The sequence below is a fragment of the Zalophus californianus genome, chromosome 9 (genome assembly GCF_009762305.2).
Source record: "Zalophus californianus isolate mZalCal1 chromosome 9, mZalCal1.pri.v2, whole genome shotgun sequence".
Classification (NCBI taxonomy): Eukaryota; Metazoa; Chordata; class Mammalia; order Carnivora; family Otariidae; genus Zalophus; species Zalophus californianus.
In genome coordinates this window covers 89983140-90127318 of record NC_045603.1, presented here as the reverse complement: position 1 = coordinate 90127318, position 144179 = coordinate 89983140, and the positions used below count along the sequence as shown (strand labels likewise).

At 38.6% G+C, this 144179-nt stretch overlaps 1 protein-coding gene, 1 non-coding gene and 1 pseudogene across 2 annotated transcripts; 1 reads left to right on the top strand and 2 right to left on the bottom strand.

The window, feature by feature from the left end:
* Nucleotides 1-48928: 48928 nt before the first annotated feature.
* Nucleotides 48929-142633, bottom strand: SLC15A5 (solute carrier family 15 member 5). Its single transcript, XM_027595350.1, has 9 exons — nucleotides 142273-142633; nucleotides 138161-138383; nucleotides 127189-127358; nucleotides 116384-116604; nucleotides 112180-112366; nucleotides 97405-97593; nucleotides 86504-86632; nucleotides 53844-53952; nucleotides 48929-49076 (listed from the first exon to the last, which is right to left on the bottom strand). Exons 1-9 carry the CDS (start codon nucleotides 142631-142633, stop codon nucleotides 48929-48931), a joined length of 1737 nt encoding a protein of 578 aa, XP_027451151.1.
* On the top strand, nucleotides 76061-76167 carry LOC113923200. Its single transcript, XR_003520208.1, has one exon. It is a non-coding gene; the product is annotated as a U6 spliceosomal RNA (small nuclear RNA).
* On the bottom strand, nucleotides 130714-130938 carry LOC113922942 (annotated as a pseudogene).
* Nucleotides 142634-144179: the final 1546 nt, after the last annotated feature.

The following is a 144179-nucleotide window of genomic DNA, read 5'->3' as shown; positions in this document are numbered from 1 at the left end:
CTCCCCTTCCTCCCCCGGGAGGAGCGGTGCGGGAGTGCACCGCAGGGATCTGCTGGGTTTGGAGACTCCACACGGGGTCGGGTGCCAGAGATAGAAACGCTCAGTCACAGGCCAGGTGAGCACGGAGTGCGGCCGGAGACCAGGGAGACAGGAGTGACTGCTTTTCTCTGGGGGCGCGCTGAGGAGCGGGGCCCCGAGTTCTCAGCCCTCCAAGTGGAGATTGGGAGGCCACCATTTTCACCTTGGTCCTCCAAAGCTGTACCAGAGCTTGACGGGAACAAAAGCTCCTGAGAGCAAACCCGAGCAGCTTGCTTAGCCCGGACCGACAAAGGTGGGGCAATTCCGCCTCCCGCAAAGACATTTGGGAACCACGGCAACAGGCCCCTCCCCCAGTAGATCAGCACGAACAGCCAGCAAGCCAAGACCAAGTTTACCCATCAAGGAGAACAGGAGAACTCCAGCGCTAGGGGAATACTGCACATAGAATTCATGGCTTTTTTTACCATGATTCATTAGTTTTTCAAAGTTAATTTTTTTAACTTTTTTTTAAAATTTTTCTTTTTCCCTTTTTCAACCAACATCTTATCAATCCCTTTTTTAAAAAAACATTTTTTATTTTTCGTTTTTAGAGTCATATTTTATCCTTTCATAGTAGTTACCCTTATTTTTGGCATATATATATATAAGTTGTTCTCTCTTTAAAATTTTGAGATACAGTTTCTTCTAACAGATCAAAATATACCCTAAATCATTAGTGTATGGCTTTGTTCTAGTCTCCTGCCTGATCACATTCTCTCCCCCTTTTTTTTTAAATCTTCTTCTTTCTTTCTTCAAACAACTTCTTATCGTATCAATTCCTTTTATAAAATCTTTTATAATTTTCATCTTTACAGTCATCTTCCATCCCTTCATTGTATCAACCCTTATTTTGTACGTATATAAGTCTTTCTTCCTTTAAAATTTTAGGAGGCACTTTTTTCTAACACACCAAAATACGCCCAAAATCTAGTGTGTGGCACTGATCTATGCACTAGCCTGATCATATTTGATCATATTCGGTTTTTTTGTATTGTTCTGTTTTTGTTTTTATCTTTTTCTTTTTGTTTTTTTTTTTCTTTCTTTCTTTTCTCTCTCTTTTTTCTTTCTTTCCCTTTCTTTTCCCCTGGTTTCAGGGCTTTTCTGATTTGTATAGAGTATATTTGCTGGGGACGTTGTTAACCTGTTAGCATTTTGTTCTCTCATTCATCTATTCTCCTCTGGACAAAATGACAAGACGAAAAAAATCACCTCAGCAAAAAGAACAAGAGATAGTACCGTCAGCCAGGGACCTACTCAATACGGACATTAGTACGATGTCGGACCTAGAGTTCAGAATCATGACTTTAAAGATACTAGCTGGGCTTGAAAAAAGCATGGAAGTTATTAAAGAAACCCTTTCTGGAGAAATAAAAGAACTAAAATCTAACCAAGTCGTGATTTCAGCTATTAATGAGGTGCAATAGAAAATGGGGGCACTAACTGCTAGGATAAATGAGGCAGAAGAGAGAATCAGCGATATAGAAGACCAAATGATGGAAAATAAAGAGGCTGAGAAAAAGAGAGAGAAACAACTACAGGATCACGAGGGCAGAATTCGAGAGATAAGCGATACGATAAGACGAAACAACATTAGAATAATTGGGATCCCAGAAGAAGAAGAAAGAGAAAGAGAGGCAAAAGGTATATTGGAGCAAATAATGGCAGAGAACTTCCCTAATGTGAGGAAGGAAACAGGCATCAAAATCCAGGAGGCACAGAGAACCCCTCTCAATATCAATAAAAATAGGTCAACACCCCAACATCTAATAATAAAACTTACGAGTCTCAGAGACAAAGAGAAAATCCTGAAAGCAGCTCGGGAGAAGAGATCTGTAACCAACAATGGTAGAAATATTAGATTGGCAACAGACCTATCCACAGAGACCTGGCAGGCCAGAAAGGACTGGCATGATATCTTCAGAGCACTAAATGCGAAAACTATGCAGCCAGGAATACTATATCCAGCTAGGCTATCATTGAAAATAGAAGGAGAGATAAAAACTTCCAGGGCCAACAAAAACTAAAGGAATTTGCAAACACGAAACCAGCCCTCCAAGAAAGATTGAAAGGGGTCCTCTAAGCAAAGAGAGAGCCTAAAAGCAGCACAGAGCAGAAAGGAACAGAGACAATATACAGTAACAGTCACCTTACAGGCAATACAATGGCACTAAATTCATACCTTTCAATAGTTGCCCTGAAAGTAAATGGGCTAAATGCCCCAATCAAAAGACACAAGCTATCAGATTGGATTCAAAAACAAGACCCATCCATATGCTGTCTGCAAGAGACTCATTTTAGACCCAGAGACACCCCCACATTGAAAGTGAGGGGGTGGAAAACCATTTACCATGCTAATGGACACCAAAAGAAAGCTGGGGTGGCAATCCTTATAATAGACAAATTAGATTTTAAATCGAAGACTGCAATAAGAGATGAGGAAGGACACTATATCCTACTTAAAGGGTCTATCCAACAAGAAGATCTAACAATTGTAAATATCTATGCCCCTAACATGGGAGCAGCCAATTATATAAGGCAATTAATAACAAAAGCGAAGAAACACATTGACAGCAATACAATAATAGTGGGGGACTTTAACACCCCCTTGACTGAAATGGACAGATCATCTAAGCAAAAGATCAACAAGGAAATAAAGACTTTAAATGACACACTGGGCCAAATGGACTTCACAGATATATTCAGAACATTCCATCCCAAAGCAACAGAATACACATTCTTCTCTAGTGCCCATGGAACATTCTCCAGAATTGATCACATCCTAGGTCACAAATCAGGTCTCAACCGGTACCAAAAGATTGGCATTATTCCCTGCATATTTTCAGACCACAATGCTTTGAAACTAGAACTCAATCACAAGAGGAAAGTCGGAAAGAACTCAAATACATGGAGGCTAAAGAGCATCCTACTAAAGAATGAATGGGTCAACCAGGAAATTAAAGAAGAATTAAAAAAATTCATGGAAACCAATGAAAATGAAAACACAACTGTTCAAAATCTTTGGGATGCAGCAAAGGCAGGCCTAAGAGGAAAGCATATAGCAATACAAGCCTTTCTCAAGAAACAAGAAAGGTCTCAAATACACAACCTAACCCTACACCTAAAGGAGCTGGAGAAAGAACAGCAAATAAAGCCTAAACCCAGCAGGAGAAGAGAAATCATAAAGATCAGAGCAGAAATCAATGAAATAGAAACCAAAAGAACAGTAGAACAGATCAACGAAACTAGGAGCTGGTTCTTTGAAAGAATTAACAAGATTGATAAACCCCTGGCCAGACTTATGAAAAAGAAAAGAGAAATGACCCGAATCAACAAAATCATGAATGAAAGAGGAGAGATCACAACCAACACCAAAGAAATACAAACAATTATAAGAACATATTATGAGCAACTCTATGCCAGCAAATTAGATAACCTGGAAGAAATGGATGCATTCCTAGAGATGTATCAACTACCAAAATTGAACCAGGAAGAAATAGAAAACCTGAACAGACCTATAACCACTAAGGAAATTGAAGCAGTCATCAAAATTCTCCCAACAAACAAAAGCCCAGGGCCAGATGGCTTCCCAGGGGAATTCTATCAGACATTTAAAGAAGAATTAATACCTATTCTCCTGAAACTGTTCCCAAAAATAGAAATGGAAGGAAAACTTCCAAACTCATTTTATGAGGCCACCATTACCTTGATCCCAAAACCAGACAAAGACCCCATCAAAAAGGAGAATTACAGACCAATATCCTTGATGAACATGGATGCAAAAATTCTCACCAAAATACTAGCCAATAGGATCCAACAGTACATTAAAAGCATTATTCACCATGACCAAGTGGGATTTATCCCTGGGCTGCAAGGTTGGTTCAACATCTGCAAATCAATCAACGTGATATAATACATTAACAAAAGAAAGAACAAGAATCATATGATCTTCTCAGTAGATGCAGAAAAAGCATTTGATAAAGGACAGCATCCTTTCTTGATCAAAACTCTTCAGCGTATAGGGATAGAGGGTACATACCTCAATATCATAAAAGCCATCTATGAAAAACCTCCAGCCAATATCATTCTCAATGGGGAAAAGCTGAGAGCTTTTCTCCTAAAGTCAGGAACGCGGCAGGGATGTCCACTATCACCACTGCTATTCAACATAGTATTAGAAGTCCTAGCCACAGCAATCAGACAACAAAAAGAAATCAAAGGCATCCAAATTGGCAAAGAGGAAGTCAAATTCTCACTCTTTGCAGATGATATGATGCTGTATGGCACTAAATGACTCCACCCCAAAACGGCTAGAACTCATACAGGAATTCAGTAAAGTAGCAGGATATAAAATCAATGCATAGAAATCAGTGGCATTCCTATACACCAACAACAAGACAGAAGAGAGACAAATCAAGGTGTTGATCCCCTTTACAATTGCACCCAAAACCATAAGATACCTAGGAATAAATTTAACCAAAGAGGCAAAGAATCTGTACTCAGAAAACTATAAAATACTCATGAAAGAAATTGAAGAAGACACAAAGAAATGGAGAAACGTTCCATGCTCATAGATTGGAAAACAAACATTGTGAAGATGTCAATGCTACCTAGAGCAATCTACACATTCAATGCAATCCCCATCAAAATACCATGCACTTTTTTCAAAGAAATGGAACAAATAATCCTAAAATTTGTATGGAACCAGAAGAGACCCCGAATAGCCAGAGGAATGTCGAAAAAGAAAAGCAAAGCTGGCGGCATCACAATTCCGGACTTCCAGCTCTATTACAAAGCTGTCATCATCAAGACAGTATGATACTGGCACAAAAACAGACACATAGATCAATGGAACAGAATCGAGAGCCCAGAAATGGACCCTCCACTCTATGGTCAACTAATTTTGACAAAGCAGGAAAGAATGTCCAATGGCAAAAAGACAGTCTCTTCAACAAATGGTGTTGGGAAAATTGGACAGCCACATGCAGAAGAATGAAACTGGACCATTTCCTTACACCACACACAAAAATAGACTCCAAATGGTTGAAAGACCTAAACGTGGGACAGGAGTCCATCAAAATCCTAAAGGAGAACACAGGCAGCAACCTCTTCGACCTCAGCCGCAGCAACTTCTTCCTAGAAACATCGCCAAAGGCAAGGGAAGCAAGGGCAAAAATGAACTATTGAGATTTCATCAAGATAAAAAGCTTTTGCACAGCAAAAGAAATAGTCCACAAAACCAAAAACAACTGACAGAATGGGAGAAAATATTTGCAAATGACATATCAGATAAAGGGCTAGTATGTATAAAGAACATATCAAACTCAACACCCAAAGAACAAATAATCCAATCAAGAAATGGGCAGAAGACATGAACAGACATGTTTCCAAAGGAGACATCCAAATGGCCAACAGACACATTAAAAAGTGCTCAACCATCGCTCGGGATCAGGGAAATCCAAATCAAAACCTCACACCTGTCAGAATGGCTAAAATTAACAAGTCAGGAAACGACAGATGTTGGCGGGGATGTGGAGAAAGGGGAACCCTCCTACACTGTTGGTGGAAATGCAAGCTGGTGCAACCACTCTGGAAAACAGTATGGAGGTTCCTCAAACAGTTGAAAGTAGAGCTACCATACGATCCAGCAATTGCACTACTGGGTATTTACCACAAAGATACAAATGTAGGGACCCGAAGGGGTACATGCACCCCAATGTTTATAGCAGCAATGTCGACAATAGCCAAACTGTGGAAAGAGTAAAGATGTCCATCGACAAATGAATGGATAAAGAAGAGGTGGTATATATACACAATGGAATATTATGCAGCCATCAAAGGGAAGGAGATCTTGCCATTTGCAAGGACGTGGATGGAACTGGAGGGTGTTATGCTGAGCGCAATAAGTCAATCAGAGAAAGACATTTATCATATGACCTCACTGATATGAGGAATTCTTAATCTCAGGAAACAAACTGAGTGTTGCTGGAGTGGTGGGGGGTGGGAGGGATGGGGTGGCTGGGTGATAGACATTGGGGAGGGTATGTGCTATGGTGAGCGCTGTGAATTGTGCAAGACTGTTGAATCACGGATCTGTACTTCTGAAACAAATAATGCAACATATGTTAAGAAAAAAGAAAAAGAAGAAGATAGCAGGAGGGGAAGAATGAAGGGGAGTAAGTCAGAGGGGGAGACGAACCATGAGAGACGATGGACTCTGAAAAACAAACTGAGGGTTCTAGGTGGTGGGGGGTGGGGGGATGGGTTAGCCTGGTGATGGGTATTAAAGAGGGCACATTCTGCATGGAGCACTGGGTGTTATGCACAATGAATCATGGAACACTACATCAAGAACTAATGATGTAATGTATGGTGATTAAAATAACAATAAAAAATTAGAAAAAAAAGAATGGAAGCTTAGGTGAGACCAATATCTCACAACATCTATTTTTGTGTTGTGACTGGAGAGCCAGACAGATCCTATACTGCTTCTGGTAGTATAGGATCTCTCTGGCTCTCCAGTCACACCAGACTCTTTCTCTCCTGGCCTAAGCTTTTTAGAAACCAAGTAGGATGGGCTTCAAAGGCCGCCAGCTGAAATTGGCCATGTTGACCTTCCTCAGTAGTTCTTGACCAGCAGGATATAACAGAAACATCTTGGGAGCTTTGTAACCCATCCGGCTCACTCTTCTCTCTCTAATTAGTTATCAGAATGTCTAGCGGGGCAGTGACCTGAGCTGAAGGCAGACTTAACTGACTGAGCCACCCAGGGACCCAACTAGATCTGTGACTTTGAATGAACTACATAACTTCTCTCTCTGATCATCTTATTCTCTCATTTGAAAAATGTAGTTAGTAATTCCTGAAATACTTAGACAAAATTTGCTGAAAAATGGGCTAGACCTGTCTGGTAACAACTAAAGAACACTGATAAAAGAAATTAAAGAAAACCTGAATAAGAGGAAAGATGTATCACATTTATAGATTGGAAGATTTAATGTAGTTAAGAGTAATTCTTCTCAAATTGATTAATATAGAGTCAATCCAATGTTAATAAAAAATCTTATTTTGAGTATGATTTTTTTGAAGAAAATGACAAATTGTTTCTAAAATTTATAAGGAGATGCAAAGGATCTGGAATAGACAAAAACAATTTTGAAAAAGAGAAAGGAAGATGGAAAACTTACACTACCTGATTTTAACACTTACTGTAAAACTGTAGTAACCAACACATTGTCATCTTGGCATAAGGCCATATAGATCAATGGAGCAGCATAGAGTCTAGACATATATTATCAATTGATTTTTGACAAAGGTGCCAAGATAATTCAATGGGGAAAAAGGCAGTCTTTTTAACAAATGGTGCTGGAAAGAGTGGCTATCTGTATGGGGGGGCGGGAAACATGAAACTCTGCCCTTATTTCACAACATATACTAAAATAAACTGGAGATGGAGCATAGATCTAAAGACAATTGGTAAAGCTGTAAAACACCTAGAAGAAAACATAGAAAAAAAATCTTTTAAACATTGGGTAGACAAAGATTTCTTAGGACACAAAAAGCATACAAGAAAATATTTAATAAATTGGACCACATCAAAATTAAAAGCTTCTGCTCTTCAAAAGACACCATTGAGTGAATGAAGAGGAAAGCAATGAAAAGAGGGAAAATATTTGCAGTATCTAACAAAGAACTTGAATCCAGAATCGATCAATTCCTCTTACAACTCACTAAGAGACAAACAACCCTCAAAAATGAGCAAAAGATTTGAACAAAAACATTTTCTTTTTTAGCAAGAAGATGTATAATGGCCAATAAACATGTGAAAAGATGCTGAACATTGTTATGTAGTAGGGAAATTCAAAATAAAACCAAAATGAATATGATTTCGCACCCATGCCAGTGGTTAAAATGGGTGGTAAAGACTGATAAAAAGACTGATAATTCCTAGTGTTGGTGAGGATGTGCAGCAACAGGAAAAATAAAACCAGGAAACAAAAATAAAAACAACCAAAAAACCCCAACCTCTTATTTTGCTGGCGGGAATGTAAAATGGTACAATCACTTTGGAAAACAGTTTGACGGTTTTTTATAAGGTTAAATGTACGCTTACCATATACCCTAAAATCCCCCTCCTAGGTCTATGTCCAAGAGAAATAAAAACAGATGTCCAAAAAATGTTCATCATAAATGCTCATAGTAGCTTTTTCGATAACAAACCCAAACTGGAAAGTACTCAAATATCTCTCCACAGGTGAATGGAAAAATAATTTTGTGATAGGCATACAATGGACTAGTACTCAACAACCAAAAGGAATAAACCACTCATACAGTAACATTGATGAATCTTAAGAGATAATGCTGAGAAAAAGAAAACAGACATGAAAGAATTTGTACTGTATATTTCCATTTAAGTGAAATTCTAGAACAGACAAAAATAATCCACGTGACAGAAATCAGGACACTCTGAATGAAGCATAAGAATATAAGCTATGATCATTATAAAGTGCCAGCAATTATAGACAGACTTTGGTAAAACAAACAAACAAATAAAACCCCACACAAATGAAGAAGCAGATACTTCATTAACATAACAATATTTAAGTTCTTCACTGAGAGTTAGTCAACATTAGCAAGAAAAAAGTTTATTTGTCCTTTTGAAATTTTATATTATTCCGGTATAGTTAACATACAGTTTATTATTAGCTTCAGATGTATAATACAGTGATTTGACAAATTCCACACATCACCCAGTGCTCATCACAACAGGTGCACTCCTTAATCCCCATCATGTATGTATATATGTATGTATGTGTGTGTTTGTGTGTGTATTACAACCTTTTTATCCATTCATCTATCAATGGACACAGGCTGCTTCCATAGTTTGGCCATTGTAAATAATGCTTCTATAAACATAGGTGTACATGTATCCCTTTGATTTAGTGTTTTTGTATTTTTTTGGTAAATACCCAATAGTGTGATTACTGGATTGCAGGGTAGTTTTGTTTTTAACTTTTTGAGGGATCTCCATACTGTTTTCTACAGGGGTTGCCCCAGTTTGCATTCCCACAAAGAGAGCAAGAGGGCTCCTTTTTCTCTACATTCGTGTCAACACTTGTTTCTTATGTTTTTGATTTTAGCCATTCTGACAAGTGTGAGGTGATACTCATTGTAGTTTTGATTTGCATTGCCCTGATGATGAGTGATGTTGAGTATCTTTTCATGTGTCCACTGGCCATCTGGATGACTGTTTTGGAGAAATGTCTGTGTTTTCTGCTGATTTTTAAAAAAGATTTATTTATTTGAGAGAGAGAGAGAGAGCATGCATGCATGAGCAGCAGGGAGGGACAGAGGAAGGGAGTCTCGAACAGACTCCCTACTGAGCAGGGAGCCTGTTGTGGGGCTTGATCTCATGACCCTGAGATCATGACCTGAGCCGAAACCAAGAGTCAGACACTTAACCATCTGAGCCACCCAGGTGCCCCTCTGTTAATTTTTTAATTGGATCGTTTATTTTAAGGATGTTGAGTTGTATAAGTTCTTTATGTATTTTGGATACTAACCCTTTATTGGATATGTCATTTGCAACTATCTTCTCCCATTTGGTAGGTTGCCTGTTAGTTTTGTTGATTGTTCCCTTCACTGTAAAGACACTTTTTATTCTGATGTAGTCCCAATAGTGTGTTTGCTTTTGTTTCCCTTGCCTCAGGAAACATCTAAAAAAATGTTGCTAGGGCTGATGTCAGAGACATTTCTGCTGGTGCTCTCTTCTAGAATTTTTATGGTTTCTGGTCTGACATTTAGGTCTTTGATTCATTTTGAATTTATTTTTGTGTATGGTGTAAGAAGGTAGTTCCGTTTCATTCTTTTGCATGTTGCTAATCAGTTTGTCCAACACCATTTGTTAAAGACACTGTCTTTTTCCCATTGGATATTCTTTCCTTCTTTGTCGAAGATTAATTGATCATATTATTTACCTTTAGATGCTTCATTTTGAAGAATCTGGAAGACATCCTTTACTATGCATTGGTGCTGTATCCATACTAAGCACATGAGTGTTATGACCTCGGGTACAGATGGACCACCAAAATGAAGGTGGAAACTTGGAAGTGGGCCAGTAGTAGGAAGTGATGCTGAACACCTTTCTGAGGCAGACTCTGAATGAATTAGAAGGCAATCTGTCCAGAAAAATAGAGTAATGGATTCATACCATCTTCTGGGTTCTGTATGTTTATGATAGGCTAACAATAAAATTGTTCTGAATCTGGTAATGGACTTGACTTATATACCTTTCTGAGTACTAACTGAGATCTTAGATTTAGGCAAAGAACACAAATGTACCAAATGTTTATAGGATGGCTTGAAAAGTATTTGTAGCTTTAATAGTTTAATGTTTGATATATTTTCAGAGTTAATTTTTCTAGTTAAAATCACCTAATCAATCAACCACACACCAAGCAACCACAGCATAAAAACTAGATGTTATCTTAGGCTGCAAAGATAATAGTCTCTGCACTAAAATGGCAAGGTAGGGAACGGGGAGGCTGTAGAGATTTCATTAGGAGGCTGACCAGGTTAGTGAAGAACATGAAAAGTATGTTGGAAGAAGAATGAAAAGAGAAAGGTGAAATATTTGAAAGTCTGTCATGTAGAAAAAAATACAGAATTTTTATTTGCAGCTCTCAAGGCTGGAAACAAAGCCAATGGGTAGAAATTACAGTGTGGGAGGTTTGGGTTTGAACCATTACGTTATATAATTTTCAGATGTTTTGCTTCTGCTGGAGTATTTCTGGGGAAAGGAGAGAACTCATCTCACCACAGGGTAGCTCAATCTTCAATGAATAGCTCTAGCTGTTAACTAACATGGAGTACCAGTTCATAGTTAAGAGAATAGGCTTTAGGGGTGCCTGGGTGGCTCAGTTGTTAAGTGTCTGCCTTCGGCTCAGGTCATGATCCCAGGGTCCTGGGATCGAGCTCTGCATCGGGCTCCCTGCTCCGCGGGAAACCTGCTTCTCCTTCTCTCACTTCCTCTGCTTGTGTTCCCTCTCTTGCTGTCTCTCTCTCTGTGTCAAATAAATAAATAAAATCTTAAAAAAAAAAGGAGTAGGCTCTAGAGTTTGAATTCCATCTCTGCCATGTACTAGCTACACGACTTTGGACATGTGGCTTCACCTTCTGGAGCTCATTTTCCCCAACTTACAAATGGCTCTTACCTTATAATACTTATGTGAAGAACTAATGCACAGATGGTACTTAGAACAGGATCTAGCACTTGGTAAGTGTAAATTAAATGTTAGTTACTAATTATAGTTATTACCTTTCTGGGGGGACTGAGGTGGAGAGTTCTGTGTGAAGTAGGAGGCTGGGCCAGATGATCTGTAAAATTTCTTCCAATTTCGTGTTTCCATAGATTCAGCATATTGGGAAATATCCTTCTTTTTAGAGGCTTACAGATCATTGGAAAATGACATCCATCCTTGAGTGTGGAATTCTCTTCCATGAAGATTTTGAAACAGTAAGCCCATCTGGGTATGGTTTCACATGACTACTCAGGCTGGTTAAAATGCTTGTACATGAGACTGACTTTTTTTCTCCAAGTCCTTGATCCATTGTTCCTGGGTCACTTTTCATGTGTGATATTCTCAGTGAAAAAAAGAGTGGGACACAATACCTCTTTCTGTGTTTTCCCAAGCATTGTGCAAAAGGGAATAGTTACATGCTATGATAGTTTATTAGAACATGTTGACTAACAGTCTAAAATAGAGAAATCTGGGGTGCCTGGGTGGCTCAGTTGGTTAAGCGTCTGCCTTCAGCTCAGGTCATGATCCCAGGGTCCTGGGATTGAGTCCCATGTGGGGCTTCCTGCTTCTCCTTCTCCCTCTGCCCCTCCCCACCATTCGTGCTCTCTCTCAAATAAATAAATAAAATCTTTAATAAAATAAAATAAAATAGAGAAATCTCCACTGAAGTATGAATTAGTAAATACTTATAGAATGCATACTATGACATAAACATTGTGTGAAACGTTGGAAACGTCCTCATCATTTAAAGTCCAAGTTAAATACTATGTAAAAAAAATCTGATCCAGATGTGTATCGTTACCCATGGCTGTGTTACTAAGCACCTCCAAATTAATGATTTTCTTTGTCTTGGACTCAGCTAAGGCAGTTCTTGTCTCAGTTCCGGTGAGCTTTGTCTTGGGTAGGGAGCTCTGCTTCTGGATGTAGTTGGGTTTTGGCAGGAGCTGCAGGTGACTGGGCCACATATCTCTCATTTTTCATCAGACAAGCCTGGGCTTGTTTTCACTGCGGAATCAGGGGTTCAAGAGAAAGACTCCAGAGTCGAGGCTTAGAACATCGTCCTTTTCACCAAATTCTATTGACCAAAGCGAATCACAAGGCCAGCGCAGATTCAAGACTTGGGGAAACAGATTCCATCTTTTCATGGGAAGATCTACAAATTCGCATTGCAAAGAGCATAGAAACAAGGGCGGCCAGTGATTGGGACCATCTGTGCAATCAATCTACCACAAGATGCAATCATCAAATAGAGGAGAAATGGTGATATAAGCCTGACAGAGTCAGACACTCTTCAAGACAGTATAAGAGATTAACCATATTCGCTGTACAAAGATTCTCAGAACTAATGGAAAGGCAAGCCACACTGGGGTTCTGCCAGCCTGACATTTTTTTACTCAGACAGCATTCCCAACAGAAGTCCAATAAGCTGACAAATATATATACAATTTTAAAATGGCAAATGATATCAATTATAAAACTATAGTGTCCAGTGTAATTTAACTGGAGGTGCCAGAGTAAATAGCCAGTGATGTGAATGTTCTAGAGGTATGCCCATTAATTATATAGTGTGGGAACCAGGGACTTCTGTTTACAGACAAGGAGTTAAACTCTCACAGCAGCTCTAGAGAAGACTTTTGAATTAATGGCTAATTTCAAACAAAGCATTTAATGTCACCACTTGAAATGTTTCAGTAATAATTCAAATGGTTTAATTCTAAGCCACTTATGATTAAATTTCAAATATGCTAAGGTATTATTAGACATTTATGGGAAAAATCATTTTCCCCTGCAAATTAAATGTTCTTCTATGACAACGATTCAAGTTATGATGGGGGGGTTCCTGTTTCCTTTTAATTATAGCCCAAACACTTATCCGGATAGAGCGGCAATGCGATCACTATTTCATTTTGGAGTCATTATTACCGAAATGCAAAATATCTCAATATCTACCCCTCTCCCCCTCCCCCTAGGTTTTCTTTTTAATCCCATAAAAGCATCTGTCTTTGATTTCAAGTGGAGTACCTGCTGTGCAGGATGCAATGCAAATCCAATTTGTGTGTAACAAAACCAAATGGGCTGAAATGAACTCTGCATTTTAAAGATGTTTTTGTTTAATCATTGCCATCACTCGTCTTTAATGAATGCATAATCAAGTTAAACTTCAGGCAAGAAACAGAATGGCTCTTCTTAAGACAGAGAAAGCAAATTCCTGTGATATCCCTCACCACTGATCTGCCCCCTATTCTTGTGTTGGCAGGAAAGGAATGAGAAAGATCTTCAAATGTGTCTTATGGCAAACTGTTGAGAACCATGGCGTGAGCGGCAGACTGCTCATTTTTTCTACTTTCTTCAGAAATCATGGTAATTATTGTTTAGAGCAGAAAGTGAGATGTAAGATTCCTGGGTCCTCATTTCATCCTCCCCTTTTCTACATCTCACAGAAATAGGAGGTATAATAAAGTACTCTGGGAGTTTGGAGGAGGATCTGGGGGCATTTCTGTGCCACACATCATCCAGCCTAAATGTTGGTATATAGTTAACTAAGTACAGAGTTTCTGTGTGGTGGTGAAACTTCGGTGGTTCTTTCTTTTGGAAGGAGGGAATCTACTACAAAGACCTCAAGGTGTCCGATGATGTTTGTATTGTTGTAACACTGGACAAATGGATCAGTGACAAACGAGGAAATGGTAGGAGAGAATGTTTCATTCATTTCACAGTTGGGAAAGCCAAACTTGAAATGTGCACTGACTAGTGCAGAGTCACATGGTTAATAAATGGGAGAGTCAGAGCTGGAACACCGCTCTCTTGGGCCTCAGTCTTTCCAAAGCAATCCTAAAATATAACACTGTGTTACTACAAAGCAGAGATGGCAGACTTCAAAAAGGGAATACCTGGAAGACTCGTTTGGTCTGTGTACATGAGCTTTGTATTTAAGGTGAATGTGGGTGACGTAGGGTTAAGCACAATGTATACATGAATATTTTTCTGTTGTCAAGGAAAAATCTAGAGCTTTATGAGGGTGCCAGAATGCAGGACTTCATTTTTTTCTGATTGCTTTTAATGGATAAGAATTAAGATCGGTTTTATTTACAGATGAGAGTCTACACGGTAGGATTTCTAAAACTCCGAGATGGACAGTTTGAACACCTGCCATTGTGTTTGAAATTCCAACATTGCAAGTTATTTTTATGTGATAAAGCATTGCCTTCTATTAGGGAAAAATTCCTTTGGAGCACTAACACTGTGAACCAACATGTGTCCTTTACCCTTGAATTTCCAAAGAGTCATTAATTTCCTCTCTGATTGGGAACATCTCACTGGGAGCAGAGTCCTGAGATTGTATACCACGATTGTGTTGATGATTGATGGGAAGGTTAAGGAAGGTTGGAGAACTCCTTACAAGCCAAGCCCATTAAGACCTGTAGTGACTATTGTGGAAAGCCAGGGGATGGACCAACACTGAGGAAACCTTAAAGCTAGATGCACCTATGTGCAACTTTTTTGGCAGTGACTGCCCCTGAGTTAAGCCACTCGGAGGGCAGATATAACAATGCATGTTCCAAAGATTCCATCTTAGGTGTTCCCTTGTCTTTGTCCCTGATCTGTTTACCTTGTCCTCCAACTTTGCCTGTTCTATTCAGATAAGGATATGAATGTTGAGTTTTGAACGGTTTTAAAATTTCCCATGTGACAGGAGGAAAAATTACAAGCATAATAATTAAACTGCATTCCAGGAGAACAATATGACATAATATTTTTTATTGGCCAAACTCTTTCATCTCATAACAGAATAACACCAAACAACTTACAAGAATATTATTCTAGAGAGGTTAAAAGACACATGTGTTCTTTCCTCACTGAAAAAAATTTCAATTCCCAAATTGCACTAGCTGGTCAATGAGACCTCCTGCCCCCTCCAACTTTTTCATTTCTTTTCCTACTGCCAAAAGGAAGACTTCTTCAATATTGTTATACCATGCACACCCTGAGGCCAGAAGGTCATCCATGTAAATGGACTGAGTCAAACAGCTTATGATGTTCAGAATCTTTTTTTTTTTTTGGCAGTTAATGTCATCATGTACTTTGGTTTAATGTGGTAGATCATTTTGAGCAGTGGACTATGACCCAGGTATCCAAAAATAAATTTATTTGGGGGAGATATACCTGCCAATTGAACTTTAAATACAAGTAGCTGGCTATCAAAGATCCCCTTTGTGATAGTTTAAAAATTGTTAAAACCAAAAATCTTTTAGCTTTTTTTGCAGCACAAGGGTTTATATCAAATCATAACGAATCATTGTAGTGATAATTCTGTTGTTATCAACCTAGGTGGCCACTGGATGTCCCCACTCATCCTCAAATGCAGCCAAGGCATCACTTAACTGGCAGTTATAAAAACAATGCATTTTGCAGGGAACCTTTAGAAAGATCCTGCAAGAGTTCTGGTGTGCTTAGCAGCATTGTTTGCCCCTGGCAACTAGCAGGGTGGACTAGAAATGGTGACTTAGAGACTGAGTTGAGTGGAAGGAATTCTCTGGGTCATGTCACACTGCGTCATGCGTATTTACTTCCATATCCTCTCCAATGACTAGCTTTTCTTAAAAGCTTTAAAAAAGAAGTAAGTCTGTAGATACTTCTATTATAATTCACGCAGGTGAAACAAGTATGATTGGGGAAGGGTGAGAACATGGGAGCGTGCCAACCTTGCAAAATACAGTGCAGGATATAAAGCATAGGAGATTCTTTAGTGCAGTAGAAACTCTGAATTTTGATCACTCCTTTATTCTGAGCAGTTGTACCTCACTAGGTAATGGCTATAGGACAACTGACTGAACTTTAAATTTGGAGTTAGGAGACCAAGACTTGAATCTTATTACTAGCTCTGTGCCATTGGACAGGTCTGCTTTGTTTTTCTGAACCTCGGGCCCTTATTTGTAAAATGGAGACAGTAGTCCGGTCCTCAGATTTGTTGAGAAGCTTAAATGATGTTTTATATATATGAAGGGGCCCAGGACATAGCGGTTACAGAATAAATGTCAAATATATTAGAAATTTGAGACGCAATGAAAAGTTTAAAAAGGTCTTTTTATCTTCAAAACATCTAGGTCTAGTTAAAAAGGAAAATAGAAGGATTGAGTTTTACTTGCAATATATTTTATGATCTACTTGGAATTAATGAAAATTTGTTTAACCACATCAACTCTCCCTTTAAAGTGTCAGGGAGGGAGAATAATGCAAGCTCTTTAATGCTTCACCTAAAAAAAGGCCTTAGGAAGTAGAACCCTCTTAAAAAAAAGTGCTGTAGATACTTCGTTACTTCTTAGGATTTTATAGAGAGGGAAGGGCAGTGCAAATGAAATGGGCTTTTTGTTTGTTTGTTGTTGTTGTTTTGTTTTGTTTTACTGATGAGAAGCTGAAGCACAGAATGCTGTGCAAAGTTGAAGAATGATTTTGCACCATTAATCACATGATTGTGTCGAAGTCAAACTGAGGGGATGAAATGTGGTAGAATTTACAACATTTGTTCTGGAACCGTGGTCTGAAACTTTCAGAGAATTATGGAAAACTGGGAATTTTCCTCTCTGAACAGGATTGGTAAGGCTCCCAAATGAAGTCCCGTTTCTCTAATTCCATTCTACCACCAGACTATTTTATTTTCGTTTAGGGAAAACAATAAAACTTGCTTGTAACTAAGGAGCAGTCCTGGCACACAGTTCCTGCTGGGAAAACAGTATTGGAGCTCATCTACTGGGAGACACTTTCTCGTGCTCACTTCCAAGCACTGACTACCAGGCTACTAATTAGTATTTCTCAAAGGAAGAAGCTGACTCCTTTTTTTGGTTATGTATTCTCTACAATAATACCAATGTTTCTATATAGTTTAGCCAAAAAAAAAAAAAAAAACGGATAGTATTTCTGTCATTGGCAGCTTAAGTAAAAGTTATTTCAGAGATACTGTTTGATTTGAATGAGAGTAAGATTCAAAGGCTTTTATTAGCTTTGGTTTGGTTGAGGGTGATTCTAAACTGCTGAGAGGTTTGGTAGTTCAGGAGTTAGTTGGGTGAAGAAATACTACTACTTAGGGCTTATGGCCAAGCCACAACTTTGTAAATTGGCTTTGGTTATCCCATTGAGAGCTCTTTTTTAAAAAAAATTTTTTTAAAGATTTTATTTATTTATTTGAGAGAGAGAGACACAGTGAGAGAGGGAACACAAGCAGGGGGAGTGGGAGAGGGAGAAGCAGGCTTCCCGCGGAGCAGGGAGCCCGATGCAAGGCTCGATCCTAGGACTCCAGGATCATGACCTGAGCCGAAGGCAGATGCCTAACGACTGAGTCACCCAGGCGCCCCAAGAGCTCTTTTTTTTAAAAGATTTTATTTATTTATTTGAGAGAAAAGAAGAGAGAGAGTAAGAGAGAGAAAACAGAAGCAGAGGGAGAAGCAGACTTCCCACTGAGCAGGGAATCCGATGCAGGGCTTGATCCCAGGACCCTGAGATCATGACCTGATCCGAACCAACTGAGCCACCCAGGTGCTCCTCCGCTGAGAGCTTTTATTGATCATATTTTATAAAAAGAATCCACCCACAATGTAACCTTGCAAGATGCTCCATAGAATGAATTATAGGCTCTGCTGCCCTTAAGATCTTTGGACCTAAGACCCAGACATGAATTAACCAAGAGCTGGGGTAAGTCTCACTGATGTTTTCCTTTTTTGGAAACTAATACTATGTATTGATTATTAGTTAGGCATTCAAGAAATGCCAATGGAAAAAAATATTGCCCATTGTGAATAAAAATGATGCCCTTGAAATTAATTTTCCAGTTTGGGTAATTAACTTGACTTTATCTATCCAGACTGTTTCCCCCAATTCCCCATATTATTTAGCTGTTTTTAGTTGGGAAGAATGCTGAATAAATAAGGAAAGGGTAGAGGTAGAACTGCCAAGCAAAGTTGGCTCTTCTGTCTGAGAACTGAACTGCAGTCTAATTAGCTCTAACTAGCTGAGCTAACCAGTCATAGAAGTCTAAACTGAGCTCAAACTTTTGTATGTATCAGAATCATCTAAACAGCTTGCTTAAAGCACAGCCTTGGGCATCATCCTCCAAATTTTTAATTCAGTGGATCTATGGTAGGACCCCAAAATTTTCATTTTTAGTAAGGACTCTTGGTGATTCATCCTCAGATGGTTCTTGGGCCAGACTTTGAGGAACAATGGTAAATGACACCCGAATCATTTGAATTCACTGGAAACTAGTCAGGATGCAATGAAGAAACAAAGCTTTACCTCCCTCCTAAGGGACAGGGAAACTGAGGGATAAGGGTGACAGGGAGGAAATGTAGTTGTTTAGATGTCTGTAGTATTGTTTGTGAAAGTTATACATCCTGGAAATGTATGACTTTCGTTTTTCATTAGATAACTACTTCCCATTGTCCACTTAGGACCGTGCACCACACATAGTTTGGAGGGTAGTACTTATCCCATAGAGTTGCTATGCTCAGAACAGTGCTCAGAACTAAGGCCTGGCCCTTAGTAAGTGCTAGATAAAAGTTAGCTATTACTACTCTTGCTTCCAGTTCAGCGCTTTTCTGGGAAGGAAAGGGGACGCAGGTGGAGCTGGGAAAATGAGCTCACTCAGAATAGAAGGAAAAAATCTAGAGCTTGTGAGCTCTTAAATGGTGCCAAACATTTTGTGACTAGATTTCAGTTATTTTAAGATAAGATATCTCTGTCTTGTAAACTTGTCTGTATTTGAACTACATTTGTGGTATTTGTTTTTTATTTTGGTTTTGCTTTGCTTCTTGGGAAAGTCCTGTGTGAAAAGATTCTAATGTTGATATAAAGAGACTAATGCCCTAGGGCATTAATTCTTGGGCTTGAGGGGGTGTCTGAAGTAAAATTTTGCGTATATATACTTATGTGCTTTTGTGGATACTGGGTAAGAAATTTTTCTCTACCAAATTCTGGGAGAGTACTAAGATACCAGAAAGGTTAACAATCATCCTTTGAGAGCCAGCTTACCTGTGACCTCTTCCTGACTCCACTTTCTATGACCCTAGGTGAGTGGTTGTCAACCAAGGGCAGCTTTGCTCCTTGCTCTAAGGGTACATGGCAATGTCTTGAGATATTTTTGGTTTTACGAGTAGTGGGTGCTACTAGCATCTGTGGGTAGAGCCAGGGATGTTGCAAAATATCCTACAATGTGTAGGCAGTCACTCACAACAAAGAATTATCCGATCTGAAGTGTCAATAGTGTCAAGGTTGAGAAACATTGTCCTAGAGGTAAGATCAGCAGAAGCCCAGCTGGGGACTAGAGGCAGATCTGGTGAAGCTGGGTACTAAGTGAGGAGCAGCAGAGTTGGGGACAAAGGAGGTTGCCATTCCTTTCCTTTTAAGCTGTTCCTTTAACAGTAGTATGGGTTTCCTATCAGCACAATGCCAGATGCCAATGGCAGCTAATCTTTGTTTACGTACAGAATACTCCTACCAACACTGGCTCTGGGTCTTCATGACTTGGTACTGTGGAGGTATACTCCCTCCATGTTGTCTTACCACTGCTCATAGGTCAGGTATTGGGATCACTGGAAATTTGGGATCACTGGAAATTTGGATGTTTGATTCAGAAGCAGGCAAATTTAAATTTCTTTTGTTATAGCATAGCTTTTATCAGGGGAGACATTTCCTCACTTGGGTAATGGAGTCCCAAAAATAATTAGCACTAATTGAGATCCAGGTAGGAGCTTTAGTAGAAAGGCTGACAACTTAATCACTCATGGTGGTGACATGGGACTAGTCTCGTAGGTCCTTGTTTAGTCACACGAATGAAGAAGAGGGAAGCAGAATTGAATGAGATTATTGTTAGTTTTCAGGAAGCACTGCATTTATTGTAAGCAATTAGAAAACTATTTATCTGGACTAAATGCCATGAGCCAAACACAACACACACACACTTCTCTTAAGGAGAATCTGAGCTCTACCTAATTATACACAGAGATCAGAGGGTCAGCAGGATTATTTTTTGAATAATATATAGGTTCTGTCTAGTAGCCTGGGGACAAGATCACATGTGTCCCAGTCATGTCCCTAGAATGTCTTTGTGTGACTCTTACTTTTCTTCAGTTTCTCCATTATTAAAATGAACTAAACCTTTATTGTTTTCTGTTCTGTGAAAACTCTCTCATACCTCTGGAGAACTATATTTGGAGGGGAGGCTGACATCAGAGAGAACTGTGAAGTTTACAGAGACATGAATTCATTAACATTCTAGAGTCATATCCTGGTTTTCTGGGGGAAATACAGTAAGTGTGGGAGAGAAAATCATTTAGACGATGAGGACATCCTTTTATTTTTTTTTTTTAAAGATTTTCTTTATTTATCTGACAAAGAGAGAGAGAGAGGGAGAGCACAAGCAGGCAGAGAGGCAAGCAGAGGGTGAGGGAGAAGCAGGTACCCTGAAGAGCAGGGAGCCTGACGCAGGGCCCGATCCCAGGACCCCGGGATCATGACCTGAGCCGAAGGCAGACGCCGAATGACTGAGCCACCCAGGCGCACCGACAAGGACATCCTTTTAGAAGGATCAACAGAGGAGAAAAAAATCAGTGGGAAAAAAAACCTGAAAGAGCCAGGGTACCTGCCATGGAAAATAAGATGTAAGACTTTGGCTTTGTCATAGAAACCTGGGGAATAGATGCCAATCAAAGTTCACAGAATTTTGACAGTTTCTTTCTAACATTTCTCATGAGAGTACAGAATAAGAAGTCATCTGGATTGTATAAGGGCAAGTTTTCCATAATCCGGGACAAATGTGGTAGATGCCAAAGCTATGAGTGTCAGTAATCTTTGCCCTGTTGTTCTTGTGATTTTTCTATGAGGAGTGAAAAGAAAGAATTATCTGGATTCTAGTTCCAGCTTTGCCACTCACTAGCTGAAAAAAAAAAAAGGTTCTTCATATGCCAAGAAGAGTCATAAACAACTTTCTATGACAGAAGTCTCTGTGAGAGGGATGCCTGGGTGGCTCAGTCCTTAAGCGTATGCCTTCAGCTCAGGTCATGATCCCAGGCTCCTGGGATCGAGCCCTTCATTGGGCTCCTTCCTTGCTCAGTGGGGAGCCTGCTTCTCCCTCTGCCTGTCGCTCCCCCTGCTTGTGCTCTCTCTCTCCCTTTCTCTCTCTCTCTCTGCTACATAAATAAATAAAATCTTAAAAAAAAAAAAGAAGTTTCTAAGAGAAACAGAGTAACATTTCTGTAATCCATGCCCCTGGGACTCCCCAGTTTTGAACAAAAGCTTCAGCTTAGACCTTCTCCTGGCTGAAGTCATCATCAGATTTATTTACTGCTAGTGAGTCTCAAGCTTGAGTCTAAGCTGCTGCTCTCACTCCAGGCAGTAGGACACAACCACTCCTTTTGCCAAAACCAAGCCAGGGAGGTCACTGACTCACTAGAAGCCTATTTGCATAGAGGCCCATCAGCATTATGTATTCTCTGTCCATGGTGGAAATTCTTGAAGAGAGTTCTAGGCACCCAAGCTTGCTCTACTAGCCTTGGTAGTTGAATAGGTTTTGAATACATAGTGGTGTCCATCATTTTTACTTTCCTGTTCCCACTAACAACTCCATGAGACCTAAGGGCGCCTGGTTGCTCTGCTTTGGTATTTGTGTGACAGGGTGGAACACAAAATGGGCAAGCCCTTTGGCGGGGAACAGAAGTGGGGCTTCTGTGAATTGAGGGCATCAGAATGCAGAATCTGAAAGGCTCTAGCAGAGTTACACTGTCAGAAGCTGTCAAGGTACCCAGGGGCTCCAACAAGGGGATCTGGCAGTGGTGATACCTGGAGTGGTCCTGGGGACTCTGGGAAGGACGGTCCTTTATGGTTGGTGGCCTCACTGTGGGTACAGACTGCAGCTGTGCCAGTGAGATCCTCTCGAGTGGCTTTTTAGGGAGTATGTGTGTATGGAGATGTCACACAACAATGCGTACTCCACAGGAGGTGGAGAAGTTTCTTCCATGAGAACCTGGGAGGCCCCCCCTGGCGGGGGAGACTTTGAGTAGGGGCAGAAACTCCAACAATCACAGGTCCAGGGGGCAATTGGACAAACATGGTATATAACTGTAAATGTGACCCCCTGTTTTCACTCTCCTTCTTCCTCCTCTAACAGCACCCCTCCACACCAGCCTCCTCCCTCTAACCACCCCCTTTTTCCTGTGCTGAAAACCACTCGGTCAGAAGTGAAATGTCATGGGAAGTCTGAATAGAACTTAGTTAAGTAGTTGCAGTGCTAATTACTGCATGTTTGAAAGCAGTTCTTATATAATAGTTAGAAATAGAACTGCTTAAAAAAAAGAAATAGAACTGCTTTCAGGGGGTTTAAGATAATTTGATTATAAATTTCAGATGATAATGGTAAAATGCAGGGAAAATGCTAAAAGAAGCATCCAAATGGAATATCCTGGAATAGAACATGTACACATACCATAACTTCTTGGAAAAGTGCCATAGCATATGGTGAGCTACACAACATTACCTGGTGATTCTAGCTTGGAACAGAAAAATCATCAACCTAGCTTCTGTGACTTTTCCAGTTTCAAAATCACGTACAATTTCGTAATGGTGCTGAGCTCTCTACCCTGACATCCTAGATCAGGACCACTATAGTGATCTCTGACCTTTATTTTATTTTTGCTTCCTTGCATCCATTTACCTTATTTTGGGTGACTATACCCCAATTTTCCTCTGGCAAACTACTCTATTGCTGACTTTCTGTACCTGTCCTTCATTCCAGTGGAGTAGATGTAATCTCCAGCTTCAGAGATGGGCTCTGGGATAGACCTCGGGGTAATTAGCAAATTATATTACTCTAGTTGCTGTGATTGGTTCAGAAATGGGCATATGATCCATTGCAATCAGTGGGATGTACTGAGACAATTGCTGGAAGTTCTGAGAAAGAACTCTATCTGGCTTGTTTCTGCAGCCGTCTAGGAACCATGATATAAGAGCCTGGCTGAGAGAGAGTAAAGCCAACATGGAGGCAAGCAGAAGCAGTTAATGGAAAAAGAGACAGACTTTTGATGTAATCATGAGCTTTCCATATATTATATTAAGGGACCAGAACTAGTTTTATGGGTGTATGTCCTGTGCAGGTGCACAGGGCCTCATGCTCAGAAGGATACTGACTTAGTTTTATGCTCAGCTGTCGTCTTGAAAAATCTGAATACATTTTATTCTTTAACTTGTGTTTTGTTAAGTGAGGTCCAGTGGAACAATGGAACAGGCGTGTGAACATAGGAATACATGTAAATGTTTCTGCTCTCCTTCCAACTTCACCCGCATATAGCATTCATGATGAACCAGAAACACAGAATTCCAGTAAACTCCACAATGTGTTGAGGCTCAGGGAGACTCAAAGCAAGTACAAGATAAGCCTGCCGTGTCTGTGACTGAGTAGGTGGGGGGTTGCTGATGGTCCAGGGAGGCATGCCTTTCCTCTGAATCAGAACTGACTTGGAATGCAGAAAGCAAGCAAGGGCATTCTAAAAAACCACAAACAACCAAGCAACCCTGTCACAACTTTTCTTGCTTGTGTATTACTTCCCTGTATTAGTTAACCATTACTCTGAAAATGATCACTAGAAGGAAAGGGAAAAAAAGAGCAACTTTTAGTTGCTTTTCCTTTCAGTCCTTCCATTCTCATCAATAAATGTAGGATGGAGTGTTGGTGGAATTTATGGGTCTCAAGAAGTGAAATAGAAATAGTTGAGTTAGTTTCTGCAGTGTTTCCACTATTCTTGTAAGATTGATATGGATATGTGTGTACAGGCTATGAAATATGAGTTGTGCCATTTTTGTTAGTTAAGTGCTCTTACGTTTGCATTTAAAACTGGCATTGTACAATATAGAGATGAAGGGTAAAATTCATGCTAATAATTTAACATTTTAATTTTTCTCTGCTTTGAATGACTTAAATAGCAAAAAGTAAAAACAAAAATGCCCCCAAAACCTAAACAACAAAATCACCATGATAAGTCGGAGGGAGACTAAAAAAGGGAAAAAAGCCTAATGTTTTAGTAGCATTTGTGGTGTTTTTGTTGTTGTTGTTGTTGTTGTTGTTGCTTTTTGAACCAGGGGCACCACAGTTTCATTTTTCACTAGGGCTTGCAAATTATATCCAGCCCTGCGAGGGACTAGTATAAGTTTGCTAGGGTTCTTATCACAAAACACCGGACTCGGTGGCTGAAACAACAGAGCAACTCTCATGGTTCTGGAGTCCGAGTTCAAGGTGCTGTCACAGTTGGCTTCCTCTGAGGCCTTTTCCTTGGCTTGCAGATGGCCACCATCTTGCTGCCTCTTCACATGGTTGGCCTTCTGTGCATGTGTACCCCTGGTATGTCTCTTTGCTCCAATTTCCTCTTCTCATAAGGACACCAAATTATATGAACGCCCACTAACCTAATGACCTCATTTAACCTTAGTTACCTCTTTAAAGTACCTCTCCAAATATAGTACATTTTGAGATACCGAGGGTGAGGGCTCCAACGTATGGATTTTGAGGAGCTACAATTTAGTCCATAACTAGGCTTTTCAATGGCATGAGCCATAAATTTCCTTTTCTAAATGGCAAGTGTGTTGGGGGCCTTGTAGCTGGTGTATTAAATGAAGAATATGCAGAGCATGACCTGCCGAATAAGGGGGCATCAGCTACACACATGGTGGGGGGGCAGGTAGCTTCCTCAGCATCTGAGCTTCCACTTTGGGGAAGTAAAAACTCCGGAGTCATTTTGATTGAAGGTGAAGTTTCAATACACTCACTCAAAAGAAATAAAGTCACAAGATTTATTACATAGAAATCCCAAAAGTAGGGCAGAGCACAATGAGCCCGGGGAAGGGCAGTCCTCCAACCCAGGTCATGAGCGAGCAGGAGACAGAGCAGAGAAGCAAGCACCTATTACTCATAAGATGGTAAGGGCAGAGGTCACTAACTTTTCGTGGGCTCAAACATAGTGGTTATTTTAATAGATGCCCTGGGAAAACCAAAACCAGGAACTTGTGGTGGGAATCCTAAACTCAGGTCCTTATCTAAATGTTCAGATTCTGATGTGAGCAGGTCATACAGTAAATGCCTTGGCAGCAAAATAGCTGTTTTCTCATCCCATCAAGGTAGGTTTCTGTGTTTGGTTTTTTTTTTTTTTTTTTTGTCTCTTAGAACTTAAAAGAATCTAACTGAGACTGCTTCCCAGTGCAACCTCTCGGCTCCTACTCCTCAGATTCTGTTCTGTGCAGACAGAATAATGTTTAATGCTTTTAAGACACTTAGAAATGAGGGAAGAGAGACAGATAACATTGCCATAAGGTGCAACCAGCTGTTTGTGACAATATACCTTCATTTTGTGCATGAAGCTCAGAAAATAGTGGTAGTAGAGATCAGGTATTAGCTCCTTCATTCTGTAGATAGTAGAATGAGAGCTTGGGGAAGTCAAATCACATCCAGATACCTTGGTCAGCAAATACTGGAACCCACATCTCTTGATGCCTAGGTCAGGATTCTTTCCATTCTACTCAGTAGTACTTACCGCCAATGCCCATACCTAGTACTGCAATGAAGCACATAATTTTGATCTCTGAATTGACTCACTTGTTTGATAAAAACCTCACCTCCCAGGTGGTCTTTGTGAATATTTAAACAAATGATCATTCGAATGAAAAATTACCAAATGTACAAAAATGTACCAAGATCCCAGCTAAATTCAAACTAGCAAAGCATGTGCAATGGAAGAGTGTTTTCTTATTTTAAAACAACTTCTTTTATAGAAGTAATGCAAATGCATGCATTTCTCATTCAGGAAAAATCACAAACGCTACAATCTAAACTGAGATCTTTGTAGATGTGACTTCAATTACAGTATGTGCAAGGTAATCAATAATTATAGAAGGCAGCTTCTCGAAGGCAATATTGGGCTGCGGAACCAGGATTGAGATTTGAAATTTAGAACACCTTCTACTCATCCCCTGGAGTTAATTCTACATGCAGGGCATAGACTTTGTTCTCAAGAACGAACAGGGAGCAGAAAAACACTATTTTACTTGCACAATTTTCTAAAGAGGAATCACGTACGGGGTGGATGGATATTTTTTATTTATTGAATGTTCTCAACATTTCTTATTGGTGTCTCTAAGCCGCAGCTTTTAGATCAATAGGAAGGCATAAAGTTGCACGATGGGAATGAAAAATGAGATTAAGAGTAATGTTTGTAAAAATGCTAAGATACCTGCTTGAGAGACAGTGGAGGCTGGGTGACCGACTCTCTCAACCTCCCGTCTCTTCTTGCATGACAGCGCTGATGCTGTGGCCTCAAAAAAGCTATTTCAAAAGTGTGGAAAAATATACGGTGTCGTAGAAATTGAGACAGTGATAGAATGCGATTTCAAGGGAAGTGATCATTTGGTCGAGGTTGAGATATTTGTCACTGTCCTAAATACCTCTGACTTTAAGGTAATTTGGCTGTTTTGGGGTTTTTTTTTGGAGGGGGGCTTGGTTCTGGTTTTCCACAAATATGCTAATACATCCAAAAAATGTTTTCATTCAAAACAGTCACCTTAACAATGCATGTATTACAACATAGTAGCCATTGCTTAAAACATCTTTGGGATTGCCTTTATTCTTTGAATATTTTTGGAGCTAATAAACACGGGTCTGTTGATTTCTGGAAACTGCCAGAAGCTTGGAAGTGCCAAGTTTGGTGAATAAAGCCATGATTTAAGCAAATCATCTTTTTTTCTTTTTTTTCTTTACTGTACAATTGCTAATCAAACATGGAGAGTCAATATGAACTAATGGAATTGATTTTTTTGTATTCTTTTGTAAAATGATGCCGAAGGGTTAAGAAAGAGTTGAACAATGACAACAACATAAATAGAACTTCTGAAGGTGGCTATTATGAAGGGTCTAATAGTTAAGTAAAGCTGGTTATTTTTGCAAACACATACATATACATACAAATAGACCCGGAGCTTGCATACAGGTTGTAATATTTTCAATTGTCTTGGTTGTGTGAAAAAAATATAACTTCATATGATTCAGCTAAATATACATTCTAAGACACCATTACTCCCTGGTTATAAACATTACAAACTAAGTCAATTCTGAGTTTTCTTTATTTCTGGTTTAAGCACCATCAAGTCATAATTTCTGCTTCTTCCTAGGGCTAATGTAAGCTGTGATGTTTTCATAGTCTCATAACAATAGTGAAGAGATAGTATCTACTCCTTGGTCTTTACCTGTCCTGCACTGGTCTCTCCTGAGATAAGCAGTTGTCCCATTTGGTCCTCTGTGCTGCTTCATACTTCTGTGCCCCCTCATCATGACTGCAGGGTCCATTTGGGAGCACTTGTTCTCTCTCTTTCTCTCTTCTCTCTTTCAGAGCTAACCTCTCTATCCTGAAAAGGTGAGGCAGAATAAAGAGTCAGTGTACCTCCCATTCCTTTTGGAGTTTTGCAGACTGGGGGGAATCTTGGACCCTCTACCCTAGGCATGCCACGAAGCCATTCAGTTCCATTATTGCCTTGCTTTGGTGGTGTGAAAAAAAGCCATATAAAGATGTGCCTGGTGCACAAAAAGGATACCTATGAATATTTGTTGATCCACTGACTGAATGAATGCAGATGTTGTTTCCCAGAGTTCCAGAAGGGAAGTAGGGAATGTGTTTTCTCTTCTTTTGGAGTCCCCGAACTAAGCAAAGGTTCTATTCTTTTTTCCACTCTCCTATTCCTGAAGTGGGAATGGAGGGAAGAGAATGAGGGCCCTTCCGAGAAACCTTGCAAGAGTAATTCTAGATCTCCAAGGACTCTGGGTATCAGTGTAGTCACTTGAGGAGGCTGCCAAGTGTCCCACCTTATTTGGTTAAATTATACTTATCTTTTAGGGTCTAGATGAGACCTGCCCTTAATTCTCCTCTGGACGGCGTGCTCCATGAGGAGTCTTCTCTGTTTTCATCACTTTTGTACTACCAGGTACTCTGCTTGACATATAGGCAGCCAATAGGGATCTTTGAAATAATTAATGTGAATGTGAATAACTGCACTATTTGAACCAGTATATTTGGACATTTCAGAGGGTTACTGGTATTTTCTAGATTTTGGTAGTTCAGTTATCTCAGAAGACTGGAGTTCTTGTCTTAGTCCTAGCTGCATCTTTACAAATCTGGAGATAGTGGGTTAGGAGGGAAATGTTACTATGCCCAAGTTAATACCCCTTACTGGGCCCAAAATTCAGGGACACGATCCGGTTTTAAGATACAATTTATTTAACTTTTCAGATAGCTAGTTAAAAATTATTTTTGCACACATTTAAGGTCCTATTAGAGTGCTTTGGGACAACTTGAGATTTGACAAAGTCAGTAATCATATGTAAATTTTTGGTTATATAACCAACAATCCATTTCTTACACTCCAGATTCCTCAGTGACCATAAATGACTTTGAAAGGAAGAGTAATCCTCACCACCCAGTACAAGGAAATCTCCAATGGACACTTTGCACAGTGAAGATTAGGAATGGCTGGTAAATCTTTAATGGACAATTGGCTCCACTCTTCATGGGTTTATGAGAACAGCTGCACCAAGCTCACTAAATTGAAATGTTCTGCCTTCTGCTAAGAAGGGTCAACTTTTGTCTTTCTTCCTTCCTCTCTTCCTCCCTCCTTCCATTTCTTCTTTTGTTTGTTCCCTCCTTCTTTATTTTTATTTTCCTTACTACACTTCTACCCATCATGTCTTTAACCTAGTTAACTAGATTTACACAGAAGTAATTCTACTTAGGATTGGCACATGTGGGGAAGGGAATAGTGCTTATTTCCTTTTATATAAAGTGTGTCCATATCCAACTCAGCGGTATGTAGGAGCTAAAACTTTTTAAGGTTAAAGAATACATTTCAAGAAAAATATCAGTTGTCTGGGATTTCCTCTGGACATACACCATCCTTTTATCAGTTACCAAAGACAGAGTTATTATGCATCCTGAGTCAAGAGAAAAATTTATCATGTGCATGCAATATTCCATCTTTATTAACTTGGGTTGATCACAATGAGACAGCACAGCCAATATGAAATGTGGGAGTTAGAATATGTCAGTCCTTTATCTTCGATTTGGGAAAGATTATTGAACTATGGTTTGAAATCTGGAGCTTCTTTCCCTGGGGAACACATGCATTCAGTTTTTTTTTTTTTTTTCTTATTTCCTTTCCCTTAGTTTTGACAGTGGATCCTCCAAAGAGATGAAAAAACTGGATTATCAAGATACATTTCTTAAGCAAATAATTGTATATGTCACTGACATACTGATAGCATTTGTAGCACACTTAAAACAAAAGTTTTTAGTGTGGAATATTTTAAACACACACAAAAATAGTGAGGATGGTATATGCACCCAATATGCACTTTATGCACCCAATCCCAGCTCTAGTATTTATTAACTCACAGCCAAATTTGATTGATTTCAATTTTTACCATTTCTCCTCACCTTAAATTATTTTGAAGAAAATATTAGATGTCACAGCATTTCATCCACCTGTATTTTTATGCAGATATTCAAAATGATATGCATTATTTAAAAAACCATAACATCATGTCATTATTATACCTAAAAATTAATAATAATTCCTAGATTATTAAATATTGTCAGTGTTCAATTTACCTCATTTTCCCCCCACAGTTGTGTATTGAATCAGGATCTAAATAAGTCCAAACATTGGAATTGATATGATTTTTAACTTTCCTTTTTTATTATGTTATGTTAATCACCAAATATTACATCATTAGTTTTTGAAGTAGTGTTCCATGACTCATTGTTTGCGTATAACACCCAGTGCTCCATTCAGTACGTGCCCTCTTTAATATCCATCACCAGACTAACCCATCCTCCACCCCCACCCCTCTAAAACCCTCAGTTTGTTTCTCAGGGTCCATAGTCTCTCATGGTTCGTCTCCCCCTCCGGTTTCCCCCTCTTCATTCTTCCCTTCCTGCTATTTTCTTCTTCTTTTTCTTCTTTTTTTTTTTTTTAACATATAATGTATTATTTGTTTCAGAGGTACAGATCTGTGATTCAACAGTCTTACACAATTCACAGTGCTCACCATAGCACATACTCTCCCCACTGTCTGTCACCCAGTCACCCCAACCCTCTCACCCCCCAGCACTCCAGCAACCCTGTTTGTTTCCTGAGATTAAGAATTCCTCATATCAGTGAGATCATATGATACATGTCTTTCTCTGACTGACTTATTTTGCTCAGCATAACACCCTCCAGTTCTATCCACGTCATTGCAAATGGCAAGATCTCATTTCTTTTGATGGCTGCATAATATTCCATTGTATATATATACCACCTCTTCTTTATCCATTCATCTGTCGATGGGCATCTTGGCTCTTTCCACAGTTTGGCTATTGTGGACATTGCTGCTATAAACATCGGGGTGCATGTACCCCTTCGGATCCCTACATTTGTATCTTTGGGGTAAATACCCAGTAGTGCAATTGCTGGATCATATGGTAGCTCTATTTTCAGCTTTTTGAGGAACCTCCATACTGTTTTCCAGAGTGGTTGCACCAGCTTGCATTCCACCAACAGTGTAGGAGGGTTTCCCTTTCTCCGCATCCCTGCCAACATTTGTCATTTCCTGACTTGTTAATTTAGCCATTCTGACTGATGTGAGGTGGTATCTCCTTGAGGTTTTGATTTGGATTTCCCTGATGATGAGTGATGTTGAGCACTTTTTCATGTGTCTGTTGGCCATTTGGATGTCTTCTTTGGAGAAATGTCTGTTCATGTCTTCTGCCCATTTCTTGATTGGATCATTTGTTCTTTGGGTGTTGAGTTTAATAAGTTCTTTATAGATTTTGGATACTAGCCCTTTAACTGATATGTCATTTGCAAATATCTTCTCTCATTCTGTTGGTTGTCTTCTGGTTTTGTTGACTGTTTTTGTTTTGCTGTGCAAAAGCTTTTTATCTTGATGAAGTCCCAATAGTTCATTTTTGCCCTTGCTTCCCTTGCCTTTGGCGATGTTTCTAGGAAGAAGTTGCTGCGGCTGAGGTCGAAGAGGTTGCTGCCTGTGTTCTCCTTTAGGATTTTGATGGACTCCTGTCTCACATTTAGGTCTTTCAACCATTTGGAGTCTATTTTTGTGTGTGGTGTAAGGAAATGGTCCAGTTTCATTCTTCTGCATGTGGCTGTCCAATTTTCCCAACACCACTTGTTGAAGACACTGTCTTTTTTCCACTGGACATTCTTTCCTGCTTTGTAGAAGATTAGTTGACCATAGAGTTGAGGGTCCATTTCTGGGCTCTCGATTCTGTTCCATTGATCTATGTGTCTGTTTTTGTGCCAGTACCATACTGTCTTGATGATGACAGCTTTGTAATAGAGCTTGAAGTCTGGAATTGTGATGCCACCAGCTTTTCTTTTCTTTTTCAACATTCCTCTGGTTATTCAGGGTCTTTTATGGTTCCATACAAATTTTAGGATTATTTGTTCCATTTCTTTGAAAAAAGTGGATGGTATTTTGATGGGGATTCCATTGAATGTGTAGATTGCTCTAGGTAGCATTGACATCTTCACAATATTTGTTCTTCCAATCCATGAGCATGGAACATTTTTCCATTTCTTTGTGTCTTCCTCAATTTCTTTCATGAGTATTTTATAGTTTTCCGCGTACAGATTCTTTGCCTTCTCGGTTAGATTTATTCTTAGGTATCTTATGGTTTTGGGTGCCATTGTAAATGGGATCAACTCCTTAATTTCTCTTTCTTCTGTCTTGTTGGTGTATAGGAATGCCACTGATTTCTCTGCATTGATTTTATATCCTGCCACTTTACTGAATTCCTGTATGAGTTCTAGCCATTTTGGGGTGGAGTCTTTTGGGTTTTCCACATACAGTATCATATCATCTGCAAGCAGTGAGAGTCTGACTTCTTCTTTGCTGATTTGGATGCCTGTGAATTCTTTTTGTTGTCCGATTGCTGTGGCTAGGACTTCTAATACTATGTTGAATAGCAGTGGTGAGAGTGGACATCCCTGCTGTGTTCCTGACCTTAGGGGGAAAGCTCTCAGTTTTTCCCCATTGAGAATGATATTTGCTGTGGGTTTTTCATAGATGGCTTTTATGATATTGAGGTGTGTACCCTCTATCCCTATACGCTGAAGAGTTTTGATCAAGAAAGGATGCTGTACTTTGTCAAATGCTTTTTCTGCATCTATTGCGAGGATCATATCAATCTATCACATTGATTGATTTGCGGATGTTGAACCAACCTTGCAGCCCAGGGTAAATCCCACTTGGTCATGGTGAATAATGCTTTTAATGTACTGTTGGATCCTATTGGCTAGGATTTTGGTGAGAATTTTTGCATCCATGTTCATCAAGGATATTGGTCTGTAATTCTCCTTTTTGATGGGGTCTTTGGTTTTGGGATCAAGGTAATGGTGGTCTCATAAAACAAGTTTGGAAGTTTTCCTTCCATTTCTATTTTTTGGAACAGTTTCAGGAGAATAGGTATTAATTCTTTTTTAAATGTTTGGTAGAATTCCCAAGGGAAGCCATCTGGCCCTGGGCTTTTGTTTGTTGGGAGATTTTTGATGACTGCTTCAATTTCCTTAGTGGTTGTAGGTCTGTTCAGGTTTTCTATTTCTTCCCGGTTCAGTTTTGGTAGTTGATACATCTCTAGGAATGCATCCATTTCTTCCAGGTTATCTAATTTGCTGGCATAGGGTTGCTCATAATATGTTCTTATAATTGTTTGTATTTCTTTGGTGTTGGTTGTGATCTCTCCCCTTTCATTCATGATTTTTTTTATTTGAGTCATTTCTCTTTTCTTTTTGTTAAGTTTGTCCAGGGGTTTATCAATCTTGTTAATTCTTTCAAAGAACCAGCTCCTAGTTTCGTTGATCTGTTCTACTGTTCTTTTGGTGTCTATTTCATTGATTTCTGCTCTGATCTTTATTATTTATCTTCTCCTGCTGGGCTTAAGCTTTATTTGCTATTCTTTCTCCAGCTCCTTTAGGTGTAGGGTTAGGTTGTGTATTTAAGACCTTTTTTGTTTCTTGAGAAAGGCTTGTATTGCTATATACTTTCCTCTTAGAACTGTCTTTGCTGCATCCCAAAGATTTTGAACAGTTGTGTTTTTATTTGTTTATTTATTTACTTATTTATTTATTTTTAAGATTTTATTTATTTATTTGGCAGAGAGAGAGAGAGCGAGAGCAGGAACATAAGCAGGGGGAATGGAAGAGGGAGAAGCAGGCTTCTTGCTGAGCAGGGAGCCCGATGTGGGACTTGATCCCAGGACTCTGGGAACATGACCTGAGCCAAAGGTAGATGCTTAATGACTGAGCCACCCAGGCACCCAACAGTCGGGTTTTCATTTTCATTTGTTTCCGTGAATTTTTTAAATTCTTCTTTAATTTCCTGGTTGACCCATTCATTCTTTAGTAGGATGCTCTTTAGCCTCCATGTATTTGAGTTCTTTCTGACTTTCCTCTTGTGATTGAGTTCTAGTTTCAAAGCATTGTGGTCTGAATATATGCAGGGAATGATCCCAACCTTTAGTACCAGTTGAGACCTGATTTGTGACCTAGGATGTGATCTATTTTGGAGAATGTTCCATGGGCACTAGAGAAGAATGTGTATTCTGTTGCTTTGGGATGGAATGTTCTGAATATATCTGTGAAGTCCATTTGGTCCAGTGTGTCACTGAAAGTCTTTATTTCCTTGTTGATATTTTGCTTAGATGATCTGTCCATTTCAGTCAGGGGGGTGTTAAAGTCCCCCACTATTATTGTATTGCTGCCCATGTGTTTCTTTGCTTTTGTTATTAATTGCCTTAGATAATTGGCTGCTCCTATGTTAGGGGCATAGATATTTACAATTGTTAGATCTTCTTGTTGGATAGACCCTGTAAGTAGGATATAGTGTCCTTCCTCATCTCTTATTACAGTCTTTGGTTTAAAATCTAATTTGTCTGATATAAGGATTGCCACCCCAGCTTTCTTTTGGTGTCCATTAGCATGGTAAATGGTTTTCCACCCCCTCACTTTCAATCTGGGGGTGTCTTTGGGTCTAAAATGAGTCTCTTGCAGACAGCATATTGATGGGTCTTGTTTTTTGAATCCAATCTGATAGCCTGTGTCTTTTGATTGGGGCATTTAGCCCATTTACATTCAGGGTAACTATTGAAAGATATGAATTTAGTGCCATTGTATTGCCTGTAAGGTGACTGTTACTGTATACTGTCTGTGTTCCTTTCTGGTCTATGCTGCTTTTAGGCTCTCTCTTTGCTTAGAGGACCCCTTTCAATATTTCTTGGAGGGCTGGTTTTGTGTTTGCAAATTCCTTTAGTTTTTGTTGGTCCTGGAAGCTTTTTGTCTGTCCTTCTATTTTCAATGACAGCCTAGCTGGATATAGTATTCTTGGCTGCATATTTTTCTTGTTTAGTGCTCTGAAGATATCATGCCAGTCCTTTCTGGCCTGCCAGGTCTCTGTGGATAGGTCTGTTGCCAATCTAATGTTTCTACCATTGTAGGTTACAGATCTCTTTTCCCGAGGAGATTTTTAACTTTCTTTTTAAAACTTTTACTTTGGGGCACCTGGGTGGCTCAGTTGGTTAAGAGACAGTCTTTACCTCAGGTCATGATCCTGGAGTCCCAGGATGGAGTCCTGCATCGGACTCCTTGCTCAGAAGTCTGCTTCTCCCTCTGACCCTCCCCACTCTCATGCTCTCTCTATCTCATTCTCTCTCTCAAATAAATAACATCTTTAAAATAAAATAAAACTTTTACTTTGTTTAGTAAGAAAACTTAACATGAGACTGACCCTGTTAACAAAATTTTAAGTGTTCAGTACATAATTGTTGAATATAGGTGCAGTGTCTTACAGCAGATCTCTAGAGCATATTCATGTGTTTAACTGAAAGCTTGTGCTGATTAGTAACTTCCTATTTCCCCTTCCCTCAGCCCCTGGTAATCACCATTCCATTCTTTGAGTCCATGAGTTTGACTATTTTTGTTTTTTTCTCCCATTCTGTAGGTTTCCTTTTCATTCTGTTGATTGTTTCCTTTGCTGTGTAGAAAGCTTTTTAGTTTAATGTGGTCCCACTTGTTTATTTTTGTTTTTGTTGCCTGGTATTTATGTCATATCCATAAAATCATTACCCAAACAAATGTCATTAAACTGTTCACCTCTTTTCTCGTAGGAGTTTCACAGATCCAGGTCTTACATTTAAGTGTTTATCCATTTTGAGCTGATTTTTATGTATGGTGTAAGATAAGGACTAACTTCATTCTTTTGCATGTAGATACCCAGTTTTCCTAACACCATTTATTGAAGACACTATCCTTTTTCCATCGTGTGTTATTGGCACCCTTGTCAAGGATCAGTTGATCCTAGATGTGTGGATTTATTTCAGGCCTCTCTATTCAACTTCATCGGTGGGAATACTGTAGTTTTGTGATATATTATGAAATCAGGAAGTGTGATGCCTCCAGCTTTGTTGTATTTCAAGTTTGTTTTGGCTAGTTGTGGTCTTTTGTATCAGTAAATTTTATAATTTTTTCCCTATATCTGTAGAAGATTGCCATTGGTATTTTGGTGGATGTTAACGATTGATAATAATAAGCCTTCCAATCCATGAATATGGCATTTCTTTCCATTTGTTTATGTTTTATTTCATTTCTTTCATCAATGTCATGTTTCTAGTATACACGTCTTTCACTCCTTAATTAAGTTTTTTACTAAGTATCTTATTCTTTTTGTTCTTGTAAATGAGATTGTTTTTCTAATTTCCTTTTCAGATAGTTTGTTGTTAGTATATGGAAACAGAACTAATTTTTATTTGATGATTTTGTATCCTGCAACTTTACTGAATTGGTTCATTAGTTCTAAAAAATTTTTTTACGGAGTTTTGGGGTTTTCCATATATAAGATCATGCCATCTACAAACAAAAACAATTTTACATCTTCCTTTCTAATTTAGATGACTTTTATTTCTTTTTCTTGCCTATTTGGTGTTGCTATGATTTCCAATACTATGTTGAATAGAAGTGGTGAGAGCGGGCATCCTTGGCTTGTTCCTGATCTTCGAGGAAAAGTTTTCAGTGCTTCACCACGGAGTTGGACTTTTCATACATGGATTTTATTTTGTTGAAATATTTCCTTTCTACTTCTAGTTTGTTTAGAATTTTTATTATGAAAGGATGTGTTGAATTTTGTCAGATGCTTTTACTGCATCTTTTGAGATAATCATGTAATTTTTATCCTTTATTATGTTAATGTGGTGTATCAAATTAATTCACTTTCATATGTTGAACTGTCCTTGTATCCCAGGGATAAATACCACTTGGTTATGGTGATCTTTTCAGTGCGGTATGGTGGATTTGGTTGGCTAGTTTTTTACTGAGGATTTTTGCATCTACATTTATCTGGAATATTGGCCTGGAATAATTTTTTTTTTTTTTTTGGTACTCTTTGTCTGGCTTTGCTGGCAGGGTAATTTGGCTTCATGAAATGAGTCTGAACTGTTCTCTACCCTTCAAGGGTTTGAAAGAGTATGAGAAGCATTGGTATTAATTTTTGTTTAAGTGTTTGGTGGAATTTGCCAGTGAAGCCATCTGGTCCTGAGCTTTTCTTTGTTGGGAGGTTTTTGATTATTGATTCAACCTCCACACTAGTTATAGGTCCCTTCAGACTTTCTGTTTCTGTATGACTCAGTCTTGGTGGGTTGTATATTTCTAGAAATTGATCCATTTTCTCTAGGTTATCCAGTTTGTCGGTGTCTAATTATACATAGTGTTCTCTAACTTCCTTCCTATTTCTGTGGCATCAGTTGTAATGTCTCCTTATTTCTTTCCCAGGCAAGTGGCATCTACTTTACTGTGGAATTTATTGCTATGAACTCCCCTAAGTACTGCTTTTGCTGCATTCTCTAAGTTTGGGTATATTGTGTTTTCACTTTTGTTTGTCTTGATGTATTTTATAATTTTCTTTTTAAATTTTTTTTTTGACCCAATGGTTGTGAAAGAGTGTGTTGTTTGTGTAGCATAATGTATAAAATTGTTGCATCACTACATTGTATGTCTGAAACTAATGTAACATTGTGTGTCAACTATACTTCAACAACAAAAAAGACCACGTTGCTTATTTCTTTAAATTTAAAAAAAATTTATATTATTATTATTTATTAGAGAGAGAAAGAGAGAGCACGAGAGTGGGGAGGGTCAGAGGGAGAAGCAGACTCCCCGCTGAACGGGGAGCCTGATGCAGAACTCAATCCTGGGACTCCAGGATTATGACCTGAGCTGAAGGCAGTAACTTAACCAATAGAGCCTCCCAGGTGCCCCATGTTGCTTAATTTTTACATATTTGTGAGTTTTCCAGTTTTCCTTCAGCTGTTGATATCTAGTTTAGTTCCATGTGGTCAGAAAAGATGTATGGCAAAACAGTAATCTTCTTAAATGTGTTAAGACTTATTTTCTGACTTAACATGAGATCTATCTTAGAAAAAGTCCCAAGTGCACTTGAGAAAAATAGTTTTTTTGCTGCTGTTGAGTACAATGTTCTGTATAGGTCCATTTGTCTACAGGTTAGTCAAGTACTTTATTCCTTATTGATCTTCTGTATGGATGTTCTATCCATTATTGGAATTAAGGTATTGAAGTATCCTACTATTACTGTATTGATGTCCATTTCTCTTTTCAGTTTTGTCATTGTTTGTTTTATATATTTAGGTGCTCTGATGTTGGGTGCATAGATACTTATAACTGTTATATCTTTCTGTTGAATTGACCCTTTTGTGACAGTTTTTGCCTTAAAGTCTATTTTGACTGATATAAGTATAACAATCCTTCCTTTATTTTGGTTACCATTTGCATGGAATTTCTTTTTCTAATAGACAGCATATAGTTGGATTTTGTTGTTCTTTATCCATTCGGCTATTCTATGTGTTTTGTTTGGGGAATTTAATCTATTTGCACTTAAAGTAATTATTGTTTAGGAAAGATTTATTATTGTCATTTTGTCATTTGTTTTCTGTTCGTCTTTTAGTTCTTTATTTTTTCTTCTCCTGTTATCCTCCTTTGTGTTTTGTTGATTTCTGTATTGATACCTGTCTTTTGCTCAGGAAAAATAGAAGAGTTGAGTGAGGATGTGGTGGGAATCACCACACTGTCTTTCAAGTTCTTGATAGTGACACTAATTTCTGCAATTCCTTCAGGAATGTAGTATTGCTTTTGGTTTACTATTTGCCTCCATAGAGGCCATTCTAATGGATTCCATTTGGCCTTTCTCACCATAATAACCCTTATTCTATAGGTCACGGAGCTAATGTGGGCATTATGCCAGCTGCTAAGTATGTCTGTTCCAATTATTCATTCTGGAACTGGAGAAATAATCGCAGAATGGGCTTGGGGACCCACTGACACACTGTGAGATAGACCTAAGACTCCATTGATCATCTGGCACCTGTTAGTCCCTACTTTGTCTTGTGGGCCACAGTGATATTTTGGGTCTCCTGGAATGAGTGTCGGTTCAAAGCCAGTATCCAGTAGTCTGCCTGATGTCTGATTATTTCCTTTCCCCCCATGTACAGGCACCCTGGTAAAAGGCAGTAGATCCCTTTTGGAGAAAGCTGGGAGGAAAATTAACAGTATTGCTTTTCTGTAGTGTACTGTGGTTCTTTCTCAAGGGGACCTGGACTCCCCTGCATCCAGGTGCTCTGGGTCTATAAACTGGCTCAAGCCTGAAAATTGACCAAATGGCTATGACTCTCTGTTTGATGATCCAAGTTAGATTTTTGTTCATTTGACCTAGAATTTTTCTGCTTATACAGGGTGAATAAAATTTGGTATTTCATGTCTAGGAACATCAATTCAAACCTCTTAGCTCATCTTTTTCTTGCACTACTTTGCCCAGCAACATTAGGAATAACCAGCCAATGTCATTTTATTCATTAGTTTTAAAAAATACTCAAAAATATCATTACAGAGTTACCTAGTTTCTTGATTCTTGTAAGTGGTTGATTAGGAATATCCCATGCAGATGTTTTGGCTAGGTCATGCTGTGTTCTCTTTACTATTGGAAACAGAGTCATTAGCATCTTTACATCTAGTCAGGTTAGAGAGCCAATTCCAGAAACTCTGGAACCAATTCAGAAAACTCATTCTTAACATCCTGTTCCTCTAGAACCACTTTTAGTACCAAAATCTGTATTAGTCAGGGTTCTCTAGAGAAACAACCAATAGGATGTACATATGGAGATTTATTATGAAGACTGGCTCACACAATTATGGAAGCTGAGAAATCTCACAACTTGTTGTCTGTAAGTTGGAGACCCAGGAAAGCCAGAAGCCAGTGGTATGATTCTAGTCCAAGTCCAAAGGCCTGGGAACCAGAGGTGCAATGGTATAAATTTCAGTCTGAGGGCAGGAGACCAATGTCCCAGCTCTAGACCGGTAGGAAGGGAATGAATCCTCCCTTCCTTCACTTTTTGTTTTATGCAAGCCCTCAATGGATTGAATGATGTCTATTCACATCGGAGAAGACAAACTACTTTACTGAGTCCACTGATTTAAATGCTAATCTCCTCTGGAAACACCTTCATAGACAAACCTAGAAATAATGTTTAATCTGGGTACTTTGGAGCCCAGTCAAGTTGACACATAAAATTAACCATCACAGTTTCTTTCCATCTTATATACTGATTATCTGTGTGAATTTCTAACTCCATTTGTAATTCAGTTATGAGTACCAAGGAAGTGAAGACTTGCTAATTGTGTATCTGGAGAAATTCCAAATTCCATGAAGTGAAGACTTGTTATGATGAATCAACAGGGACTTTTTGTTCTGATAAATGAGATTTCTACTTCTCCATCTCTTCTAGCTCTCAAATTGGAAGAGTTCAGGGTCTGGTATCAAGGTGATTAGTATTAATAGGTAACAATTTTATTTGGAGTAAAATAAGTAGGAAAGACAGAATCTTTTTAGTTTTCCTGAAATAATGGTGAGGAAAATCATATTAATTAAAATATGTCTGTGACTGGTTTGGGGAGTATAGAAGATACCCAGTGAATAATTGCTGATTAAAGAGGAGGAAAAAATAGTAGCTGATTCATTTTTACTGATCATCTCTATGTCTGAGGGTCTTTGCCACATGCATTATACATGTTGACATACAAAGTATTGTGAAGAATATGTTCTTACCCTATTTTGCAGATGTGGAAACTAAGGCTCAGAGAGATTAAATGACTCATCAAAGGCTGTCCTGCTATTAGCATGTGGAGACTTAATTCAATTCCAGTCCTGATTTCAAAGCCTATGTATTTTTTACCCGACCAGCATTTCCAATGTATAACAAAGAAGATCAATGCTGAGAAGTAGTCTCTGAGTAAAAGATTGTGTGACTACATGAATTTAGAAAACTCCGGATAGGAAATTTGTTTCTTAGCAATTCCCAATGTATGTAATAAAGCTTCTGAGAAGTCCCGAGGAAATCAAACTAAATTGTTTGCTAAATCTAGCATTTGACTATGGACACTTTTGTTCTTTCATATTAATTCTTTGGAAAATCCATGGTTTACTGAGCTAGGCTAAGAGTCAAAAGTCATGGAAGCTTCAGTAGCTAAACAGGTGTTTATCTATGGGTAAGTTGGATCACCTCCTTGAGCCTGGATTTCCTCATTTATGAAATAAAAAATTGGCCAGCTATTTCATAACATCTTTTTTAAGTATAAATGATTGATGACTCGGATTCTATTTTTTTTTAAAGATTTTATTTATTTATTTGACAGAGAGAGACACAGCGAGAGAGGGAACACAAGCAGGGGGAGTGGGAGAGGGAGAAGCAGGCTTCCCGCCGAGCAGGGAGCCCGATGCGGGGCTCGATCCCAGGACCCCGGGACCATGACCTGAGCTGAAGGCAGACGCTTAACGACTGAGCCACCCAGGCGCCCCAGACTCTAATTCTTTTTTAACATTAACAAAATCCATTGTGCCTTGTATAGATCACCAGCAAGGTGTCTGAAATCTCCGTTCAGTTTCCTACAGGACACCTAAAATTCACTATGTACAAACATATTCATATCCTGTCCCCCCACCCTCTTGTATTTCTTTATTTCTCCATATATTAAGTGGCATTAATAGTCACTTAATTGCTTGTCAGGAACCTGTTGATGATCCTGGACTCCTTTTCCTTTGTCATTACAGATCCAATCAGTATTAAATGTGGTAATTAAATGTGTGGGTTTCAGTGTGAGACTCTAGAACTCCCAGTTCTAGTTGTAGGAAAATGGGCATGTAGCTTTACTTCTCTGTGTCTCAGTTTTCTTATGTAAAAAATGAACAAAATAATTCCAAGTTCATAGAGTTTTTGTCAAAAATACATGAGATAATTAAATGCACAGTAGAGATCCAATAAATGGGTTCTTCTTATTATTCTGCCTTTGAATTTCTTCTGTTCTTCTCCCCTTTCCCATCCCCAGTACTGCCACCATAACCTCAGACCTCATTATCATACCAATATTCACTTATAGGTGGTCATCAACCTGGGCTAACTCTTGTCTGGCTCCCACCAATTTATCCTCTATATTTCTGATGAGCATTTTTTTTTTTTTGATTTACAAATCTGTCATATTATTCTGCTCTTGAGACTTGCACTCCAGTCCAACAACTGTCCCAGTCAAAAGTCCAAATGACTTGTAGTTCTCAGAATAAGTTGTGCTGTTTCACACTTTGGTAATTTGCTTGTGCCACTTTCTAATGTTACCTGAAATGCTCCTGGCACTGCCCTTTGTTTGTCTAACACATATCTGTTCATCTTTAAACTAAAAATGTCCACACTGACGTTTCTGGTCCCAGATGAATTTCTAGGATCTTGCTACTTCTCATGCAGAGATGGAGCCTATTACTTCTCTTTTTAAATCTAGGCAACACTTTCTGACATCCTCAACAAACAAAATCAGCATGGGCGATGCTGTGTAGCCCCTGAGGTCATAAAAGGCAATAGGGCTTATTCTTGGCTTTTTTTGTGTGTATGTGTGTGTGTGTGGGGGGGGGAATACTTGCTCTTGGATATCAGCCACCAAGTTCCAAAGCCCAAAGTAGTCCATGTAGAGAGATAACATGAAGAAGTCCACATGGAGAGGAAGAGAGGCTCCTAGCCAATAGCCAGCATCAACTGAGGGCTGGATCTCAATCTCTCTTTCTCTCTCCATATGTATGTGTGTGTGATATATATATATATATATATCACACACACATACATTTTATATATATATGTGGTCTCTATATTCTCTCTATATATACATATGTATATAGCAAGATCAAGATACAATATATAGAGATATGATGTGTGTATATATATATATCATTTATATGTATATATATGTTTATCATATAAATGTATGCATGTATGTTTGTATATATGTGGAGACAATATATCTCCACAAAATATATCTGCACAAAAATCTCTGCCTTCATGGACCATATATTCTCTATAGCCTGTGGCCATGTGTAGGAAATAAGGATACTGTAGTAAAAGAGATGTCCTCAATGAAGCAAGAAGAGAGGAAACTATCCTTTTAGAGAGATTTACTCATTAATGTGAAAAATCATTTACAATTTAGCATGAATTAGAAGAGCAGGCTGGAAGGAGAGAAGCCCTTGGATTTTTTCCACCTGCTCATCTAGCCAGTGAACTTCATGGACAGTTATGCATTCAGGCTTCTTTGTAATTTAAGCCTTCTCTTGTGTGCTGCATATGGCGATCTGGGCTAGCCGTATGGGATGTGACTCCTGCTTCAAGAGTAATGCTGAAGTTTGTCGCACTCACTGCCGTGGTGGGAAGCAGACTGTTGTTGAAGCGTTATTATTAATGAGGATTACTGCTGGACAGCTTGAACTAGAGGATAATTTATTCTCCGTGAACTTCTAATTGCAGTAAAATGGTTCGTTCACTGCCACACTTGTCCATCTTGTTGGCTCCTGTCTTTCAGGCATGGTTGGCTGTAGTGAAGTAAGGCAGAGCTGCGCAAGAAACAAAAGTCTGCATTTCTGGAGACACCGTGGAAACCGGTCAGAGAGCTTTAACTTGTGTAAGAGAGGCTTGGGAAAACGATGCAAAGCATTCTGGCATTCTCACGGGGGTGATAATCAATTCACAGGAACCGAGGCACCTACTACGCGCGATACATTGTGCCGAAATGGGAAATGAGTTTCCAGATGGCCTCTCACTGCTCTCGCTTTTGAAGCTCACACTTTCTCTCTGGCATTTCCGCGACAGAGCTCTTTCTCTTCTTTTAAAATGTAGCATACCCTTTCCTTTCTCTCATTTTGCTTCCAGAGATTGCTTTGCGAAAATGAAAACTGCCCATGATAATGACGTGTATACTTTCTCGGTGGTATCTTTGATGTTATGGTGGTTTCCTCCTGATTTTTGCCAAATTTCTGCCTCTCATCGTTTCCAGTTTTCTCCAGTTTTTATCCCTGGTAGAACGACTGCCTTGCTGTTTGCATAAATGTCATTAAATGTGCTCCTGACTTGCTGTTACCGTGGAAATAGAGGCTTGTCATAGACTCATTACTATATTTATAAAAGATTTGGTCACTTGTGGTTTCTAAGGCTTAAGAAACAACTGGATTCCCAGCCAATAAAATGATCCAAACCTGTCTAAGATGGATGGTAGATTAGGGTTTGGGTGCTATTATTATTTAATAGTAAGGTCTCTGAGTGGACTGTTGACAGGGTATCACCTGGGGAAGTGATGTTGGCTGTCAAATAGCATCCATTCTACTGTAGACCATCTTAATGGGACACTCAGCCAGAGGGGGGGGGGCAGAAAGAGACAGAGAGAGAAAGAGAGAACAAGAGAAAGAAAAAGACAAAGAGAGAGGGATAGGCAGAGAAAGACAGAGAGATTGAGTCTTGCCATCACTATCATTGATTATCTTTGACAGTTTCACACTTACTGGATAACAGGCCTGGAGGAATCCCAGGAAATGTCTGTAGAGATGCTAAGGAAGTAGAGAGCCTAGTTGACCTCAGGCTCCCATCTTGATCTAGCAACTAGTGCTTTATGTGAGGAACAGATGGCTTACATTGTGATTTAAGGACCACTGGGAAAGTAGCCATACAATAGTTATTGGATAGATGTACCTATTTACTGCCACAGAGCCTGAAATTCTGGCCTTGGAGTCATGCCTTTGGCTTTAAGCAGGAGACAGTAATTATTCCCAGAAGGGGAGGGTAGGAAGCACAAGTTAGGGGTGTTAAGAATTGCTCGTTGAGAATCATTCTAGCCATTACTTATGGAAGAAGTCATATTCTTACATGTCAGGACAGAAAAAGATTGGAATCCATTGGGCTAAGGCATTGCCTTCCCTGGAATCCCCCTGAGATTATATAAAAATCTACTGTAGAGAACAGCCTACTGGGAGGCAGTGTATCGAGAGGGCTAGACCTTGGATTTTGTAGCCAGACTCCCTAGGTCTAAATTTTTGCCCCGTCCATAGTGCCTGTATAATCTCTGGAAAGTCATTACCTTCTCTAGGCTTCATATTTTTTATCTGTAAAATGGATTAACAATTGTACTTAGCTCATAGGGTTATTGTGATGATTAAATGAGCTAATACATCAAACTGTTCACTTAAAGCAGTGTCTTACACTGAGCAAGTACTACAGGAGTCTACAGTTATTAATATTTTGGGGGGTAAATTTGTTTTTTTCCAATTGTTGTTTTCCAAGGCAGTTTGGAATTGACTGGAGCACATCCAGAGCATTTTGACGAAAGGAGAAGGAAAAGATGTTTTGAGCCCAAGATCCCCACCCCCCCACCCCAGTCACTCTGGGTGGCTCTTTTCAGTGGGGTGCTTCTGACAGCCTAACGGCCACGTAGGACCGTGCATGACCCCACAAAACCTGAGTGAGGGAGAAGAGATGTGAGAAAGAGCCCTGTTTTTTGTTAACCATTTTGTCAGGATCTCTAAGCCCGCCATAATCTCTCTTCTCGTTCTGTGTTTCCTTTTAGATGACGTAGAGAGCGATTAGTCTAAGCGGTTGGTGATGAGCCTGTGTTGGTGACATTGTGAGTGCTGTTTATAGAAGTTGCTGGCACTTTAGAGACAGAAAGACCAAGGTTCAAGTTCCGTCTGTGACGTCTACTCTCTCTGTGAGTCTTGATAAACCACTTAACGTGGTTAAGTTAAATTATCAAATGAGCTGCAATCCCTCATTTACCAAACGGGCTGCAATCCCTCATTTACCAAACGGGCATGCCAAAATGTGCCTACCTCCCAGAGGGGCGGCACTAATCAAATGTGATGATATGTGTGACAGCGACCTGTAAACTGTAAAGGGTGACATAGATGTGAGTTGTTATTATTCGTGGTTCCTTTAGTTTCCCTGTTCTCTACAAGCGGCCCTGCCTTTTAGCAGCACCTGTGTGCTGTCATCACTTGGCTGTTGATTTTATTTGAGGGCTTCACTCGTAAGCCTGTAACTGGTAATTGTACTCCGGCTTCTCTTGCCGTGGAGATGGTACATGCCCGTTGCTGGACTGGTTCAGGGAACCAATGCTGAAGCTCTGTTTCCATAAGACAAGGAATCCTGACAGTGCTCGGGAGGGGTGATGCTCTCTCCTCCAACTGTGAATCACGCCGTATTAAAAGGAAACTTTTTGGAATCATGAGCTGTTTTGGGGTGATACCGTTTCTCTGATGGTCGATAAAACAATTTCAGAAACCAAGAGAATTAGAGGTTGGCCAGGGTGGAATGAATGCTATAAATCAAGATTACCCGAGGGGATAGGAGAGATGAGGGGTTAGGTTGAGTAAGGGGATAACAAGGGGAAAATATCCAAGGAGCTTGGAAAAATTTACCAACGGGCAACAGCCGATTTTTGAGTACCATGGAAGAAAAATCATTCTGATGGAAACATTTTCACTAGCAGATTCATGTACTAAGATTATGGTTTTCTTAATTTTGCATACCGGCTCAATGCAGTGACATTTGGCTGCCTTGGATTGAAGTGTTACAAGAAAAAAAAGGAAGAGGAAAGAGATGTCACTGTCAGTTGTGGACAGAATCAGATGGGGTCAGATCTGTGCTCTGTGGGTCACAGAAAACATTTTCAAATACCTTGCCTTTCAGGTCTCGATCATGGACAAAAATAGAACACAGAAGGTGCTTCTTAGGGAAGACTTCATTTTCCCGATCTTTCACAACTGAAAAGTGGAGTAAATGAGTATCTGGGTACAGACCCTTGGCACCAAGTGACTGGGAGTAAATGGGACACTGCAGGGACACAGAACTTTGCCCGCCACTGAGCATATTACCCGAGAAATACAGTACAGACCCAGCAGGCTTCTGCAAACAGCACATCCCTTTAAGTTAATTGGTGTTATATAGAAGCTGAAATGCTCCGCTTATTTACAAAGCTACAGATTTATGTAAAGCAAAACCAATTACACTTAATGCCTAAACTATTCCAGGTGCTCAATGATAATGTTGCTAGGCTCTAGAGAAGAGACTGCGGTGTGAATGCATCCTGTTCCGAATGGAGGCATGTGTAGTTACTGCAATTCAGCTAATCACAAGTGTCAAGCCCAATGTGAGAATTCTAAGCTCTTTTGGTGTTTGCTTTGGGTCAACTTTATAATTCTGTAGATCTCCTTTCATCTCTAAGGACGAGTGAAAGCATAATGAGCACTTTTTTTCCTGTTATCATGTAGAAATTAGGGAGATGAAGGCAAATAAAAAAAAAAAACTACACACGCATCAAAATAAAACAGACCCTTATTCTAATGTTGAGAGAGATTGCCAGAGCTCCTCACTTGGATTAAGGTGAGGTGGTTAAAGGTTTCTTGATATTTTGGATGTTCACAAAACCCAAACTGCAAACGTGGCATTTGACATTTTGCCGCAAAGAAAACCTCTAAGACATATCCAGAGGTTGGCCTCACCATTTTGCCAGAGAACAAATACAAAAAAAGAAAGATTTGGAAAAGTTACAGGGCAAGAATTCATGTGTGCACGAGCTAGTCTTTTTATTTGTCTGCAAAACGAACAAGCAAACAAAAATTTGTTTGAGTAAGAGAAACACCTGGTGCTTTACAGCTGCTCTTTTGCAATTAAAAATGCATATCATATCTAATCAAGATGAATAAATCTTTTATTCTACAGATCTAAAATATTTTAGGTATACCCAAGGGAGGTGCTTAATTGCAGAACCATTTGCAATCAGGAAACCCACCTATCCTATCCACTATGAACTGTCCTAGAAAGCAGTGGTGCTTATACTTTAGGCAGTACAAGAATGATTTGGCTGTGTATGTTAAAACCACTGATTCCTGGAAAAAGAGTTGGTTAAAGCAGTCTTTGGGAGGGGCCAGAAAATTTTCCTAAAGCAGGTGACTCTCAACCAAACGTTGACAAGCACTGCTGCAAAGGCATGGGGCATAAGTTTATTTTATATTAGTTTATTATTATTATTTATTTTTATTTTATTTTTTTAGAGAGGGAGAGACAGGGAGTTGGGGAGGGACCGAGGGAGAGAGAGAGAGAGAATCTTAAGCAGCCTCCACACCCAGTACGGAATCGGACGCGGGGCTTGATCTCACGATCTTGAGACCATGACCTGAGCCGAGACCAAGAGTTAGACGCTTAACCGACTGCGCCACCCAGGCGCCCCAGTTCATTATATTTCATATGAGTTTCCACATTTCTTTGTTTATACAGAAAGAATTTCTTTTGGAAGATGATTTTGTGAATGGTTCTGAATTGGTAGCACTGCAGACCAAGAATGTCAATTAGGTTAGGGAAATGCTTTAAGCGTCTCTATTTGATTTATCACTTACCCTCTTAACACTCATTTCCCCTTCTCCAATTTTCCTTTTTCCTTTAATCATTCCTTCATTTACCTTTATTTTATAACTTCTTCAGTATGTGAATATTCTTTCTTTGTTAAGGACCTCAATTTTAGTTAACATTGCTTTTCAATTCGGAGAAAATTTCCTTAGTTCATATCCATAATGTAACATCAAGATCAGATACAGTAAAATGATGTATAGACTTACTATTTAGTCAGACATAGACAGTATATGCTCCCAAGGCCTGGCATGTAATAAGTGCTCAATAAATGTATAGAAAGGAGGAATGTTAACATACGATTATTTTGATTCTATTAGCACATTAGAACTAACAGTTATAATTTATATTGCTCTTAGTGGCTGAACCAGTATTGTAAGAAGTTGTAAAATATTGTAACATACATGAAATTGTCATTTTGTTGTCATGGAGTAATCACAGGCTTTGAAATTAACTGTAATGTATAATCTGTTAATGCAAAAGCATTAATAGGCACAATAGTTTACTAGAGGAGTCATATTAGTCTTTATAAATAAAGTACACAGGTAATACTTGTGAAGTCACTCCCATACATATTAGTTCTTAAACTAAAACGCATAAGATGTTCAGCTGAAGAAAACAATGAATACTTTGCTCATAAGACAGGTAGAGTCAAATATAGTTTCATAGGGCTGTCTCCCAAAGATCAATACTTGAAGAAAATTCCTGCGTACTGCCATAAAATTTCAGAGACTTTTCATGGAGGAGAAGTGTTTCTTCAAGATTACTTCCACTCATGTTCTGGGCATTAAAATGATTTAGATTACAATACCTAAAAAAGAAAGAAAGAAAGCTTTTTTTAGGACCAGATGTAGATGACTTGATAAATCATTTGCTTTCTTCCTGTGCTTGTCTACCTTTTATTATGGGTCCATAGATACTCGCACAACAGTGATGATTATTTAAGAGCGCTGCTCACCAGAACAGTCTTTACAGAACGACAAAAGGAGTTTTAGGACATGTTAAGGTGTCTCATAAGGACCTTTAGATGGCGCTCTTTTACAACCTGCAATGAGTGGGACAAAGAAACAGACTGGAAAGTCTGAAACCCTATCAACTTGACAGAGTTCATGGAGGCCTGGACTCATGAAATGCTCATCAGATGTACGAGGGATTTGTAAATTCAGTGTTGAACCTATGTGGAAAACACCACGGTCAAAGAAGAAATCCATGACTACATTTCTAGAATGCGTACTCTTTACTCCTGACCCGAGGAACACCTGGTCTTCCCGAGTGTCCTCTAAGGGCCAGGCACCAGGCTAGGCACTATCCCCGCCCTAACTTACTGAATGAATTCTCACGCTAACCCCGGAGGATGAAATTATCCCCATTTCACAGATAGGGAAACTAAACGTCTAAGAGGGTAAACAACTCCCTTGGGGTTCATATGAATAGTAGTCGCAGAGCCTCGGTTTGGAATCAGAGCTCCTTATCCAGAATCCTAGCCTTTTGGCCCTAAAAACATGACTCCTAAAGACGCACATTGTCTTAAACACCTTTGAGTCAGCTTCTGGAGGATTTGAATTTCAGACTGCTTTCCTCCCTGCTGTGTTCCTAGTGCCTTGACCAGTGCCTCATACGCAGCAGATGCTCAAAAATATTTGTTGAACAAATGAATATGGGCTACAAGTTCAATTTTATCAAATACACGTAAGCCTCTGAGGTCAGACATCTATTTCTGATGTGTAAAAGTTTCCAAAGTTCAGTTTACCTTCTTTTCTCTCTCAGTATATTGCGCTAAAAGTATCTGTAAGAGAAGAACATGCTTGAATAACTGGTCTTTTGTCTCTGATTTATGTTGCTTTCAATAATTGTTACAGGTTATGCACAAAAGATTACTGGTGTCACTGACAATATTAGTGCAATGATATCAACTTTAAGACGTGTTTTACAACATTGGGGGAACAGTGGTGTTACAAAAACGAACACCCCTTTGCTCTCCCTCCTTAAAACATCTGTAACATCTTTTTATTTTAGCATCTAATGTGGGATACATATTTATATTCAGCACTATAGAGATGTTTATATAATACTTTTCAGCTAGGGAAGCCATTTCATCTACCCACTTCCTTCACCCCCAACCTGGAGACCCTCAAGTATGACATGTTACCCTGGCCCTATTTCAGATTTGATGGAGGAGGACTCTCATAAAGACAGAGTCAGAGGTCTGTGTTTTGTTTGTTTGTTTGTTTTGGGGTATGTGTGTGTGCGTGCGTGCGTGTGTGTGTGTGTGTGTGTACAAATGAAAAATAAGTCTGGTCTGACATTAATAGATAATTCCTAACCATACTCTGTTAGATGATATCCCAGTGACCCTGACAAGATTTGTTTGGTTCTATGACCCACACTAAGATTGCATCACACTAATATAAAATTCATGGTGGAGCTGCCCTCAGGTGCCAACACAGACCAAAGGCCGCCTGTATATTGGTGAGGATGCTGTTTCACAATTAATATGCTGTTCTCAAAATTTTAGGGACAAGAATGACTTGGGATTGTCCTGCTCTTGATAGATTTGCCACTGTTATGTGGCTCTGAACACCACTGGGTTTGGTCAAAATTGGATGGTGACTGGATGTTTATCGTAATCAAGTGCTATCTGACTCCTAAATATGTTTCAATAATACTGTCCCTAGAATACCTGTGTTTTCTCCTGTTTCTTTGACTACTTATTGTTTGTTAGTGTTTGACAATCACAATCAGAACAGAAATAAATCAGAATCATTCACTCCTCACTACAGACCCTGATGCCCTGCTACTGTAAGTTCCATATGATTTCTTGCCCTTCTGGCTTGGCCTGTCCCACCCTAATGGCCAAGAGATACCCAAGGTAATGTGTGTCTTTCTGTCAAATTTTTCAGACTCTCTTTTCTTCTGATATGTGACACCCGTTCTTTCCCTATGGAGTGGCTGATCAACAGGTGACAGTGGGTATGGTTACTTTAACTGAAGGGACTGGTTTCTTTCCTACCCACCAGAGTCAAGGGGTTGTCACAGAGCAGGTAGACAGCTCCTCTAAGGCACTTAGAAATAGCACGCTATATGAGAAAGTGTTCATAAACAAACACACATGGGTTTGAATCCTAGGTGTGTGAACCTAATCAACTTACTTGCCTAGATTCTTACTTTGGTTTTCTTATTTATAAAGTAAAGTGATAAGATTTAGGTAGCAGGGAGATGGTGGAGATTAAATGTCATTTGTGTGTCTTGCAGGCTGCCCAAGATACAGAAGTGCTCAATACTCGGAAAATTAATTTTCTCCCTTCTGCTTTGTTTTATCCTTTCTCTCTTTTTCCCCCCTTTCTTCAAAAAGTATACAGAAAAAGGGGGGAAAGCATAGGGAACTAGAGAAGATATACTAAGAATCAGATTTATTTCTAAATAAATCTACTATTACTTAGTCCCTTCTCATCTTTGGCTCCTCCAGTATTTGGTGCTTTGTACAATTTTATTCTTGCCTCCTTCTCTGCACCCCACTCCACCATCTTTCACTTCATTATAGTAATTCACATGTTCAACAATCACAGAGAAAAAATCACACTTAAATAATTTAACTTGAGCACCAGATATTAGCTCCATGTAGACAGGTACTCTACCCTCTTTGGTTCTATTTTTTCTAGTGCCTAGAACAATGCTTAATATATTGGTTGAATGAATGAATGAATGAATGAGTAAATCCCTGAGCTCATAGTTTCTGGGTCCAGTGCTAGTTCGTCCATGAATTCAGCCCATAATCCTGGTCATCTTGGCCACACCTCTGCATGAGTCTAGAAGAATTAAAAGGAGGAAGCAGGGGGCATAAGGCAAAAAATGAGGTCATTGTTATTACTGTAGCTAAGATTTTTGAGCATTTTCTCATCCTCACAACAACTTTATGGCACAATTACTATTCTTATTATTATTTCATTTTACAAATGAAGAAATGGGCTTAGCAAGGTTGAGTATCTTGCTTACGTTTGTACAGCTAAATTGTAGAACTGGATTCACCTAGGCTAACTTGAAAGATTGCTTTTTAAACTACTTTGTGAAAAGACAAGGGCCCAATCTTACAGTGGGAGAAAAAGTAAAAGTTGAGAAACTGCAGGTTTATGAGAATTGGTAGATGGTCACCACTTATGTGTTTGGAGGCAATGGGTGGAGGGGAAAGATGCTTTGCCTTCACCTTCAGTTTTCATTGATGACTCTATTTTGCTACAAAGCTGAGGACATTCCTGTTGGATTCTTCTGCAAGACTCTCTGATACTCTAATTTGGTTTTCAATCCAAGAATGAGATAGGTATTTTAGAGAAACTATACATTGTGGGGGATTAATTCACTAACTTACACACTTTGGAAGGTAAGAGATTTGAAAATTCCAGGGAGCCATTAAAACTTTTGATTTTGGGGGCACCTGGGTGGCTCAGTCGTTAAGCGTCTGCCTTCGGCTTAGGTCATGATCCCAGGGTCCTGGGATCAAGCCCTGTATCGGGATCCTTGCTCCACGGGAAGCCTGCTTCTCCCTCTCCCACTCCCCCTGTTTGTGTTCCCTCTCTCGCTGTGTCTCTCTCTGTCAAATAAATAAATAAAATCTTTAAAAATAAAACACTTTTGATTTTGTCATAATGGGATTTAAGCACCTCTCTCCTACACTGGACCCAAAAGCTCCAAGAGAGCAGGAGCATAGTAGCACTAAACATTTACTGACTTACTGACTTCTGGTCCTTCTAGTTTACTGCAGTACCCATCACACGACGGTGTTCCAGCAGAGATTTAGTCAATGAATAAAAGAATGATTTAGGCAAGGGAGAAGTGACAATGGTGGGATAAAATATGACTAAATAGATAAACGAATGGAGGAAAATGAGAAAAATAAAGATGTCTGTAGTTTCCACAATGTGATAGACATTGTGCTCGGCCCTTTACCAAAATTCATATCCCTAAAGCCCGCAGGATGTTGGTATTCTTGATTTTATTTTACAAGTATAAAAACAGAGGCTCAGAGAGGTTAGACAATTTGCTCAAAAGTACACAGCTATCCAAGAATATGTCAGTGAGAGAGAGAGGTAGGCTGGTGATGGATGGATGGTAGATGATACATATTAAGCCACGGAATAGTCTCAGGTGACTGACTAAATGATTTTGCAGTTTGTTATTGACCTTGAAATGGTCACTGCTAATTTAAAGGCCTGAATGGAATCCAAATCTTAAGCATCATTAGATTTCTAGCTATTTGTTTAATGGTATTTGCTTTTAATGATAATGACTCATTCATTCTTATTATCAATATGGTTATTTCTAATTCAAAAGTGGTACCATACAGTGGAGAAAAAATATCTTCCTTCAGAACATGTTTTAGAATCAAGTAAAGCACAATTTTATTATAAGGATCAATGGCAAAAGTGAAGTCTAAATTGAAATTTCTTGCTCTGAATAATCTGTTAAATTTCTCTAATATGCTAATTTGTCCAGTCATGGCATACAGGATTCCCTTTGGCTCAGTGATGGTTCCCAGATCAATATTTCATGGACTCAGAAATTGCTTGTCTTACCACACACTTACCTTTGTGAAACACTCCAGAATCCCAGGACGTTCAACAACGTTAATGATGCCAAAAAGAAGAAGAAGCTTTCTAAATTGCCTTTGTTTAATGTGTTTGGAAACCAATTGCCTGTTTGGAACAAATGTAATTGTTATTCAACTGCAGAGCTGTTAAGTTTCTGTGAATGTTTTATCATTCCGTTATTCATAGAGATTTATTCACTTCAATAATATCTACAAAGCAAAAAAGCTCATCTTAAACTCATTGTCAAAATTCATTTAATTCTGTAATTAACAGTAAAACAAACAAAGCACCCCAAATATTTTGAAGGTCACAAAACCTGAATTTGCATAACACAATATGGGTTCAGAGGAGCTGAGCTATAAAAGTAACCCTGATTATGCTAATTTACCAGAACCATGTATATATATCTTATTCATCCTTATATATCTAGTATCTAGAACAGTACCTGACACCATAGGAATTGTTCAGTAAATATACACTGAATGAATGAAAACTATTTATCACAGCCAGATAGTCTGTTGCATATTCTAATTGTAAGGTTAGTGACATAATAAACGTAGATGCCAGATGTTACATTATTTTGACAACTTAGATAAATCCAATATCACCTCATTATAATATCACAGACCCCACAGGTCAAATTACTTGCAATCTCTGGTTGACATGAACGTATTTTTTTGACCTGATAAGTAATGCCTTCAAATGAATACTTCTAAATAAGATACCCCCACTTTTTTATGATGTCAAACTGCTATATACAAAACTATTACATGAGTATATATGAAACTATTTAGGATTCAAAGTAATTGCTTTTATTTTGCTGCTAAATTTTGACTTTTGCTTTGGATCTTTGCTATAATTCTCTCTTTCCATATCCAAATCCATATCTATATATATCATCTCTATTTCTACACACACTCCATTTTCCTTCAGTGGGTTTGAGATATTATTATTTAATACATTATATGAGATAATGTATTATATATGCAACACTTATTTTTATGCAGTACTTTTAAAACAACAATGGGATCTTAGTATTAACAAATACAGATACATAGTATCACAGAATGTTAAAAAGATTGTTCAAAAGGCAAAATCTATCTTAAAGTTCTCTTAAGAGAACTTAAATTCAATTGCAGTTCTGAGTGGGCAGAATATTTCCAAAAACAAGTTATGCATCATGAGAACAAGAATTAATCTTCTTTGAGCAGTCAGATGCCAAAATTCTGGCATTTTTTTGCTTTTTGTAGGAGAAGATCCTACAGTGGGTTGTGAAGAGAGGTGAGAGACTAGAGCAATCAGTCTATGTGCCAATAGACTTGATCTTCAGTGCTATCTTTGGTACATGGGTTGTGAGTTGCTTCCTGAACTAGAAAATGGTTCTTGGCCTTTCCCTTGACAGTGCATACTTTTAAATGAGATTTGAATTAAATGCTCTGTTCAGGGTTGATCGTCAGCAAGTACATAAGTATGACAGCTGTGATTCATTGTGCCACTTCCCATTTAAAGCTGCTTCTCTTCTGTCATTTAACAATGATGATTATTATGGACCAACCATGAAAATTAGCTTGTTTTTGGACATATAATTGAAGTCTGGTATTGAGTTGAAAGCTATGTGGTAAGTTCTACTTCCCCATTTTATTAATTTATGTTCCATTACAATAGAAATGTATGGTGTTATTGCTATATTGACATAATGCCTTCATTTGATAGGAGTAGTTTCATAGAATGTTTCCCTCTGTGTCTGTGTATTGGGTCTCTGTAGCCTGCTGTGTGTGTGTGTGTCTCTGTGTGTGTGTGTGTGTGTAGAAACTACACATTTGATTGTACTTGAATGGGGGGAGTTGGGGGCAAGTCAAGATAAGGTGAGATAACATCACACATATTTTAAGGAAGAACTATACCACCTTGCTAAGCTTATTTAAACAGTCTTATTTCCTTATTTCTCTTGAATTAATATCACAATCATATTTCTGTACTTTTCATTTCACATCTGCACTTTGCATGTGATGTGATTAGACCATTTTATCACCATGTTTCTCTGGCTAGACTAAGAGGAGTTTGTACAGAGTATGCGAAGCCTCAGAATTAACACAACACTAATCTTTCTTGGAGCATGAATTTTGGTCCACAATAAGTAATTGAAAAGGCTATCTTTATATTATAATAAAGTCAGATGAGGGAGAAGAATATAAATTTTGTAAGATCTTTAAAGGTAAAACAATATTTCTAAAAAAAAAAAAAAGTGCAATTACAGCAAATACCGGCCTATCCGGACACGGCCCCCGCTCGCCCTGCGCATGCCCGTGTGCTTAGAACTGTCACTGGGGGTATTGCGGTGGGCACAAATGAGAAGCGCTGTGACTTGGAACTAGGGGCGTGTGGGGTGATGGGAGGATGTCGTGCTGGAAAGGTTAAGGAGAAGCAGTGGGAATTTACAAGTAATACAAAACATTTTGTGAGTGGAGTTATTTAAAAAAATAAAATGAAATATTGCCATATCACCTATTCAAACTCCTGATAACATTTCTATAGTCTTGGATACCATTTTTAGTGTTCAGCTTCCTTCCTCATGCCAATCTTCATGCTATCCCATATTTTTGCCTTACTTAGCTATAATTTTACATTCCCTATGTAGCTAATGTACATGGTGAGTTCCAAGGTAAGGAGAACAATGACCTGAATTGAAAACATGGAATACACACTAGCATCAAGTTGGACAGAGAGATACTTCATGAAACCTAAAATTTGTTCTATTAATATAGAGATTATCAGTCTATGTAAAGAGATAGCTTTGGGTGTGAAGAGACATAGAAAGAGCATGGGATTTGGAGGCAGAGAGACTTTTGAAGTCAAATATTGTCTCTGTTATTTAATCGTTTTGTTTTGGGGCATTTGCCCAATGGGACCACTTCAGCCTCGGTTTCTCCTCTCTAAAATGACAACACAACCTTTCTCACAGAGCTGTTATGAGAAGTAAAAGAGATAATAGTTGTCAAGGGTTGGACACAGAGGAGGCACTCCATAAACTCTAGATTATCACCACCCCCCATGCCTTAGAAGTGGCTCATACAAAATCATGTAGCCTGAGCTTGATCTTGGACCCATTTCCTCTCAGATATTTCTTCATGTGCCATTTTTTTTTTAAATCATTATCCCAGGACTGGTTGTAAAATGTTCCATTTAACATTGTCAGTTGACTCAGCTCTTAGGTTCTATAACTTTATTTTAGTAGCTTATAAACTTTTATTGTCATAATTCACATTTGTGCATTTTTCATCTGACATTTCTAGTAGCTGATTGAAATCTGGGGCATCCTTGCAAAAAGAGACAAAGAGAAGACATCAGGTCTAGAATGGGATGAACTAAACTTCTCCAGATCTTAGCTTGGATGGGTAGGAAGGTTAACAACACGAGAAAAAGTGCACCACGTAAACAGTGGGGAACAGTAAGTGCCATATGTTAATACTCACAGTGAACCCTAGTCAAGTACTTTAATAGTATAATCAGCCTAGTTAGTAATGAGTTTTGGACCACTGAGCAATAGAACATTCACAAAATATTTTGCATGGCTCAGAAGTTCTCCAAATATTTCTTGTTCAGTTAGATCTATTTGTTCATTTGAAAATCATTTGTTAAGAAGTTTTCATGTACCAGGAAACAGGCATTCCAAGTTGCTTAAGAAAAGGAGCTCATAGATTAGTAGGGGAGACATGCAAACAGATAATTTTACTCTGGAGTATTAGACTTTATAGATACTAAGTAAAATGTTCCTATTTATTTTAAATTATCATGGTCATCTTAGAAACAAAGGGACAGTGGAATTATCTAAACTAGTTCTTGTATTTTACAGATTAAAGAGAGAAGGCTCGGAGAGGTAAATAGAGGCATTGCTCAGTAGAACCTTCATCTTCTTACAACTGTGCTGCTAAAGCCCCCACTGATGCTAATAGAACTATGTTACTACAAACAACACAATGTTGCTAGTATGAAAGAGGAATATACTTTATTCTTGTCCCATATTATGCCTTACATTGTAAGGCCCCAAATTTCATGTGCTGCCCTCATGTCTTTGAGCTTCACAAAGCCCCAAAGTCCTAACGACATGGTTCTCTGCTCTTTCAGATGCACTCCCCACCCAATGGGAAGTCCTCCCCACCTGGCTAGCTCCCCTGTTAGCCAGACCACCTGCCTGCTCCTGGTCCTCACCCTAAAGTTTTCAAACAGGCAACCACATCCTCCTGCAGGACCCAGGAGTTGCCTCCCTGTTTTGTTCCTACCAAGCCTGCTCTCCACAGTCCCTTGTTTACTCTACTCCCAAGTGCAGCCCCCAGACGGCCCTGCATGGCACGTTATCTTGCCCTGGGCTGTGAGTATATGTGACTAATAAACTGCTGTCAGTACATCGCTCGTGTCAGGTGTCGTATTTTCAGCCATCTTTTCTTATTTAGGTTGAGGATCCCTTCCACACCAAACAGGTGAATAGGGGGTGATCAGAACATGCCCCCACACAGAAATCAAGGTCAGTTCTAAGCAGAATACTGGCAGCTGCTGTTACTCTAATTCATAATTACTGCTTTGAGGAGGAGAAGTAGCAATTCCATATTCCATTCTAATCAGTACCCAACACCAAGTACCTCTGCTTCTAGTACCGCCTTAAACCATAAGACAGGAAGTAGGGGGAGTGTGACCATCAAGGTGCACTGCATTCAGGTAGCATAGCTCCCAAAGAAAAGCATCATGGGACACTACATCAAAAACTAATGGTGTAATGTATGGTGATTAACATAACATAATAATAATAAAAAAAAGCATCATAGATGAATGTGAGTTTTAGGGAGCACCCGATAGTCATGTATGCTTGAGACCAGTTTACAATCACATCATTTGATTAGATTGTTGGACAACCAGGAAACAGTGTAAAATTCTCACTCCAGCCCAGCAGTCTGCTCATGATAGTAACTTGGGGTTTTAATGGGTGCACTTTCACAGAAGACTTTATTAAAAGAAAGGAAAGTGACAGAGGCTAAGGGAATCCACATACATTCTTTATTGCTAAATACTGCCTCCCAGTAAATCTCTTCTTTCAAAGACGACTAAATACAAAAACTACCCTGCAATCCAGTAATCACACTACTGGGTATTTACCCAAAAAATACAAGAGACACTAATTCAAAGGGATACATGTACCCCCATTTTATAGCGGCATTATTTGCAATAGCCAAACTATGGAAGCAGCCCAAATGCCCACCAATAGATGAATGGATAGAGAAGATGGTGTGTGTGTGTGTGTGTGTGTGTGTGTGTGTGTGTGTGTGTGTATGAACATTATTCAGCCTTAAAAAAGAATGAAATCTTGCCATTTGCAATGATATGGATGGAGTTAGAGAGTATAATGCTAAGTGAAATCAGTCAGTCAGAGAAAGACAAATGATTTCATAGACATATGATTTCACTCATATGTGGAATTTAAGAAACAAAACAAGTGAATAAGGAAAGAGACAAACTAAAAAACAGACTCAACTCTAGAGAACAAACTGGTGGTTACCAGAGGGGAGGTGGGGGCATGGGTGAGACAGATAAAGGGGATTAAGACTACACCGATAGAGAATATCCTTTGATATTATCTTTATAAACCTACAAATATGCTTAGTAAAAAATAAGAGAGATTCATATGAAGATTATGAACAAGATAAAATATGACTGTCTTCTGGTGTTAACATTGCTCTGAAGTTCTATGTCCTGGTAAGATGCAAAACATAGGAGTTAATATTGGAAAAAAGGATTTTAAAAAAATATATTTAAGATTTGATAATTTTGCTGTAAACTGAAAAAGATAAACTAAAATGCTCTCATAAATTTACTAAGAAAGTTTAAGAAGTTGAATGCAAGGCACAGACATAAATATTAATAATCCCCCTATATAATAGTGATTATGTCAATGAGTTGTAATGAGGGAAAAGGAGTCGCTTCATAACAGCAAAAAGAAAAAGAGCATAAAACACCTACAATAAGTCCAACAAGAAATGTTCAGGATATATACGAAGAAAAGAAAATCTTACTGAACCGAATTATTTAACATTGAATAAATAAAAATTTATGTTATATACTTAGGTGGAACACTAAAGATTATAAAAGCTTTATTTTTTAAATTAAGTAACAAGTTTTACTTATTAAAGTAAAAATGAGATTTGGGGAAAACTGATAAAATGATTCTAAAATTCATCTGGAAATATACACTCTAGGAAATAAGATTTTTACAAATGAAGACTAACCATAAGGAGAAGTATGATTAGCAATAGTTGATATGTAATACATCTCATAAAGTTGTAATAATTAAAAACAGGGTGATGCTAAGCTAAAATCAAGAGGCAGCTGAAAGGTAGCCCTGAAACAGCCCTAGAATCTCCTAAGAATGAAGAATATATTAAAGTATATATTACTGATTAGTTTCATTCTGCTTATCCTATGGCAGTGGAGTATTTATGGCTTAACTAACTTTCACAACAAATATCAAGTTATGCCCTGAAATTTGGTTATTTGAAGGAAGTAAGTGTTTACCTAACACATAAATAAAGTTCACATAGATGAGACTATTATATTCAAAATACGAAACTACTGGAATTTTCACAACCACAGATAAACGCAATGACCTGAATCACAACGAAAAAGGTTGATAGATTTGATTACATGTATCAGCAAAACTTGTGCAAAACAAACTCATCTATGAAATTAAAATGCTAACTTAAAACTAGGAAAATATTAGCAATATATTTGACTAAATGATAACATCCCTAAAGTTAAAAAACCATTTAAAATCAAAAAGAAAAAAAGACAAATAGACCAAAAGAAAAATGGGCAAAGAATATGATCAAGCATTTCATGAATGAGAGAAGATAAAAGTGTTCATAACATGAGAAACTTCAATTTTCCATTTTGAAAAATACTAATTAAAGTAATAATGCAATGTAATTTTTGCCACTCATATTAACAAAAATCAAAATATGATTATACTCAGGGCTGCAAGTAACACATTGAGACAAGTATTATTCTACTGCAGTGGTGGCATAATTGATGCAGACTTTTAGAAAACAATTTCTCTTTACTTCCCAATAGTCTTTAAAATGTTTATCCTTGTTGAACAAGTAATCCCATTTCCAGGATTTAGAAATCTTTGAATTTGAAATGACATGGAAATATGCTCACGATACTTTTAAGGGGAAAAAAGTGGGAACTTGTTACAATTTTTTTATTGAGCATTCAGCAGGGCTTATTCAGAACCCAATTTTGTATAAAATCTCTCTACAAATTTAATACCCATGCACACATGCACACAAATAAAAAAAATATTGGGAAAGAATTTACCCAAATAATAATTGCCATCATCTTGTTGGTCTTCCCCCCCCCCCCTTTAGAGTTTGGATTTATTTCATCATATATTACCCTTACAACAAAAAATAATCTTTTAAAAACATTTCATCAAGCACACTTTTGTAAAACTCTGACTTCTCCAAATCATTTCTGGTTTATGATAAAACAACGGAAAAGGGTGGTTTTCTATCACAACCTACTCTTCTTCAGCAATTGAAGTATTGAATAGCAGCCTTGATGCTGTAACTCGGAAGTTACGTGCTATTTATAAAACCGTCCTAAGATACTATTTTGGAAGTCATAACATCCCAAGTAACAATAACCAGTCTATTCTGAAACCTAAGATTCACTCCCTTCAGTGATATGTCACTATATTCCATACTGAAACCCTAGATTTACCGAATATCTCAAATATACATGCATTATTTTAAGTGCTACATCATATTGCTTTCGATTAGAGGCAGGTTTCTGCTCTTTTTGGAGGAAGATTCAGTAGTTCCCCTTTTTACTAACACTGTTTTATTTTGAATGTAATGGAACTTTGAAAATATTAAAATGTGCCTTTCGGAATTTCTTCAAATGATAGGTGGGCACAGTGAGCCATTATTTCCCCTCGGACTTCGTTAGATCTATTTTTTTTAAGTTATTTTTTGTAATGCTGGTGATCTCGCAAACGTCCAAAATTGTTGAGACAGAACTGAAATGGGTTTTATACCTTACTTTATCCCTCGCTTCACTATGTGCGAAGTATGTAATTAAAAACGTGTAACAGCCATTCTCCAGGATGGACGTGCCTCTGTGCCACGGGAAATAAACTCTGGTGCAGCAAAAGGAAATTGGGAATCAGGAATCCACCCCTGCTGTAAGATTTGGGCAACTTCTATAACTTTCTCTGATCATTTTCCTCTTACTAGTGACGGGGCTACAAACATCTACCCCCAAAGAACTGTTGTGAAGATTTAATGAAATAATATCTTTGCGAAATACATATAGCAAGATCTGCATATAACTGACACTTAAAATATGTTAATTTCTTTCCTTCCTCCTTTCAGTAACCTGATTTAAATGCTTCATTTGAGATTCACAGCTCTCCTACCTGAGTTAATTTTTAAAACACAATAATTTTCATGATACTGGAAGGAAATAATATCTAACAACTATACGATAACTTTGGCTTTTCTACCTCTTTTTTGTATTTGTCTAATAAGTGCCAAATTACGATTACCCTCAATTTACAGATGAGGAAACAGAGGCACAGAGAGGCTGAACTGTTTGCCTAAACTCAGGCAAAGGAGACAGAATAATTATTTGTTGATTGAATGGGTGAACTGAGGTTGGGCCCCAAATCTGCACATGCTTGATACCTTGCTCTCATAATAATGTCTGCATCGAGACTTTAATTTGCATTTGTATTTCCTGGGAATTGTGGACAAAAATGAAGTTAGGTTGCTGTTTCCAGGAAGGGACACTGTGTCTTTCAAAAACTGTAGAGAAATCTCCATGCATTGTTCACCTGAACTGCAGAAAGAACAAGCATGGGTGATATTTGGGATAACAGGCTTTCTTGAAAGGGTGAGTTCATTCTCTTGAAGAGCGCTGGGAGGTAAAAACCCATCAAGATAGTGTGTTCTCGTGATGATTTCAATGAATTATCATGTAAATGAGTTTTAGAAGAGAGGTAATGCTTTGTGATAATAGCCCGATAATGCCATTAGCTATGAACTGTAATTGTAATAGCATTAGTCAAATGAATATATCTGATATTAATTTTAGTGTCAAATATTTCTATAAGGTTCTTCTTGTTAATTAAACATCAGCCTTGGTATTATTAATTCACTATCTGGCCATCATTGACACATAGTAGGAACCCAATATGTATTTGTGAACTGAATTTATAAACCAACCCCGAAGTGGAGCTATTTAAAATAGTAAAATACTGAGTTTAAATAATATCATGGATATAGCAGGAACTGATTTTGCCCAAAATTTGCTTATTTGTACAATCTGTTCTCTAATTTGTAACTCTAGTTAGCTAATATTGTAGACTTGTTTATTTCAGAATTTGAAAAGATATCAACCCCCCTCTCTTTTGCATATTTGCAGGGAAAGTGCATAGAAGATTTGCTTCACATTACTTTAATTCAAGAGCAGAGTTTGTGCCTTTCTTCTTGTGGTCTTAAAACCATTTAAAAAATCTACTGGACAGGGGGCGGAGCAAGATGGCAGAGGAGTAGGAGACCTACATTTCGTCTGGTCTCAGGAATTCAGCTGAATAGGGATCAAACCATTCTGAACACCTACGAACTCAACAGGAGATCAAAGAGGAGAGTAGCAACAACTATCTGAACAGAGAAGCGACCACTTACTGGAAGGTAGGACGTGCGGAGAAGTGAATCCGAGGCGATATTCGGGAGGATAGACGGCGGGGGACGGGCCTCCGTCGGCCGCTTCTGGCAAGTGATAGAGTTGCAGAGCACAAAATCGCAACTGTTAGAAGTCGGCTCCGCTGAGGGACGTCGCTGCAGTGGCTAAGCTGGGGGTGGAATCCTCCCGGGACAGTGTGGTCTCAGGACCCTTGGGGTCACAGAAAGACCGGGGGTGCCTGAGTGCGCCAGAGCTCCCAGGTATCGGAGCAGGGAAGCCACTGCAGAGATGGAGCTGAGGCACGGGCTCTCAGCTTGGGGTTGCCATAAACTGTGATCCACGGCCCAGTCGGGCCAAGGCTCCTGCAGCAGGGACCCAACAGGCGGCAGATATGGGGAGACTCCCCTCTTGCCCTGGGAGGAGTGGTGCGGCAGCGCACCGCAGGCATCTGCTGGGTTTGGAGACTCCACACGGGGTCGGGTGCCAGAGATAGCAACGCTCGGTCACAGGCCGGGTGAGCACGGAGAGTGGCCGGAGACCGGGGACAAGGGAGTGACTGCTTTTCTCTGGGGGCGCACTGAGGAGCGGGGCCCCGAGTTCTCAGCTCCTCTGGGTGGAGATTGGGAGGCCACCATTTTTGCCCTGGTCCTCCAAGTCTGTACGGAGAGCTTGCAGGGAACAAAAACTCCTGAGATCAAACCCGAGCAGCTTGCTTAGCCCGGACCGACAAAGGCGGGGCAATTCAGCCTCCGGCAAAGACATTTGGAAACCACAGCAACAGGCCCCTCCCCCAGAAGATCAGCACAAACAGCCAGCAAGCCAAGACCAAGTTTACCGATCAAGGAGAACGGGAGAACTCCAGCGCTAGGGGAATACTGCACATAGAATTCATGGCTTTTTTTTACCATGATTCATCAAAGTTAATTTTTGTTAACTGTTTTTTTTTCTTTTTCACTTTTTCAACCAACATCTTATCAATCTCTTTTTAAAAAAAAAAAACATTTTTTATTTTTCATTTTTAGAGTCATATTTTATCCCTTCATAGTAGTTACCCTAATTTTTGGCATATATATATAAGTTGTTCTCTCTTTAAAATTTTGAGATACAGTTTCTTCTAACAGATAAAAATATACCTTAAATCACTAGTGTATGGCTCTGTTCTAGTCTCCTGCCTGATCACATTCTCTCCCTTTTTTCTTTTTTTTTTTTTAAATCTTCTTTCTTTTTTCAAACAACTTCTATCTTATCAAGTCCTTTTATAAAATCTTTTATAATTTTCATCTTTACAGTCATCTTCTATCCCTTCATTGTATCAACCCTTATTTTGTACATATATGTCTTTCTTCCTTTAAAATTTTAGGAGGTACTTTTTTCTAACAGACCAAAATACGCCCAAAATCTAGTGTGTGGCACTGATCTGTGCACTAGCCTGATCATATTTGATCACATTCTGCTTTTTTTGTATTGTTCTGTTTTTGTTTTTATCTTTTTTTTTTTCTCTTTCTTTTTTCTTTCTTTCCCTTTCTTTTCCCCTGGTTTCAGGTCTTTTCTGATTTGTATACAGTATATTTGCTGGGGACATTGTAAACCTGTTAGCATTTTGTTCTCTCATTCATCTATTCTCCTCTGGACAAAATGACAAGACGAAAAAAATCACCTCAGCAAAAAGAACAAGAGGTAGTGCCGTCAGCCAGGGACCTACACAATACAGACATTAGTACGATGTCGGACCTAGAGTTCAGAATCATGACTTTAAAGATACTAGCTGGGCTTGAAAAAAGCATGGAAGTTATTAGAGAAACACTTTCTGGAGAAATAAAAGAACTAAAATCTAACCAAGTCGAAATCAAAAAGGCTATTGATGAGGTGCAATAAAAAATGGGGGCACTAACTGGTAGGATAAATGAGGCAGAAGAGAGAATCAGTGATATAGAAGACCAAATGATGGAAAATAAAGAGGCTGAGAAAAAGAGAGAGAAACAACTACAGGATCACGAGGGCAGAATTCGAGAGATAAGTGATACGATAAGACGAAACAACATTAGAATAATTGGGATCCCAGAAGAAGAAGAAAGAGAGAGAGGGGCAGAAGGTATATCGGAGCAAATAATAGCAGAGAACTTCCCTAATGTGAGGAAGGAAACAGGCATCAAAATCCAGGAGGCACAGAGAACCCCTCTCAAAATCAATAATAATAGGTCAACACCCCAACATCTAATAGTCAAACTTACAAGTCTCAGAGACAAAGAGAAAATCCTGAAAGCAGCTCAGGAGAAGAGATATGTAACCTACAATGGTAAAAATATTAGATTGGCAACAGACCTATCCACAGAGACCTGGCAGGCCAGAAAGGACTGGCAAGATATCTTCAGAGCACTAAACGAGAAAAATATGCAGCCAAGAATACTATATCCAGCTAGGCTGTCATTGAAAATAGAAGGAGAGATAAAACGCTTCCAGAACAAACAAAAACTAAAGGAATTTGCAAACACGAAACCAGCCCTCCAAGAAATATTGAAAGGGGTCCTCTAAGCAAAGAGAGAGCCTAAAAGCAGCAAAGATCAGAAAGGAACACAGACAACACACAGTAACAGTCACCTTACAGGCAATACAATGGCACTAAATTCATACCTTTCAATAGTTACCCTGAATGTAAATGGGCTCAATGCCCCAATCAAAAGACACAGGCTATCAGATTGGATTCAAAAAACAAGACCCATCAATATGCTGTCTGCAAGAGACTCATTTTAGACCCAAAGACACCCCCAGATTGAAAGGGAGGGGTGGAAAACCATTTACCATGCTAATGGACACCAAAAGAAAGCTGGGGTGGCAATCCTTATATCAGACAAACTAGATTTTAAAACAAAGACTGTAATAAGAGATGAGGAAGGACACTATATCCTACTTAAAGGGTTTATCCAACAAGAAGATCTAACAATTGTAAATATCTATGCCCTGAACATGGGAGCAGCCAATTATATAAGGCAATTAATAACAAAAGAAAAGAAACACATTGACAACAATACAATAATAGTGGGGGACTTTAACACCCCCCCTCACTGAAATGGACAGATCATCTAAGCAAAAGATCAACAAGGAAATAAAGACTTTAAATGACACACTGGACCAAAAGGACTTCACAGACATATTCAGAACATTCCATCCCAAAGCAACGGAATACACATTCTTCTCTAGTGCCCATGGAACATTCTCCAGAATTGATCACATCCTAGGTCACAAATCAGGTCTCAACCAGTACCAAAAGTTTGGGATCATTCCCTGCATATTTTCAGACCACAATGCTTTGAAACTAGAACTCAATCACAAGAGGAAAGTCAGAAAGAACTCAAATACATGGAGGCTAAAGAGCATCCTACTAAAGAATGAATGGGTCAACCAGGAAATCAAAGAAGAATTAAAAAAATTCATGGAAACCAATGAAAATGAAAACACAACTGTCCAAAATCTTTGGGATACAGCAAAGGCAGTCCTGAGAGGAAAGTATATAGCAATAGAAGCCTTTCTCAAGAAACAAGAAAGGTCTCAAATACACAACCTAACCCCACACCTAAAGGAGCTGGAGAAAGAACAGCAAATAAAGCCTAAACCCAGCAGGAGAAGAGAAATCATAAAGATCAGAGCAGAAATCAATGAAATAGAAACCAAAAGAACAGTAGAACAGATCAACGAAACTAGGAGCTGGTTCTTTGAAAGAATTAACAAGATTGATAAACCCCTGGCCAGACTGATCAAAAAGAAAAGAGAAAGGACCCAAATCAACAAAATCATGAATGAAAGAGGAGAGATCACAACCAACACCAAAGAAATACAAACAATTATAAGAACATATTATGAGCAACTCTATGCCAGCAAATTAGATAACCTGGAAGAAATGGGTGCATTCCTAGAGATGTATCAACTACCAAAACTGAACCAGGAAGAAATAGAAAACCTGAACAGACCTATAACCACTAAGGAAATTGAAGCAGTCATCAAAAATCTCCCAAGAAACAATAGCCCAGGGCCAGATGGCTTCCCAGGGGAATTCTATCAGACATTTAAAGAAGAATTAATACCTATTCTCCTGAAACTGTTCCAAAAAATAGAAATGGAAGGAAAACTTCCAAATTCATTTTATGAGGCCACCATTACCTTGATCCCCAAACCAGACAAAGATCCCATCAAAAAGGAGAATTACAGACCAATATCCTTGATGAACATGGATGCAAAAATTCTCACCAAAATACTAGCCAATAGGATCCAACAGTACATTAAAAGGATTATTCACCACGATCAAGTGGGATTTATCCCTGGGCTGCAAGGCTGGTTCAACATCCGCAAATCAATCAACGTGATACAATACATTAACAAAAGAAAGAACAAGAATCATATGATCCTCTCAATAGATGCAGAAAAAGCATTTGACAAAGTACAGCATCCTTTCTTGATCAAAACTCTTCAGAGTATAGGGATAGAGGGTACATACCTCAATATCATAAAAGCCATCTACGAAAAACCTACAGCAAATATCATTCTCAATGGGGAAAAGCTGAGAGCTTTTCCCCTAAGGTCAGGAACACAGCAGGGATGTCCACTGTCACCACTGCTATTCAACATAGTATTAGAAGTCCTAGCCACAGCAATCAGACAACAAAAAGAAATCAAAGGCATCCAAATCGGCAAAGAGGAAGTCAAACTCTCACTGTTTGCAGATGATATGATACTTTATGTGGAAAACCCTAAAGACTCCACCCCAAAACTGCTAGAACTCATACAGGAATTCAGTCAGGTAGCAGGCTATAAAATCAATGCACAGAAATCAGTGGCATTCCTATACACCAACAACAAGACAGAAGAGAGACAAATCAAGGAGTCGATCCCATTCACAATTGCACCCAAAACCATAAGATACCTAGGAATAAATCTAACCAAAGAGGCAAAGGATCTGTACTCAGGAAACTATAAAATACTCATGAAAGAAATTGAAGAAGACACAAAGAGATGGAAAAACGTTCCATGCCCATGTATTGGGAGAACCAACATTGTGAAGATGTGAATGCTACCTAGAGCAATCTACACATTCAATGCAATCCCCATCAAAATACCATGCACTTTTTTCAAAGAAATGGAACAAATAATCCTAAAATTTGTATGGAACCAGAAGAGACCCCGAATAGCCAGAGGAATATTGAAAAAGAAAAGCAAAGCTGGCGGCATTACAATTCCGGACTTCTAGCTCTATTACAAAGCTGTCATCATCAAGACAGTATGGTACTGGCACAAAAACAGACACATAGATCAATGGAACAGAATTGAGAGCCCAGAAATGGACCCTCCACTCTATGGTCAACTTATCTTTGACAAAGCAGGAAAGAATGTCCAATGTAAAAAAGACAGTCTCTTCAACAAATGGTGTTGTGAAAATTGGACAGCCACATGCAGAAGAATGAAACTGGACCATTTCCTTACACCACACACAAAAATAGACTCCAAATGGTTGAAAGACCTAAACGTGAGACAGGAGTCCATCAAAATCCTAAAGGAGAACACAGGTAGCAACCTCTTCGACCTCAGCCACAGCAACTTCTTCCTAGAAACATCACCAAAGGCACGGGAAGCCAGGGCAAAAATGAACTATTGGGATTTCATCAAGATAAGAAGCTTTTGCACAGCAAAAGAAACAGTCCACAAAACCAAAAGACAACCGACAGAATGAGAGAAAATATTTGCAAATGACATATCAGATAAAGGGCTAGTATCCAAAATCTATAAAGAACTTATCAAACTCAACACCCAAAGAACAAATAATCCAATCAAGAAATGGACAGAAGACATGAACAGACATTTTTCCAAAGAAGACATCCAAATGGCCAACAGGCACATGAAAAAGTGCTCAACATCCCTCAGCATCAGGGAAATCCAAATCAAAACCTCAATGAGATACCACCTCACACCCGTCAGAATGGCTAAAATTAATGTCAGGGAACGACAGATGTTGGCGGGGATGTGGAGAAGGGGGAACACTCCTACACTTTTGGTGGGAATGCAAGCTGGTGCAACCCCTCTGGAAAACAGTATGGAGGTTCCTCAAACAGTTGAAATTAGAGCTACCATTCAATCCAGCAATTGCACTACTGGGTATTTACCCCATAGATACAAATGTAGGGACCCGAAGGGGTACGTGCACCCCAATGTTTATAGCAGCAAGGTCCACAATAGCCAAACTGTGGAAAGAGCCAAGATGTCCATCGACAGATGAATGGATAAAGAAGATGTGGTATATATACACAATGGAATATTATGCAGCCATCAAAAGGAATGAGATCTTGCCATTTGCAATGACGTGGATGGAACTGGAGTGTGTTATGCTTAGTGAAATAAGTCAATCAGAGAAAGACATGTATCATATGACCTCACTGATATGAGGAATTCTTAATCTCAGGAACAGAGTGAGGCTTGCTGGAGTGGTCGGGGGTGGGAGGGATGGGGTGGCTGGGTGATAGACTTTGGGGAGGGTATGTGCTACGGTGAGCGCTGTGAATTGTGTAAGACTGTTGAATCACAGATCTGTACTTCTGAAACAAATAACGGAACATATGTTAAGAAAAAAGAAAATGAAGAAGATAGCAGGAGAGGAAGTATGAAGAGGAGTAAGTCAGAGGGGGAGAGGAACCAGGAGAGATGATGGACTCTGAAAAACAAACTGAGGGTTCTAGAGGGGAGGAGGGTTGGGGGATGGGTTAGCCTGGTGATGAGTATTAAAGAGGGCACATTCTGCGTGGAGCACTGGGTGTTATGAACAAACAATGAATCATGGAACACTACACCAAAAGAAATGATGTAATATATGGTGATTAACATAACAATAAAAAATTAAAAAAAAAATCTACCGGACAGCTTCATCACCTCACTGGACATCTGAATACCACTGGACAAAATCATGCTTTCAGTTATTTGGTGTCACTCTTCATGACTACCAATATCAACTGGGCCTTCAACACTGCCAGCAATCTTTTTTTTATTATTATTAACATAATGTATTATTTGTTTCAGGTGTACAGGTCTGTGATTCATCAGTCTTACACAATTCACAGTACTTACCATAGCACATACCCTGCCCTATGTCCATCACCCAGCCACCCCATCCCTCCCACCCCTTCCACTCCAGTAACCCTCAGTTTGTTTCCTGAGATTAAGAGTCTCTTACGGTTTGTCTCCCTCTCTGGTTTCACCTTGTTTCATTTTTCCCTCCCTTCCCCTACAATCCTCTGTCTTGTTTCTCAAAATCCTCATATCAGTGAGATCATATGATACTTATCTTTCTCTGATTGACTTATTTCGCTTAGCATAATACCCTCTAGTTCCATCCATGAAATGAAATGGCAAGATTTCATTTTTTTGATGGCTGCCCAATATTCCATTGTGTCTATATACATATATATCTGACATCTTCTTTATCCATTCATCTGTTGATGGACATCTAGGCTCTTTCCATAGTTTGGCTATTGTGGACATTGCTAACACTGTCAGCAATCTTAATGACTTCTCTTCTAAATCATCTTTTCTTTCTCTTGCGATATCACTGCTCTTCCCATTCCTCATTTTCATCCGAACTCCCTTTTGCTCTCATGAATGGCTCGCTGCCTACTTCATAAAGAAAACTGAGAGTTTTGAAAGGTAACTGCCAGTATCTTTCCAATACCAGAACCACACCTCTGTTTGCCTGGGCACCCATCCCTCCCATTCTCTCTTCTGCATGAGTGCAAGAAAGAAGCATCCGCCCCCCCAGTAAGAAGTCAATCTCCCTTCTTTCTCTTGCATTTTTATCTTCTCCATCTACACCAGATGTTTTTGTCAGTTAAATATGCTCAGTAGCTCTCAAAATAAAAATGTATCTCGAACTCACACCTAACCTCCCAGATAAAATATAGGACTCACCATTGAATTTGAATTTCAGAACAACAGTGAATTATTTTTTTAGGATAACCATGTCTTAAACATTGCACAAATCATTTTTTTGGTGTAAAGTGTGTTCACAATATTGCACGGGCCATGCTTGTACTAAAAAAAGTATTCATTGTTTACTTGAAATCCAAATGTAACTGGGTGTCCTGTACTTCTATTTGCTAAATCTGTCAAATCGACCCAGATTCCCATCTAGCCCCCACTTTATCTCTTAAATCTTCTTCATTGCCAAGGTCCTTTAAAAAGCTGTTTGAATGTGATACCTTTATTTACTCACTTCCTAGATGTTCTTTACCTGGTTTTCATTCCCTTCTCACCACTGAAATGACTCTTGGTAAAGTTGTCAGTGATCATACTGTTTCTAAATCTACAGATATTTTCCATTCTTCATTTTACTTGATCTCACAGTAGGATTTTACCTAGTTTATCGTTTCCTATTTGAAACAATCCTCTCTTTTATCTTTACTAAATAGATATATGCTTATCCTTGGCACAAAAATAGCATTGGAACCCACAGAAGTGAATTGAATTACCTAGTGTGAATATTGAGAATGAGGACAAAAAGGAGCCCAGTACTTAGACTGGAAAAACCCCATGTTAGGGGCGCCTGGGTGGCTCAGTCGTTAAGTGTCTGCCTTCGACTCAGGTCATGAACTCAGGGTTCTGGGATTGAGCCCCGCATCAGGCTCCCTGCTTGCCAGGAAGCCTGCTTCTCCCCTTCCCACTCCCCCTGCTTGTGTTCCTGCTCTTGCTGTTTCTCTGTCAAGTAAATAAAATCTTTAAAAAAAAAAATTTATTTTTAAAGAAAAACCCCATGTTAGAGTTTAGATGGAGGACGAATGGCCTGCCAAAGAAAGAAAAGTAACAGCCAGAGAAGTGGGAGAGAACACACACACACATACACACACACACACACACACACACAAACACACACGTGTGTGTGTTTCTGTGTGTATGCATATCTAATTCTATCTAGAATTGTATGTTTTCAATACAAAGGAAGCTCCACTAAAGACATGGGTCCATGAAGCCAAGAAGAATCTCAGAGTACTGCTTTATTTCATCTCATCCCAATCCAGACCTGGAATTAAAGCTGAATAGGATACCTGATGTCCTCATTTATGGAACACATTCTTTTTTGAAGAATATTAAAGTGCTACACCAGATCATCATATCCATGATAATCCTAGCCCACTTGGAAAAAGTTGAGATCCCACTCAATTTACAATAACAACACAAATCATTATTTCTATGCACTTTTATTAACCTGATGCTTTATATCTATTTCCTCTAGTCCTTATAGAAATCTTAGAAGTTATCAGTGACACCATTTTAGAAAAGGAGAAATTGAGACTCAGAAATTTTAAGTAATGTGCTCAAGATCTCACAGCTTGTTAAGGGCTGAGTTGAATTTGAATTCAGATTTGTCTGACTCAAAAATCTGCCCTTTCTACGTCTTGTGAGCCAACAGCAGTGGATAGTTGCTTTCCATAGTCTAAGGGGTATTTTGAATTCTGCTGTTATGAACCCTGAGGCCTCTGAGCAGCTCCAAGGGTCTGTGTGGGGCCAAAGTTGGGCCAAAGACATTTTGCTTTGGATCTTTCAATTACCTGCACATCCATAACTAAGATGTCACTTTCTACTGAATTCTGTTTTGTCATTTTCGTCAAAAGGTAAACTGTGTAGAATGAATTATATCTGAGAATCATAACCTCATTGCACAAGGAACATTCTGAATCTACTTCTGACTGAAGACCGTGAGCAGGATTTGCCTTCGAGAGTTGGTGGGGGCCTGTCAAGTAAGCTCCAGAAACACTGGCATTAGACCAGTTGATAGGCAAATAGAGTATGGCCTGGCTGAAAGTAAATGATGGGGTAGCAGGCTACTTTCCCCACTTAGGTCTAAAAATCTCCTCTCAAAACCCAGATGAGCCTGAACCTGAGGCACTGGTGTAAATTTGAAGAAAATATCTCTGAAAAAATAGGCATGGACCCATGGAATCTGGTTAAATAGCTTTTCAGGTGCATAAATATTTTCTTTCAAGTTTACTGCAACTGTAAATTCCTCCTTCAAGAGCAACTCGGTGATTCATGCTGGCATGGTTGTCAGTGGTCTCAAAATCACAGATATTCAAATGAGGAATGTAAAAGATCACATTTTTAATTTAAAATGATCTTGATGGGAATCAAACAGCTAAATTCTTTGCTCCTTTCCTGAATTCTGGGAGGAAGGACTAACAGGGACAAGAAGATGTATTCCTTCACTTCTTGATTCTGCCCAATTATCCTTTTTCCCTCAGACATTTTGCTTTGGATCTTTCAATCACCTGCACGTCCATAACTAAGATGTCACTTTCCACTGAATTCTGTTTTGTTATTTTTGTCAAAAGGTAAGCTGGAACCCATGAGTGTGAAAAAATTGATCTGGTTGCTAATGGGATATAGTGGAAATAAGCAGTTTGACTGACTTCTTCACTCCCTCATATTAGCATTGCTACTTTTAGAGAAACTATTCCTGAAATGATTAGTGTAGGAGGATGGGTTTAGTCTTGTATCTTCTCCTTTAAAGCACTCAGAGTTAGAGATCCCAGAAGGATCAGTTTTCTCACTTGTACTGAAAATGTCACTCTAACAGTTATTTGTCTGCACAGTGAAGTTTTGAGAAATCTTTTGAATTTACCGCATTCACACCATTCTCCATCATGGTGCTAAAAATGACTAATGCGGCTTGGAGACTGGGAGACTGTGAGAGCCGATCATCTATCCCAATCATACACCAACACTCTCACACACTCACATACACACATGCTCAGCTGACGTGAATCCTTAAAGTTTTAAAATATCTTATATGCTAAATGGAATGTGGAGGCGTGTGGGATGCTTAAGTACATAGTTACAGTGTTGGTGTCACTCTGGTTGATTCTGCCAAAAAAAATTGGTCCGGTTGTTTGACTAAAAGACTCTTCTTGTTTTTAACCAAAGGGGCCACTATAATATGTGACTTAATTTTCTATTTAAAAGAATCTCTGGTATGAAAATGATCAAATACATTATTTAATTTTATCTTCTCATCATCTCTGAGAAAAGTGGAGTACAGCATTCCCCCCCTTTTTTTTAAAGATTATTTATTTATTTATTTGACAGAGAGAGACACAGCAAGAGAGGGAACACGAGTAGGGGGCGTGGGAGAGGGAGTGGGAGAGGGAGAAGCAGACTCCCCGCTGAGCAGGGAGCCCGATGTGGGGCTCGATCCCAGGACCCTGGGGTCATGACCTGAGCTGAAGGCAGACGTTTACAACTGAGCCACCCAGGTGCCCCTAGCATTCCCTTTTTCAAATAAGAGGAAACAGTCTTAGGGAAGATGGTGATCTACCGAATGTCATGTATACAAAGGATCACTCTTTTTTAGGGGCCCTAATTAGTCACATAAGCCAAGTTAGGGTCACAAGAACCAAATCCCTTAAATAAATGTCATTTCCTTTCTTGATGAATGCTATTCTGATGGCTAAAGGGATTTTCACAAACACAGATATATCCTTCTCCCAGAAAAACATATGACAAAGTCTCCTGTGACATCATTCAGGGAGTGATGGAGAAGTGCATGGGCTGAATGATGGTAATTAGATGAAGTGGGAGCTGATTACATCCAAAAGGGGAAGATTAGTTGATAACTGGCAGTGAGTGAGTTCTCTAGGAACTTTCCACAAGGCTCTATTTTTGGTCCTGTCCAATTCACCAATTTTGTCAATTACCTGGAAGAAGTCTAGGAACTTGCTTACTAAGTTTGCAGATGACACAAAGCTAGTAAAGAAGTAAAGATTAGTAATTCACTGGGTGACAGAATCAAGTTTTAAAAATGTCTGTTATTTAAGATGATAAGTTGACATTTATCAAGGATAAAGATAAAGCCTTGCATTTAATTAGAAAAAAATTGTGATAGGATGAGTGAAACTGAATTGAGAGCAACTGTTAAAAACAAAATAATAATAATAAAGCCTCAGGTTTTAATTGACCATAAGCACAATGCAACTACTGAAAAAGTCAACACAATCTCTCAGAGAGAGAGAGAAAGAGAGGGAGAGAGACATCAGGTTGATAAAAGTAACATCTTGAGTATTGTGTTTAATCCTAGAAGCCATACTATTGGACCATAGCCATCTCTACTGAGCACTTACTGTGTGTCTTAATTACTTAATTCTCATAACAGCATGATGAACTATATATTGTTATTGGCATAGAAACTGAGAACACATACCTAGACTGTCTGGATTTGAACATTGTACCTCACTGTTTCTCTGAATATTTCTCACATGTTGCAAAGTTGATATGTGAAGAAAATTAGACTTATTCTGTGGAACATAATTATCAGCATATGGGCAGACACAGGTTACATTCAAAGCGGAGAATTTTTCTGGGTGTTAGGTGATGCTGGTACATCTAGTTTTGGGTACAATGTTAGACTAGATGGCTTCTGCCATTAACATCCAATTGTAAGATTCTAATTTATTGGGTGTTTGCTTTGGCAGCACATATAATAAAATTGGAACGATCCAGAGAAGATTAGCATGGCCCCAGCTTAAGGATGTCACTCAAATTTGTGAAGTGTTTCATAATTTTGAGCACTGGGCGTTATAGGCAACTGATGAATTATTGAACTCTACATCTGAAACTAATGATCTACTATATGTTGGCTAATTGAATTTGAATTAAAAAAAGATTCTAATTTATTGGGAGAAGACTTAATGTAACACAGTATTATAAACATCAGCAACAACAAAAATCTTTTCTTAAAAATTTTTTATTGTTATGTTAATCACCATACATTATATCATTAGTTATTGATGTAGTGTTCCATGATTCATTGTTTGTATATAACACCCAGTGCTCCATGCAGAACGTGCCCTCTTTAATACCCATCACCAAGCTAACCCATCCCCCCACGCCCCTCCCCTCCAGAACCCTCAGTTTGTTTTTCAGAGTCCATCCTGTCTCCTGGTTCGTCTCCACCTCCGATTTCTCCCCCTTCATTCTTCCCCTCCTGCTATCGTCTTCTTCTTCTTCTTTTTTTTCTTAACATATATTGCATTATTTGGTTCAGAGGTACAGATCTGTGATTCAACAGTCTTGCACAATTCACAGCGCTCACCATAGCACATACCCTCCCCAATGTCTATCACCCAGCCACCCCATCCCTCCCACCCCCCCCAACTCCAGCAAACCTCAGTTTGATTCCTGAGATTAAAAATTCCTCATAAAAGTGAGGTAATACGATACATCTCTTTCTCTGACTGACTTATTTCGCTCAGCATAACACCCTCCAGTTCAATCCACATCATTGCAAATGGCAAGATCTCATTCCTTTTGATGGCTGCATAAAATTCCATTGTATATATATACACCTCCTCTTCTTTATCCATTCATCTGTCAATGGACATCTTGGCTCTTTCCACAGTTTGGCTATTGTGGACATTGCCGCTATAGACATCGGGATGCATGTACCTCTTTGGATCCCTACATTTGTATCTTTGGGGTAAATACCCAGTAGTGCAATTGTTGGGTCAAAGGGTAACTCTATTTTCAACTTTTTGAAGAACCTCTGTGCTGTTTTCCAGAGTGGCTGCACCAGCTTGCAATTCCACCAACAGTGTAGGAGGGTTCCCCTTTCTCCGCATCCCTGCCAACATCTGTCATTTCCTGCCTTGTTAATTTTAGCCATTCTGACTGGTGTGAGGTGGTATCTCATTGAGGTTTTGATTTGGATTTCCTGGATGCCGAGCGATGTTGAGCACTTTTTCATGTGTCTGTTGGCCATTTGGATGTCTTCTTTGGAGAAATGTCTGTTCATGTCTTCTGTCCATTTCTTGATTGGATCGTTTGTTCTTTGGGTGTTGAGTTTGATAAGTTCTTTATAGATTTTGGATACTAGCCCTTTAACTGGTAATGTCATTTGCAAATATCTTCTCCCATTCTGTTGGTTGTCTTTTGGTTTTGTGGACTGTTTCTTTTGCTGTGCAAAAGTTTTTTATCTTGATGAAATCCCAATAGTTCATTTTTGCCCTTGCTTCCCGTGCCTTTGGCGATGTTTCTAGGAAGAAGTTGCTGTGGCTGAGGTCGAAGAGGTTGCTGCCTGTGTTCTCCTTTAGGATATTGATGGATTCCTGTCTCACATTTAGGTCTTTCAACCATTTGGAGTCTATTTTTGTGTGTGGTGTAAGGAAATGGTCCAGTTTCATTCTTCTGCATGTGGCTGTCCAATTTTCCCAACACCATTTGTTGAGGACACTGTCTTTTTTCCACTGGACATTCTTTCCTGCTTTGTCAAAGATGAGTTGACCATAGAGTGGAGGGTCCATTTCTGGGCTCTCGATTCTGTTCCATTGATCTATGTGTCTGTTTTTGTGCCAGTACCATACTGTTTTGATGGTGACAGCTTTTAATAGAGCTTGAAGTCTGGAATTGTGATGCCACCAGCTTTTCTTTTCTTTTTCAACATTCCTCTGGCTATTCGGGGTCTTTTCTGGTTCCATACAAATTTTAGGATTATTTGTCCCATTTCTTTGAAAAAAGTGTATGGTATTTTGATGGGGATTGCATTGAATGTGTAAATTGCTCTAGGTAGCATTGACATCTTCACAATGTTTGTTCTTCCAATCCATGAGCATGGAACGTTTTTCCATTTCTTTGTGTCTTCCTCAATTTCTTCCATGAGTATTTTGTAGTTTTCTGAGTACAGATCCTTTGCCTCTTTGGTTAGATTTATGTCTAGATATCTTATGTTTGGGGGTGCCATAATAAATGGGATCGACTCTTTAATTTCTCTCTCTCTCTTGTTGTTGTTGTATAGGAATGCCACTGATTTCTGTGCATTGATTTTATAGCCTGCTACTTGACTGAATTCCTGTATGAGTTCTGGCCGTTTTGGGGTGGAGTCTTTTGGGTTTTCCACATAAAGTATCATATCATCTGCAAACAGTGAGAGTTTGACTTCCTCTTTGCCGATTTGGATGCCTGTGATTTCTTTTTGTTGTCTGATTGCTGTGGCTAGGACTTCTAATACTATGTTGAATAGCAGTGGTGATAGTGGACATCCCTGCCGCGTTCCTGACCTCAGGGGGAAAGCTCTCAGTTTTTCCCCATTGAGAATGATATTCGCTGTGGGTTTTTCATAGATGGCTTTTATGATATCGAGGTGTGTACCCGCTATGCCTATACTCTGAAGAGTTTTGATCAAGAAAGGATGCTGTCCTTTGTCAAATGCTTTTTCTGCATCTATTGAGAGGATCATATGATTCTTGTTCTTTCTTTTGTTAATGTATTGTATCATGTTGATTGATTTGCGGATGTTGAACCAGCCTTGCAGCCCAGGGATAAATCCCACTTGGTCGTGGTAAATAATCCTTTTAATGTACTGTTGGATCCTATTGGCTAGTATTTTGGTGAAAATTTCTGCATCCATGTTCATCAAGGATATTGGTCTGTAATTCTCCTTTTTGATGGGGTCATTGTCTGGTTTGGAGATCAAGGGAATGGTGGCCTCATAAAACGAGTTTGGAAGTTTTCCTTCCATTTCTATTTTTTGGAACAGTTTCAGAAGAATAGGTGTTAATTCTTCTGTAAATGTTTGGTAGAATTCCCCTGGGAAGCCATCTGGCCCTGGGTTTTTGTTTGTTGAGAGATTTTTGATGACTGCTTCAATTTCCTTAGTGGTTGTAGGTCTGTTCAGGTTTTCTATTTCTTCCTGGCTCAATTTTGGTAGTTGATACATCTCTAGGAATGCATCCATTTCTTCCAGGTTATCTAATTTGCTGGCATAGAGTTGCTCATAATATGTTCTTATAATTGTTTGTATTTCTTTGGTGTTGGTTGTGATCTCTCCTCTTTCATTCATGATTTTGTTGATTTGGGTCCTTTCTCTTTTCTTTTTGATCAGTCTGGCCAGGGGTTTATCAATCTTGTTAATTCTTTCAAAGAACCAGCTCCTAGTTTCGTTGATCTGTTCTACTGTTCTTTTGGTTTCTATTTCATTGATTTCTGCTCTGATCTTTATTATTTCTCTTCTCCTGCTGGCTTTAGGCTTTATTGTTGTTTTTTCTCTAGCTCCTTTAGGTGTAGGGTTAGGCTGTGTACCTGAGACCTTTCTTGTTTCTTGAGAAAGGCTTGTATTGCTATATACTTTCCTCTTGGGACTGCCTTTGCTGCGTCCAAAAGATTTTGAAAAGTTGTGTTTTCATTTTCATTGGTTTCCATGAATTTTTAGTTCTTCTTTAATTTCCTGGTTGACCCATCATTCTTTTGTAGGATGCTTTTTAGCCTTCATGTACTTGAGTTCTTTCTGACTTTCCTCTTTTGATTAAGTTCTAGTTTCAAAGCATTGTGGCCTGAAAATATGCAGGGAATAATGCCAGTCTTTTGGTACCGGTTGAGATCTGATTTGTGACTTAGGATGTGACCTATTCTGGAGAATGTTCCATGGGCACTGGAGGAGAATGTGTATTCCGTTGCTTTGGGATGGAATGTTCTGAATATGTCTGTGAAGTCCATTTGGTCCAGTGTGTCACTGAAAGTCTTTATTTCCTTGTTGATCTTTTGCTTAGATGATCTGTCCATTTCAGTCAGGGGGGGTGTTAAAGTCCCGCACTATTATTTATTGTTGTCAATGTGTTTCTTCACTTTTGTTATTAATTGCCTTATATAATTGGCTGCTCCTATGTTAGGGGCATAGATATTTACAATTGTTAGATCTTCTTGTTGGATAGATCCTTTAAGTAGGATATAGTGTCCTTCCTCATCTCTTATTACAGTCTTTGGTTTAAAATCTAATTTGTCTGATATAAGGATTGTCACCCCAGCTTTCTTTTGGTGTCCATTAGCATGGTAAATGGTTTTCCACCCCCTCACTTTCAATCTGGGGGTGTCTTTGGGTCTAAAATGAGTCTCTTGCAGACAGCATATCGATTGGTCTTGTTTTTAAATCCAATCTGATAGTCTGTGTCTTTTGATTGGGGCATTTAGCCCATTTACATTCAGGGTAACTATTGAAAGATATGAATTTAGTGCCATTGTATTGCCTGTAAGGTGACAGTTACTGTATACTGTCTGTGTTCCTTTCTGGTCTATGCTGCTTTTAGGCTCTCTCTTTGCTTAGAGGACCCCTTTCAATATTTCTTGGAGGGCTGGTTTCGTGTTTGCAAATTCCTTTAGTTTTTGTTGGTCCTGGAAGCTTTTTATCTCTCCTTCTATTTTCAATGACAGCCTAGCTGGATATAGTATTCTTGGCTGCATATTTTTCTCGTTTAGTGCTCTGAAGATATCATGCCAGTCCTTTCTGGCCTGCCACATCTCTGTGGATAGGTCTGTTGCCAGTTAATGTTTCTACCATTATAGGTTACATATCTCTTCTCCCGAGCTGCTTTCAGGATTTTCTCTTTGTCTCTGAGACTCGTATGTTTTACTCTGAGGGGTGTTGACCTATTTTTATTGATTTTGAGAGGGGTTCTCTGGACCTCCTGGATTTTGATGCCTGTTTCCTTCCCCAAATTAGGGAAGTTCTCTGCTATAATTTGCTCCAATATACCTTCTGCCTCCCTCTCTCTTTCTTCTTCTTCTGGGATCCCAATTATTCTAATGTTGTTTCGTCTTATGGTATTGCTTATCTCTCGAATTCCACCCTCTTGGTCCAGTAGTTGTTTATCTCTCTTTTTAACAGCTTCTTTATTTTCCATCATTTGGTCTTCTATATCACTGATTCTCTCTTCTGCCTCATTTATCCTATCAGTTAGCACCCCCATTTTTGATTGCACCTCAATAGCCTTTTTGATTTCCACTTGGTTAGATTTTAGTTCTTTTATTTCTCCAGAAAGTGTTTCTCTAGTAACTTCCATGGTTTTTTCAAGCCCAGCTAGTATCTTTAAAATCATGTTTCTGAACTCTAGGTCTAACATCATACTAATGTCCGTATTGAGTAGGTTCCTGGCAGTCGGTCCTACCTCTTGTTCTTTTTGTTGAGGTGATTTTTTTCCATCTTGTCATTTTGTCCAGAGGAGAATAGATGAATGAGAGAAGAAAATGCTAACAGTGTAACAACGTCCCCAGAAAATATACTCTAAAGAAATCAGAAAACACCCGAAGCTGGGGGAAAAGAAAGGGAAAGAAAGAAAAAAGAAAAAGAAAAAGATAAAAACAAACAAAAATGGAACAAAACAAAGAAACCAGAATATGATCAAATATGATCAGGCTGGTGCATAGATCAGTGCCACACTCTAGAGTTTGGGTGTATTTTGGTCTGTTAGAAGAAAGTGCCTCCCAAAATTTTAAGGAAAGAAAAACTTATATATGTACAAAAATAAGGGTTGATATGATGAAGGGATGGAATATGAAGGTAAAGATGAAAATTATAAAAAAAATTATAAAAGGAATTGATAAGATAAGCAGTTGTTTGAAAAAAGAAAGAAGAGGATTTAAAAAAAAAGAAAAAAAGGGAGAGAATGTGATCAGGGAGGAGACTAGAACAAAGCCATGCACTAGAGATTTCGGGTATATTTTGATCTGTTAGAAGAAACTGTATCTCAAAATTTTAAAGAGAGAACAACTTATATATATGCTAAAAATAAGGGTAACTACTATGAAGGGATAGAATACAACTCTAAAAATGAAAATTAAAAATGTTTTTTAAAAAAGGCATTGATAAAATGTTGGTTGAAAAGGGAAAAAGAAAAATTAAAGAAAGAAAAGACAGTTAAAAAAATTAACTTTGAAAGACTAAAAAATCATGGTAAAAAAACCATGGATTCCTTGTGCAGTATTCCCCTAGCTCTGGAGTTCTGCCATTCTCATTTGTCAGTAAACTTGGTCTTGGCTTGCTGGCTGTTCTTGCTGATCTTCTGGGGGAGGGGCCTGTTGCTGTGGTTTCCAAATGTCTTTGCCGGAGGCGGAATTGCCCCGCCCTTGTCGGTCCGAGCTAAGCAAGCTGCTCAGGTTTGCTCTCAGGAGTTTTGTTCCCTGCAAGCTCTCCATACAGCTTTGGAGGACCAGGGTGAAAATGGTGGCCTCCCAATCTCCACTCGGAGGAGCCGAGAACTTGGGGCCCTGCTCCTCAGTGAGCCCCCAGAGAAAAGCAGTCAGTCACTCCCGTCTCCCCAGCCTCTGGCCGCACTCCGTGCTCACCTGGCCTGTGACCGAGCATTTCTATCTCTGGCACCTGACCCGGTGTGGAGTCTCCAAACCCAGCAGATCCCTGCAGTGCACTCCCGCACCGCTCCTCCTGGGGGAGGAAGGGGAGTCTCCCCGGATCTGCCGCTTGTTGGGTCCCTGCTGGAGGAGCAGTGGCCTGACTGTGCCACGGATCACAGTTTATGGCAACCCTGGGCTGAGAGCCCACGCCTCGGCTCTGTCTCTGCAGCCGGCTTCCCCGCTCCGATACCTGGGAACTCTGCCGCACTCAGGCACCCCCGGTCTTTCTGTGACCCCGAGGGTCCTGAGATCACACTGTCCCGCGAGGGTTCCACCCCCAGCTTAGCCACTGGAGCGATGTCCCTCAGCGGAGAAGGCTTCTAAAAGTTCCGATTTTGTGCTCTATCACTTGCCAGAAGCGGCCGACGGGGGGCCCCCTCCCCCGCCGTCTATCCTCCTGAATATCGCCTCGGATTCACTTCTCCGCACGTCCTACCTTCCAGAAAGCAGTCGCTTTTCTGTTCAGAGAGTCATTGCTCTTCTTTTCTTCAATCTCCTGTTGAGTTCGTAGGTGTTCAGAATGGTCTGATCCCTATCCAGTTGAATTCCTGGGACCAGACGAAATCCAGGTCTCCTCTCCTCTGCCATCTTGCTCCCCCTCCCTCAACAAAAATCTTTAAAAGAATAAGCAAGTTGAAATAATTAGTGGTAATTTAAATGGTGTTCTCTTGAATACAAGGTTAGAGAGCACCCCACTCACATCCATGTGGCTAAGATGTCCTCGCCATTTGTCTTTGGTAAAGTCTGCCAAAATCATATAGACTTTGGTTTATCCATCTTTTATTATATCTAGAATATTATCAATAATATCCAACATGCAGACCCCCATCCGAGGAGGTTGTTTTTCAGAACTAACAAGTGTCATTAAAAGGTCCTCACCCTGGGTGACTCCTAAGAGCTGTTTGGTGTATTAAAAGCAATACTAATGTTGATTTCAAAACACCAAAAGGGTGAGATCTCTGTCAGATACTAGTTGTGATGACTCAACCACTTTGCTTTCTTTTTTCTGTTTTAATTATTACATTTCAAAAATAAGGATAACATTGCCTTTATATGATTGTTGCAATAAATGCAATAATGTAAGTAAGAGTTCCTACCATATTATTCAGATTCTCAAGAAAAATGTAGGTTTTCAAGGAAATGGATTGCAAGAATAATTGTGTGTAATAGACAATTTGCCTGGCCTCTGTCCTGGGTCCTGTTTGGTAAACACTAAACCCTTTGAGTTTCCTGAGTAATTGGAATGTCTTTGTTATTCATGGTGGGCCTCTCCAGCCCCACCTGATGGTTATACTAATGAGATGACACAGAAGGGGCTGGCCAGGCAGGAAGACCAAGCAAGTGATTAGAGGGTCGAGGCTTTGAGCCATATGATAGCCCAACCTCCGGAGGGAAGAGGCTGGAGACCGTGTTTAATCACATGGCCAATGGTTCAATTAACCCTGGTATATTATATATATTATAAAATTTATTTTATATATATATATATATATATATATATATACACCTTTTTTTAGGTATATTATAATTCTGCACCCTGAAGTTCAAGTAAACTTCCCTAGTTGGCCATATTCTGAGTATTGTCACACATTGTTGTGCCAGTTGGCCACTGCATCCCTGAGGATGAAAGTTTACTTTTGGAACCCTTTATATCTTGTTCTGATTTGTATTTTTTTGCTACCATAAAGCTTTAATCATAAGTACTGTGCTTTCCTGAGTTCTGTGAGTCATTCTAGCAAATTGTTAAACCGAAGCAGGTCTGTGGGGACCTCCACATTTATAGTCAGCTTATCAAAAGTGACAGCATTCCTGGGGAACCTCTGAACTTGTGGCTAATGACTAAAGTGAGCACAGTCTTGTGATGCTTGGTCTAACTGGATACGTTCCCCAAACATACATAGGGAAAATTTAGATTTATATAAAAGATGAACTGATAGTAATATTTGACTTCATTGTTCTTCTAGAATATATCAAATGTGGTTTGATTATAGACATTTTTAAAAGCAAATTTTCAGGGCACCTGGGTGGCTCAGTTGGTTAAGCGTCTGCCTTCAGCTCAGGTCATGATATCAGGGTTCTGGGATTGAGGCCCAGCATCAGGATCCCTGTTCAGCGGGGAGCCTGCTTCTCCCTCTGCCTCTCCCCCCTGCTTGTGCTCTCTCTCTCTCTCTCTCTCTGACAAATAAATAAATAAAATCTTTCAAAAAAAAGAAAGCAGGTTTTCAGAAACATCTTCATTGGGTAACATTGAAGAAAATAAACATATGCTGAACACATAAGATGTTTAAGTAGAGATGTAGGTAAGACTTTTCCAGGTTACTTTATAAAACTCTAATACCAGTGCTTTGTTCCTTTTTTATACATAAAGAATCTAACCACCAGAGCAGTCAGCAACTTGCTGCCGTTCACACAGTTGTTATGACGGTTTGAATTTTCGTCCTTTGAGAAATGGAACCATATCTCACAAATTCCATGCAGTACAGAGCCTGGCACACAGTAAGTATTCAATACACACTTATTTTGCTTTCTCAGTTAACTAAGACAAGGGCAATAATTTATCTTATTAATGACCATTAATCATTATAATGATTAATCATTAATCAATCAAGGATTGTACATTTGTTCTCTAGAACTCTACTCCACCTATCATCAAATTTATCATTCTTAATTTTATTGCTTCCCTACACCCCTGGAAATTTTGTGAGGATTTGGAAGTGTTTATTTCCTTGTCATGGTATCCCCAGTGTCCAGTGTGGTGCCTGGAATGGAGTGGGTCATCCACAAATATTTTTTGCATGAAGATAGTGTTAAAAAGAGTTTCTCACTCATAGAAGTTAATTTTTCCGTAGTTTGAAAGTAAGTAAATTAAATCTGTTACAGGAGAACACAAACCAACACTTCCTTTACATTATTTTAAGTGCACAACTGTAAGTACCTTTGAAAGTAGAGAATAAGCTTGTAGTATTTTCATAAAATAAGCAAAAGTAAATTTAGAAAAAAAAAGTTAAGCCATGTTAACATCTTAGAACAAATAAAGGAAAAAGCCTGTAGATCTAAAATACAGCCAAAGACATTTCACCATGACATCTAATCATTGTCATCTGTCAATTTTTCTGTCAGCACATGTGTGAGTACTACTTTTTTGTTGCACGTGAATTTTTCAGATGGGGTGTTTCTCCTGATCAGTTTCTATGGGAAAAATTTTCCAAGACGATTTGCTATTCAATTCACAGTCTCTTTTTGATTACATAGACATGATTTCTGGAAAATCACAGGGAAAAAAGATCATCCACATACCCCATTCTCCTACATTTCCACAGGACTTACCTTTTCTGAGGATTATCTATGCCAACTATGAGGCATTGTTGAATATGACCTCACTGAAAGATCTAATAAAAATATAATGACCGATTTGTTTTAAAATACCCTAAAGAAAGACAGCAGACAGGGTCTTATGAGAAGTGACATTCTGTAATTACCTCTTCCTATCAAAAGAAAAACAATTCCCAGAAATTAATGAATACAGCAAGAGTCTATTTCCTATCTTAATTCTATCTTAATTGCAAAAGTGGATCAATTAAAAAAAGACTACACTGGCAAAGCCCTTCTTTTAAGATTTTGTCTACCAATTCTCTAGTCATCAAATCAATATATATACATATATATATACACATACACACACACACACACATATATATAAACATACCATGAACCTATTTTTTACCTTCTGAGATGAGATATACCAACTCCACCAGCAATGCCCCCATGAAACAACCAAATCCATTGAACAGTGTCAAAAAATTCATAGAGGTTCCTCTGATGGTATTCGGAACAAATCTATGTATTACAGAGACTGAAAGGAAAAGAGAAAGTCAAAATTTAGAACATTCTCTGTAAAATACTTCCATAGATGTTATTCAAATTAGTGTTGATCATACCTCAAAGAAAGTTTACTGATAAAGGCAAAATTTGGGTTGGACTTCGTTAAAGTTACTATAATAAGACATACTATGATGTTACAATTTACATATGTCTCAAAGGAGTAAAATAGGGGCGCCTGGGTGGCTCAGTTGTTAAGCGTCTGCCTTCGGCTCAGGTCATGATCCCAGGGTCCTGGGATCGAGCCCTGCATCGGGCTCCCTGCCCCGCGGGAAGCCTGCTTCTCCCCCTCCCACTCCCCCTGCTTGTGTTCCCTCTCTCGCTGTGTTTCTCTCTGTCAAATAAATAAATAAAATCTTAAAAAAATAAAATAAAAGGAGTAAAATATGGCAAAACATACTCTAGTACAGCTACGGGGAAAATTTAATTACTTGGTGGTTTGTGTGTCCCAACATAATTCATCCAAATTTCACCCCCATTTGAATATTTCTTATTAGTTTTGGGTTAGGGTGAGGCTTGTACTAGGTAATATGACCATCTAGTAATATGGTCTATGATTCTGTGATTCTATGTAAATCATTAGTTTCCCCATAGAAAACTTGAATTTATCATATAAAATTAACATGGAGGTTAAGAGGATGTGTTCTGGAGTTAGACAAGATTTTGCTAAAATCTCAGGTCAACTATTTACTACTTCTGTAATTTTAAGTAAGTTACTTAAACTTTCCAAGCCTCAGTGTTCCTCTCTGTAAAATGGGAATAATATCATCACTCACTTGCAGAGGTGCTGTGGCTCTTACTTGCTATAATGTATGTATAATACTATAAAATATGTAAAATGCTGACTTGTAGGAACTGAATCAGGTTGGCTATTTTTTTTTAAACATTTTACTTATTTATTTGACAGAGAGAGACACAGTGAGAGCAGGAACACAAGCAGGGGAATCGGAGAGGGAGAAGCAGGCTTCGCATGGAGCAGGGAGCCCGATGCGGGGCTCGATCCCAGGACCCGGGATCATGACCTGAGCTGAAGGCAGACGCTTAATGACTGAGCCCAGGCGCCCCATGGTTGGCTATTTTTAACAGTATTAATCTTACCAAGTCAAATGGCTCCTACTTGTGCAACGTCCCTTACATGCATTTAAATTATCCTATTTAAGGAGAGCTTACCTAAAGAGAGACTATAGTTTAAGCTTTGGGTCTCCAAAAAGGTTATCTTCCTTCCCCCAAGTCGTTGTTGGGGTAAGGGTGGCAAGAGGTTGAAAAAAAATCATGGAGGAAAAAATCTTTTTTTAAAAATTTCAATTACAAATAATTTTTTTGAACAGACTCTTAATTATAGAGAACAAACTGATGATTACCAGAGGGGAGGGGTTGGCGGGATGGGTGAAATAGGTGATGGGGATTAGGGAGAGCACCTGTGATGAGCACCAGGTGATGTATGGACTCGCTGAATCGTACACCTGAAACTAATATAACACTGTGTGTTAACTAACTGAAATTCAAATAAAAACTTAAAAAGCCCCTCCCCCAAATTTTTCTGGTATCAGACATAGATGAAAATGAGTATATCCGATTTTGTACATATGATATTAACTGTATTAAAATATGCATGGCAACCTTAGGAGTACATGCTAAACTATTTACAACATTTATCATGATATGATATCTGGGATTTGCTTCAAAATCATACAATGAGGAGAAAGAGTGTGTGCAAGTGAGGGTAGAGATGAGACAAGTTTGGCGGGCTTGAAAATTATTGAAGCAGGAACATGAATACACAGCAGTTTATTGCACTAATCTCTGTCTTTTGTATTATGTGCGGTGAAAAATTAGAAGGAAATCCATAAAATAACAGGAACAGTGTTAGCTTTGAGTGGTTGAATTATTGGATTTTTAATTTTCCTTCTCCTTACTCTTTTGTACTTTGCAAATTTGTCTACAGTGAGAGATTATAAATAAACATTAAAGTTCATTTAAAAAAGAAAAGCGGTGATAGAAAACCAATATACCAGAGAGGCTAAACCTTTAGTTTCCTTTTCTTTTCTTTTTTTTTAGACAAGGGGGGACAGAGGGAGAGGGAGAGAGAGAGAGAGAATCTCAAGCCCGGATGCTTAATGGACCGAGCCACCCAGGTGTCCCTTAGTTTCCTTTTCTAGAAAGAGATCTTAATATCACCTCCCTTCTCTCAGGAAAACGTCACCCCTGGTTTACCTGCCCTTTACCCCAGAAAAACTGCATTTGTTCAGCCCTTTTAAATAAACTTACTAATACGTGATGTAAAGGTATTCATGTGCCTTCCTAGCATTCATTTAACATTTCTATTTTGGTTTCTGCATGTCCTCCACGTGTTTTTATTTATCATCCAATAAACATTCAAAGGAGTCCCTATCTGTGCTCCAGGAAAGGGGCTGCATGCTGAGGCTGAGGCTGAGGCCACCCTCCGCTCAGGTACTGGGGCATCTGTCTTAGATTTTCCACTCTGGGCAGGCGGAGAGCAGAGACATGCACGGCGTTAAGGGCAGTGCTAAACAGACAGTTAATACCATTAATACCATAAATACTTATTGGAGGTGAAGATAATGATGGAGATAAATAAAATACTGTGGTGAAGGGCTTCAAATATCGGCGGCAAGGGGCCATGGGTACCACAACTCTCTTGTGGAGTGCAAATCACCCACAGGAGCCCGAGGCCAAGCTCACAAGTTTTTTTTTCAGGGAGATCTGGAGGACAATATGAGGGAAACGCTGAGGAGGTTTTGGGAAGAAATGATTCACTGTTATAAAAAGGATTTGGCTTATGAACTTACCTTTCTATAAATATGAGGAGACAAACAATGGGCAGAAAGACTAAGTAGGCCGATTTCTTTCACTGAGAAAAAGCAGAACGTACAAGCCCATTATTACTCTGCTAGTTAATTATTAATCCTATGCTTTTCTCTTGCTAGAACTTCTGGTGCGGTATATAATTCATGAACGCACTTTGCCAGCTCTCTGCCTGCTGGTTAATCTCTCTTTGGTGTCGTTTTAGTCGTTTTGAAAGCTTCTGTTTCCCTTTTAGAGGACTTAGCTTTTCAAGTCCTTGGATCTCCATGTTCAGGCACCGGCTTGCATGTTCCGATCTCTTTCGACTTTAGTGATCATCAACCTGATTTTTTAGGCTCTGTGGTACTTCTTTTTGCACATAATAGCATAGATAGTATCCACAAGTCTGCCACTATTCCAAAATTCTCATTTTACCATGAAGACACAGTAAAAAATATTCAGTGTGTGTGAAAGCTGGTCTTGCCAAGGAGAGCAGAAATGTGCCTCCAGGTGGAGGCTGGTTAGTGTTTGCAAAGATGCCCCATCACAGCATCTGTGGAATCTACAGACCATGGGGCTATAACCACCTTCCTGAGGCCCCTGGTACTGGGGACTCATCGCTGAAATTTCTTTTTCTCCAACTGTTCTTAAACTGTTAGATGTGCTTATTATGTTTGGTGAGAAGTTATTTCGAACACGTGTAAGAGAAGTACCTCAGTCCCAGAAAACGGAACTTTATCCTATTAGCCATTTTCAGGTCATCATTCCTTCCTCATCCCTAAAAGCTTCAGCTTATTGTTTCTGATTATATCAATATTTTTCGATGGTATCACCTAATACTTCTCTTTTGGGCAGGCATCTGTTAATCTCCAGGACATTTTCCTCTGTTATTCAAAGTCATCAGCTCGTCTCTCCTCGTCACAGTCTCCAGTTCTATTCCTGCCTCAGTTCCTGGCAATTTTATCATATATAGAGATCACCCTTCGAAACTTCCACTCTGCTAGATCTTGGTTTCTCAGTTCCTTGACCTTCTTTCTAATGCCCTCATCTGCCACTCTACCTTAGCCACTCATTACCATGGTCACACCCTGAACCTTGTCCCTCAGACCAGGACTTGGTGAACTACCATCAGGTAAGGTTCAGCCTGCCACCTATTTATAAATAAAGTTCTACTGGAACACAGCCACACCCATTCATTAGATATGCCTATGACGGCTCATATACCACAATGACAGAGTTGAGTAGTTGTAACAGAGACTGGTGTGAAAAGCCTATTTACTATCTGACGCTTTTCAGAAAAAGTTTGCCAACCCTTGCGCTAGGCCAGGAATTGTAAGCACTCCATAATCTCAACTTTGTGCATCCCCCTCTGACTACACCTTCCTGTCTTCCCAGTTTACCGCCTGCTACTCAACCACAAGAATGTTTTGACTCCTTCAGGACCTCCACTCTATCGCTCCTTTCATTATTCCTCTTTCATGAAGAACATAAAGGTATGCTCCTACTACTCTTTTTAGCCAAGTTAAGTTCCATAGTCAATTGTTATGATCATATTCTTTCACATACCCTCATTCCCTTGCCTTTCTCCTGCATTCTGGAAATTGATTGACCCGACAATTCACTCTCTGCCATCTCTGCTCCTAGATCCCTGCAGCCTAATATTCCTGGAAGAAACACACATAACCATGTTGACCAACTCATTTTAAATTCCTGACCACACACCTCAAATGGTCTCCTAATGCGCCCTGGCGATGTTCTATATCTCCCTAGTGCGTTCACTCTCTCATTGTCTTAGACAACAATTTCATACCTCTCCCCTCTCCTCAAAACCCCAACTATACTCTCCCATCCTCACTCAGAGCTCATGGCCTGACATCCTACTTCACTGAAGAAAAATCAATCAGCCAGAAGAGAATTTCCACAGGAATCTTCTTGCCTATTTATGCACTCATGAGTTTCTGCCCTCCAAACTGTTACCATTGATAATCATCCTTGCTACTATCTAAAGCCACATTCTCAACTTGTAAATTAGATCTCAGACTCTCTTCTTGCAGTAATTTCCCCCTCCCTAATACCATCAACTTTCTCTCTCTCTCTTTGTTTAAATTTTCCCTCTTTTTGAATCATTCCCACCAACATGCTGTATGTGCCATTACCTTCCTTTCTCAAACACAAATAAAAACCTGTTCTTAACTCTATTCCTTTGTCGGCTACTGTCCCATTTCTTTGTTCTCTTTTGCAGCAAAATTCTTAAGATAAATTATCTGTAGTTCTTCTCTTTCCATTATCCCTTAAACTCATTCTAACAGGCTTTAGAGCATTCCCACATCCCACATAAGAAAGCTCTTTTCCAAACCGCCAATAACTGCCAAATTGCTCAATCCGATGGTCAATTCTCAGTCCTCATCTTGTTTGACGGTATTAGCAACACTTGACGCAGATGAACACTCCTTCTCCTTGATACCATTTTTTCATATGACTTCTAAGATATTGCTCTTTTGGTTTTGCTTTTTCTTGTTTGTCACTTCTTCTCTCTCTTTGTAAATATCTCATCTTCTTTTAATGTCTTAATGATGACGTGCTTCTGGGTTGAGTTCCTGAATCCTCTTCTTTGTCTACACTGACTCCCAATGTGCCCCAACTCCCTTGGTGATCTCAATTAGTCCCGTTGCTTTAAATACCAATGATATGGTTATGACTCTCAAGTTTGCTATATCCCCTAGTTCAATATGAAAATACATACTTGGATATCCAATTCCCTATTTGTCACTTCAATCTGACACATTATTCATGTCCAGAACTAAACTGGTGATTTTCTCCCCAAAGCTTGTTCCACCTGTAGCCTTTTGTCTCTCTGTAGGTGGCAACTCCATCCTTCCAGGTGCCCAGGTCATAAACTTTGATGTCATCACTAATTCTTCTCTTTTTCTCATATCCTATTGTTCCTTCTTCAACATATAACTAAGCTTGGATTATTTCTCACCACCCACACTGCTGCTCTCCTGGTCTGAGGCACTCATTTCTTCCCTTAATTCATCAATCTTCTGTCCTTGTCCTCATTGTAGTATAGTCTTAATCTATTCTTTGCCTCAGGGTAGTATGTTCTCCACAGCAGAGAGACGGGTTCTTTAAAAGTGTAAGTAATATTGTGTCATTCCTTTTCCCATTTCTCTCAGAGCCCAAGTCAGAGTCTTTACAAGGGCCACTCTGACTCATCTCTTACTAGTTTCTCTCTTCCTCACTCTCCTCCAACTTTGTGAGACCCCTTCCACTTCATTGCCAGATATACTCCCATCTTTGCATTTAAGGACTCCATTGCTAACAGCAATGTGTGGCTGACTCCCTCAAGTGTTTCAAGTCCTTGCATATTACCTCTCACTGAGGTCTATCCTGATCTATCTCTTAATGCTGCAACCTGCTGCCTCCTATGCTTGGCACTCCTGAACCCCCTTACCCTGCTCTATCTTTTCCTTTTCTCTGGTACTTATCATCCAACATGTTCTGTAAGTTATGTATTACATTTATTGTTTATTATCTTTCTCCCTTTGCTAGAATGTAGGTTCTACAATGGCAGAAATTTTCGTCTTTTTTTTTAAATTGATTTGCCGTAAGGTTCTAGAGTAGTGTTAAGCATATTGTAGATACCAACACAGTATTTTTTGAATAAATAAAACAAACACAAGTTATGAGATAACTGGAGTATACAATGCTATAATTAAGACATAATTTGAAAAGTTTTCTATGTGTGCGTGTTTTTTTCTCTTTCTTATAGATCATCTCCAAGGTATAACATGACTTAGTATGGTCAACAATGTCCACTGAAATTTGGGGAGTAATCCACTGTGCTTCCTTGCTCGATGCCATTAGTGTAGGACATTGTCAGTAATTTCAGTGATATATTTTTATTGTATGCACATAGAAATAGCTATAGATTTTATTCATTCATTTGTTTATTCAGTATATTTATTAGTCATCTGCTCCGTACCTGCACTTTTAAGGAAGGAAGTACATTAGAACATAAGGATGGACAATAAGAATAAGAATCTTGACTTAAAGATTGCACATTCTCATGGTAAGAAGCAGGCAGTAAACATACACATATAAATAAGATAATTGCAGGTCCTGACAAGTGCTATTAGAAAAAATGGAACAGGGCAATGGAACGAAAGTGATAGGTTCACCTGGACACCCTCTCTGAAGAGATAATCTTTGAGAAAATTTGATGCTGAGAAGAAGCCAGACACTTGAAATCAGAGGAAAGAGGATTCTAGGTAGAGCGAAGAGCAAACACAAACTCCTTGGGATGAAAATAAGTTTGACCCTTTAGAAACACAGAATGAAGATCATTTAATTTCTAGTGGAGTGGTCAGAGGGAATAATGGTATAAAACGTAGTTGGAGGCCAAACCATGTACAGTCTTATTCACCATCTAAGGAATTTGTCTCCAAAATCCTATTGAGAAATCAGAAATTTCTTTTGGAAAGAGCATGATGGCTGCTTTGAAGAATGGACTCCTGGGGCAGGAGAATAAGCAGGGAGACAAGTTAGGAGGCTCTGACAGAATTGGTGTGATAATGGTGACCACGTAGACTGGCAGAGAGCAGAGAAGATAGTGGGACACAGCCAGATTGAGATTACATTTCAGAATAACGACTAAGTCTTGCTGTTGTGTTGGAGGTGAGAAGTAAGGGGAACAAAGGGATTTAGGATGACTCATGTGAGAAAGACACAGTTTCCCTCACACTACCAGGCCCCTGGTGTTCAGCTTGTGGTAGGTGTGGTAGAAAGAGCTATGAGCAGTACCTCTGTGCTTGAGTCCTGAGTCTTGCCCTATTCACTCATGTGAAAGATTTGAATACTAATAATAGCAGCACACATTATAGTTACTAATTATTGAGTGATGTCTATATACTAGATACTCTGCTTTTTCCTCTACATAAAATATTTAACTTAGTCCTGACAACAATCATTCCCCATTTTATAGATGATGAGAAAGGCTCAGAAATGCAGAATAATTTATCTAGAGTCACACATTTAGTCAATGGCAGAACTGGGGTTAAAGCCCTGGGTTTAAACTCGTATTTGTCTGATTTTAAGACCATAGATATTAACCACTGTGCTGTACTGTCTCTCGGAAGAGTAATTCTTTTTTTTTTTTTGTCTATTTGTTTGTTGGTTTAGTAATTCTTCAGTTTACAGTTCAAAACATGCTTCACATGTTGTCATTTAATTCTCAAAGAGTAGTCCCCATTCTGATTGATTCTTACACTGCTGCTGTGATATAAGGAAGAATTTTAATTATTTCCATTTTAAAAGATCAGAAAGGTGAAGCTTAGAGGTTACATGAATTCTCAAGGTCACAAATGTAGTAAGTGACAAAGCTGGGAATCAAAACAAAGTCTTCTGGTCCCTACCCCGTGATAAATAGCAGATAAGACAATTGACTTAGTTGGATGTTGGTTTCCTGATGGGTAAGTCAGGGAAGGGTAGACCAAGTGGTTTATATTACATGATCTGCCTTTTTAATAGTCTATGGTTTTAAGTACCACCCTGGCTTTTGTATGTTGAACCACTATTGCTAGGCTGGCTGGGAATTTCCTGACTGCATTCATTCATCACCTGCATTCATTACCTTGCTTCACTTCTAGCCTACACAATTTTGGCTACTTCCAACAATTTTTGGGAAATCACATCAGGGAAGTCACAAACATTTGTGTAGTGACATTCTTTTATAGTTCTTTTGTATTTCTTGTAGTGTCAAACATTGATAGCCACATCTTAGAATCTCATAAAACAATTTATTTATATAAAATGTATTGAGTGGAATGATTTAAAATTATAAAAAGAAGTTTAATACAGGGGCACCTCTTTGGCTCAGTCAGTTAAGCGTCAGACTCTTGATTTTGGCTCAGATCATGATTGCAGGGTCAGGAGATAGAGCCCTGAGTCGGGCTCCTCACTCAGTGGGAAGTCTGCTTCAGATTCTCTCTCTCTCCCTCTCCCTCTGCCCCTCAACCCCGCTCTCTCTCTCTCTAAAAAAAATAAATAAGTCTCTTTTTAAAGTTTTTTTTAAAGATTTTATTTATTTATTTTAGAGAGAGAGAGAGAGAACACGAGAGCATATGGAGCAAGAGAAGCAGACTCCCCGTCAAGCAGGGAGCCCATTGTGGGACTCCATCCTGGGACCCCAGGATCATGACCTGAGCCGAAGGCAGACGCTTAATCAACTGAGCCACCCAGGCACCCCAAATAAATAAATCCTCTTAAAAAAGAGGTCCGGGGCGCCTGGGTGGCTCAGTTGGTTAAGCGACTGCCTTCGGCTCAGGTCATGATCCTAGAGTCCCGGGATCGAGTCCCACACCGGTCTCCCTGCTCGGCAGGGAGTCTGCTTCTTCCTCTGACCCTCTTCCCTCTCGTGCTCTCTATCTCTCATTCTCTCTCTCTCAAATAAATAAATAAAATCTTAAAAAAAAAAGAGGTCCAATAGACATATCTGATTATAATTCCATAAACTTTCTTTTTCTTGTCTTTTTTTTTTTTTTCATTTTTGAAAGGCGGACTGCCACATGCAGCACCTCATTTGGATATGTCTGGAATCTTGGAAACTTGGCTACCCTACATTCTCCTACAAATGGATGCTGAGAGCTTGTTTGGAGGTTCTAGCATTGGAATGCAGCTACTCATATACCCTTGACTGAAGAATGTTCCTCTTCTATGGGGTAAGTCATCTTTTTCCACCTAGTGTGCAGCTTTGGGAGGGATGCACATTTGGTGGTGAGGGAGGAAGGGGACACCTACCTAGCCAACCAGATTAGCTGAATCAACCCTGAAGATCAATGGGGTGACAGATGTCACAGTCAGATCACATTCACATCTTACACAGACTTTATTAATTGCTTTTATTTTTACCTTTTCCAATGAATTGCTTTGGTATCATATGTGTATATATATGTATGCATATATATGTATATCCTTATTAAATATGTATATTTAAGGAATTTGGAAATAACTGAAGATAATAGAATAACTGAAGATTTTGGACAAGTGAAATTATCAGAACTGTCATTTAAGAGGATTACTCTAAAGGTCATGTGCTGGTTGATAGGGTGGGAGAGAGAGCGGAGGTAAGAAGATAGGAAGTTAAAAAATAATCTTGGTAAAGTATAAAGAGTTACAAGCAGGGCTCCCACTGCAGGGAAATATAAAGAAAGTGAAAAATAAGATGCAATAGATTACACTGATAAATACACACGCGCGCGCGCACACACACACACACACACACTGTTGTATTGCAAGAGTCATTAAACTATCTTGATGAATTTTAAAGTGGCTAGTTTAATTAATATCAGCAATCTAGATGATCCAGAAAACCCTTGATATTTAATAAAGTTATTTTGAACCTGTCTTATGAAACACTAGTGATCACACTTAATTTAGTATAACTTAATTTAAAGACATCGAGTGATCTGGAAAATTGACTCAAATTTTCATTTCATTTGCATGTTTATACACTCTCAGAGTACGTTATAAATGTCATTTTTGGAGGGAGTGTATATGTGAGTTTATCTATGAGTGAGAGGGTGGGAGGTGGGAAGAAGAAAGAGAGGAGAGTTTTCATCTTAGTGTATTGGACTTGTCTTCTCGGTTTTAGCAGTTTTTTCCTCCTGTTGTGTATTTGACCAAATAGTTACTGCCTTTAACTAAGTTCGTAAATCTTTCCTTCCGTCTACATTCAGGTAGAATTAATAATTGTTCTGTATCTGGCAGAGGAATGAAGAGAAATTAAACATTTTTTTTTTTAATGAGGGTGATAAATAGGCTTGTTTTGAAGCATTGTGGGAAATCTCCAGGGAGTGAATAGGTCACCAACGGCTTGAGGTGATGTGTTCTGTGTAAAGACTCAATGTGTTCTTACATGCGGTGATGAAATCGTTTACTCACAGGCTGGGTTGACCAGTGTTTCAGCCACTCCAAGCAAAACATACTGAAGAACCAGGTGGAAACAGGGCATGGAAGAAACGGTGAGGACTTTGCCTGAAAGAGGCTGCTCCACTGGAGGGAAGTGTTTTCTGTGTATTTCAAAGAAGCCAGCTACCATCACAGACAACGCAGCAGAAAGATTTCCAGCGACTGCAGGAAAATAATGCAGACAAAAAAGAAAGAAAGAGAAAAAGAAAAAGCCCCAAATCAGTGTAATAGGCCATAGCATTTCTTATACATTGACACTGGGGGATGTTTCCTCAGTGTTTTTTGCCCTGGGAATATTCAGGTGCCAGCTAACTCTGTTATCTGACTATCCTGTGCTTTGACTCTGGTCTCTCAGAAACAGCTGTACTGATTCCCTATTTCCCAACTTACTGCATAGAGGGCCTCTGGAAAGTTAGTTAACCTCATGATCACTTTCCTCAGCTCCAAGATGGGGTTAATGATGCTTACCTTTGTAGGGCGACTATGAGACTTCAATAAGTTACTGTCCTGGTATTATTATAACAGCTCCTGGTGGCAATAGGGAGCAATTATTGAAGATAAAGCAATAGTTTTGAATTTTTGTCCTCAGATAAGATATATTATTTTTGATAACTTTTTAAGATTTATATGGCTCAAAAATAGTTTGGGGGAAATGTAAAACAAAGCGATCTCTTCACAAGGTTTTAATCATTTAAAAATGGTTTGACCTCAGTGAGATACCACCCCCTCACACCAGTTGGAATGGCCAAAATTAACAAGTCAGGAAACGACAGATGTTGGCGGGGATGCGGAGAAAAGGGCACCCTCCTACACTGTTGGTGGGAATGCAAGCTGGTGCAACCACTCTGGAACACAGTATGGAGGTTCCTCAAACAGTTGAAAATAGAGCTACCCTATGACCCAGCAATTGCACTACTGGGTATTTATCCCAAAGATACAAATGTAGGGATCCGAATGGGTACGTGCACCCCAATGTTTATAGCAGCAATGTCCACAATAGCCGAACTGTGGAAAGAGCCAAGATGTCCATTGACAGATGAATGGATAAAGAAGAGGTGGTATATATATAATGGAATATTATGCAGCCATCAAAAGGAATGAAAGCTTGCCATTTGCAATGATGTGGATGGAACTGGAGGGTATTATGCTGAGTGAAATAAGTCAATCAGAGAAAGACATGTATCATATGATCTCACTGATATGAGGAATTCTTAATCTGAGGAAACAAACTGAGGGTTGCTGGAGTGGTGGGGGGTGGGAGGGATGGGGTGGCTGGCTGATAGACATTGGGGAGGGTATGTGCTATGGTGAGCGCTGTGAATTGTGCAAGACTGTTGAATCACAGACCTGTACCTCTGAAACAAATAATACATTATATGTTAAAAAAAAAAAAAAAGAAGAAGATAGCAGGAAAGGAAGAATGAACGGGGGGGAATCGGAGGGGGAGATGAACCATGAGAGACAATGGACTCTGAGAAACAAACTGAGGGTGGGGCGCCTGGGTGGCTCATTTGGTTAAGCGACTGACTTTGGCTCAGGTCATGATCCTGGAGTCCCGGGATCAAGTCCCGCATCGGGCTCCCTGCTCAGCAGGGAGTCTGCTTCTCACTCTGACCCTCTTCCTTCTCGTGCTCTCTATCTCTCATTCTCTCCTTCTCAAATAAATAAATAAAATCTTAAAAAAAAAAGAAACAAATTGAGGGTTCTAGAGGGGAGGGGGTGGGGGATGGGTTAGCCTGGTGATGGGTATTAAAGAGGACATGTACTGCATGGAGCACTGGGCATTTTGGCAAACAATGAATCATGGAACACCACATCAAAAATTAATGATGTAATGTATGGTGATTAACATAACATAATAATAATAAAAAAATAAAAATGGTTTGAAATAATTTGTATTATCAGTCCTCAGTTTTCTGACATTTCTCTGATCTTTGCCGAGAAATATAGACTAGAAGCTTCTGTCTAGAAAAAAAAATAGTAAAGGTGAATTAGCTAGATAAAGAATATAAATGGAAACAATTATTCAAAAAGTCATCTCACTCTTCTTTTCATTTTACTCTTGAGAAATTATCTAGAAAATTTTGGTTGAAAATGAGTAGGGATTTTGTTATGATTTTGTTACAGTTTATATCCACTGCAACATTCAATTTCTCAGTTTATCATTCATATTATTGGACTTAATCCCATCGTTAGAGCAGAGGCAAACTTGAGCTTGATGGAATTTACTTGAAATTTAGAGATAGTCACATTTTGCTAACTTGCATAAAATTTCAGATAAGGCAAAGCTTTCAATTCAAAAAAATCAATCTAATGTTTAAATAGCTTAGTGTTTGTTTTGGTTGATAGAGAAACTGGTAGGTAAATTTTTTGATTCTATCTCAGTATTTAAATGTATCTGTAAAGTCTGCTCTTTACTGAGTCTCTAAGAAATAGAAGGTGTAAAGAAAAGGGTGGAAATCTGAATAACAGAAAATTTGAGGAATTTTTAAATTTATTTTTATTTGAAATTAGGTTCCATAAAGGCTCATTCAGAGTGGGGTCGAGATTTTGGTTCTTTAAACAGCTCATATAAAAAATTTGAGTTTCAATATTATCTACTTTTAAGATCATATTCATAACATAATTGCATTTATTTAGATTACTTGGCACATTATAGGCTCATCAGAAAAAGAGCTAATATGTCAATTCAATTTAGTATTTACTCTCTTCCTGCTCTATGCAAGGCAGTCTGTTAGGCACAGTTGGAGATATAAGATTAAAAAAATATCTGTTCTCAGTCATTGCAGACTCCTATTGTATTGGGGAATCTAAGAAGAAGAACTTTCTAGCTGGGGAGGTGAGAGAAATAATTTTATGCTTTAAAGAAAGAAGGGTGTCCATATGAAGAGGTGAAGGCAACATCATTGGCATGAGCAAAAGCACAGAGTTGTGAAAGAATCAGACATTTTCAGAATAGTGAGAAACAAGTTATTTGGGCATCGGGGGACAAGATAGATTGGGGCCAGATCATAAGAGCCATTTAATATATTTTTAGGAATTTGTAAATTGCTCTGAAGATAATGGATTCACTGAAGATGTGAGACACAAATGAAATGATTAGAACTGTTATTTGGGATGATTATTCTAAAGGCCATGTGCTGGTTGATAGAGCGGGAGAGATAGTGGTGGTGGGAAGATAGTTAGGAAGTTAAAAAATAATCTTGGGGTGCCTGGGTGGCTCAGTCATTAAGCATCTGCCTTCGGCTCAGGTCATGATCCCAGAGTCCTAGGATCGAGCCCCGCATCGGGCTCCCTGCTCGGCAGGAGGCCTGCTTCTCCCTCTCCCACTCCCCCTGCTTGTGTTCCTGCTCTCGCTCTCTCTCTCTCTCTCTGTTAAATAAATAAATAAAACCTTTTTAAAAAAAATCTTGATAAAGTATAATGGGGGCCTAAGTTATAGTCATGGCTCCCAATTCCAGGAAACATAAAGAATAGGAACTTAAGATGCAATAGATTCCACTGATAAAACCATAGCAAGAGCAAGAAGGAAGCAGATATTAATGTTGAATATAAGTCCAGGTGACTGGAAAGATGGTAGTGGCAATAATATAAATAAGACCCAGTGAATCATGGAACACTACATCAAAAACTAATGATATGATGTATGGTGATTAATATAACATTAAAAAAAAAGACGCATGATAGGGAGAAAATCAATTTGATTTTGAGTTGAGGTAGAGGCACAAAGAGATAATTTAAAGAGAAGTACTCAGAAAACAATTGAAAATGTGAATCATAGGTCAGAAGATGGGTTGAGTCAAGAGATAAAGGTTAATGAATCATCCATGGAATAGAAATTTGAGGACAGGTGAAATTAAAAAATGATGGAGAGCGAGGGAAGAGAACATCTAAGCAACGCTTTTAAACATATTTGCATTTAGGGGCAAGAAAAAGAGCTAAAATCATGGAAGAAAGGTCAGAAAGATAAATAATCTCTAAGGGAGGTTTCCAAAGAGGTGGTTACACAAAACAGAACTTTTGATCTTTCCCATACTTCTTCTTCACTCTTCCCCATCTCCTCCAGTACCTTCGCATACTCAAGGCAGAAATCTGGGGTCCTCTGTCTTTCCCCCATCTCCAAATATATTCTTAAGTTATCCAGATTCTATTTCAAAATATATTACGAATTAACCTGCTTCATTTTATAGCCACTGCCATCGTTCTAGTCCAAGTCATTATTATTTTTAACCCAGACTATGTGCAATAACATATTTAATGGTCTTCCTGTTTTCACACTTGCCCACCTGTACCCTAGTAAGCATCTAACAGTCAGGGAGATCTTGTATAAATGCAAATTCAGTGTTACTCTTCTGCTTAAATTCCTTCTATAGGTTGGCATACAGTTAAGATGAAATCCCAAATCTTTACCATGGCCTTTATGATCTTATCTGTCCTTATCATCTCACTCTAATTGCTTGCTACTTTCTCCTCTCTGACCATTTTTCAGCCATATTATTTTGTTTTTTCCTGACTATCTTAAATTCATTCCCACCTTAGAGCCTTTGCTTTGCTCTTCTGAAACATTTTTCCCTACTCTTTACCCACCCACACTCGCCATTGATAGTCAACATATTACTGGAAGTCCTAGCCAGAACAGTTAGGCAAGAAGAATAAAAGGTATCCAAACTCATCAAGTTGTGTACATTAAATATGCACAGCTTTTGTAGATCAATCATACCTCAATAGAGTTCTTTTCATTATTTTTTAAAAAGATTTTATTTATTTATTTGCCGGAGAGAGAGAGAGAGGGAGAGTACAAGCAGGGGGAGTGGCAGGCAGAGGGAGAAGCAGGCTCCCTGCTAGGCAAGGAGCCCAATGCGGCATTCAATCCCAGGACCCTGAGAATAGAGTTTTTTTTTTTTTTTTTTTTTTTAAGAGACTTATTTTGGGGGCACCTGGGTGGCTTAGTTGGTTAAGCGACCAACTCTTGATTTCGGCTCAGGTCAAGATCTAAGGGTGGTGGTATTGAACCCCGTGGCGGGCTCCATGCTGTGGGTGGAGCCTGCTTGGGATTCTGTCTCTCCCTCTGCCTCTCCACTCCAACTTGCTTGCATGCAAGCGTGCTCTCTCTCTCTCTCCCCCAAAAAAATTTTTAAAGAGACTTATTTGGATTATTTTAGGAGTTGAATTGTAATCAATAGGAGTTGAAATACAGAGAAAATTGAGAGGAAGTTATATTTAAAAAATAAAAGAAAATTTCTCTGATTGAGAGAATAGTGAGAATACCTGTGAAGAGTGCAATGGTTGAAAAGACATTTACCAGGGCACAATAAAATGGCACCTTAGAATATCACTGATAGAGAGACTGCTCCAGTTAGGAAAAGAAGTCATAAATGGGAAAGAGCATCAGAAAGGCACTGGGCTTTTCAACAGTTTTCAAGTCTGTGGATTTTATTTTGTTTTATTTAGAGATTTTATTTATTTATTTGACAGAGAGGGACACAGCGAGAGAGGGAACGTAAGCGGGGGGAGCGAGAGAGGGAGAAGCAGGCTTCCCACTGAGCAGGGAGCCCGATGCGGGGCTTGATCCCAGGACCCTGGAATCATGACCTGAGCTGAAGGCAGACGCTTAACGACTGAGCCACCCAGCGCCCCAGTCTGTGGATTTTAATCAGAGCAATAGCTTCAAAATTATGAAGAAAAAATATTTTCAACCTAGAATTCTATGTACAATCAAATAATCATGTGTAAGGGTAAAAAGACTTTCAATCATATAAATTCTTAGAAAATTTTACTTCCCATATACCCGTTCTTAGGAAGTCGCTAAAAAATAAATGATAATGAAAGAGGAAGTCAAGAAAGAAGAAGAGGTAATTAGAGATCTAACAAAAAAGAGCACCAGGCAGCCAATCTAGAGGACCATCATGAAGACAGAGAACAAGGGCATAGAAGTCTGCAAGAAAATCTCCAGACGAAGAGGAGCCTCCAAAACATTATCTTATGTGTTTTAGCATTGGGACAAAACTAGGGATAGTATGGTGAGACTGGTAGAGCAGTTTGAAACTTAAAAAATAAACAATTTTTTAATTAAATAATTGAGAAAAACCACATACTTTTTAAGTACAGAAAATAAATTTTTATATGAAAAAATTGAATCAAATTCTTTGGTTTTGCCATGAGTGTGTGTGTGTGTGTGTGTGTGTGTGTGTGTGTGTGTGAAACTGATTGCCAATTTAAATAAAAATATTTCTATAATCATATTATTATTATTTTTTAAAGATTTTATTTATTTATTTGACAGAGAGAGACACAGTGAGAGCGGGAACACAAGAAGGGGGAGTGGGAGAGGGAGAAGCAGGCTTCCTGCTGAGCAGGGAGCCCAATGCGGGGCTGGATCCCAGGACCCTGAGATCATGACCTGAGCCAAAGGCAGACGCTTAACGACTGAGCCACCCAGGTGCCCCTATAATCATATTATTTAATAGTATTAGACAAACAACATTTAAAATTTGAAAATGATTTGCCTCTGGGAACTATGACTGGATGGTGGAGAAAGCCAGAGCTGGAGACCATTACTTACTATTGAAAGGCTTTCAGCACTTTTTGTTTGCTAACCTGTTTCCTGAATCTAAGATGAATTCAACTATAAGAAGAAACATGTTTTTATGTATCACCGAGAAAGGAAAAAAGGGCTGCCAATCCATTATAACATGTAACCCAATTTCAGAGATGAATTTCTACATACTTATAGGGTTGCTATGGACTGAGTTATGTTCCTTTAAAATCGTATGTTGAAGTCTTAACTCCCAATGTGACTATTTGAAGACAGGGGTTTTAGAGAGGTAATTAAGGTTAAATGAGGGCGTAAGGGTGGGGCCCTAATTCAACTGGACTAGTGTTCTTAGAAGAGGAAAAGACACCATGTCTGTGCATGCACAGAGGAAAAGCCCTGTGAGGATCTAGCAAGAAGATGGTCATCTTCAAGCCAAGAAGAAAAGCCTTAGGGAAAACCTAGTCTTCCTATGCCTTGACCTTGGGCTTATACCATCCAGAACTGTGAGAAAACAATTTCTGTTGTTTAAGTCACCTAGTCTGTGGTATTTTGTTATGGCTGCCTGAGCAGACTGATGCAGGTATGTTCAGGCATTACATAAAAATTAAATTGTACAGGGGCGCCTGGGTGGCTCAGTCGGTTGGGTGTCTGCCTTCGGCTTGGGTCGTGATCCCGGGCTCCTGGAACTGAGCCCTGAGTCAGGCTCCCTGCTCGGTGGGAAGCCTGCTTCTCCCTCTCCCACTCCCCCTGCTTGTGTTCCCTCTCTCGCTGTGTCTCTCTGTCAAATAAATAAATCAAATCTTTAAAAAAAATTAAGTTGTACAAATCGCACAAACTATATTGTCCATGATAATCATATGAACTGTAAAGAAAGTGTTGAGGTAGGTAAGAATAAGTTTTCAAACTTTCTCGTTTTAGAATTTGAATTCTATGAGAGTGTTCTAATATGCCCTTCATCCTAACTAATTTAGGGTAATCTAGATAAAAAATCAAGTCCACCGCCTCACCCCCCTTTTTTTGGTTATCACCTTGTACTATGTAAACAAGGTTGTATTTTATTCAGAGAAGTTTATATCATTAGAGGAAGTAGCTTAGACAAGATATCACAATTTCTTTTTCTGTAAAAACCCAATAATAAACATTTTTGATTTTGTGGGACAAAAGGGAAAAATTTTGAAGATACAAAGATAATTCATGCAACAAGAGATAGAATATGTTTTTTATGGATGAAATTCAAAATAATAATACTTTTGGGGAGGTGATGGAATTTCACTTAACTGGTGTTTAAAGTTACTCCTTCTTATCATCAGATCAAGAGCAAACGTTCATCTGTGAAAATAATTCTTAGTTTGCCGGCCATGTAAAAACAAATGGTGGGCCGGATTTGGCCCTGGCTTAGCCATCAGCTTTTATTGCATACTCCTGAATTTTAGCTCTGAATGGATGAGAAATAGTGGCAGTTTTTCCTGGGCTCCTGCTACCCATACACAGCATGAAACATGACAGAGCAGTCTCAATGGCCTCTTTCTCTGTCCTTGATACTCAGACGGTAGTCCCTGACCAGCAGCATAGGTATCACCTGGGAGCTTGCTAGCCCTGCAGAATCTCAGGCTCCACCCTAGAAGCCCTGAATCAGATCTGCATTTAAACAAGAAGCATCGGAGATTCCTGTACACATAAAACTTTGAGAAGGACCACTCTGGCATAAAGCACTATGAGACCTAATCTAGCAAAATCCAATGCAAGACGGTTCTCCAGACAAATTCAAGCGAAGCGCAAATATTTAACTCACTTACCCAGATCTTTTAGGGCAAAGCATATTTTTACCTGAAGGATCTAGATAACTACATTTGCTTTTTATTTGCTACTGCACTCTGATGCTAGTGAAAAATGACTTTCTTAAAATTCAAAACAAAGTTTGATTCCAACCTAAATTTAATCCATTCCATTTTTATTCTTAACTTCTATGAGATCATAACTCGTCCAAAGCAGAGCGCAGTTTATCAGAAGGTACACATTTTAAACTTCTAGCAGATTTGTATTTACAAGATAAAGCACATGGTTCCAAAGGAGATATATTCGGATAAATAATGTATGTTTTAATATTGGCTGTGCGGTTGTAGACAAGTCCATAAGAGTCTTGAAGCTCTTACCATTTATTCTATTACCCTGCTGTGTAATAATTTTCCAAATTAGACCACAATGAAATAAAGGAAAGTCAGAATTTATTCAAACATTGCCATTCCATATTGAAGCAAAATATAATACTAAAAAACAGATATGTTAAGATTCTTCAGTTATTGGTTAAATTTACTGACTGAGAAAACTATGTTTTTTTTTTTTTTTACGGGTAGTCTGATGTATGAGTCTCTGGTATGTAACACAACTGTGAGTATGAAATTCTGTTGAGCCATGATCCATGATTTTGGCCAATTCCCAGAATAGGAAATTTGCTCATGTGAGAACATACGGGTGTCCATAAACCACTTTCACAGAGACAGCTATGATTTTATTGTCATATGTATCTGCTGCCTTTGCAGAAGATATTACTTACGCACTACTAGAATGGCATGTTTTTTACTTTCATTGTTCCTATTAGTGGTATGTTCCTATATTTGAACTGAGCTATACATATTCTGTCTTTTGTTTCTCTTTAGACCACTGGAACTCATTTCAGGAGAGTCAACTTCAGTTGGTGTTTTAATTTCTAAATATGGAGCAGGTAACTCATTTACATAGAGATCAGATACACAAGTGTATCTATAAGATATCAATTATTGCTTCAGTTGGTGTACTAGTTGGTCTACTTTACCTCAAATTTAATCCATTGTTGATGTCCACTTTAAAAATAAGAATTTGAGGGCGCCTGGGTGGCTCAGTCGTTAAGCGTCTGCCTTCGGCTCAGGTCATGATCCCAGGGTCCTGGGATCGAGTCCCACATTGGGCTCCCTGCTCTGCGGGAAGCCTGCTTCTCCCTCTCCCACTCCCCCTGCTTGTGTTCCTGCTCTCGCTGTCTCTCTCTCTGTCAAATAAATAAATAAAATCTTTAAAAAAAAATAAGAACTTGAGAACACTAATGTGCTTTTATGAAACAAATGAACAATCAAATGAATGAATGGTTCAGGCTAGATATTTACACATTGCTTCTTTAATATTTACAGTTCCTTCGATCAGATATTTTCAATGGGTATGCACTGTGATTTTTTTTGGAAAAAAAATGCGTCAGTTCTAAAACTGTAATGACCAAAGAAGCGGTTTTGCTAAAATAATTCTCTTTTCTTTCTTTTTAAAAAGTTTTACTTATTCATTTGACAGAGAGAGAGAGAGAGCATGAGCAGGAGGAGGAGCAGAGAGAGAGGGAGAAGTGGACTCCCCACTGAGCAGGGAACCTGATGCGAGACTTGATCCCAGGACCCTGGGATCATGACCTGAACTGAAGGCAGATGCTTAACCGGCTGAGCCACCCAGATGCCCTAAAATAATCCTATTTTCAATGAAGGTGATTGGACCCTTGACTCAATTTTTAATTTATTAAGCACTTTGGCTCCAATCAAAAAAGGAACCTTTTTTTTTTTAAGATTTATTTATTTATTCTAGAGAGATAGAGAGAGAGCTTGTGCGAAAGGGGGGGTAGGGGCAGCGGGAGAGAATCTTCAAGCAGACTCTATGGTGAGGGTGGAGCCCCAGGCGGGGCTCATTCTCATGTCCCATGAGATCATGATCTGAGCCAAACCAGGAGTTGGCTGCTTAGCTGTCTGAGCCACCCAGGCGCCCTCAGAAAGGAACCTTTTATCAATGCCAATTATTAGAACAAGTATAGTTACTGGTTACGTAAAAAGTTACCAACACCTTGGTTGTCCCTTTATCATAAAGGACTTGGGGTTACAATTCGAATTTTCAAGTTTTTATTTTAAAGAGGAAGGCTTGGGAGATATTTGAATATACTTCATCCACATTTCAATTTAAATGTTATTTAAAAACCAAGATAATTGCTACCTACTGTGATATACACTTCTGCTTTATGCAAGACTTAATAACAATCTTAATTAGGCTAATTTTAGTCAGATTAATACTTGTGTATGTCAGCAGTAACTACTAAATACCACATACTGCAGGATTTTAATTAACATTAAGGAAAGGCAATACTCCTAGTATAAACATTTTTGAACTGAAAAAGGCTAAAATGAAGTATGTCCAATTATGACAGGATAAATCGCAATATCACTGATTTTACATTTTAGGTGAATTAAGGTTGACTTTTAAACAGATAAATCTGCTCACATGTAATGTTAGGAGAATACAGTCTTGATACAACTCTGAGCATAGCAAGCCTTTGCCTTTCACAGTTCCGGAAGGTTTGGAGATTCTTTATAGTTGGTACTGTGTTATACTCTTTGATTTCTTTAGGCGATAAAGTCAAGACTGTCCTATCTTGAATCAGAAACCCTTCTCTCGTTGCATTGTTTATGAGCTAGACAGAAAAAGTAAGTTTATTTTTTCCTTTATTAAATTTCTAGTTTGACCAACTGAGTAAGATTTCCCCATCCCTCACTCTTGGCCTGGGCTGTGATTATCCATGTCAAACACTAGGCATTGGCACTGTCTGCACCATCTGCCTCCTGAAACATGACAGTCCCTGGAAGGGGGATGATGAATGTGGAAGAAAGTGGGGGGTCTAAGCAGTAACTGCCTGTTGTAGCAACGAAAGGATTTTTTTTTTTTTATTCATTGCAGAGCCTTAATTAGAAATAGTAGTAAGGGGGCATCTGGGTGGCTTGGTCAGTTAAGCATCTGCCTTTGGCTCAGGTCATGATTCCCAGGGTCCTGAGATCCAGCCCTACATTGAGCCCCAAATTGGGCTCTCTGCTCAGGGGGGAGTCCGCTTCTCCCTCTCCCTCTGTGCTCTTTCTCACTGTCTCTCAAGTAAATAAATACAATCTTAACAAAAAAATAAAAGAAATAGCAGTAAGGATTCCAAATTATAATGATAATTTATTTACCTACTATCATCTAACAATTACTTTTCGCTGGTAAGTGGAATAATAATAATAATAATAATAATAATAATAATAATGCAATGGTCTTAGAATGAGAAGACCTGAATTCAAATGGCATTTATTCTCTTTTAGACCCTTGACCTATTAAATGACAGTTTATTATGATGCTAAATGGGATCTGTATAAGAAGGCGCCTAGGTTCAAGTTAGGAACTCATAAATATTTGTTCACAATTTATGTACTTATATACGCCACTCACATTTTCAAGGCACTTGGGTTCAAAGTGAAAGGAGATTTTAATATTGGACTAATTCAGTTATGTAAATTACTACCAAAAAATACCCTAAGTCTGTGCTTGTATGTCCTGATGAAACTTGTTAATCTTCCATAATCATAAACGGAATATGAAGAACTGAAGCAAACATCTAGTTTTAAAAGATGCATATCATCACACTTTTTTTATATTCCCATAGCAAAATATTATGCAAATAAATGAACAAGTATGTAAATGAACAAATGAATGGAGTCTGGCTTAGAAACAACTGAATTCAGTATTCTGTACTCAGAGGAACATAGCTCAGTTTTTTTTTTTTTTAATGAGTCTAGATTTTTCTTTTTCCTGTCCAACAAGTCTGTTACCATTCTTGAAGGGGAATATTTAGTTCATATATATGAGATATGTTAGGTAACTCTGCCTAACTTTCCTCCATCCATAAAAAACATACCCCTTTTAAAGAATAGAAAGGATTTTAAATATGTAAGAGTGGAGAATTGTCCAAGAAAAAGTTGCCCATATTTAAAATGAATTTCAGATATCTTATTCTCAGGGAAGACTTCTAATGGAGTTCTTTCAGCAATGCTGTAAAGCATATTTTCCTAAAATGGCCCAATTTAAAAAAAATAGTAATTAAGCATAATTTGGGAGCCCAGACTGGATTTCCATTATACTGTACAAGACTGCTGAAGTTTTTGGCATTTTGCAATATAAATTACCCCCATTTTGTCCTGCATTCATTCTGTTTTAATAGTGTACTTGCTGGGGGTGCCTGGGTGGCTCAATTGGTTAAGCCTCGAATCTTGGTTTCAGCTCAGGTCATAGTTTCAGGGTTGTGAGACTGAGCCCTGCATCAGGCTCCACACTCAGCACAGAGCCTGCATGAGATTCTCTCCCTCTCCCTCTGCCCCTCCCCATGTGGGCACTCTCTCTTTTTCAAATAAATAAATAAATAAAATCTTTAAAAATATAGTGTGCTTGCTGAGGGCATGTATGATGTCTTGCTTTTTGTTTATTCTTGAAATAGTGTTGGGCATTCACTAAATATTGGTTTTAGAATTTTTACACTGGCAGACCAAAAAGCACTTTTTAAGACTTAAGGATTGTCAAAACCTAGTAAGATTTATAGTTTGCCTAAACCAATTACGATAAATAATGTTGGGGTCAGAGGCTTAAGAACTCAATCAAAAAAGGTTATTTGCTAAAGACCTCTGTAATTGGAGATAACAACATACACTGAGGTAAGTTTAGTCACTTTGAGTTCTTTCCAAAAACAAATCTACCCTGTGATGTGATCTGAGGTGATCTGGTTGATGGCTTTGGTAACAAGAAGCATGCTCCCTAAAAATAACTTCTACAGAGAAACAGCCCCAAAAATGTAATAATGGGTTACTAAAAGGCCGTGTGGTCTCCACTGATCTCTAAAAGAGAGGAATTAAGTGTAAGAACAGGTTAAATAAGAGAAGAGAATCTTCTAGATGTCTGACCCTATTTCAACAGAGTTATTTCTCAAGAAGACCATAAGACATTAGGTTATCATAATATGATATTTCTAAAGTGTTTCAAATTCCCTTTGCTTTCTGTTTATGTCCACCAATTAGACCTGTTCCCTACACATGATGGCTCAATACTAGTTAACATTTATTAGAGCTTTCACTATGTGTCTGGATTATGCTCCAGTCACGGATGTCATCCGGAGTGATTTTGAAAGTCTTCCAGAACAGCGGGACCCCAAATTGATCGAGGGTATGCCCCTAGTGAACAAAATAAGTGAATTAGAAGACGAGGAAGGTTAGGCTGCTTTTCAGGGTCATGCAGCAGGAGCTCAGCAACAGGGCAGAGGCTGAGGCCCAGATCTCTGACTCAGGTTGAGCGTGGTTTGGCTGTACCAGCACTTGTCCCCTGGTCCATGGCGGTGCCTGAGGGACCTCGTCCAGGCAGAGGCAGAGTGTGAGCAGAATGGACTTCAGTTTCTTCTCTCCCATTGCAATTGGAGAAATTTTATTTTATGGTCTATTGCTTGTGTTCTGAGTACGGTGACCTAATTTCTTTCCCTTTCAAAAATGAGAGTAGAGCTTTAGTGGTCCCACCATAATAAGAAAGCAGCAATTATGTGAGGTAGAGGATGTGTTGACTAATCTTATTGTGGTAAACACTTTGCAATGTATACTTGTATCAAATCATCACACCATACACCTCAGATTTCCACAATGTTAGATGTTAATTAAGCTGGAAAAGCAATAAAGCTGGGAAAAAATGCTTTAAATTATTGCTATATACCTTACTTTATGAATAAGTATTATATAGAAACTCTGAATCACAGTACTAATTTTTAGTAAATTTGCTACTGGTTCAGAAGTTAATCCCTCCCAAGCATTATTTTCTGGGTTCATTAACCTGTGTTAATTCTTTTTAAAGATTTTATTTATTTATTTCAGACAGAGAGAGAGAGAGAGAGAGAGAGAGAGCACGAGCACAAGTGGTGGGGGAGGGACAGAGGGAGAGGCAGACTCCCGGCTGAGCAGGGAGTCTGACACAGGGCTCGATCCCAGGGCCCTGGGATCATGACCTGAGCCAAAGGCAGCCGCTTAACCGACTGAGCCACCCAGGCACCCCAACCTCTGTTAATTTTTAAGAACACACTCAGCATTGTCTTAGGAGTAAGGGAAGATAGGCTGCTTGGTAGTACCAGAAATTTCACCGGGTCTTTACATCAGCTGTGTCCTCTGAGGAAGCATAAAAGGTTGGGAAGAAAATGGGCTGCTGATATCTGCGTAGAGACTTGAGGAACTGGATGTTATTCTGCTCAAATTCATTTTCTTCCCAATTTGTCAAAATGGGTCTCTACTCCAGAACATACAGCTAGCTTAGATCTTAGCAGACTTTTTTTTTTATTTTAAAATGTTGCAAACAATTCACTTGAGATGCTAAGTTGTACTTACTAATGCATGCCAACAGAAATGATCCATCTCTCTTCGAGGGAAAGAGGCAAGTGCTGAAATACTCTATACAAGGCGCCAGAATTAATAGTGGTAGGGTGCTGACGACATTCATTACTGCAACTGGCAGAAGAAATCCATCCAAATTCCGGTTGGAATTCATGGTCTGCACATAATATCCTGAAGGAATCTGTATTTGAGGGGGAAAGCAGCCAGGCATTAAGAGAGTGGCTTAACTCTGGAGAAAGAGTTGTAGCAGACGCTTCGCCCCGTGCAAGTACTCTGTGACAGATGATCAGAATGCTCCCCAGATCTTCAACATCCCAATTATGAGCTGACAAAGGGCAGTATGAGCTCTGTTCAGTCTATTGACAATACTGCTGATTCTTTATGGAGGAATCTTTTGTCATCCCGTCTAACTTCTTAATTTTCCTATGGAAAGTAAAGGTGACCCTAATTTTGTGCTTAGGATGACACATAAGAAATCAAATAACTGACTAAAAAAGTACAACTTTGTATCTAAGCAAACAGACTTTTCCCTGAAACAATAAGTTGAAAACCAGTAGAAAGTATTAAGGATGTTTGTTTTTACCCTGATGAAAATCATTGGGGGCTAGAAAAAATCCTTTGTATAGCATTTAGTTTGGTGGCAAAACAGGTAGGAATGATTTTTACTAAGAAGAGGGGCCCAATGTAGATACATAGTACTTGTCATAGGTTGTCTTTGTTGGCTCCTTGGATAGGCTTCACTTCTAAAATGAGACAAATAACACGAAAGAAGAAAAACAAAATATACTTGTGTTTACACTCTTGTTTTAAACTAAGTGTGTGACACTAGTGGACCATCAAGGAAACTGTGTGAAAAACGTTTGCATAATAAACTAACAGATAAGAAATGAAAACCTAACAAACAAAATTCCCCCAAAGCCAAACAAAGAAAACCGCTATCCCATCCCAGACCCTCAGTGTAGTGTCAGAATTTCTTCATTTTTTAAAATAACCCTAATCCTAACTAAAAGTGTAACCTGAACTTGAGCCTCTTCAAGTATGCCAAACCTCTTGTTAAAAAGCACAGTGTCACAGGAACGAGGGCATCTCTTTGCTTTTCTAGTTTGTGAACTTGGTTGCAATCACTCATCATTATCACTCACAGTGCATAGTATTTCTTTAATTTCCAGTGGAGCACAAAACTGCTAAGTCACTTGGAAAGGAAGTCAACCTGAGTCTTGTCCTTAAGAAATGGATTCTCCAAACCATTTTTTCTTGCCGTGCGTGCACTATGTTTGGATTTCTGCCTTATCGCCATATTGGGAGAGCAGCCCTGCTCAAATATCCAGATGATAACTTCCTGTTTGAGACTTTTCACCAACTCCTCTGTTATCAACTGTACAATTTGAGAGGGTATAAGAAGAGTCAGAGTCGTAAGTATAGTTGTCAACGAGCCCACCACTTGTAAAATGAGCCCCTTGCTGTGTTAACTACCTAAACCCAGGAATGGACTATATCTTCACATTCTATCTATATAAAATTTGTCCTGGTGTTAATTCATCTTCCAATCTTTAATGTGACCTTTAGGATTATAAACAAGGATTGCCTTGGTTGGGTGCAGATGGCAAGACTGAAGGGAACATTAGCTAGTTCTGCCCTACTTCTATAAAATTATTAAGCATGTATCCTCCAATCAGAGGAAAATGAATGATGTTTTTTTTAAAAAAAAGTGCTGGCAGCAGATCCGCTCAAAGACTAAAAGGCTCGCAGCATAACTTGGAAGTTTCTGTTACTGATTTCAAATGAGAATTATTGTTAATAGGAATAAAGTTATTATCGGCATGAATCACAGACACAGAAATCTGTTAACTTAATAATGTGGCAAATGTACTATTAATCTTTAGTGAAGCAATATTAATATATTGCCTAATCTAAGAAAAGGCTCCAGTGTCTTGAAAGCTTGAAATCATTTCTGCTTCTGCCTCAAGTTCTGAAATCATCCCCTTTTAAAATTTTAAATACTTTTATTTCATACAAGCCTCTGAGTATTCAGAAATAATTGCTGTCAATAGAGATTCATTTTCACCTTTGAGTGGCCAGTAATGTCAAATGGCAACATCATCTGCCTTAATATCAACATATTTTAAATGTATGTCTTGGAACTGAAGGTCAGTAATGGCTACTAAATTTAAAATATGGAATTCAAGGATGTTTTATTCTTGGTACTTTGATCGCCTTTATGCTGGTGATTATTTCATCTGAAGGTAAAAATCTAATTTCAGCCTTATCCCATTGGAAGTTTCTTCTGCCTCCCTTGAGAAGTACATTCTAAATTTTTTCTTTTTTTGGAATTTTCTGGCATTACATTACTGTGTATAATTTTGGAACCTATATGTCTGTATCAGGGATTTTTAACCCAGCTGCAAGAGAGGCATTGTGGGTAATAACAAACTGTGGGTGTTGATAACAGCCATATATTAGCGGGGTGACTGCAAGCAAGTTACAGTTTACTTCATGTCTCTGAGCCACAGATTTAGGATCATAATAACAGCCACGGTAAGTGTGCTATGGGGATTAAGTTAGATACTATGAAGTCATCTTTTAGGAGCTATGACCTGTATAGGTGATCAAGGATTAGTAGCTTTTGTTCTTTGCAATACCTGGGCATCTAGATTTGGTGAGATAGTTAAAATTCAGTTTATTGAAATTTATGGTAATTTATGTCAAATTAAAAAATTTATGACAGTTTGCAGAAAAGACTCAAATTTAGTCAAAAGAAATAGCAAGTGTCACTGCATTACGAAGATAGAGAATCAGTAATTTGTGCTATTTGCACAGAAGGTTCAAGGCTAGCTATGGACTACTTAGTAATTTTGTCCTTATTATTAATTTTGCCCTTTTAAGATGTTCTTTATGACTTTAAATATTATATATATGGGTAATATTTTTGTGTTTTTGTGCCAGCTCCTACTGTGGAGTCAGGAGAGATGTTGAATCTGCTAAATTAACCTAGCTTTCATGCAGTGTTTACAGCAAGGGTTCTTGGCAAACTTTTTTGCAAAGGGCCAGATAGAAAATATTTCCGCATACTGATTTTATTGCAACCACTCAACCCTGCTGTTTTCATGCATCAAGGAGACATAGTATGAGAAATAAACAAGAATGGCTGTGTTCCAATAATACTTTATAAAATATTTTTCTTTTGATTTTTTTCAAGCGTATAAAAATTTAAAAACTTTTTATCTTGCAGGACATGCAAAAAAAAAAAAAAAAAAAGCAGCAGCAAGCTGGATTTGGCCGGAAGGCAGTAATTTGCTGACCTCTGGTCAGTTAGAGCAGGCATTGTCCTAAGAGTCAGCAGGTAGATTTGTTTTTCCTCTCACTATTATTAACTGTGTGACTTAGCTATCCCTTCCAGAATCACTTAATTTTTCTGAGCCTCAGTTTCCTCTTCAACAAATGAAGTAGTTGAGTAAGTTAATCTCTAAGTTTCTTTTTAGCTCTATTGCTCTGAGGTTTACGAATGTAACTCACTCATTAGCCATCTAAATTCCAAGTTAGCAGCAAATATAGTCCTGAATTTCTTCAAAGACTTTATAGTCGCTTATATTTCTTCGTAAGTTTGTCTTTGACCATTATCATAGTAAAATTGTTTTTTGATCACATATATTTATAAAAGGTACTTTGGACTTGCTGTTTTACCTCTAATTTCTCCACAGCATAGGGACTGATTCACCAAGAAACTAAGGGTGGGTGGGGAAATAATCACTTGTTCATTAGAACATATACTTGAGTACAGGGGGTGGTACCTAAATCAGTCAAGTTAGCTACATGTTAGTACTAGATTTTAAAGGTTTAATGAAGGAGGAAGGCAAACCTTTGGCTGAAAAAAAGGTTGGATAATTGCTCACAGATCTCATATTTTTGTGCATTGCTCTTATACCTTGTGACTATGCACTCTGAAATATCGTCCGCATCTTCTGAAAGACATTTCCAGTTTTACAGGAGAAACAACACACTGGGTTCTCCTCAGGTATGTTTTGCCTGACCCCACTTGTCTCTTGAAATTAGAGCCTGTAATGATGAGAAACATTTATAGGATAACTGCCTGACAAAGTGTACGAGAAGAGTTTGATGGGGTGAAAATAAATATTTATTTGTAATGTTCACATAAAATCATTTTATTATTATTGGGGCAGTACTCATTACCCTTCCTTACCTGCATAATGCATATTCTGTAGAGGAGCTGAAAAATGAAGAGAGGGAGAAGGGTGAAGAAAAATTTTGTATCTTCTACGTGGAGCTCACTATAGCAACCGCCATTTTTTTTCTTGGCATGGTCTAACCAGCTTGTCACATCTCCAGCAAGACGGCAATAGCGCAGACAGCATATTTTCAGTGCATTAATAAACACACCAAAGGTTGTCAGGAGGGAGCAACCTGCAAATAATTCGAGATATTATGTATTAGTAAAGGAATTGTTCTTCAATTTTCCGAGATGTCCATCAGAAAGATTACAATTGCAAGGATGAAGGACAGTAAAGTGACTGAAAAGGTTTTAGTACCCAAGAGGCTGAATTCAAAGGAACATGCTTCTGACAAGGGTTCTGGCATCCTGGTGACCAGCCCAAGGTAGTGCCTGACAGCTAATGTAAAAAATGAAAAAGGTAAGATCAATGGGAACATATTAAAAAGGAAAGAAAGGTGACAAAATAAAACACCAAAGTAAGAAATTCCACAATCTCTTAGAAGTCTAACTCATTAGTGAATAAGGCAACCAGAACTTTATTTTACAGTCTTAACACAAAGGACTGGTACTATTTCTTAATATAAACGGTTAAATAAATAATCCTCACTTGTCAGGTAGAGGGTGGTTTCTTATTTTGACATGGAGATGAAGCGTGATATATTCTCTGCTTTGACGTTATCCTTGAATTTCAGACGTAAAGTTAAACTTCGAACTCTTCAAATGACTTTATATGTGTTGATAGTGTCACTAAAAGTTGAGATTGGATTAGCTGGCTTTTGACTTTTCCAGTAGATTCCTCTGGGTTTATATGGCTGTCACTTAAGCATCCGAAGCATTTTATTGCTTCAGATGTTAGCAGTTACTTACTGCTTGTGATTTGCAACCTCACTATTGCTTCTTTTATGATTTTTCAGATTCCACCTTTTCTTTGACTCCATTAGGACTTCCTGATACAATGACAGATAAGGGACCCCCCCCACCACTTTGAGTTAGCAGTTCAGCTGTGCCACCATAATTGTTACAATTTTTCATAGTACTCCCTTGACCAAATAAATCCTTCCACAAATTACATAGACACCAAACCATGGTTGTAGGATAAATGGTATAATAAATGTAAAAATGTTTGAGTTTCTCCAAGGAAGACCACTGTAGAAATTCAAAGTATAGTCTGATGGTCATTTTGTTTATGTTCAAATTTCCCATAATAAAATTCTCCATGAAATATATTCCAACCAAATTCATATAAATGTGATCAAGTATTGGTTTTTATATTTAAATAAAGAATACTTATTAATATTTCTTTTTATGGTTATAGAGTGACTATATTGATTTGATCTCTTTTAAGAGTTGTAATAGACCTATTATGTCAGCCTTTGATTAATTGAAGAAGCTGGGGGCCTGGTAATTGAATATGGAACCTTTCACCTCTAAGTCACTGAATCAAATCCAACCCAAATTGGTAGTGACCAAGAGTGATTATAGCAGTGGCTCTTTGGTGGCCTCTGTGAAGTGTGTTGAGGTCAAGTGGAAGTATGTCAGAATAATTGCATCTCCTATGGGTTCATACCTGTGGTCACTATTGCCTCTCCTTAGTCACTATTGCCAGAAAAGCTCAGGGACTGAGAATGCCAAGGGAACAGAAGCCCGTGTGAGTGGTTGTGTCTCTTAGGAGAGAGGAGGGACATCTTTCTATTATTGCGGGAAGAACTGCCCTATTATGAGACTTTCCTAGCTATTTCAATTAGTTTACTTAAGACTTTAGTAAAATGAGAACTGAGAATGCCTTGATGAACAGTCTGGAGACTGAATTTGAACAGGTCTGGGCTAGGAGGCTTAACTTCCTGACATTTCCTTATGATCTTGTCTCTGTTGCTCATCAGTCTGTTCTCTGCTCAACTTTTGCAAAACAGTGCTGTGTAGATGGGAGGGTTATTACTGGCATTAATCCAACTTACTCTATGCTTTCGAATAGGCTTTATGATGAGGTGATCACTATTCATAGGATGAAGGACTATTTCCAAAGGTATTCTCCCCAATTTCCCCTCTCCTTTTTTTTTAAATTCAGGTGCTTATAACGAATACGTGTTTTGAACCCATCAGTCTGTTTTTGTTTAAGCGAATCACTATTTGTTGCAAGATGAATTATTATCTGCTCTTAATGCATGGTAAACTGATACGTGCAATCTTATTAAATAGTTAAATATCTTTATCATATTATTTCTAAAGAGAAATAGTTTAGATTATTGCTTCTTAAACTAGCTGTGTTGAAAAAAACTTTTTTTAAAAAGTCTCACAATAAAAAATTTTTAAAAGGTCTCAACCATTATGGCCAATACATTTTTAAAGTAACCATAAAATGTAATACCTAAAGAATAAAACAAAGACATATAAAATATAAGTCCTAATATTTTTATTATTAGATTCAACAGACATAGAATCTAACTTTCTGTAAATGTTTCTACATGTTTTCTCTCAGTGTCTGTATTTATTTTGTTGCATATCAGTAACAAACTGTTCATTGATCAGCACTACTCCATAGATCAGGCTTTGAGTAGCATTGGCTTCAACTGAATACACACTTTGAAAAATGAATTTTATTTAAACAAGTAAAGTTATATCTGATAGGGTGATATGAAACAACAAAAACAAAACGGTTAAGATCAAGAAATGATTGAGCATGAATGAGGTCTAAAATTTTAGCTAGGACAGGGAGGGCACATAATTGATTCCAAACAAATGTGAATAAGCAATCATTCATTCATTCAACACACTAAGTACCTACTATGTGCCAAAGGCTTTTAGGGCCCTGAGAATATAATAGTGAACAAGACCCACCCATCCCTGAGTTTTCTTTCTGGCGGGGGAGACACTAAACAAGCAGAAAAATATTAGGCAAGTTCAATGATGAAAACCAAATGGACTGGTAAGACAGATACTCATTATGGGATATAGAGTATAGAGGGAGCAGAAAGAGCCGAAATTTGAGCTGCGGATTGAATGACTGCAAGTAGGCCAAAGACATGGAGGAAGCATATGCCAGGCATGTCAATAGGGTAGAAATAAGCTGAGGGGCGCCTGGGTGGCTCAGTCGGTTAAGCATCAGACTTCAGCTCAGGTCATGATCTCAGGGTCTTGGGATCAAGCCCCTGGTCAGGCTCCCCGTTCAGTGGGGAATCTGCTTGTCTCTCTCCCTCTGCCCCTTCCCCTGCTTATACTCCCTATCTTTGCCTCTGTCTCTCTCTCAAATAAACTAAAATAAAAATCTTAAAAAAAGAAGAAGCTGAGAGGGGTTCAGGATCCATAAAGGCCAATGAGGCAGTACCTCAGTTAGTAAGAAGATTGGAAGGAGGTGAGGTCCAAAAGTTGGTCAAGGATCACACTTCACAGGCTGAAGTAAGGAGCTTGGAGTTTGCCTTCAGTGTGTTATGGGAAAGCATTAAGAAATTTTATGCAGAGGGGAGATATTGTAGAATGTATACATTTAAAAAGCTACTCTTGAAGTCTGGTAGTGGTGTGGATAATAGGTTTTGGAAAACAAGAGGGAAAGCTGAGAGAGGGCAAGCGATAGTGATGACTTGGAATAGTGATAGCAGTGAAGAGAAGTGGACAGAATGGCATGTGTGTTTGAACAACCAGCAGAATTTTATGATGGCGGTGGGGGGTGGAGTTTAAGAAATGAGAAAATTTGAGGATGACTACTTATTTTTCCCTTAAAAATACTGGGTGTTGGTGATATACACTGAGGTGGAAAAGACAAGAAAGGGGCTGGGTTGCAGCTGGGTGAATCAGGAGTTGGGTTTTGGTCAGGTTAAGTTTGAGAGGACCATTAGATAACCAAGTTAAAATGTCGATGCCCGTCTTCAAGAAATGTATGAAAAGTTCTTGTCTTCTAGTGGCATGTTTTCTGTTCTTTTCATTTTTGAGCGCTTATACCTTTTTGTCCTTGTATTTTTATTTTAATGAGGTTTTGAAAGGTAGCATTAAACATGTGTGGTCAATCCATGATTTGAAGTCTTATTCCTAAATTTATATATGTATATATATATGAAGGGAGAGGGGAGGTAAACTGTGTAGAAATGTTTTAAATTGAAAAATAAAAGTTTTCTACCATAAAAAAAAATGTTAACTAGAAGTTGGATATATGTATGAGTTTAAAGGTGAGGTCAATATGAACTTGAGTGTTTGGTATATAGTTGACATTAAAAGTGGATTAGAGATTACTTAAGGAAAGAGGGAGTGAAGAGATGGGGTCCAGGGAATGAATCCTAGGGCTTCGCATCTGTTAGAAGACTATCAGAGGAGCAAAGAGAAGGACTATCAAGGAGATTGAGAAGGAGTGGACAGTGCGCTATATGGGTTTTAAGTCAGAGGGAAAAGAAGGCAGAGAAGTAGTAATCCTAAATTGATCAGCTGACCTGGGAGGGCATCACAAGCTAGTTGGAGAGGGCAAGAAAAGGAAAGGTACAGTCAACGGCCTGCCCAAGGAGAGCAGCAATTGCCCCATCAAACCGGGGAGTTATCCCTGAATGTTAGGAGAGATACCCTGTTGAAAACATCTCCATCTAAACATCACACCACCTCTGTGGATTAATCCATAAGACTTAATAGAAAATTCATGCCTTCTGTACAAATAATTTGGGGTATCATGTAGACTTCTCTTTAAAAAAAAATCCATTGTCATTATAATTTTCAAATTGCTTTTCTGCACCAGGAGCAGAAATGGGAAGTTGAAAAAAAAGAAAGGAATGAAAACGCAACCGAGACTTCAAGCTCTAGTTTAAATGTGCATGGCAAACACACCAGGCGTGCACATTTAAAAATAAAACAGATGAGCTATTTTAAATGTTTTATTGCAAAACTTAAAGATTGTAGCTATTACTATTAAAAAAAAAACTTTAGAAAGCAATTTTTCTATTCTTTTACCTTTAAGTCCTTGGCTCTGATGTTCTGCTCCTCTGACCTTGATCTAATCATGAATATCTATGCTACTTAATTATAATAAAAAAAGCCTACATTGCACTCTAGATGGTAGATGCACATTTTTTCTTCTTTGGTCACCTGCCAGTTCTCAAAATTATAGCAGTGGGAAGAAATGCAAATGAAGGCCGTGCTTGACAGCTAAACATAATGGAATGCATGGTCCACATTTGAAAAGTTACCTTAAAATAAAAGGTAGCATATAAAAAATCATTTCTTTAAGGTCACCTATGGCTTTGAATTACAGCTTTGAGGAATTTCCAATTTAGTCATCAGAGAGGAAGAAGCCAAAATAAGGATTATATACTTTGCTAGAGGGAAGGCAGAGTTTTACTTCATCGTAGCTGGGTGATCTTATAACTTGGAAATGGAAAACAAAACAAAACTGAAAACTACGAAGTATTCAGTTTATGGAGTATTGTGTAAAGGAAACAACTCGGGAACATTTTCTATTATACTTTTAATTACAACTAATAAATTTTTTTCTTGTGAATTTCCAAAGAAAGATTACTTCATCATATGTTAAAATATGTAACATATGGACTACAATAGGTTGGTGGTGAACAGTTGATTATATATGTCTGTATTACTTTAAGAATTGTATTTCTTTATTCAGATAAATATATTCTTAAGTAGGAAATCGGGAAGTATTCACAAAACCCCAGAATTATGTGCTAATTACACACTCCAGAAATGGCTAAAGTTGTCTTTCCATGAAATTTTATGCTTTATAGTTTTCTCTTTTTTGCTATGCGGGCTGACAAAGACCATCCCTCAGATACCTTTCTGCATATTGAACCGATTCCACAGATTGCCAGGAGGATGTGCACTGCTTAGCTGTGATCCACAGACCACAGAGCTCTGAGAAATGGGGGCAGACGCTCCTATGGATGGAATTTTCCATGCTTTTGAATGTGCTGTAATAAAATGAGCTCTACACTGGGGTTATGTGTAAGTGATGAAGCACTGAATTCTACTGAAACCAATGTTGTACTGTATGTTAACTAAGTTGAATTTATTTATTTTATTTTTATTTATTTTTAAATATTTTATTTATTTATTCATGAGAAACAGAGAGAGAGAGGCAGAAGCAGAGGGAGAAGTAGGCTCCCCACAGAGCAGGGAGCCCGATGTGGGACTCGATCCCAGGACCCTGGGATCATGACCTGAGCCGAAGGCAGAGGCTTAACCGACTGAGCCACCCAGGCGTCCCTAAGTAACTTGAATTTAAATAAAAATTAAAAAAAAAAAAATGAGCTCTAGCCTGAGAAAAATGAGGCCTGGTTTCTGGTTCCATGTCAGTCGTTTTCTGTGAGGTAAGTCATTTAGTTTAATTATGCTTTGGTTTCTGCCCTGAGTTTACCAATAACAAACACTGAGCATTTGCCATATTCCGAGCATTTGTAAGACAATGGAATACCTAATTTTATCCATAAGTAGATCATTTCAACATAATATAGTAGATCAAATGGCAAAGATATCCTGAAGTTGCCAGAGGAGCAGAACAAAACATATGGAGTCTGAGCTATAAAAGGATTCACAGTACCCTTCGTCTATGATAAATTTGCAAATATTATTCCCCATTTGTCATATATCACGGTACCCTTCCTACCTACTTCACAGATGGGAGGTGAAAGTGAAGTAACATTGGTGAAGGTGCTCAGCTGGTAAAAATACAACTCATCGCATCACTCTTAGTGGTAGCAGTTGTATAGAGAGGTAGTAGAGACGGTGTGGTAAGAAGAAAATATATGAGAAATTAAGGTCAGAGTTAGACAAGATAGATTAATAGACTGAGCAAAGGAACAGAGTAGAAACTCCAGAAACGCAAGTGTCTGTGTACAATGAGGTTGATATCTCAAATTATTGGGGAAAATACAGACTTTTAAATAAGTGAGTTTGCATAACTTGATAGTTACATGGAAAAAAGATAAAATTGAGTTCACTCTTTTTTTTTAAAAGATTTTATTTATTTATTTGACAGAGACAGACACAGTCAGAGAGGGAACACAAGCAGGGGGAGTGGGAGAGGGAGAAGCAGGCTTCCTGCAAAGCGGGGAGCCCAATACGGGGCTCGATCCCAGGACCCTGGGATCATAACCTGAGCCAAAGGCAGACGCTTAACGACTGAGCCATCCAGGCATCCAAAATTGAGTTCACTCTTAAAACCAATTTTACTTTTCAAAAAAGATTTCATTAATTCATTAATTTGAGAGAGAGCAGGTGGAGGAACAGTGGGAGCGGGAGAGAGAGAGAATCTCAAGCAGACTCTGTGCTGAGCATGGAGCTCGATGTGGGGCTTGATCCCACAACCTGAGCCAAAATCAAGAGTCGGAGGCTTAACCGACTGAGCCAGCCAGGTGCCCCAAAACCTATTTTAATACAACTTCCGAATGGGTCAGAGATGTAAGGGTAAAAAAAAAATGAAAGAATATGAATACTGAAAGAAAATATGAGTGAGTATCTTTATAATCTGGGAGTAAGGAAAACTATTCCAACATAATTCAAAATCTAGATGCAATTAGGGAGAAGATTAATAAATTTTATTATAAACATAACCCCCCACCAAAAGGGACAAAACAAACTTGAAAATCTTGTGTGTAGAAAAAAACCACAAGAATCAAAGTTAAAAGATATATGATAAATGGGGAATAATATTTGCAAATTTTATCATAGACAAAGGGTTAACATCTACAATATAGAAAAATCTTCTAAAAATTGAAAGAAAAAGTCCACAATCCTATAGAAAAAAATGGACTAGTGTACGAACAGGTAGTTCACTGAAAGAAATACAAATTGTTCTAAGCAATGAAAAGAAGTTCAACTTTTCTCATAATAAGAGAAATGCCAATTAAAACTTTTGTAAGGTACCATTTTCCACCCTCAAGTTGTCAAAAATCCAGAAGTTTGACAACATTACTTTGTTGGAAAGACTGTGGGAAAACAGGCATTCTCGTACATTTTTGGTGGAAACACAATGGTACAACCACTATGGAAGGGAATTTGCCAAAATACAGCAAAGTTGTGTGTAGATTTACTTTTCGACTTAACAATTCTACTTCTAAGAGTCTATCCTAAGCTAGGGAAAAAAATGCAAAGAGAGGATCATATCAGGCTCTTCATTAGAATCAACCTAACATAGCAAAAGCAAAACAACTCAACCTGAATGTCCGTCAATATGAAGCTGGTAAAACAAACAATGGTTCATTACCCAGTAGAGAACCAGGCAGCTATAAAAAGGAATGGGGCATATTTTTATATACAATTATGAAGCAATCCCTAGGTTACATTAAATGAGAAAAGTAGGTGAGAAGAGTGAATAATATGCTATTGCTTATATAAGAAGGGGAGAAAATACATACATGGAGACATATGCACACACACATAAACGATTTTAATATTTTCCCTTATTACATAAATTGGAAAGATAATTCTTTAAAATATGTAAATAGACGCCTAAGGGAATAGGAGAGGATATAGGAATATAAAGAGACTTTGTTTTCTACATGAATTTTAGATACATGAAACTATTCCCATGACTTAAAATTAAATTTTAAAAATATGTCTAAGTATAAAGACAAATGGAACAAATACATTTAATTGTACATAAAGTTAGTGATATAACCAGACAGAGAGAAATTATAATAAGTAACTTTAGAACATAATAATTTTGGTGTACACTCCTAGGCATTATAACATAAAGGAAAAAAAAAAAAACCCTGCAAGGATTTTGAAACTGTTTTCAATAACCATACTGGGGGTGCTAGTGTCAAAGACTACTGAGTCTTCGAGAGAAAGCAAACGTGTGGCTGTATTGCTGTCATTGAGAACTGGGATTCTTGGCCTGGGAAGTAGGAGGAAAAGATCTGAGTTTGATAGGATAAGGCAAGATCATTCGGCACTGGTTTTGATTAGGGTATTAGTATAGTCCAAAATGTATGTTATCCTAGAAAGAAAAGAAAAAAAACACACATTTTCTAGCTTTGTGCACAGAAAAGTCCAGGAACTATGATAGACTAAGTAGCATCAAGCATCCCCATAGCTAAGATTATAGTCTCTAAATACCAATATCCATGGAAAGGAAACGCCATTTTTTTTTTTGGAGAAAGATGATTCCAAGTTCAGGGAAGGAAATGATGACCATAGAATATGCTGTTATACCAGAAAGCAAGAAAGCCACTAAAGACAACAGAGGCTTGTCTGAAGGACTCGAGTCAGACACTAGCACAAAGAGGACCTCACTGCCCAAATATGGAACAGTTTGAGCGTCGACAACTGCAGTGGATCGAAACTTATTGAAAATTTTAAGTCCATAAATTAATAATAATGGTTTAAAAAAATCATCCAACAGGTCACCTCTGGAAGATATTGTATCTCGACTCATTAATTTGAAAGTCTAAAAAATAGAGGAAAAGAATTAAACATTTGTCTTCTTTTTCTTATATAAACTATACTTCTGTGTAACTGAGTAGTTAATGAGGAGTTATTTCTCTCTATAGAAATACTTCAGCTAATAATGGAGGAATAAATATAGACTATCACTGCCTTGCAACCCACAGTGGAGTATGGACTTAAGCAGAAATTATAGTGGGTGCTGATACTGTAAAAACAGATAATCAGACATCTCTCCTCTTCATTGAAGTACATAAACCATCTATGAAGGAATTATGTAAAAAAAAAATCTTAATCTGATCAAGCATCTAGGTCTTTCAGATAATTAAAAGGAATTAAGAAGGAGAAACACCTGTTGCGTGACAACATGTGGATATAATCAGTGAAATCCAGACTATGAGAAATGCTCTGTGGAATGTTCAGACTTCTTTAAAAAAATGAAAAAAAAAAAACAACAGAAATGAAAGAGGAATATAGATGATGTAAGGGGCATATCTGCCATTTGGAATGTATGGACCTTATCTGGATTTGATTCAAACGAAACAAAATACACAAATTTAAAAAATGGAAACAGATTTTAACAGTGAGCAGATACTCAATGGTATTAAATTCTCTCTCTTTCATTGTGTGTGTGTGTATGTAATAATGACATTGTGAATATGTTTTTTAGAAAAGTATGTCATTTACACACTTGCACACAAATGAAATACTATCATATTTATTTTTAACTTTTTAATTTAAATTTTAGTTAACATATCGTGCAATATTGGTGTCAGGAGTAGAATTCAGTGATTCATCACTTACATACAACACCCGGTGCTCATGCCAACAAGTGCATGTTTTAATACCCGTCACCCATCTAGCCCATCCCCCACCCATCTCCCTCCATCCACCCTTAGTTTCTTCTCTATCTTTGTCTAAATACATGTTTTGTTTCCTTTCCTCCTTTTTTTCTTTTCCCCCTTCCCATATGTTTATCTGTTTTCTTTCTTAAATTCCACATCTGAGTGGTATGGTTGTAGGGTATTTGTCTTTCTCTGACTGCCTTATTTCACTTAGAAATGCTATAATATTATATTATTGCTTCAAAATTACCAGGTGGGATGGGGAGAGAGTGAGTGGAGTTGATGATAGTTGAAGCTGAGCGTGCATACATGATTTTTTTTTACTTTTGTTTTTGTTTAAAACATCCAATTATTAAACTGTTTTGAACAAGGGAAACGTAAAAGATGTTACAGATTGTTGATATTCTTGCAGATTTTGTTGCTCTCAAGCGTAGTAGCTAGCAAAATCCCCAAATTCTGTGAGTTGAAAGAGAAGTTACAGGGGATCAAAGATGAAGATGATCAAGTAGATCAAGAAAACCATAAAAATAAAAAAATTAACGTGAAGTATGATTTACTTACATTTTTCTGGCTGATAAATCAAGTTACAGTGCATCATATGAAGAGTTATCAAAGCCATAAGTGTAGACATAAAAGGAATGAGTAAAACCAGGGCCCAGGCCCCTGAGTGCTGGATGTAAGATATTCCCAGAAAGACAACAGTTGCTTTCAGGTTCATGATCCAACAAAACCTGTGATACACAGACAGACAGAAATAAAAAGACCATTCAGTTACTTCAGAGAACAATTGCTAATTTTAATGCTTTGATATAAATGTAAGCTATGAGGTGGTGGCCTGTTAGCTGAACTAGAATTGGCGAATATTGTTTATTAGACTTCTTTTTTTTTAAAAAAGTGTCGTGGTACTAGAGAAGCCATAGACAATACTTAATCAAATATGTCTAATGAATAGTACCTATAGCAGTAAGTAGTCTGGTTTGTAATTTTGGGGACATAATCTATGTCTCTCAACCTTTCACTGGGTCTAAATCCCTGCTATTAGAATCCCATTGCAGAGGAGGGGTCTTAACACTAATTTTACAAATTTATTGAGGTTAAATTAAATACAATAAAATACCTGCTTGAATATATAGTTTTATGAGTTTTGATAAATTTTTCAGTTGGGCAAACACTAATAGATTATCACTAAGGTTTAAAGGGCCTACCTGGTTAGATCAGGCCCACCCAGGATTCCAGGATAATCTCTTCTTTGAATAATTTAAAATCAAATTATTAGAGACATTTTTAAAAAAAGATTTTATTTATTTTAGAGAGAGAGAGAGGTAGAGAGAGTGTGCGAGTGGCAGAAGGGGCAGAGGGAGAGGGAGAGAGAGCCTCAAGCAGACTCCCTGCTGAGCAAGGAGCCTGAGGGGTTCGACCCTATGACCCTGACATCATGACCTGAGCCAAAAGCAAGACTCGGATGCTTAACTGACTGAGCCACCCAGGTGCCCCTAGAGACTTTAATTATATTGCAAAATCCCTTCACTTTTGCCATATAACAACATAATCAGGGGTTGATATCCTGTTGTCTCTGCCATATTCTATTGAGAGGAGGCAGGTCACAGGTTCTGCCCAGACTCTAGGGGATGGGTCTGTCAAGAGTGTGACCACTCAGGCTCATCCTATGGCATTTCCTCTGCATGTTCTAATTATTCCATTCTTCCTTCTTTCCTTCCTCCCTCCCTTCCTCTCTGTCTCTCCTTCCCTCCCACCCTCCTTTCTTCCTTCATTCCTCCCTCCCTCCTACCCTCCTTTCTTCCCTCCCCTCCCCTCCTCTCCCCTCCCCTCCCCTCCTCTCCCCTCCCCTCCTCTCCCCTTCCCTCCTTTTCCATCCCTTTGCTTTCCCTTCCCCCCTTTCCCTTCCCTCCTCTCCTCTCCTTTCCCCTCCCCTCCCTTCCCCTTTCCCTTACCTTCCTTTTTCTTTCTTCCTCTAAGTGAAAGAGGAAACAGAGTCAACCGGTAAGAATGGCTATGGGGAGAGGATATTGAAGGTTTGAGGAGAAAAGAGGTTTGAACTCATTTAAAGGAGGAGGAGGAGAAAGATTGTATACCGGTTACTTGCTAGGTAATGCTAAGGGGCCACTTGAGGTTGGTCATGAACATAGGTGCTTGGCTGATTCAGTTGCCAGAAGCCTGTGGTTCTTAATCTCAGGGTGGTGAGTTCAAGCCCATGTTGGGTGTGGAGTGTACTGAATAAAAAAGTACTCTTTTTATCTGGCTTCTTTCATTTAGCATAATTAGTTTGAAATTGATCCATGTTTTTTTTCTTTTATCAGTTCATTCCTTCATATTGCCAAAAAGTATTCTATTACATAAATATAACACAATTCATCTATCTATTTATCTGTTGATGGACAGTTTTTTCAACTTATGGCTATTACGAATAATGCTCTTATAAACATTCACGTACCAGTCTTCATATAGATATAGACTTTCATTTTCTTTGGGGAAAAAAACCTAGGAGTGTAATGGCTAGATGGTATAGTAGATGAATATTTAACATTTTAAGAAATTTCCAAATGGTTTTCAAGGAATTGTAACATTTTGCACCAAGTGCAACCTGTGTATGAGAGTTCTAATAACTCCTTCGAATATCTCTAATACATTTTGGCCAACAGTTGGTATGATCAGTCTTTAATTTTAGCGGTTTTAATAGATGTGTGTTCGTATCCTATTGTGGTTTTATTTTGCATTTCCCTAATGACTATATATCTTCTTTGGTGAAATTGCTGTTCAAAACTTTTGCCACTTTAAAGCAAAACAAGGTTGTTTATTTTCTTTTTATTGAATTTTAAGAGTTCTTTATATATTCTGGATGCAAGTCTTTCATCAAATATATGATTACCAAATATTTTCTCTCAGTCTGTGTCTTGTCTTTTCATTTCTTAACAGTGTCTTTTGGAGAGCATAAATTTTTAATTTTGATGAAGCCCAAATATTAATATTTTTTTCCCTCTTAAGGATTATGCTTTTAGTGTTGTATCTAGGAAATTTTCCCCTAACCCAAGGTCACAAGAATTTTCCAAGTCTGTTTCAGAGAAGATATTGTAGCATTGGAGACCTGAACTGATTCAATTGAATTCTCACAGCTGTGTTATTGCAGAGCCATGAGTAGGAACCATCTGTCCTGGTGCAGCCTCTAAGAAGAGGTTAACTTGAGTATGTGTTCTTTTTATACTTCTTTCCAGGTCTAAGTTCATGACACCACCATTTCCTCATTAATATAAGCTTTAACATTTGAAATTACCTTTCACTCATGCTTCTCACCATGTTTTATATATTATTAATTATAAATATTGTTTTTTCTCTTTGGAATGGTGCTCAAATGACATGAATTTATGGGGTGTGTGGGTGGGTCAGTTGGTTAAGTGTCTGCCTTTGGCTCAGGTCAGGATCCCAGAGTACAATGGGAAGCCATTTGAAGGCGATTGATTATGGGGCTGAAATGATCTTTTTTTTTAAAGATTTTATTTATTTGACAGAGAGAGAGATAACGAGAGCAGGAACATGAGCAAGGAGAGTGGGAGAGGGAGAAGCAGGCTTCCCGCTGAGCAGGGAGCCAGATGCGGGGCTCGATCCCAGGACCCTGGGACCACTACCTGAGACAAAGGCAGACGCTTAACGACTGAGCCACCCAGGTGCCCCTGAAATGATCTTCTTTTACATGGATAAAAGAAAGGATTATTGTTTCAGATCTATGCACAGGGGCTGGTAAGGAGACCAATCACAGCTACCGTAGTCTGGAGGAGAGCTAGGAGTGAACTGGAGTGGGGGTAGCAAAATCAAGGGAGAGAGGGAAATAGATGTGTGATGTATATTTGGAAATGAGACATGTGCTCAGCTAGCCTTGCCCCTTTGCTGTCTTATAAACATGGTTGCTCATTTCCATCCCTATAACTTTTTTTTGACTCATAAAAGTTTATTTAACAAAAAAGTTCAATATGAAAATGCACACGACCTGATTTCTACATTGTAGTAAGACAGGTACTGTGGAGAGGAGACACGTGGAAGCAGTTGATTTCTTCTGATGAACACGCCCATTATTTATACTTGTTCCAAGGCTTCTAACATGATGATACTGTTTCCTCCTATCACCACCATTCCGATATTGTTCTATGGCCCACTAGTTGCCATCTCCACACATTCATCTATCACAAGATTCATAAACAGATCAAACCCCCACAATATTCCTTGGATATGTCTGCCACCATTTAATTTCAATGATAATTTCTTGTCCATAAATTTTTTCAACTCGGGAGGGTGAGCTTTGCTCACGGTGTCTACTCGGCGAGCTCAAAGATGCCCCCCTATAACTTTTTTTTTTTTTAAAGATTTTGTTTATTTATTTATTTATTTATTGAGAGAGAGAGTGAGCCCAAGTGCGGGGAGGGACAGAAGGAGAGGGAGAAGGAGACTCCCTGATGAGCAGGGAGCCCACCACAAGGCTTGATTCCAGGACCCTGAGATCATGATGTGAGCCTAAGGCAGATGCTTAACCGTCTGAGCCACTCAGGTGCTCCCATATTTATACCTTTTCTCACTTAACTAAAGTCCATGTCAAGTCTCTTTTCCTTCATTCAATATTCTCTTGAATAGAAATTCTCTGAACTTCTAAAACAATCCGTGCTGCAATGATTTCACTTTTGTCAGTTTTGTCTTCTCACAGATTGTAAGATCCCTGACAGCAACACCTTATTCTTTGTCTCCACAGGACATAACATGGTTCTAGGCCCATCATATAGGGATAGTAAATAAGTAATTGATGAATAACATGGCATCTCATAAAAACCAAGTGATCAACCAAGGACATACAAAAACAAATTTTCAATAATTGACCTAGGAAAGTAATCAAACATCAAACATGGCCATGCTGAGGAAACTGGTTTACTATAATCCACTACCAAAAACTTGTCACAGTGCAGGCGAGACACAAAGCTAGAGTTTTGTAGGACAACTGGATGAAGTTCCCAGGCTCAGTCTTGGGTCATCCTGTTATGCTGTTGCAAGCTGCATGCTTGAGTTGTGGCTGAAGCAACTGAGAGAAGCTGGAGCTACCTCAGTGTTATAGTTCTTTCAATCTGTAGGAAACTCTTTTTTTAAATGTTCAATATTGCTGAGAAAATCCAAGAGGACGTTGTCTGGCTCCTCAGAACACCACATGGTGATGTAAACTAAATCGCTCTAAAGAGGGTCAAGGAAAATTACAATTATTCCAAGACTTAAATCTTGTGAAAGGTAGTTAGAAACAAAAGAATTATAGTGTTGACTAGCTATGTATAGGAAGAGATTTCACACTAAGTACTAAATGTATTTTAACAAATGCCATCCAACCTATTTGATTGTGTAATTTTCTGGAAGAATTACCTAGTACAGGCATGTTTTCTATATGTCTTTATTGATCCATGGACAGGATAAGCCATAGATAATTAAAGGTGAAATTGTATATGTATCAACTGTAAAAAAATAAAAGAAATAAAAATCCACAGTCTTCAAACTCACCATTAAGACTCCTTTCATCTCATAGCTCACTAGCAAATTGAGTATATAAAACACCTCTCACACAGAAAGTCAGAGAGCAAGGCACTAAAGCAAAATAAATACCAGTGATTAAGGAAAATTGAAAGCAGCCATAAAAATATGTTTCTTTAGTCTACTTTTAAATACAGACTGGGAACTGCAAATAACTGGGAGTACATATAAGTCCAATTTTTTTGTTTGTTTGTTTTCGTGGGTCTATGGTATTGAATACAAATAAGGAAAAGAAACTTGTTGCTGCAAACCTCAGCAATCCTTTTGAGATTATTTCTTTTAAACATTCGCCTTAACTTATTTAGTAATCATGATTAAAGTCGCTCAAATACTTTGTTATTTCTTAGGCTGCCCCATTTTGACATACGTGAGTTATTTTCAGTGATTTTAGGGAAAATGGTTTAAATTGGCTTTTCTTAACCCAAGAAGATACCAAGAGGAAAGGCAAGCTCTCAGGTCTCTGTGGTTGTAGTGGACAATGTACAGAGTTCAGGGAGAATATTTTATTTTGCACTGAGCAATATTGAGATAATTCACCAGGGGATTTGTGGTTCTTCAATGGGATAAAATTGAACTGTTTAGAAAAGTCAAGGAAACACTTGGATGCTGATTTCCTGGTGGATGGTGGTTGTCAATGGTTGCTTCTTTTAGCATAACCATTGACCCATTGAAGTACTTCAAAGAATACTCTGGTGGCCATGAATTTGAGAAAGAAGAAGCAAATGGAAATTTTGCAGTTCTAGATACTTTTTATCTATAATTTTTTTCAACACTGCAGTTAAAGAAAAGGCATTTAATAAAGGAAGAGTGTTGGTTTTGGTGAATAGACAGCACGATTAAAGTAAAAAAGTATATTTTTAATTAAGAAATTTAGGAGAATGTCTCACTCTTTCTCTCTTGCTCTCCTTGCCTTTGCTTCTTTTAACTTACTCTCATTCCCTTTCTCTCTTGGGTCCTCCCTCCCCTCTCCTTTTTTTGCCAACATCCTAACCCTAACAGTTGTTCCTGTATATCATTTTCTTATTTCCTTTATTTAAGATTTTTAGACCACTGCATGTTTACTGATGAAAGTAAGTCCCTAGTCATGTACCTACCAAGTTGAAAAGCGACCAAGCAGGGCTTAAGAAAAAGAAGGAACAGTAGGACATGTAAAAAATTTGCCTTTCTTTCTTTTTTTCCTCAATTTTCTTTGGTTTCCACAATTATATGTTGGAGAGGAATTCTGAGTGTATTTCCCGGAAGCTTACAACTTTGGCAAAAGTAAAGAAGGAGGTGTCTGTTGTATTTAGAGTGGGTGGGAAGCATTTGTTAAGCTTGGCTAGAACCCATGCAAATAGAATTTTGGAAGGTTTAGTGATTTTTTTTTTGTTAAAGCTATTTACAGGCTATTCCTCAGTATGGAACTCAGATGATATTTTGAGTATTAATACAATTATTCCATGAACTGCTTTCATTTTGTTGGCTGAAATGTACATTACAAATTATGATTTTAATATTGCAGAATTAAGTAGATTCATATTTCATTTCTCTTCTCAAGGATTAGGTAGAATTTCTCAATCAGATAGATTTCTAAGTATGGTGAAAAATAGCTATGAATCGTCAAAACTTTTCAAAGTTGCCTAGCATCTGGTATGTGCACTCAAACAATGTTCACTTCCATTTCTTTTCAAAGTTATCTCTAGACCACCTTAGTATCCCCTTTCCTTATATCTCTGGAATTGTTTTCAAAATTCTGAAGCACGTGATAAAAGTGGTATACATTTCCCAGCTATGCTTCCAGGAAATTCTGATCTTGGAAGTTGTGGGTGGGGTCTAGGAAACATTTTAAAATAAAACCCTTAAATGATTCTCAAAATCAGACAACTGCTTGAGAGTAGTAGTTCTTAAACCCGACTACTTAGGCAGCTAAAAAAAAAAAAAAAAATATTCCTGGTCTCTGGATCTCGCCTCAAACCAATATATATGGAACCTTTGATGCCAAGGCCCAGGAATCAGTATTTTTAAGAGCCCTCAGTTGGCTTTTATGTCCATCTAAGATTGAGACTCGCTGCTTTCAAGCAACACTCAAGTGAATATTAAAACAGCTTCTGAAAAAACATTCCGTGGGATAATAAATTTTTACCTTTAGTGTTTCCTTAAGAAAAAGCTATTAAATTCAAGTAAGTATTAACATCAGAATATTTTAGTGTGAGACAAATATTATGTAGAGTCAGTCTGAGTACCAGATATTCAAAATTTCTGGGATAGAATAAGTTAGTCTCCAGATTTTTTTCAAGAACTCTACCAATATTCTATTTGGACTTTTAAATCATGTATAATTCACTCTGGTAACTAGTTAGGAACAGACTATGATATGCAGATTGGATGCAAATTACCAGGTGAAGTAAGTAGAGAAATGTGGAAGCAAGATTTGAAGTTAATTGCAGTAGAATTTAAAATTATGGTTATAGACAGACTTAATTATCCACCTCTCTTTTTGCTTCCAGAAAAGATACTGCACAGGTGTATTTACCTAGAAAATCTCCAGTGTGGTGACTCTTAATTGCACACCTCAGATTTTGGAAAATGCTGGAAGAGCCAGGTTCTAATCTAGATAACGGCACAAGGATGTTGGAAGATTATTATGCCTCTTGATTTTAGGGAGTTTAGTTTTATTCTTTCAATAAGGTACATAGTTGAGGAAGATCCAGTACCAGATGGTAATGTTGGCTAGGAGTGGTTTTCTCACCTACATTTGGCAGCTCTACTCGGAAGTGGTGCTTTCAATGTTCGAGACTTCCAGTCTATACTATTTAACATAATCACTGGGAAGCTTTAGGTGGTATAGATGCAATGACACATCTCATTAAAGGTCCTGTAACTAGGAACATCTGACATCTGTGCTGAAAATAGAACTGGATGCAGCCTTCAAGTGGTTACAGATTCAAGTGGTATGCTGTTTTTTAAGACACTACTGAAATTCATTATATTAACGAAACTTGTATTTTCTAGAGGCATTTTTGACATGGAGAAATAGATTTTAAATTAAGGCACTGCCCATTTAAAGATGGGCTCCTCTTAAATGTGTTCCCTCTTGCCCAGAATTTAGACAATGATTTTAGCTGATTTGTCATTTAATAACAATAGCTACCCTAATTTGAATACCTATGATGTGCTAGGATACTTTATATATAAGCTATAAACCGCCGTCCAGTTTATTCCCATTTTGTGGATGAGGGACTGGTACCCAGAGAGGTCAAGGGACTTGCCAAAAAGTAGAAAACTCCTGTGACAGAGTCAGGATCCTTTCAGCTTTCTGGCTGCCCCATAGGGTCTCTGTCCATCTTGCCACCCACCCTGCAGTACATACAGCAATAGAGTTAATATTCTTTTCCATAAATTACAAAAAGCAGCTGCCCATAGCAGTTTCCCTGTAGCCTGGTACTATAAACTTAACCCCACCCCCGCCAAAAACAGAAACAACCAGATTCAGCCTTCAAGAAGCTTACTATCCAGAGAGTCCTTTAGCACATGAAAGAGTAAGACCTTGATTCCTCATGCACAATTCTAGGTGCTTTTTTTTTTTAATTAATTAATTAATTAATTATTTATTTATTTTTTAAAGATTTTATTTATTTATTTGAGAGAGAGAGAATGAGAGATAGAGAGCACGAGAGGGAAGAGGGTCAGAGGGAGAAGCAGACTCCCTGCCGAGCAGGGAGCCCGATGAGGGACTCGATCCCGGGACTCCAGGATCATGACCTGAGCCGAAGGCAGTTGCTCAACGAACTGAGCCACCCAGGCGCCCTTTTTTTTTTTAGATTCCATTTATTTATTTGAGAGACAAAGAGCACAAGCAGAAGGAGGGGCAGAGGGAGAAGCTGACTCCCCACTGATCAGGGAGCCCAATGTGGGGTTCCATGGGGCTCAATCCCAGGACCCTGGGATCATGGCCTGAGCTGAAAGCAGATGCTTAACCGACTGAGCCACTCAGGTACCTTACATTTCTAGGTGCTTTAATGTTAGGTTTTAAAAATTCTGCATGATTCTTTTCTTTTTTTAGAGATTTATTTATTTATTTTTTAGAGAGAGAGAGGAGAAAGCACACAAGTGTGTTGGAAAGGGGCAGAGGGAGAGGGAGAGAGAGAATCTCAACAGACTCCCCACTGAGCAGGGAGCTGATGTGGGCTAGATCTCTTGACCCTGTGATCATGACCTGAGCTGAAAACCAAGAGTCAGATGTTCAACCAACTGAGCCATCCAGGCACCCGTGCATGATTCTTTTTATTAGAGATTTTAGTGAAATTAGGAAATAATAAGACACACTGAAATGTGCTCATCCTAAATTTGGCCTGGCTCCTCACTGCTGCAGAAATTCATTTTTACCCCACTCCCCATCCCCCCTTTAAAGACCTAAAGTACAAACCCATTGGGAGTCCCTCCCTTTCCCAAAGGAAATATTTCATTCATATAATGTCTCCTTTGTAATCAACACTGAGAAATGTCACTTTGATTAAACACAACTCTGAATGACTAAGACCACAGTACAATAAATTCTCCAGAGCTATCTCTCAGAACAACTGATTGCTCTCCAGTCTTAATCCTCCAGAGTCTTATTTAATCAAAATGATGTTGCTAATTAAGGATTAAAACCTCCGAATAGAATAAAAAAGAAGGATTTTTCTTTCTCCTTTGGGCAGGTCAAGGAGGCAGAATTTGCTATAAGGAAGTAAAGAGTCCCTTCCACCTTTGGTAAAACTGCATTATTTTCTGACATTTTGGACTGAATCCAAAATAGGCCTGAGTGCTTTGTAATATTAATATAATTGGAAGTGGGGGGAGAAAGAAAGAAAGAAAGAAAGAAAGAAAGAAAGAAAGAAAGAAAGAAAGAAAGAAAGAAAGAAAGAAAGAAAGAAAGAAAGAAAGAAAGAAAGAAAGAAAGAAAAAGAAAGAAAGAAAGAAAGAGCAAGAAAGAGGGAGAGAGAAAGAAAAGGAAAGAAAGAAACTGACTGCCTTGGGTAGTTATATATACAGAGATTATTTATGCTACATTTTTTTCATTTAATGCTTTAAATATGAATTTTCTTTAAATGTTTTGTCTGATTCTGTCTGTGCCTTGATTTCTTCCATTGCTAACATTGCTGGAAATACAGAATATTTAGAAAAATGTTGACAACTCATTTCACAGAAAAGAGGGAACAAAAGAATATTCTCATATCTACTTGACATTCGCTGATGAATAATAACAACAAAATACTCTACCTTAAGATTGAAATTTTTTTTTGAATTCGTATTTGATAATAAAAATTGGTTCCTTAAAACCACATAAAATTGTGTAAGAACTCACTGGGAGGAAAAAGATTCACAGAAAGGCAGTTTGATTTTCATGGAATATAAACTCTTTTAGGTGTTAAGGGTGAAGTGGATGCCAAACAGAAGTGCTGGCTGATGTTTCAACAAATTGTAAAATACTTTTTCTGTCCTTTTTTTATCTTCTCTCTGCACTGTCCTGTGAATTTATAATCTCTGCCAAATTCGCCTCTTACGGTGTAGACAGAACTAATAACAGCTACCATTTATGATCCCCTACTATGTGCCAGATTCTCTGCCTGCAAGACACACATTATTGCCTCTAATAAAACCCAAGAAGAGGTATTATTGATAGCCCTTCACAAATGATTAAACTGAGACTTAATAGAGAAGATCAGATAGCTCGTGTTAAGTAGAGTCGAGGCCTATTTGGCTCCAAAGCCACCTTCTATTCAGTATGACAAGCCAGTGTCTGTGCCTGACTCATAGGCCCCCCGCACTTACTGGCTGAATCCTGTCCCAGGCACTGTCACGTCGTCACTTGACCCAGGCCAGTCAATGACAAACACCGAATTACTACCATCAAAATGGGACGAGAGAGCAAACAATGAGAAACCCCAGAAGGGAGAGGAATGTCATAAGGCTCATTTCACGCCTAGCCAGTACAACTTACCAGTTAAAAAAAGACATTTGTTTCTGGGATCCACGCTCCTGAAGGTTGTAGGCACCCGGTGGACAAATGATGGCTCTCATTCCTCCTGTACCAAGGCAGATGGCCAACAGGGCTGTGTAGAACAGCCTCTTCTGCTCCTCCTTTGGTATATGGTTAATCATGTGGTGAGTGCCTATATAGAAATCTTCCAAGGGAAAAGCAACCACGGATAACAAAGCAGTGCCTGTAGATAGAGAAAAAAGGAGAATAAATATGGCACAGACCAACCCAATCACCAAACCACATTATAAATAAGGTTTTTCCTCTGAAAGGAGCATCATTATGGCATTGTCTCCCTGAAATATTTGTTAGTCACTGCGATTCTGGAGACAGCATGATTTTTCTAAACGTGAAATTTTTCTTCACTCTGTGTTTTAATTAATCCAGGGGCCTAGGTTTTCCCCTCTTCAACTTGACCTATCTTCTCCCACAGAGTGTATGAGCAAGTCATGTCCATTTTAACAACATTTGGATATAGATCATATAAGAAACGAGAGATGCCTCTAATCTCACCCCCCAGAGAAAGCCACTGTTAGGAAGGGTTATTTGTTCTCAGTCACTAGAGTGATAGAAAACTCAAAGATCTCAGACTTGTCAGGAGCCTGTTAAAGAAAATGTTTTACGGAGAACATTATCATAGCGGAAAGAAGAACACAGATCTCTGTGCCTTTTCTACTTCTCTTTCTCCTTTTCATGCCCTTTGATTTCTTTCACTTCTTATGGCCCTGAGCAGAGCCATCTTGGCGCACACAGAGGTGAGAAGGTGAGGTGGGTGATTCAGTAACGGGCAGGAGGAGGAGCAGGGAGGACAGGAAGGGACAAGGGATGGGGGTCCAGCCTCTTCTCACTTTCATCTCAGCGGGACCACACTCGAACACTTTCCTTGTTTAATAGAAATTACGATTCAATTCCATACTTTTGTGTAGCTCTTTAAATTCTGTAAAACATTTATATGTATTATATTGTTTCATCTTGGAAAAACTTGGTGATGTCAGAAGATAGATTTTCTTATTCCAATTTTCCAAAAAAAAAAAAAAATCCAGGTTCGGTGAGTTTAAGGGACTTGCCCAATGTTACAGAGTAACCCAGATATAATCTGGGCTTTACTAATTTAGCATTCATATTTTTCATATGATTTTTTATACGGTGGCTGTATGTGGTTAGTTTTCTCAATTGGACTATAAGTTCCTTAGAGGCAGAAATTGGGTCTAATGTTTTATCTCCCTTACAGTGGCTTTTATAATCTGAAGAATATATGCACTCAATATGTGGTAACAAATTGATTTACCATGAGAGCCGGTCCTTTAAATTACTGAGTTTGAAATGTTTCAATTTAAGTTGGGCCAGATATGATGCCAACTACTTCTCTCTGCCACTCGATCCTCCTCGTCTCTGGAAGTGTGATGTGAGGCCTGGCGAGGCTAAGGGCTATCCAGAGGGGGTGGGCAGAGGAGTGACTTCTTGCAGCAACCATATACTTAAAGACAAAGCACTCTTAGTAGTTCCTTTGTGTAAATTAGAAAGACACCCTACTTCCATCTTTTGAGGAAACGTCATAATATACTGATTTCATTAGATCAAAACTTTGTTTTTATCTGTTGTAAAATTGAAGTAATAAAGATACAAGTCTATGACATGTATGAGAGGAAGTCTCCTCTCTGACGTGTGCTGTATTGTGTCCTCCAAAATCAGCACACATACTTGGTAGCTCTGTATAAAACACCAGGATGCATCATATCCTTTGCTGGGTGGTTGGAGTCCCCTGGTGTGCTCTCCAGGAGCTAACGAGTCCATCAGAGAAGACAGACATTCAGGTGGAAATTAGATTATGATGTGGTAAGTGAAATTATAGAGGTATGATTAGAATGTGGTTGAGCAAGGTGGGTCTTGAAGGAAGGACAGGATTTTTCAAGTCTTGGCTATGGAGTAGAAAGATAAAGGAAGGTTGACAATTTCCGGCATAGAAAGAAAGCGTAAGTAACAGTAGAGAAGTAGGGTAGGGGATTAGAGGCAAGCAAAAGTTCAGCATGGTTGAGGTCATATACTGAGACAAAAGTCTGGAAAGATAAATTTGGGACAGATTGTAAAGGTTCTTATGTACTAAATTGGATTTTGTTTTTTAGATAATAGAGCCGATATGTAGATTTATTCTATAGATTTATATAGCTATATATAGATTTATTCTTATTTATTCTTAGTGTTGTTAGTAGAAAGGTATATGGATTGGAGTCATACTGACCTCTAATAGCCCAGTAAATAGGCCATTGTGACGGTCAAGAAAAAGAAAACTGCATTTTTGAGCTAAGGGTTAACATTTGAAACAGAAGACATATTTTTGATAGAACCTCTGATACTCAGTGACTGGTTGGAATTTGATGGCAGCCGTGAGTGGGGGGCACAAGGAAATGGCTTTTCATAAGAAAATGAATGGATATGGAGTTGATTTAGGTCTTTTATTTGTCAAATTCTAAAACTGGGACTCAGGCCTAGTCTGATGGGTTATGCAGGAATTTAGACTGATAGGAATTGCCATGTTAAATAAGAAGTTGCCAAGTGCCATGGGTATGGCCTGTTACCAAGACAAGAAGAGTAAATCATTCAGACACTTGCTTAAATGTCTTCTTATCAGAAAACATTCTCTGATACAGAACAGCAACCATGTTTCTGTCTAGTCTGCCCTGTCTCCCCCTTACCCACCTATATTTTTCATTGTAACACTCCTGAGCACCTGACATAATATCATTTGCTTGTTTATTTTCTCTTTCCCACACTGGAAAGTCAACTTTGGCAGACAAGAGACTGCTTTCTTTTCTGTTGCATTCCCAGATCCTGGGATAAGGCCAGAGTGGTCACTGAAGAATATTTGTTGAATGTTGACTGAATATTTGCCATGCCGTAACTTCATTTTTACTTAACAAAGCTGACGCAGTAAAGAGTTATAAGTTTGAATCACACTCTAACTGATGAATGGTGAATGGTAATTTATCACCTGTCTGAAATTGGGGGATATGTTGAATACCCGATATCCACCCCTTCCTCATTTATCTCCTCCCCTTTCCCCCCAAACCTGCATTTCTGTTACATTTCACAGTATCAGTGAACCACATACTAGCTTCCTAAGTTCCTCAGCTCAGAAACTTGGAGTTAATTTTTGTTCCTCCATCATATTTGTGCTCTTGTTTAGTTGCCAAGTTTTTATGGTTTTCCACATGGTCTGTCCTGGATGGACACTTCTCCTAGACCGTCCTCCTGAGATGTTCTGGTCTCCCTCTATTTAACCTCTCACTGTGGTTTCCTATCCTGTTTATTGAAGAAAAACATTTCCCAGATGTTTTTCATATATCTTCAGTGACTCCTTGTTGTCCAGAAGAACAACTTGAACTTTTTAGCCCCAAATTCTAAACTGTTCATCAACTTACTTTCTATACCTTATCAAACAATCTTGATATTTCCCCAACATTTCCCAGGATCACTTCACTCCCAAAGTTTTGTAGATACATTTATTTTTCTCTATGTAAAGAAGTTTAGTGTAACATTTGGATTCACTCATTTATTTAGCATGTAGCCATAGTTCATAATATAGAAATCACACCTCCATATGCAATCTTACTCTATGACTAATTAAAAACCACCTTTTGATGAAAACATTCTTCAATTATTCTACCTGAACTTCAAAAACCTTTTTAGCACATTTCATCTTAGTTGTGAAACAAATGAACTTCATGTTTCACATAGAATTTGTCATGAATTTGGGCTTGGGGTAGGAAGGGGGAAAAGGAGGGTGTTTGAAGGAGTACAGAAGACAGGTATGTAAAGAGCTAATTACCATAAAATACAATCAGTACAACAATATAGGCATCAAAGCATCCAAAGCATCCACACACACACATATGCACATACGTTTACTAGCGTCCTTCAAATGATACAGAGAACAAAGTAAATTGAAACAACATTCTTATTTCATTTAATACATTTTACACTAAGAGCAAGATTAGGATAAGAGAGAGTAAAAACTCTAACAAAAATCTATTCAATTAAGTTGCAAAACGATCCAGTCAGAAGAGGTCACTCACCTAGAAAATGTAGACATAAGCAAGCATATACCAGTTTGTTTCTTCCTAGACAGACATCAGCAAGCCATCCCACAAACATAGGGCTAAGTATTGAAGTTCCAATAAAACACAAGTTCAAAATGGCTGCCTGGTAATTGGGATAGCCAAGCTTGACAGTGCAAAAGGGGATCATATTGCAGACGACTTCAAAGAAAGTGAACCTCTCACACATCTCCACCAGAAGCAAGCAGATTCCAACCCGAATTTTTTTCACGGCGCATGCCGAAGCAAAATAACCAGTATGTCTTAGAGTTTTCTCCTTCTCAGGGCTGTGATGTAAGGATACTCGCTCATCCATTGTTTTAAAGTCTGTAACAGGCATGACTACCCTCCTTGAATGCAACTTATGTCAGTGTTTTGAACTTGGTGATTTTTTTACTCCCACCCTTCTAATGAAAAAATAAGTAAGATCTTTGCTTTGAATTTCACAACTCCATGCTAAAGTTTCATAAGGTTTTTTGCACATTAACGTGGGGGAGCACAGGAGAGGAGACCCAAGTATTTAAATGTTCACGGTAGCCCAGTGTAGCCAAATCTGATGTGTTTGTCTAATTATTTAGAGGCTAGTTAGGCTCTTCCTCCAAACTTATATTGTATTACATGAATCCTGTTGCATACATGTGGAAACTCATCTGCCTCACACTGATAAAGGTTTAAATACTGAGGCAAAAGAAGCAGTTTTTCAGGAGAATTTGAGCACTAGATCAAGAAATAATTTGATTCTAATAATTTCTGATACTTTAATTAAACAAGCCAGAACAGCACCGAGAGATAAAGCGCGAAAGGAAATCTGTTTTGAGGGGGCAGGATACCTTATCATTATTACATTTCTTGTTATTTTTGGTTGGAATTCTGATAAGAAAGCTAATTAGGTAACAAAAGTGCTAGTACATTTAGGTAACAAGCAGAGTTTGCAAGAAAGTAATTTAAGTGCACTAATGAAAGGAGAAAATATTAAACAAAAACCCTTTTCCTTTAAGTTGACCCCATGCTTGTAGAACAGCCTCTTGGAGGAAATCGGAATCATAGGTGCTTTTTGACTCCTTATTATTAGTCAGCAGCAGGGACGCAGCAACAATTTTACACATGCTTTGGGGAATATTGGATCTGGTATCACCGTGACCCTCCTCTGGCTGGGTGAATGGATGTTAGTATTCTATTTTGGAAAGCAGGAGGGCATCAATTAAGCTAAAAAAAGCAGCAGGAAAAGAGAACACTTGAACACTTAGGGATTTAGCTGCAAGGACATAGGAAGACAAGCAGATGGAACTATTGGTTTAAAGTCATAATAACACACAAGGAGTGAGTAAAGGAATGTTAATTTTATGTTGGAGTCAGAAGCAAAAGACTGATAAGGGTTTTTGACTCTGATTCTTATCTTTTGACCTGAGAGATTGGGAGCAAACACTTTGCTTCAGTTCCTTCTAATAGTTTCCTTCTATTTTCGTCTGCTCAGCACCACTCCCCGCTCTTCGGTAACAGTGCCCTATTTTTTCCTTTGTGTGGAGTGATCGTGTAATTTATTATTTAAACTTGGACACTTCCCTGAGTGAAAATGAAGCTATTTAGAGTTATTCCTGAAAAACAGATATAAACTGGGACCATCTAGGGCAAGCCCCAACAAACGTCTTACCGTTGGGCAATAACTTCCTTCTACTCCGTGAGATCCTGGTGGGGATTTCTTCTGGCCAAAGGAATCAACACATGGTCCAAGGCAATCCTCTTATAGTTTCTCCCCAAGAATTTTAATCATGAGTGGAATGACTCCAATTTGGACATGGAAGCTGAGTCATTCAGATGGCAGCTCTCAGAAAAGGGATTTTTCATGAGGTTCTGATGGAAAATTCAGTGCTATCTTGATTCTTATC

Excerpts from the sequence above, each read along its gene's own strand:
- SLC15A5 (XM_027595350.1), bottom strand. The coding sequence starts at position 142,633 with ATGCCTGTTACAGACTTTAAAACAATGGATGAGCGAGTATCCTTACAT. Across the intron at positions 138,384-142,272 it reads CTTATGTCTACATTTTCTAG|GCACTGCTTTGTTATCCGTG; the intron begins GTGAGTGACCTC and ends CTCTATCTACAG. Across the intron at positions 127,359-138,160 it reads CAAATGTCTTTTTTTAACTG|GTTTTGTTGGATCATGAACC; the intron begins GTAAGTTGTACT and ends TGTGTATCACAG.